We start from the raw sequence: 144179 nt of genomic DNA, 5'->3' as shown, positions 1-144179 counted from the left end.
CAGGCCCTCCAGCCACGCCTTTTCATGAGTCCTCTCCACCCTGGTTCTTTCCATCCCTCCTACCGGTCTGGATGAGTATTTATTCTTGAAATCCTTGGTTGTCAGACTTCCATATAGTTCAATTTTCTGGCAGTTCTGGTTATTTTTTGTTTTTAAATTTGTTGTTGTCCTTCTTTTGGTTGTGTGAGAGGGCAGACTGTAGGTACCTATGGCTCCATCTTGGCCAGAAGTCCAAGTCTGTTCTTCACTGTTAAGACTGCTTTTACTATTCATGTTTTGTGATTTCATGTAAATTTTGACATTATTTGTTCTGGCTCTCAGAGTAGCACTGGTATTTTGAGACAAATACATTGAATTTGTATATTGATTTGAGTAGTATGGTAATTTTAATGATATTAATCCTTTTAAATCATGAATGATTGGAACTGTTTTCTTAATTTCTCCCTCAATTCTTGTGTCATTAGTGTATGGAAACTTGATGGATTTCTGTATATTTTGTATCCCGTATACTTTACTGAATTCATTCATTGTCTATTAATTTTCTGGTGGATCCTCTAGGGTTTTCTATATATAGTATCATGTTATCTGTAATAGTGACAGTTTTACTTCTTACTTTCTAATCAGATTTTATTTCTTTTTCTTATATGATTGCTATGGCTAGGACTTCCAATACTACATGAAATAATAATAGTGAGAGTTGTCATCCTTATTGTTTTCCTGATATAAGAGGAAAAACTTTCATCTTTTCACCATTGACTATGATGTTAGCTGTGGGCTTGTCATATATAGCCTTTACTATGTTGATTTAAGTTTCTTATATAACCTCTTTGTTGACAGGTTTTTAAAATCATAAATGGATGTTGAATTTTGTCAAATACTTTCTCTGCATCTATAGAGATGACCATGTTATTTTTATGCTTGGTTTTGCTGATGTGATGAATCACATTGTTATGCAGATGTTGAACCACACTTGCATCCTTGATATAAATCCTACTTCATTATGATGTATAACTTTTTTTTTCACCAATCAGACTGCATTCTCTCCCTCTTACTCTTCCAAAGGAAGAGAAGAATGATGATCAATGGCTATTGGCAGTTGTGAAATCTGCCAATTGGCTTCATGCTCAGGAGAGAACACTGCACCTCCTTGTCGTGGTTTTGGGTGCTCTACATATTTAGAGAAACTTCTCTAGTAACGAACTATAGAAATGATCCCTGAAAGTATAGTTTTTTGATGCAGGCCCCGTCCTGCAGAGTCCATATGTTGTGGATGCAATGAACAAATTCACACAGACTACCAAAGTCCTGTGGAGAAAAAGGGACAACATGGCCACTCTCTGAAAGAGAGAGTGCCTCGACCTGTTGGAAACCGCCCTGCCTGGTTTCAGGATCTGTAACCCCCCCATGGCTAAGGCTGAGTGAGTGACCTTTGGACCATAAGCCACTAAGGAGACAAAGCTTATCTTCCTGGCAGGAGTACCACTTCTGATCCTTTTACTTCATCCATAACTGGCCCCCAGTGCTTAATCGGTTAGCCAATGACGGGTAAGATTCCCCAAGGGGGGAACCAACTAAGACAGGCATGATCACATGGAGGCTCAAGGAAGGACTTGGGGGGCTACAGCAAAAGGGGGTGATGGACCCTCGCCCCTCAGCTTTGACGAAGCCTGAGTCCTCATTCTGTCTGCGAGAAGTCTCCTAATCTCTTGGCTGCTTTACTTCCCTTGACTGACGTAAGCCTGAAACAATGACAGAGGGTGGTGCAGCCCTGTGCTAGAACGGGCAGGTTCCCTAGGGTAATCAGGCCCAAGAAGGAATATGTAAAATCCTGTGAAACCTGTTTTGTTTAGAATGCTCTCAATTAAATGATAAGAGTCCAAGCAGGAAATGAATTTGTTTTCCAAAGTTTTGTAGCCCTTTAGCTAACAGACCCTGGCTCACAATAAGCCATTATAGTTCTTTGTATACCATCTATTGTTTGATCCTTACTGCCTGACAATGATTAATGAGTTTTACCTGTATTCCTGTGCAAATTGAAAGCCAATAAAAACCTGTCGAGGCAAGGATTGGGGAGCTCTCCTCTTGAGGGAGTGGCCAGGCTGCTCTGAGGCACTCTCCCCTTGAGAGAGTAGCTGTGCCATCCCTTTTCCTCCACAGGACTTGGTAATCCATGTGAATTTATCTTGTATCTCATCCATAATGCCACAGACACTGTGGGCCGGTTCACGCGTTATCGACCCTTGCCTGGACAGGATTTTATTGCTTTCTAATAGTATACATCTAAGGGGTTTCTCATTCATTATGCTCAGGTTTGCTTTAGGTGATTACTTTTTATAGATAACAAAGGAAAGGATGTTACTGATTACTTCTTACAGATTAACAAGGAAAAATGTTGCAAACAAAAGGGAATTATAAGAGTAATTGTGAGCTGAATGTGATTTCAACTCCTTAGCAGTTAAGTAGTAGTTACATTTATACAGTCCTAAAATTATTTCAGCCCTTTGAAGGCAACCATGAGGCTGACGTGGCCCCTGGTGAAAATGAGTTTGATGCTCCTGGTTTATAAGTTTCCACTTTACTGTCTTCTCTACCTTCCTGTCTTCTCATTCATTTCAAGAGAATTTTCCTGTACTTCACTGAGCACAGCTATCATAGCTGCTTTGAAGTCTGCATATACTAATTTCCATATCTGATACATTTTAGGGTTGTTCACCTGTGACTGTTTGTCTTTTAAGAATGGATTGTATTTTTCTGTTTTGTCTTCATATGTCAAATAATTTTGGATTTAATAACCTAAAAATAAAAGGCTTTTCAAAGTAAGAGGCAACAAGCACTTATTTGAGATTAAAAAAAAGAATAGTTATTCAGGAAGCACTTCTGAATAGAAGCCCAAGTAGGGTTCTCATCAGGAGATAGACAAGGGCATTCATGAGAAAGGGAGGGAATGATGGCATTCATAGAGGCAAAGCATTTCTGTTGGCACACATAAGCCGACACAGTGATGTTCATCCTAAACAATGTTTTTAATTTTCAGTCCATTAGTCAACGGTCTGGTCATCATAATATTTGCTCTCTTGTTACCTGTGCAAACAGTGTGCTGGGACAGTGTTGCTTCCTGTCCAGTCCAAAGGATATTTTGCCTTGCTTCAACTTTCCAAAGGTTTAAGGCATAAGACATGAAATGGCAGTTGCTTTGTCATGGCATTCACAGCTCCATTTTAATGTTGCTATACATGTTTTACAGATTGTATGCTGAACATTATGAGTGTTTCATTATTGAAAGTATGGATCTTATTATATACCTTCAAAGAGTTTGTTTAACAGGCAATTTACTTCAAATTTAACTGTTTCTTGGGTAGAAGTTTAAATCTCTGTTCCCTTATTTTAGTTCTAGTTGGGCTGCTTAAAGTTTGCCCACACACAAGTGATTCAGTGGTCAAATAGATACTTGGGGGTAGTTTCTACACCAACCCTGGGACTCCTCTGACTCTCCTCACTTTTCAGTGGCTTTAATTGTCCTACACTCATACCTCTGCTTCTTCTGTCCAGAAACACTGTAGGTTTTTCTATCAGAGTTTTAGCCTCCTGTCTGCATTCCTCCAAATATGGCCTGGCCTATAAGCTATAATAAAAAAAGGTTGCTTGTTTTGGGCAGATCCCTTCTTCCAAGTGTTTATTCCCTCCCAAGTTTGTCTGCTTCATTTCAATCACCAGTGTCTTCAGGGATTTGTTTTTGTATTCTGTCCAGAGTTCATAGCTGTTATCTGAGGGAGAGGATTGGTATAGAACAGTGATTTTCAACCTCTTTCAGCCTGTGGTACATGTAAGCTAATTATAAAATTCTGTGGTGTGCCACAGAATTTTATAATTAGCAAAACATGTATTTTTTGCTGATCTAATAGATATAATTTTGATTCATTCACACCAGATGGCTTTTGTTGTGTTGGCTATTGTCATTTTTTAAAAATTTCACAATCTAAGGAAAAAGAGGTCAGTGCTCCTAAACAGTAAGGTGTTGCATGTTTTAAAAAGTCTTGTGGCACAATGGGTGCCATGGCATATCAGTTGAAAATCACTGGTCTAGAATATTACTTGGTTATCATGGAAGCACAATTTCATCATTGTTTGAAATGTTCAAATTGAAAACGAATTTAAACAATGACAGATAAATATAGAGAATACATTTCAGGCCATGTTAGTGCCATGGATAGTGGCAAATGTTCTTTGAAGTAAATTCTTTACTAGGTCACTTATTTTTAAAAACTAGCAAACTCCTGCCCATCCTTCCATACTTAGGTAATACATAGCAAACATTTCTGAATCCCCTCCACTGTGATGCCTAGGTGAGGTTACAGTTGATGTGTCTTGGAGTGTTTTGATATTACCTGGACTTTCCTTTAAGACTGTGATTTCATACAGGGTCCAGCAGAAGTAAGGCTTGCTTGAGTGTGGTTGGTAGGGTATGTGAATGTCTCACATGAGATGGACAGCAATGTGAACATTTCACCTAAAATGTCATATGGTTTGCTTGATTGTGATATTGTTATGCTGCAGAATTACATGCTTATGATTTTATAATAAAAGGTTTTATAATAAAAAGGGCATTATTTGTGTCAGACCCTGTATAACTATAACTGTCTGTTAATAATGCTGTTTATCCCTCTACATGTGGGGTTCTTAAAGAAGGATCTTGTCTTAAACATCTCAATGCTCCACAAGTTACCAGTTCAATAATTGCTGATATTTCTTGACTCTTTATTTATTTTTAACAGTAGCTCCATTTTTTTTAAAGATTTATTTAATTTTAGGCAGACGGGAAAGGAGGGAGAGCAAAGAGTAGAGAAACACCAGTGTGTGATTGCCTCTCATGTGCCCCTCACTGGGGATCTGGCCCATAACCCAGGCATGTACCCTGACTAGGAATCGAACCCATGACCTTTTGGTTTACAGGCTGGTACAGTGCCATGGATAGTGGCAAATGTTTTTTGAAGTAAATTCTTTACTAGGTCACTTATTTTTAAAAACTAGCAAACTCCTAGTGGCACTCCTTGTGGCACAATGGGTGCTCCTAGTTTGCTAGTTTTCACTAGGATTCACTCCTAGGGTGAATCCACTGAGCTGCACCAGCCTGGGCTCTTGAGTCTTTAATAAATGACAGGCATGTGCTAAGAGTTTTGCTCTTCTCATTTATTCCTTGCCACATGCTTTAATGGGAACATTGAGCTGATATTATTCCAATTTTAAGAGATAAGTAAACAGGGATTCCAAGATGGCTACAGAGTAGGTAGAAGCTATACTTACCTGCTCCCAGTGCCAAATTGGATTTCAAATATATTATAGAGCAATCAACCTGAATAACCAACTGAAAGCTACCTGAACTAAAATATTACAACCAAGGATTTACAGAAGAAGCTACAGAGACCAGTAAGAAGGGCAGAGATATGGAAAGGTCTGGCCCCCACACCCATGTGCATTAGTTGTGAAGCTGGAGGGATGTCAGGGCTGCAAAACTCCCTCCCCCAAGAGTGTGGGGTCTCAATGCCATGCAGAGATTCCCAGCTCAGAGCAAGAGGCAGGCAGAGGGGCCCACATAGCACCTGGTGGTGAAAATCAGTGGGATTCAGTCCACCTGGGAGAGAAGAGCGTCTGCTAGAGACCCAGATGCCACCTTCCCAGAGTGGAGCCCTCGTATTGTTATAGCACCAGCTGGGGAAGTGCATTGCCTGGCTTTCATCTATTGGTGCCATCACCCTGCTGTGCTCAGGTTTTGCACAGGGGTCTGCTGGCTGCACCCTGCAGGGACCTTTTGAGTGGTCTTTTTCTGGAGAAGCACATGGTGAAGACTCAGACAGTGGCTGAACTGTGTTGCTTTAGAAAGGGGACCATTCTTCCCCAACTAAAGCAAACAGCCAGCAGCTTCTCACCTGTTGAATCACTTAGCTTGCCCTACCACTCTGTGGCCTGCCCCTCTGAGTTCAGTCATGCAGAGTGAATCAGAGTGCCATGCAGAACTGGGACTTTCAGGATACCGTGTCCAAAGGAAAGTTTTGTCCAGGAACCAGACAGGTGAGTGCTGGGTTGTGTGGTTACATCATGGGGCAGGGGGTCACTTTTTCTCCCCTGCAAGCTCAACCCATGCTGTACTTGGAAGGGGAAGAAGTGCCTGCCCCCTCCTACAGGCTTGTTGGTGCCACCCCCAACAAAGGACTGCTTGGATCTTCACCCCCAAGTCCCAGTGGCCCCACCCTGCTAAGATTAGTTCTGAGGTGAGGAAGGGAAGGCTACTTGAAGCTGGGACATTCGGAGTGTGTCTCCTTTGGAGGCTATTGTTGAGGACTAGGACAAAGAGCTTGGTAATCTCCTCAGGGATCAACTGACACCTCCCCCAGTGGGAGACTCTTAACTGTATCCCCCCTCCCAGTGTCAGTGGCTCTGTCCTGCTGAGTTTCTCTTGCAGGGGGTGATGGCTGGGTGCACCCTACATAAACCTGTGATGCATTCCTCCTGGGGGGGCCAGAGTTAGAGACTGAGTGGTTTAGCTCTGGAGTAGGGGCCACTTTCCCCTTACTGAGTGCCTGACCACACAGCCCTCAAGTAGGGGACTCACTAGTCCCATCCTCCTGACCCTAGTCACCTCACCAACCCAGCTCACAACCTGTGGAAGGGTCTGTGGGTCACAGCCAGCCCAGGCCAACTCTGCAGTCTTTCCTCAGAAGGCTCTGGAGAAACACCAGGCAACCTCAGGGGGAGGTGGAGTAGCCGACAGGTGGAGGTGGACCTCAGGGAGACTTGGACCCTTTATAGATCTGCCTCCAGGTCTAAGTTGGAAGAAGCCGATTCTTGTACACAGACTGGCCCCTCCCAAGCACAACCAGGCCCAGTAGATGAAGGCATAAACGGTGAAGAGCATGGTAGCTCCAGACAGGTAGCCCAAGGCCAGTTACACACAACATCTGACATTGTTCAGCACCTGAACCCTGCCCAAGTGGACCCAGAACCAAATCAGTCAGTGGTGGCCTTCATACCATAGCAGACCTTGGCCCAACTAGCCACATAAGCATCACATCCAAAGGGGATTCTGTCAGGAACCACACCTGCTGGGAATAATTCCACCTCTCCGGGGCAGATCCTGCATAGCAACTCATATACAGTGATCAAGGTTTATCCTTATAGTCAGTCAGCCTGGTGGGTTAATTCCATCCACAAAAGGGCCAACAGCATTCAAGACTAAACTACAACAGAAGGGTGCGTATAATGCACAAGAAACTTTCCTGGAGCACTTAGCTCAGGTGATCTGGAAAATTGTGCCACTGAGCCCAATAAGACACCTACATTATAAAGCCATCATAACAAGTTTGAGAGTCAAAGCAGATCAACCTAATGCACAGAGACAAAATGGGGAGGCAAAGAAATATGTCCCAAATGAAAGAACAAAAGAAGTCACCAGAAAAATAATTAAATGGAATGCAAGCAACCAAAATACCAAATGCAGAGTTTAAAACAATAATTATAAGGATGCTCAAGGACATTAGGGGGAGACTGGATGATCTTAGAGACAACTTAAAGAGATAGTAAGCATTAAAAAGAGCATAGAAACAATAAAAAAGAACCAGTCAGAAATGAAGAATACACTAGAAAGGATCAAAAGCAGGTTAAATGAAGCAGAGGATCAAATCAATGATTTAGAGAACAAGTTAACAGTAAGTACCCAAGCAAAGCATCAAAAAGAAAAGACAATTTTAAAAATGAGGAAAGTGTAAGCAACCTCTGGGGCAACATTAAGCATATAGGGGTACCAGATGGAGAAGAGGGGGAACACAGCATAGAGAACCTGTTTGAAGAACTAATGGCTCAAAATCCCCTAACTGGTGAAGCAAAATGTCACAGAAGTTCAGGAAGCACAGAGAGTCCCAATCAGGGTGAACCCAAAGACACCCAACAAAGACACATCATAATTAAAATGCTAAAGGTTAAAGACAAAGAGAGAATCTTAAAGGCAGCAATTAGCTATTTACAAAGGAGCTCCCTTAAAACTGTCACCTCATTTCTCAACAGAAACACTTCAGGTCAGAAGGAATGGCATGAAATATTCAAAGTGATGAAAAGCAAGGACCTACAGCCAAGACTACTCTGTCCAGTAAGGCTGTCATTTAAAATCGAAGGCAAAATAAAAAGCTTCCCAGACCAAACCAAAAAACCCCCAGAACCCCCAAACCCACAACAAACTAAAGGAGTTCATTACCACCAAACCAGTATTGCAAGAAATGTTAAAGTGCCTACATTAAGTAGAAGAAAAATAGAAATAGAGAAAGAAACATAGGTATAAAGAATACAGTGGCAATAAATAAGTACCTATCAATAATAACTTAAATGTAAAAGCTTTAAATGCATCAATCAAAAGACATAGGGCAGCTGAATGGTGGAGAAAACATGACCCACATATATGCTGCCTCAAAGAGGCCAACTTCAGAACAAAAGACTCACACAGGCTGAAAGTGAAGGAATGGAAAAAAAATATTTCATGCAAATGGAAACAAATAAACAAAAAAGCTGGGGAAGCAATACTTATATCAGAAAACAATAGACTTCAGCCCTGGCTGGTGTGGCTCAGTGGATTGAGCACTGACCTGCAGACTGAGGGGTTGCGGGTTCAGTTCCTGGTCAGGGTACATGGCTGGGTTGTGGGCTGGGTCCCCAGCTGGGGACGTGCAAGAGGCAACCAATCATCATTTCTCTTGTACATCATGTTTCTCTCCCTTTCTTTCTCCCTCCTTCCCCCCTCTCTAAAAATAAATAAATAAATAATCTTAAAAAAAATAGGAAACAAAAGCCATGACAAGAGACAAAGAAGGTCACTATATAATACTAGGAAGATCAACTCAACAAGAGGATATAACTGTTGTAAGCATATATGCACCCAATATAGGAGCACCTAAATATGTAAAGAAACTCTTGGTGAACATTAAGGAGAGATTGACAACAATACAGTTATAATGGAGGATTTCAACACCCACTGACATTATTAGATATATCTTCCAGACTAAAATTCAACAAAGCGGCAGCAACTTTAAACCACAAACTGGATCAAATGGATTTAATTGATATTTAGAGAACACTTCATTCAAAAGTAACAGAATATACACTCTTCTCAAGTGCACATGGAATATTCTCAAAGACAGATCACATGATAGGATGTAAAATAAGTTTTACTAAGTTAAAAAAGATTGAAAATATATCAAGCATCTTCTCTGACCACCATGGTATGAAACTAGAAACCAACTATAATAAAAAATGTGCAAATCAGTCAAACACTTGGAGGCTAAATAACACATTATTAAACAACGAATGTGTTCACAATGAAATCAAGGAAGAAATCAAAAGTTACCTGGAAACAAAATAAATAAATAAATAAACACACAATCCATAATACGTGGAATGCAAACTCATCAAGAAAAAAAGAGAGAGGACTTTCGGCCAACATGGAGGCATAGGTGGATGCACCGTACCTCCATGCACAACCAAGATTAGAACAACAACAATTTAGAGGCACAATAACACCCAGAACTGATAGAAAATTTATCTGAATGGAAGTCGGACAGCCAAGAAGTTGAAATAGACCTGTTCATCCAGACTGGTAAGAGAAGCAGAGACTAGCAGCCGGGCGCAGGTTGCAGCACGGAGAACAGGGAGAGTTGGGTGCATAAGGCAACCAGGAGCAGGTAAGGCATCTGGGGCACGCAAGATCGCAGCGGGTGGACCCTGAGTGAGGTGGCAATTGTGGAGCAAGGCAGAGTGCACAACCCAGCATCCCAGGGAAGGGACTTAGGTCCCACGGAGAACGGAGCTACCACCATTGTTCCCTCTCGACCCCGCCCTCACATAAACATCACAATCTAGCGACTGGGGCGCCCAGCCCTGGTGAACACCTAAGGCTCCGCCCTTCACCATAACAGGAGTGACCAGACCAGAGAGAGAGAGAGAGAGAGAGAGAGAGAGAGAGAGAGAGATGGCTCAAACAGAAGAACAAATCAGTGCCCCAGAACTCATCCTTTTGAGCAACCAAGAGACAGATAACCTATCATGCACAGTTCAAAACACTGGTGATCAGGGAGCTCACAGAATTGGTTGATTTTGGTCACAAATTAGATGAACAAATGCAGGTTACCATAAAAGAAATGAAGGAAAATGCATAGGGAACCAATAGGGATGGGAAGGAAACTGGGACTCAAAGCAATAGAGTGGACCAGAAGGAAGAAAGAAACAACCAAACAGGAAAGAATGGAGAAATAAGAATTCAAAAAAAAAAAGAGGAGAAGCTTAGGAACCTCCAGGACATCTTTAAACATTCCAACATCTGAATTATAGGGGTATGGGAAGGGGAAGAGGTAGAGCAACAGATTGAAAATGTATTTGAACAAATAATAAAGGAGAACTTCCCCATTCTAGTGAAGGAAATAGACTTCCAGGAAGTCCAGGAAGCTCAGAGAGCCCCAAAGAAGTTGGACCCAAGGAAGAACACACCAAGGCACATCATAATTACATTAGCCAAGGTAAAAATGAAGGAGAGAATCCTAGAAGCAGCAAGAGATAAGGGGACAGTAACCTACAAAGGAGTTCCCATTAGACTGTCAGCTGATTTCTCAAAAGAGACCTTACAGGCAAGAAGGGGCTGGAAAGAAGTATTCCAACTCATGAAAGACAAGGACCTACATCCCAGATTGCTCTATCCAGCAAAGCTCTCATTTAGAATGGAAGGGCAGATAAAGGGCTTCTCAGATAAGGTCAAGTTAAAGGAGTTCATCATCACCAAGCCCTTATTTTATGAAATGTTAAAGGGACTTATCTAAGAAAAGAAGATAAAGAAAAAACATGTATAGTAAAAGGACAGCAAACTCACAATTATTAACAACCACACCTAAAGCAAAACCAAAAGAAACTAAGCAAGCAACTAGAACAGGAACAGAACCACAGAAATGGAGATCAGATGGAGGGTTAGCAACAAGGGAGTGGGAGGAGGAGAGAGGGGGAAAAGGTACAGAGAATAAGTAGCATAGATAGTAGGTAGAAAATAGACAGGGGGAGGGCAAGAATAGTATGGGAAATGTAGAAGCTAAAGAACTTGTAAGTACGACACATGGACATGAACTAAAGGTGGGGGAAATGGGTGGGAGAGGGTGTACAGGGTATAGGGGAGTGAAGGGGGGAAATGGGACAACTGTAATAGCGTAATCAATAAAATATATTAAAAAAGAGAAAAAGACAGAGGATCCAAATAAATAAAATCAGAAATGAAAAAGAAGTTAACAACTGACACAACAGAAATATAAATTATTGTAAGAAATTAAACAACTATATACCATCAAGCTGGACAACTTGGGCAAAATGAATACATTTCTAGAAACATAAAATCTTCCAAATCTGAATCAGGAAGAATCAGAAAACCTGAATAGACAGATTACAACTAATGAAATTGAAGCAGTAATCAAAAAATTCCCGACAGACAAAAGTCCTGCACTGATGGCTTCACAGGTGAATTTTTGCAAACATTCAAAGAAAAACTAACACCTCTCCTTCTCAAACTATGCCAAAAAATTCAAGAGGAGGGAAGATTCCCAAGCTCTTTTTATAGGGCCAGCATTATTCTAGTACCAAAACCAGATAAAAACACAACAAAGAAACACAATTATAGGTCAATATCCCTGATGAACATTGATGCTAACATCCTCCACAAAATATTAGCAAACCAGATGCAGCAGCACATTAAAAAGATCATACACCATGATCAAGTGTGATTTATTCCAGGGATTCAAGGTTGATATAATATTTGCAAATCAATAAATGTGATATATCACATAAATAAAATGAAGGATAAAAGTCACATGATCACATCAATGGGCACAGAAAACGCATTTGATAAAATCAAGCAACCATTTATGATTAAAAACTCAGCAAAGTGGGAATAGAGGGAACATACCTCAATGTAACAAAGGCCATATATGACAAACCCACAGCCAACATCATACTCAATGAGCAAAAACTACAAACATTTCCATTAAGAACAGAACAAGACAGGTATGTCTTATTCATTAAGAACAGGAGAGGTATGTCCGCTTTCACCTCTCTTACTCAACATAGTACAGGAAGTCCTAGCCACAGTAATCAGAGAAAAAAAAAAGAAATAAAAAGGCATCCAAATTGGAAAGGAGGTGATAAAACTCATCATTCATAGGTGACATTCATTCATCTATGATACTATCATCATATGATACTGTATATAGAAAACCCTAAAGACTTCACCAAAAACTACTAGATCTAATAAATGAATTTGGAAAAATAGCATGATATAAAATTAATATTCAGAAATCAGAAGCATTTTTATACACCTTTAATGAACTATCAGAAAGCAAAATTAAGAAAACAATCCCATTTACTATTGCAACAAAAATATATAAGGTACTTAGGAATAAATTTAACCAAGAGGTAAAAGACCTGTACTTTTAAAATTATAGGAAACTGAAGAAAGAAATTTTGGAAGATACAAAGAACTGGAAGCATATACTATGTTCACAGGTTGGAAAAATCAACATCATTAAAATGTCTATACTACTCAAAGTAATCTATAGATTCAATGCAATTTCTACTAAAATACCAATGGCATATTTCACAAGTCTATAACAAATATTCCAAAAATGTATATGGAACCAAAGACTTGGCAAAAAGACCCCAAGTAGAAGCAAAAGAAGATCAAAGTTGAAGGCATCACAATTCCTGATATCAAACTTTACTACAAGGCCATAATACTTAAAAGAACCTGGTTTTGACATAAGAACAGGCACATAAATCAATGGAAAATAACAGGGAGCCCAGAAATAAACTCATGTCTTAATGGTCAATTAATTATTGACAAAGGAGGCATGGGTATACAATCGAATAAAGTCAGTCTCCTGAACAAATGGTGTTGGGAAAACCAGACTGGTACATGCAAAAAGAAAGAAAGAAAGAAACTAAACTACCAACTTACACTATACACAAGAGTAAACTCAAAATGTATACAACACTTAAATGAATGTCACAAAACCATAAAATCCTAGAAAAAAACATAGGTAGTAAAGTCTCAGACATCTCTCATAGCAATATTTTTGCCAGTATAACTTCTCAGACAATGGAAAGAAAGGAAAAAATAAATCAAACTAAAAAGCTTCTGCACAGCAAAAGAAACCATCAACCAAATGAAAAGTGAATCCAGTGAATGGGAGCAGGGTTAATTTCCAAAATATAATATATAAAGAACTTGTACAACTCAGCACTAGGAAGACAATCCAATTAAGAAATTGGCAAATGACCTGAAAAGACACTTCTCCAAAGAAGACATACGGATGGTCAATAGACATATGAAAAGATGCTCAACATCACTAATCGTCAGAGAGATGTGAATTAAAACCATAATGAGATATCAGCTCACACCTGTCAGAATGGCTATTATCAATAAGTCAACAAACAACAAATGTTGCTGAAGATGTGGAGAAAAGGGAACCCTCATGCACTGTTGGTGGGAACACACATGGGTGCAGCCACTGTGGAAAACAATATGGAATTTGCTAAAAAAATTAAAAACAGAACTCCTGCCCTGGCTGGTGTGGCTCAGTGGACTAAGTGCTGATTTGGGTACCAAATGGTTGCCAGTTTGATTCCCAGTCAGGGTACATGCTTGGGTTGTGGGCCAAGTCTCCAGTAGGGGATGCACATTAATGTTTCCCTCTCTCTTTCCCTTCCCTTTTCTCTAAAAATAAATAATAAATAAAATCTTTTTAAAAAATGGAACTCCCTTTTGACCCAGTGATCTCACCTCTGTGAATGTATCTGAAGAATCCAGAAACACTAATCCAAAAGAATATATGCACCCATATGTTCATTGCAGAATTATTTACAACAGCCAAGATGTGGAAATAGCCCAAGCACCCATCAGCAGATGAGTGGATAACAAAGCTGTGGTACATTTACGCAACAGAACACTACTCGGCTACAAAAAAAAAGGAAATCTTACTATCTTACCTTTGTGGAATCATGGATGGATTTGAAGATTATTATGCTGAGTGAAATAAGCCAGTCAGAGAAAGCCAAATACCATATGATCTCAATTATATGTGGAATCTAATAAACAAAATAAACTGACAAAGTAAAATCAGAGGCCTGAATGCATGGAAAAGATTGACAGCTGTCAAAGGGAAGGGTCAGAGGACTGGATGAAAGAAGGTGACGGGATTAATCAAAGACACACACATACATATAGTGATATTTTTCATGAATGTAAGCATACTGTCTGTATTTTTCTGCAATTTGTTTTATTTACTTACACTTGTAGACTTTCCATATTAGTACTTACAGATCTTTCACTTTTAAAAAAACTTTAGGCGTCCCTGCCAGTACCTGTGAAACAGAGACTCAGAGAGGCTTCAGCGCCTCTGTGCACTTCTGCCAGATCTTCACATGAGTCTGCAGGTCCTGCTCTGGCCAGGTCAGCTTCGGGATGCCCTGGGGCTAAAAGGGCTTGGGAGCCTCGTGGGCTGACACTGTCTGCCCAGGGCTTGGCACCTACTACTGTCTCCCAACACAGGCTGGGAGCTTGAAGACGAAAGTGTCTAGTTTCCCTTGACCTTGAGGACCTGGGAAGGTTATATGCACCATGGCTATGACTAGTGCCAGATTGCCCACCAGTATTCTAGGAAAACCAGGTGCACGGATTGGACTCTGAGGAGCGCAATGAAGGATACCTTCACACAAACTCTGTGCTTCCTGGATTTGATACTTATATTTTTTTAGTTCCAAAATAAATGCACCAAATTGTAAACACACTTTTCCATAACATTTTCTTACTGGGATTCACAGGGCTTTTAATACCTCCAGAATATATTTTCCCATTTTTCTATAAGACTCAAAAGTAACATAGCCTCTTAAAAAAATCCACTGATTTTAACCTGCAGCAAAACTGGTTAATACTGCAATCAGTATAGGTGAGTAGCACCACACAGCCTCCAAGTTTTCCCAGATATTTTGGGCCTTGACTTCCCTAAGAAGTGAAAAGATAGTGTAGTCTTTTCAGTATGATGTTATCCTGAAGACAGGCCTAGACATTAGAAGAAATGAAATGGAAGGAGCATTCTACAAAGGTGAGCTCAGGCTGAATGAGACAAAATTGTGGATGAAAAGCAAAACGGTGAAAGTGGGCGATACATTGAATCTTCTAACTGGAGAAAATAAAGAAACAGAAACAGAGGTAATGATGCAAATTCTGAAAAAAATGTTTGAACGCTGAAAGTGAAAAGTAGAGAGAGGTCTTACAATGGTGGAGAAAGTTAAAATGGCATAAAAAGAGTATGATTAAATAAATGGATTGCTTTTTAGCAATACAGTTGTTTTCTAATGGGGAAAGGAGCTAGCTCAAAAAGCAGACATTTTTATTTAAAAAAAAAACCTACATAGAATTCCCTAGAATGTCTATTCCATAGTTTATTCAACCATTCTTCCATTAAGGGACATTTCAGATGTTTTCAACACCACCCTCCCCTACCCCCAGCTCAAATGTTGTACTAAACAGCTCTGTCGATGCCTCTTTTGGAAATTGCTTCTAAAGGATACATTCTGTTTTAATTTACCTATGTGTATGGCTATTAGTATTACAGATCTTTTTTTATTTTATTTTTTAAAGATTTTATTCATTTACTTTTAGAGAGGGAAGGGAGGGAGAAAGAGAGAGAGAGAGAGAAACATCAATGTGCGGTTGCTGGGGGCCGTGGCCTGCAACTCAGGCATGTGACCTGACTGGGAATCGAACCTGCGACACTTTGGTTTGCAGCCCATGCTCAATCCACTGAGCTACGCCAGCCAGGGCTTGGATTACAGATCATTTTAAATTATTTATAAGAAGTAGAGCACACAGGAATTCTTCCATTGTTAAATGACACATGTTATTTATTATAGATATTAGGGAACTGAACAAATAAATAAATTCTCTTGAGAAAAAAAAAGCAGGGTAAGGGGATGGAGAATTTGGGTGTGGTGGTTATAGTTTTCAGTAGTGTGGCAGGGGAAGGCCTCACTTCCAAAGCAGTATCTGATAGTCCCTGAAGGAGGTTATGCAGCATAAGCTATGGAGTAGGGGGGTGGAATACATTGTAAGTAGCAGGGACCAAAGCCCAGGCAAAAGTGTGCTTGGCAATTTGTTCTAACCACGAAAAGATTTATTCCAGTCCCCACTCCATTAAACTCTACATCTTTCATTGCAATGCCATTAGTCCCTCTCTCTCTCTCCCTCTCTCTCTCTGTTTTCTTCTTTCTTTCTTTAATTTGCGATAGGTTTGGACTGGCCTGCACATAAATTTCAGTTTTCTCAACTTGTCCAAGAATGCAGCAAAGCAGGTTAACACTGCAGTCAATATAGGTAAGAAGCACGACACGGCCTCCAAGTTTTCCCAGATCTTTTGGGCCTTGGCTCCCTAAGATACTGTTCGCATTTGTCTTTAAAGATCTTTTCACAATCCGCCCTGGTTTGGTCACATATGTACTGAATAGACTTGTGCTGTCCAATATGATAGCTCCTAACACTTGAAATATAGCTACTACGAACTGGATGTGCTTTAAGTGTAAAATACCAGACACAAAACCTGTAAAATAATTAACAATTCTGCTGAATTTACATGCTGAAATAATATTGGCCATATTGGATTAAAGTTTGCTACTTAATTTCACTTGTTATTCATGTTTCAAAATGTCGCTATTAGAAAATTTAAATTAGATATGCAGTTTGCATCCTGCTTATTTGGATAGCGCTGAATCAGACTGCGTGTTCCTGGTGGGGAGGGACCCCAAGCTGCACCTTGAAGCAGCTCCAAGCAGGTAGTAGCAGTTCCAGTTCACGGTGATGGCACTGTAGTGTCTGGGAAAGCTTCGAAGATTGACAACCGTGCAGAGGGTCCCAGAAGGATGACTTATGCTGTCAACGGAACCAACCGTGAACTGCGGAAGTGCGGCCTTCGCTGAGAAGGCGAAGTAAGAGTCTGCGGCCGGGCGAGACTGCTGGGATTCGCCAGCCCAGCTTGTCGCTCCGCCTCTTTGCGGCATAGCTCGGACCGGGGCAAACTGGTTCAGTGCAGCCCGCGACACCCCGTCCTCCCCGAAGCCCCACCTCCCCAGTTTTCGGTGGGAGACTGGAACGTCTATCCGCCAGCGGCCCGCAGCCAGGGAGGCGGCTACGAACTGAAGGGGCTGTAGTGATAGCTCTCGCCAGCAGCGCAGGGGCTGTGGGCTGTTGGGTGACCAATGGCGTAAGCGCGAGGGCGGTCCCTCCTTACCATCTAGCCCTCACCGCCCGGGCTGTGGGGCAGTCCCAGAGCAGCGGGAGGGGCCTGGGGGTGGCTGGAGTCTGCGCTCTGGATGCCTGCAGCTGGCGGGGCGATTACGTAGCCTGCGCCCGAGGCCTACGCGCCTTTCCCTGCGCACCTCTGCTCCCCGCAAACCCGGCCATCGCCTGGCGGACGGCATCTGGCTGGCAGCCGCCTGTGTCCCGGCGCCTGCACAGCACAATCTTCGTCGGCTTCCCCCACCTCGCGGCTGCCCCGCTTTGTCCCAGCGCCATTCCCTCTGACACCCGGGGCGCGCCGCCTGGCAGTCCCAGCGCCACACTGGCGTCGTCCTCTTCCCCTTCGCCGCCCCCCGCTCGTGGTCGGGCCTTGCCCCCCGTGATGTCTCGGCCGGAGCCGGAGAGCGAGGCCATGGACGCGGAGCTGGTGGTCACGCCGCCCGGCTGTACGCACTTGAGTAGCTTCAAAGTGGATAACTGGAAGCAGAACTTGCGGGCCATCTACCAGTGCTTCGTGTGGTGCGGTACTGCGGAGGCCCGCAAGCGCAAGGTGAGCCGCACCCCCCACCATCCCCGGAAACTGCGGGCGGGGCTGGGAGCCAGAGCCGAGCCACCCGGCGGCTCAGCGTGGGTGGAGTTGTTTCTGGTCCCGATTGGGGGCGAGAGGGAAAGGGCAGGGAGGGCTTGTTAGCCTCCCGCGGACCCTCGTGGCTGTGCGCCCCTATGGGGTGGGGCATAAGAGTGCTCTTTTACCTTTCTGTCTCGTTCCCCTCCCCCACCCCATTTCCTCTTCCTCCCCCGCGGTCTCTTCCCTACGCTGGTCTCTGCTGCGCGCCTCCGGGAGTGAGGGTTGGGATGGGGCAGGGTCTCGGCAGAGTGTTTAGTTTTGGGGCGGACGAGTGCAGTTCTGTGAAGGGGCGTATTCTCTTTCAGGTTTGCGTCGGAAGCCTAGTGCGGAGGAGGCCACTCTCTCCGACGTTTCGGAGCGGGGCCACTCGGCGGAATCCTCCAGGCGTGGGAGGGGTCGGGGTCGTGGTCGGGGTCGAGGATGTGTGTACTGAGAAAAAAATGAAACAAAAAATTAGGAGGGCAACAGAGATTCTCCGGGGCCTGTGTGGTGGTCTGCAGTGAGGTCAGTCCCCTGCCACCATCTTGAGTACGCATTGTGTACCCGAGTACCCATTAAGGATTACCTGGACCAAGGGAGCGCAACCTTGTGTCAAGACTGGGTTTGTTACTAGGGTGCAGTTACTGCTGTATTTGGCTAAACACCACACCGAGTCCAGCGTCTGCAGGAACAAATATAGGCAGATAGCTTTTTTTTTTTAACTATTCATGTTTGGGCGTGGTTGGATGTGGTAGCCGGGTTAGCGAGACATGTTGCCTTTTAGAACCACGTCTAAGAAAACCATGTCGGTATCAGCACAACCACGTATATACGAGAGGCACTGGTAGCGGTGGAGGTCGCGGCTTATCTGACAGATACAAATAAAGCGACCTACGCTGTAATTTTTTTTTTATCTCGGCCTCCGCAGGGTTAAAAGAAGGTTAGTCTGATGTGAAGGTAGAACCTGGCATGCGTTCTTCCATCAGATGCTTTAGCAAGAAATTAATCACCTACATTAGACACTGCAGAAATATTTAGGCTCATATTATTTTTCAGATATACATTCCATCCAAGTGATTAGCTTATTAATAATTTGGAAATCAGAAAATAACGGCATTCTTTAATCTGTGTAAAACTTGGTTCTTATAATGAAGGGCGGTTCTGCAATTTTACAGTCTGAGGTTGGGAGTTCGAGACTTCCACCTTGCGTGGCATGTTTTTGTTTTGTTTAATGGGAAAACTAACACCGCTGATTTGAATGTTAAGCTTAAATTTCTTTTTATCAGTAATGGTGTTGGGAAGCATTACCTGTTAGGATGAACTGAAATCAGATGAAACAGACGTACATTGGGGTGGGAGTGAAATCATTGTTGATGGAATTGTGTGCCCTTAAAAAAAATCACCTGGTTGAAACGCTTGCTGTCTGATGATGATCTTGTCACTGCACTGCGCTGTCGGGTCAACACTTCTGTAATGTAAGATTCATGTCCACACTAGATTAAGTAGGTGATCTCCTGCTCTTTTCCTTTCTCCACACCTTCTTTCCCTTCTCTCCCCCTCTTTTTCCCCTCCCCCATAATTTTTAACAAAGTTGAGAGTCAGGCTTAATCTATCCCTAACTTTGCCTCATTTCCTAAAGAAAGGAATCTTTTGCTATATGTGGCTTGGATTAGTTTGTTGTTTTAATGTTAGTTGCTTAGTGGGAAAGCTGTTGAAGAAACAACTTAAGCTATAGCAGACAGACACGAAGTGGTGATAAATATTTCTCTCAAAGTTCTGGTCTGTCAGTATTGCAGTACCTTTTGGTATTGTACCAGCCATGAACTAGAATGTCCTTCATCTGTCTGTTCTCTAGATTTTACAGGGATTATTTTCTGCATTAGTTTGGGTCCTATGTAACTGAGTTTCTAGCACTCTCTAGTGGCCCATTTAGAAAGAGCTGGTTTGAGAAATAGTTTAACCCTGATTAACTGTTACAGTTGGACAGTTTGTATATTTTGTTTCCTATAAAAATGCCAATTTATGTTATGATCTTTGTAAATAACTAAAGGTTCCTTGTGAGACTGAACTCAACTACAATATAACTACAGAAGTGAATCCCTGAGTGAGCAGGAGTTACAACTTTTCTCATCTAAGTACAGGTGGGTTAGAGTCTTTGTATCCAAACTTTGATTCTTCTTTTGATAGGTGGAGAGTGAAAAGAACACGGTCAGATTTGGTAACTTTCTGCCCACTTCAGGCTTGACGTGTACCACTGAATGTAAGGAGGACTCCCAGCTGTTGCCTGCGCCTGTCCCAAATTTGCGTTTCTGGCTTGTGTTAAATGAAACAAGTGCCTTGCCACTTAAGGGTTTGTGTGTCAAGATGGAAACTAACAATAAGAAATGGGATTTTCAGTTCTGTTCCCTAGTAAGACTTAACATAGTCTGCATTATATTTTGAACATATAGACATTTGGGGTACAGGTATTATTTTTTTTTTAAATCATTTTTTTTCTTGGAATTGTTCTGTGACTAAACTGTGACTAAATTTTATAGGAACTTGCACTCAAAATGAGCCCCTTTTGTGGCTATAATACATATTTTTTCCAGTATGCTTTACCAGAGGTGAAAAAGAGTTGTCAAACCTACTGTTAGTAATTTTGGACCATAATTGAGTCTGGTTTAATTTGGGCAGTGATTCAGAGGTTGGGAAACTACTTCTGAAGGCTTCTGAGGCCTAGGGTTTTGCGCTGAAAGTGACTCTTTGGGTAGAGATCCTTAGGGAAATGTTTTGTCTGGGAACAGAGCTAGAAGGAAGGGATGTCAGTCTGCGAAATGGTAGGTGAGAGGCGGAAGGCTCTAAGATCCAGAAGTCATACCTTACTCTGGCATGTTTTGCTTTGTTTTTGTTTTTTCCTGTTTCTGTGTTTGTAGTTTAACACAACTGTTTACAGAATTATGATGTGGGCACCCTTTGGAAGAAAGTGGGGTGAGTCTTTTTTTCTGAACTTCCCATTCTGTCATCAGTTCAGAATTAGCTCTTACCCCTGGATTTTTTTTTCTTAAGGAATTGAAATCATTGTTAAAAGACCATTTAAACAGTAGGTGTCACATGGCAAGGTAATATCTGCCTTAAAATTCAAACTATTGGTGGATGTTCAATGAAAATTCCAATGCACAGGATAGATAGATGCTCAGATGTTGGTAAGTTTTACAAGGAAGATTAAAAGTTATGAATTCATGTTTGTTTTTAAAAGAAATAGTTAAACAGAAATGATAATATGAGTATGTTCTCAGTACGTAAAAATAAAATACCTTAAAGACTTCCAGAAAGTGAGCCTTCCCTGGCCCCTAATAGTAGGTAACTACTATTAAAATCTGTTTGCTATCTGGGTCTTCCAGGCTTTTTAAAAATTGTAAATATTTGTGTACATATAAAGGAAAGATACATCTTCGTGTTTTTGTCATGTAGGTATACATTATGCGTACATTGTTTCCTTTTGTCACTTGTTGCCTCTGCGTGTAGATCTCACTCTTTACAACAGAGCAGCTGCTCTGTTGTAAATGGTTACCACTGAATGGTAACAGCATTGTGTATTTTCCCTTTCATACATGTATAGAAGCTTTCGACTTGGAGAATTTAAGAATTTGTAAAACTAAATCCTAAAAATCCATGTAGAGAAGGAATAGTTTTCGGCAATTAACTGTCTTGGTTTGCTGATGGATTGAAATGTGATTTTTCTATTTGATGTTGAAATTGAGATGTATTTTTAAACTGAACTTTAGGAATGATTTATTGTAATAGGAAACAGTGGGGAGCAGGGGAGGTAGATAAAGGAGACAAATAAAAAATTAAATGTAAAACATGACAATTTAAGGTAGTCTGGTGTCATGGAGTACAAATAATGCTCTAGCTCCCATTTTGCACCTTTACGGAGTGACAGTATGACTATAGGTTTGTGGACTCGTGCTTAAGAAGGGAGGGGCTATGATAGTGTTTTAGAGGGGTGCTGTCAGGGCTTGGGTTGTACTGGGGGAAGGGAGAGCATTTCAGTTGAAAAATGGTCTTGTGTTATTTATCTCAAGTCAGTGATTTAGAAAATTGTTTACTTTAGGGTTCTGTACTGATCATCTCTTTTTATCAATGCTATTTCAGTTCTGGAGTCTTAGGTGACTGTCCTGAAATATGAATGAATCTCTGTGTTGATCTTTTGAGTACACATCATTGTTGGGGAATAACAGAATACCTGGAAGCTGACATCCAGGATCTGGTAGACATTGGATTAAGAGCCATGAAATATACTTGTGTTATCAGCTCCACAAACAACTGACTGACTCTCTTGACAGCCAGCTGTGTACTTTGCTGCTGCATCGAAAGACACAGAGAGCTTCTCCTGGCTTTCCCTCCTCCTCCTCCTTTTTATAATTTTTTTAAGTTCAGTTTATTTTTTGAATATGTCCCTTTTTTAAGTTAACTTTTTTCTTTTCAAACTTTATTGCTTTGAAGAATGAACATTTTGCTTGATTGATTGACTGGATCTTTCTTATCATTACAATAAAATATTACACCGTTCACACTAAGCGGGGTATAAGCCATTCCCAATAAAAGATCTCAAATAGAAAAAAGGTATTTTTTTTTTATTTTTTAAATTTATTTTTCTGATTAATTTTTTAATTGATTTTAGGGAGAGGAAGAGGAAGATTGAGAGAGAAACATCAATTTATTGTTCTACTTATCAGCTTACTTATGTAATTAGTGGTTAATTTTTATACATTCCCTGACCAGAGATCAAACCCACAACCTTGGTGTATCAGGACAGCACTCTAAGCAACTGAGATACCAGGCCAGGTCTAGAAAAGGTTTTTGTTTGTTTGTTTAATGACGATTTTAATTTGGGATATTTATAGATTAACATGCTATTGTAAAAGATAATAGAGATCCCATGTACCCTTAACTCAGTGGCCCCCATTGGTAACATTTTGCAAACTTGTGGTACAGTATTACAACCAGGATGTGGACATCGGTGCAGTCCATCTTCAGTACAGTCTACCCATCTTACTCAGCTTTCCTGGTTTGTTTTGTTTTTAAGGTTTTATTTATTTATTTTTAGAGGGAGGGAGAAGAACATCAATGTGTGATTGCTTCTCATGCACCCCCTACTGGCACCTGGCCCGAAACCCAGGCCTGTGCCTTGACTGGGAATTGAACCATCAACCCTTTGGTTTGCAAGTTGGCACTCAGTCCACTGAGCCACACCAGCCAGGGCACATTACCGGTTTCATTTGTGTGTGCATTTAGTTGTATGCAAATTAATGATTGTTTTAAATTTACAGAAAAGTTATAAAAATAACAGACTTCCCATATCTCTCTCACACACCATTTCCTGTGATTGACATCTTTATTGTGGTACACTTGTCACAAATAATGGCTGAGCTTGATAAGATTATTATCATGAACTAAACTTTACACTGTATTCACATCATACTAGTTTTCTCCTAATCCTTTTCCCCCTAGCACCCCGTGAAGGATCCTGCATTGTAGTTAGTCACTGTGTCTCAGGCTTCTCAGATGGTGACAGTTTCTCAGACCATCCTTATTTTGATGACTTCAACAGTTTTGAGTAATATTGGTCAGCAATCTTGCAGAATGGCCTTTGATTTGGGTTTTTCTGATGTTTTTCTCATGGTTATGGGGTGAGAAGTAAGGCTGCAGAGGTAAAGTGGCCCTCTCAGGTCTGTCGAGATGATGTAGTGGACAACACTCAGCATCGTTAATGCTAAGCTTGACCACATGGCTGCCAGGTGGCCACACTGAAGGGAAATGAGTTTTCCCAGCATCTCTCCGGGCTGAGTTTGGGGGCAGGGACTGTGCATGGGCACTTAGGGAGTCAGTGGTCCTGCACTACCTCCTTGAGGGCAGAGGGTCTCTACATCAATTACTTGTGATTTTTCTATTGAAGATTCACCCTTTCTCATCCATGCACGTATTCAGTCATTTATATCTGTATGGACTTGTGGATATTTTATACTATAGATTATAATCTAATACTATGTTACTTATTTTGTTGCTCAGATTGTTCTGGGTTTAGCTACTGGGAGCTCTTCCAGGTGGCTTCTGTGTCCCTTTGACACCCTCAACATTTGTGTTTTATTTTCGAGCACTTTTATTTTCTGGATTGCAAGATGTTCAAGGCTCCTCTGGTATATTTTCTGCTTAGACCCTAGAATCTGCTCCAAGGAGCACTGGTTCTTTTTATTGGAGATGGAATTAGAAAATACTCTCTGAGCACGGGCTTGTTAATATTGGGGTTTTGAGCCCTGGCTGGCGTAGCTCAGTGGATTGAGCACGGGCTGCGAACCAAAGTGTCGCAGGTTCGATTCCCAGTCAGGGTACATGCCTGGGTTGCAGGCCATGACCCCTAGCAACTGCACATTGATGTTTCTCTCTCTCTCTCTCTCTCTCTCTCCCCCCTTTCCCTCTCTAAAAAATAAATAAATAAAATCTTTAAAAAATATATTGGGGTTTTGTGGCTTCTTGGTCTTCAGAGACATAGCTGGGAGACAGCTGTGTGCATGCTAACTGTGTATGCACATGTCTATGCAATATGTTCTTAACATCAGGAGGTCCTTGGGAACTGCAACTTGAAGTGAAACAACATTTATTGAAACCAATTTTACCATAGGCTGATTGATATAAACGAGAGTTGAGTTCCTGTGTCATTTGGTCACAAAAACATTGACAAAACTTCTAAATAAAAACCCCAAAACTTTCTCTACACCCTTTTCAGGGAGGTTATGTCATACATTTATAATGCAGTTAGGTTCTGTGTTCATAGCCTGTGTTCTGTCCTGGCACCCTCTGACTGCTTAACTAGTTATTTAAAATTGGCTTATTAAGGTTTGCTTTTATGCTGTAGAGTTGAGTGGGTTTTGACAGATGCATAGTGTCATGCATCTATCACAACATCTACTACACAGAACAGTTTTGCTGCCCAAAAAAATCCCCTACGCCTCCCCTACTCATACTTCTCCAAACCGCTAGAACCCACTACACAGTGGTGCACAGCCCACTACAAATGATAATATGTACAGGCAATATTCTGAGCACTTTAAAAGCATCAATTTACTTATAATTCTCATAACAGCTGTATGAAATAGAAGCATACATATTTTAAAAGTGAGGAAACTAAGGCAAAGGGAAATTACATAACTTGCTCAATGTTGCATGGCCAGGAAGTGGCAGAAGCAGGAGTTGAACCCTGTTACATGTTTTGTAACTGATACTGAGTGAGTCACAGTGTCTGCTGCACTAACCATGGCCACAGCTGAGTGCAAGACTTAAAGAAGTAAACAAGAAGTCGACAGTTGGCTTTGATTATAAGTAAGTCATTCACATCAGTACCTGTTTTCATTAGTACTTGGTAGTACTAATCACCTGCCTGTACAAACATCTTGAGTTTTGTTTTCAAACCTACAAATGTGAATACTGTATTATTTGTGTTATCCAAGGTTAATTCTAGTTTTTGTGCTTTAGCTCCTATGGTAAATGAACTCAGAAGACATATATTATGAAAAGAACTCTTTCTGTAATTTAGTAGTTGCTTATTTTAGGATCTAGAATTATGTTGTCCAGTACAATAGTCACTAGCCAAAAGTGCTATTTAACTTTTAATTAAAATGACACAGAAGTGAAAATCCAATTTCATGGTGGCACTAGCCACATTTTAAGAACTCGATAACCACGTGAGGTTAATGGCTACTCTACATTAAAGTGCAGATACAGAACATTTCCAATATCCTAGAATGTTCTTTTGGGTAGTGCTGATACAGAGAAAACTAATAATACAAGAGACAATGTTGAGATTTTCATGAATATATCAGAGAAAGGCTCCTGTTCTTTATGTTTAGTGCTTATTGCCTGTTGGTTGGCTACTTGATTAATATTAGAGAAGCAGTCTCTTGGCTGTGTAATCCATCATCTCAGGAAACCCTGTTTTTACTGATTGGTGCTAGTCACCTATGGTTGAGAGTCCCAGGTCTGCAAACATATAACAGTCAGCCAGAGGGAGAAGTTAGGTGCTTAATGAATACTTTTTCCCTCCTTACTCTTAGGGATAGCAGGACTTTCTGCTTTGCATTAATTCTCTTTAAATGTGAATTAAGATCATACCCTTTATAACAAACATGCCATAGGATTAGATAGAATTTTGAGCTCTCAGCTCAAATTCTGTCTCTTCCAAATAAACTTAATATGATTTCCTCCAATTCCCCTTAATTAGGTGTGATTGTTCTTAAGTTTCATAGTATTTCATTGTCTCTCTCAGTATACCCAGTTATACCACCTCTGTGTGCTATTATTTTGTGTTAAGGCTTCTTATCCACCCTGTTAAAGAAAGCACACACCTCAATGGATTTTCAGGAAGTGGACAGGCCTGCATCTCCCTAGCCCAGAGGTGAGGGGACAGTCCCCTGCACAGCAGGTGGCATAGACTGTTTGTGTTGACAGTGGCTGTTTTCAGAGGCACTTTGGATTTTACCCTTCCCTTCTGCATACCCTATCTTATAACTTAGTTCGTCTCCCTCTCCCCCCTGAAAAAACTGAAGGGACTTACATACTGTGGGTGGTGTCATCGCAGAGGCTGGACATTCAGTCTGATTGTCTTGGAATTTACAATGAAAATAAATGTGGTTGTCACACTGCTCAGACACTGACATGCCTGCATGTTGTGGGCATGTTAGAATTGTCCCCCACCAAGTTCGTCACTGCTGTGATTAAGATTTTAGGTTCCTGTGGTCTAGTTATGGGCAAAAACTGTTTCTTTTCTTTCTTTTTTTTTTTTTTTTGTTCCTGTATATTCTCTGATTCATGTCCCTGTCTGTTTCTGTAGTTATTGCTTCTAAATTTGCTGTGGCTGGGGAACCTGGATTAAATTTAAAGTGATATCCAGGTTCCAGGCAAAGAGGTTGTGTGTTACTAGCCTGGAATGGGGATGTGGGAGCTGGGGTGGGGGAACAGAACGCAGGCTACTCCCTACAGCTGCAGGTGGTGCCCATCCAAGGAGCTCATGGGTGTCAGTAACTGAGGTTGTGGGCTGTTTTCTTACATGGAGCTAGTGTTGAGCTGAGTGAACTAAGGACCTTTGGAGATAACTGAAAGGATTAACAGAATGCTCTTTCAGCACAATAAGACTTGGAGAGGAAGTCCCCTGCTTTCTTTCCTTCCCATAGCTGTGCCCTTTGCAGATGGATCACTGTACTTCAGTATTTCTCTCTGAGAACTGTCATACCATGTGCTGGTTTTTAATTCTTTTCTCTGAATTTCAGGCCAAGTCGTGCATCTGTCATGTTTGTGGTGTCCACCTGAAGAGGCTTCACTCTTGCCTCCACTGTGTCTTCTTTGGCTGTTTTGCAAAGAAACATATTCATGAACATGCCAAGTCGAAACGGCACAACCTAGGTAAGGCACCCTTTGAATGGTCCCACTGGACATTAGGAGTAGCCATCGCCCCTGATGTTCTGCTCTTTAGATTTGGATTTGCAGTTCCACTCTTCCAAAAGTCCACTTCTTCCATCTAAAACAATTTGTGTCCTCCTTGTGAAACGCCACAGGGGAAATGAAAGGTAAACTGAACTCAAATGGGTTATTTTACCCAGCTTGTCTTACAGCATTTAAGTAGATGTTAATATTTTATGTAACCTTAAATGATAAATTATGGTGGCTTACTTCTTATACTCGGCTTTCTTTGACAAGTGCTTTTTCTTTCATGGAATATTAGGCCCTCATCTTTTCCTCTGACATGGTCAGGAATTAGATTAGGCAAAAATTTACAAAGAAAGATCTTGAATGCAGTATTAGGTTACTGATACTGACATAAAGTTGGATGTACATAGATGGCTTTTTTGCTTTCAGTAATGACTTTTTTTATTCTGAATAATACAAGCTCATGAAAATCCTAACAACACTTTGTGTGGCATCAAGATAAATTTACCTTTCATATACCTGAAAATTTAACTCATACATTCTGGGAATCAACATAAAGCACAGTTCTTCTGCTTTTAGCTTTGTTTTCTCAGCAGGTCATTAAATGTTTTCTACCTTCAGATTAATTGTGTTTTCTCTTAAGTGATTGTGAGATTGTTATGATATCTGGAAGAAATTCACTTTCAAAAGGTACAAGCCAGAGAACCTATTCCAAAAATACCTCTCATAGCCCTGGGAGGTGTGGCTCAGTTGGGTGGAGCATCATCCTGTGAGTGAAAGGTTGTAGGTTCTATTCCCAGCCAGGGTGCAGGCCTAGGGTGTGGGTTGGATCCTCCAGCCTCTATCCTTGGTCTGGATTTGGGCACATATGGGAGGCAGCCAGTTGATACTTTAGTCTCCCATGGATGTTTCTCTCTCCCTTCCTCTCTCTCTAAAAGCAGTGGGGAAAAAAATGTCTTCGAGATGAGGATTAAAGAAAAGAAAGAAAGAAAATACTTCATGTAGCACTATTGAAAATGGTATTCCCCAAGTTTGTAAAATTAGTGCATTAATCCATGTCTTTTAGAGCTCCCTATAAGCAGAGCACATAGCAAAAGATAAAGCCGAGATTGACAGAAGCAGTATGTCTGTTTTTTTCCTAATGTGTTTTTAAGAAGCAAGATGATTTAAGTCAAAACAAATACCTATTGTAGGTGTGTTCATGAACCAGATGTTTTACTACGAACACATGGAAGCTGGCACCTCAATATCATGCTGTTTGCAATAGCTACAATTGCAGTGGAAAAAGAATAGAGAACCCAGAGTAAACCCCACATCTATATGGTCAATTAATCTACGACAAAGGATGTAAGAACATACAATGTGGTAAAGATAGTTTCCTCAATAATGGTGTTAGGAAAAATTAGATATATGCAAAAAAATAAAACTAAACTACCTTATTGTTGGGAACGGCCCTGCCTGGTATCAGAAGCTGTAACCCCCACCAAGGCTAAGGCTGAGGGAACAACCTTGGACCATAAGCCATCAAGGAGACAAAAGCTTATCTCCCTGGCAGGAGCACCGCTTCTGCTCCTTTTACTTCACCCAGACTGGCCCCCAATGCTTGGCCGGTTAGCCAATGACAGGTAAGATTCGCCATAGAGGGAACAACCTAAGGTCATGTGGGAGGCCCCCAAGAAAGGACTTTGGGGGCTACAGCAAAAGGGGGTGATGGACCCTTGCCCCTCGGCTTTGACAAAGCCTAAGTCCTTATTGTTTGTGAGAAAATCTCCTTATATCTTGGTTGCCTTACTTCCCTTGCTCCACCTAAGCCTGAAACAATGACAGAGGGTGGTGCAGTCCTGTGCTGGAAAGGGCAGGTTCCCCAGGTGATCAGGCCTAAGAAAGAATATGTAAAATCCTATGAAACCTGCTTTGTTTAGAATGCTCTCAGTTGAATGATAAGGGTCCAGGGAAGAAGTAAGTTTGTTCCTTAAAGTTTTACAGCTGTTTGACTGACTCAAAATAGGCCCTCAGAGTTCCTTGTTATCTATTGTTTGACCCATACTTCCGGGCAATGAGTAAGGAGCTTCACCTGAATTCCTGTGTAAACGAACCTAATAAAAGCCATTGAGGAAAAGGCTCTTGGCTCTTCTCCTGTGAGAGATCGGCCACCTTTCCTCCCCAAGCAGATCATGTCTTGGTAGACTTACTCTCATCCATGGTGGCCAGGGGGGCCCTGTTGGCAACCCCCCCCACACCTTACACCATACACAAGCATAAACTCACAATGGACTGAAGACTTAAATGTAATACTTGAAGAAACCGTAGGCAGTAAAAATCTGACATTTAGCAATATATTTTCTGATATATCTCTTTGGGCAAAAAGAAAAAAAGGGGACTACATCAAAGAAAAATTTTGGCACAGCAAAGGAAGCCAACAACAGAACCTCAAGGCAGTTCTGGCTGGCGTGGCTCAGTGGATTGAGTGCGGCCTGCAAATCAAAGGGTCGCTGGTTCGATTGCCAGTCGGGCACATGCCTGGGTTGCAGGCCAGATCACCAAGGGGCACATGAGAGACAACCACACATTGATGTTTTTCTCCCTTTACTTCTTCCTCCCTTCCCCTCTCTCTAGAAAAAAAAAAAAATAAGTAAAATCTTAAAAAAAAAAGCCCTAAAGACATCCTTACTGGATAAAAGAAGGTATTTGCCAATGATGCATCCAATAAGGGGTTAGTATTGAAAATTTATAAAGAACTGAGACAACTCAACACCAAAACAAAACAAAACAAAGCAAAAAAAAAACTATTAAAAGTAGGCAGAGGACCTGAATAGACACTTCTCCAAAAACAACATACACGTGGCCAATAGACATGAAAAGATGCTCAGACATCAGTAATCACCAGAAAGAAGCAAATTAAAACCACAATGAGATATCACTTCATACCTGTCAGAATGGCTAGCATCAGTAAATCAAACGAGTGCTGGTGAGGATGTGGGGGGAGGGGAACCCTTGTGCTCTGTTGGTTGGAATGCAGACTTGTACAGCCACTGTGGAAAACAATGTGGAGTTACCTCAAAAAAAATGAGTCTGCCTTATGACCTGGCAATTCCACTCCTGGGTTTTTATCAAACAATCCCAAAACACTAATTTGAAAGAATACATGCACCCTATGTTCACTGCAGCATTGTTTTCAATTGCCAAGATTTGGAAGCAACCCAAATACCCATCTGTAGATGAGTGGATAGTGAAGCTGTGGTACAGTTAAACAGTAGAATACTACTTAGTGGTTAAAAAAGAATGAAATCTTACCTATTGTGACAGCATGGATGGACTTAGAGGGAATTATGCTAAAGTGAAATCAGTCAGAGAAAGACAAATACTGTGTGATTTCACGTATATGTGGAATATAAAGAACAAAATAAACAAAACAGACTTACAGACACAGAACAGATTGATATTTGCCAGAGAGGAGGAGGGTCAAGGGGCTAGGCAAAAATGGTAAAGGGATTAAGAAATACAAATTGGTAATTACAGAATAGTCATGGAGATCTATAGTACAACATAGGGAATGTAGTCAACAGTATTATAGTTACCATGTATGGTGTCAGGTGAGTTCTTGAAATATCAGTGGGCCCCTGGCTGGTGTGGCTCAGTGAATTGTGTACGGGCCTGCTAACCAAATGGCCACTGATTGGATTCCCAGTCAGGGCACATGCCTGAGTTGCTGGTGAGGTCCCCAGTAAAGGGGAGCATGAGAGGTAACCACACATTGATGTTTCTCTCCCTCTTTCTCCCTTCCTTCCCCTCTCTCTAAAATGAAATGAAATCTTAAAAAAAATTGGGGAATACTGAAAAATATGATTGTATAATTGCTATGCTGTACACCTGAAACAAAAAGAAAATATTGAAGGTAGATTGTAATTGAAAAATAAAATTTAAAAGTTCACTTCAGTAATTTATGATATTAATTCATTTCATCAACCTGATTGATGACTCTGCCTCTACTTTTGCTAGAAAAAAGTTTTTATGAAGTTTGATGTAAGAAACAAGTTATGAAATGAAAGAAAGATCTTGCTCTTTTTTGAGTCCATGATATTGAAGACTTTGTGTAAGTGCTAACAAAGCAGGAATTAGTTTTGTGTCCAGGTGGTGAGGAGGGCTGAGGTGCATCTTGCCTGAATGTTGGGGGTGGTGCATCTGCGAACAATGTAAGTAGCAATGGGGTGGTTGTGGAAGGTTAGGCAGGGATAAGAATGATTTGGTGGCAGTCTCATGAGGCAGTCTTCCTTTGTCCATCCTGCCCTGTAAAATTGCCATAATGAGATAAAAATGCATCCACACAAAAAAAGCATTCTACGTTGGTGTAGTCAGTCAGATTTGCTCATATATGGAGTGGGGCAACAAGAGGTATACAGTTTTGAGTGCACAAAACACAGAGTGTATTCTTGTATTACTGTTTAATGATTGTATTTTCCATGCAACAGCTGTCAACCCACTTCATCTGTACTGGTAGACAGCCTGACCTGAGTGTTGGAGTCCTGGGAGCTGAGGGGGAGAGTGAGATAACTTGGAGCTGTTTGATTTCAGACTTTTTAGTTTCATACAGTTTTTGTCTTATGTTGAGCTACAGGGGTACTTGGATTCTGCCTGTGGGAGCCACATACAGTGTGGAAGTAATGCCTTTAGCTCGTTCTGTGCATCTTAGAAGAATGCAGTGGGTGGTGCAGGACATCAGCTCACCTCTGAGCTGATGATGTTTTCCTTCCATTCCCAAGGGCACCTTGTGACCAGAGGGAGAAAGACCTGCCCACCCAGGGTGCCTGTGTCCACTGGTGGCTTGGAACTTGCCAAAGAAGCTACTGCACAAAAACAAAGCCAGCACAAAGCCCCTACACCGCAGGGCCCTTCTCCAGCTCATTCCTCCCTTCTCCAGGGGGCTCGACTGCTGTACATCAGCTCCTGGGCTTCATGTGGTCAGGGCTTTGTCCTTGGAATAGATACTATGACTGAAATAATTTTCCAAGTTAACTATATTGAATGTATGTGTTGCTTTCAGTTTTTAAATTTTATATTGAAGTGAGATGTGCAAACATACAGTTAAACATTTTAGCTATTTATGATGTATAACCATTATCTCTACTTTTAAAACTTCATCCCCAGGCTCTTCCCTCCCCCAGCCCCTGACAACCATTAATCTGCTTTTTGTCTCTATAAAAATACCCTGAACATTGTATTTAAAAGGGATCATACACTATGTGACCTTTTGTTTTCGAGGTCCATCCCTGCTATAGCGTGTGTCAGTGTGTTGTTCCCTGTGTGGCCAAAGGAGGTCCCTTTGCATGGCTCTTTGGAGATGTACCACATTTTGTTTGCTCATCCATTGATAGTTGGATTGTTTTCTACTTTTTGGTTCTCATAAATAATGCCGTTATAAGCATTCGTGTGAAACTTTCTACGTGGATGTATGTTTCTTTTGTTTATGTACCTGAGAGTGAAATGGCATATTCTGCTGGGTTGTGAGCCCTTAGCAGGTAGATGGTTTGCAGATATTTTATACTACCCTATAGGTTCCCCTTTCACTTTCTTAATGTCTTCAGATGCACAAACTTATACATTTTGATGAAGTCTATTTTATCTTTTTTTTTTCTTTTTTGTGCTTGTGCTTTTGATATTAAATATAGCAGGCAGCCCATTGCTAGACCGGAGGTCATGAAAAGTTATTCCTGTTTTGTTCTTAGAGTTTTATACTTTAGCTCTTATATTTAGGTCATTGATGCATTTTGAGTTAGTTTTTGTTACATAGAGTCAGGTAAGGGTCCAGCTTCCATCTTTTGCATGCAGATGATGCGTTGTCCCAACACTATTTGTCGGAAGCACTGTCCTTTCCCACTGTTGATCCCCGTTGATGTCACCGGTTTTGTACAGTGATGAAGTGATGCCGTGGGAAAGTGCTACAAAAGGGACTCTTGGAGGGACTTGAACATGCACCTTCCCAGGCTGGTGGTTTTGCTGTTGGCTGTACATTCAGCATATTTTAAAATGGCATTCACTGAATACCTTTGTTTCTCTGAAAATTTTCATTTGTGTGAGAACGTGTGGTGCCAAAGGGCAGCTGGCTGAGCTCTTGGGAACAGCTGTGGCAGAGTTTGTAGGGGTTTCTCAGTTTCTTGGGAGGGGTAAAGGGTAAGCAAGCATGAGATTCTTAACTTGCTATTTCATGTTTTCAAAGATCTGTTTTAGAGGACTTTACAGATCCACCACGATAGTACTGACCTGTGTTATGCTACCTGAAGACACGAGATAGGGGAAAGCTGGTGTTTATTAAGATATTACTGTTTACCAGCATGTGTGCTGTGCTTACATGTACTAATTTAACTATCGTAGAAAACTGGGACGTGTCAGTACTGTTACTGTTACCACCAGAACCGACATGCGGGAATGGAGGCATTTATTGGAGGCATATGGCTGCTGAGTGGTGGAGTGAGGTCAGTACCAGTCACTCCAGAGGTGTGCGCTGTCTCCTCTGTGCTGCACACCCGAGGTGCCTGGTGTCTCCAGGACAAACAATTCTTTTTAGTTGAATTGAAATAATACCTTTCTTCCATTGCTCAAAGGACTTTATCTCCTATATCTTTATAATGATGGAATTAGGAGTCAGGTGTCACCATGTCGTATAGATGTTGAGAAAGGATGCAGGACCCACTCACAGGTGGGTAATAGGCAGCTCAGGGTCAAGAAGTCGGATTATCTGGTGAAAGGATAATTTCTGCTATTTTAAAGTAAGAATAGCTCTGTCTGGGTGGTGCAGTTGGTTGGAGCATTGGCTCATACACCAAAAGATTGCAGATTCAATTCCTGGTTGGGGCACATACATGGGACAACCAATCGATGTTTCTCTCATATCAGTGCTTCTCTCTCTCTCCCTCTTTCTCTCTCTCTCTCTCTTTCTCTCTCTCTCTCTCTCTCTCAGCAATAAAAAAATGTCCTCAGGTGAGGGTTGAAAAAATTAAGAGTAAGCAAATAATTATTGCATTCTTTTTGTAATGGTACCAGAAATTCTCAGTGTAGTAAAATGTGGTTCCTCTATATCAGGCCAAGATTTCTCATTTAAAACAAGGGGAAACTTGTTTTAAATATTGCTCTTTCAGAGAAAAGGCAGAGGGTCTCCAGCTACTTGACTCTTAGGTCCTTTATAAAATACAAATATGGCACCTTGTTCTCACCCTGATGCCTTGGCCTTTGGTGGGAGCTTCCAGAGAAAAGACCTCATGTGCATGGGGCAGACGAGTGGGAGCGAACCCTTTTGTGCTAACAGGGTTCTGCGATGTGAGAGCAGGGAAATGCTATAAAGAGTCTTGTCTAAAAAACTTGTGTATCTGATTTGTGTTCTTAAGCATTACCTTTTCATTTTTAATTATGTTTTGTCTCTTTCTTCCTTTGTCTTTTCAGCCATAGAACTGATGTATGGAGGCATCTACTGCTTTTTATGCCAGGACTACATCTATGACAAAGACATGGAAATCATTGCCAAAGAGGAACGACAGAGAGCTGGGAAAATGCAAGGTGTGGGCTTGCCTATATTCACCTGCCACCTGCCTCATTTGTTCCTTAGTCCCGATTCCCTCATGTCTTTTGAGGGCAGACTCACCGAAAGACTCATCTAGGGAGACAATTAGTGTAGGGAGACAGTTGGTGTAGGGGGATGGTAGGAGACAGCTGGATATTTGCTATTTAGTGGAAAGATACCCCCATGTGCATGTGCGCGCGCGCACACACACACACACACACACACACACACACACCCACCCCCCCCCCACCCCCCCCATGTGCTTCCTCCTGTGGAGCCAGCCTAGGATCCAGGACAGGCAGGTGGGAGGACTGGCCGTGCAGGTGCAAACGCCCATCACTTCCTGCAGCTTCCCAGAGCTGTCCTTTGCCCCAGGTCTTGCAAGGGCCCCTGCAAGGGCCTATGGCTGCTGTGAGGGTCTCCACTGGGGTGGAGAAAAAACATGCCCCAACATTGATGTTCTCCCATCTAAGGGTCTGTTCATAGGTATCACACTAGTAAGGCCATGTCCCCAGGTGGCCCCTGATGAGTAGTTTGCTCTTAGTTCTCCAGTGTTCCAGAAAGCAGCATTTCTTCAGCAATATTAAAGTGTGTGTGTACCTGGTTCCTTCCAGGAGGGCAGGCTGTTTTCTGATGACATTATTATAGAATCTCTTTTCAAGCTCTTAACCATTTGGGTCATGTTCGATCTGTGTTAACAGAGACTTAAAATTGCCAGATGGAGAGTGTAATGACCTGTGCAGACAGCCCCCTCATGTGGGACTCGGCTCTCCTGTGCAGTGCCTTGTGGCCCTAGTGCCCCCACAGGCTCCTCCTTTCCTGCCTTCCATCCACATGAACGCTGTCTTCATCGGGATGCACAGACATTCTGCATCCATTCTCTTTATTGTTCATTCATTTCTTTTCGGCAACCCTGATGTGCCCCCTCTTTTAGTTTCCATCTCCCACATATGCCCGTGCTGTTAGGACAGTGGAGGGTGCAGCTCCCCTACTTAACTGGGGGCATCTCTCAACCAGCAGAGCCCTTAGTGTTTACAAAGAGACTTACAACCCAGCCTCTGCTTCTGCTTTAGAAACAGCCCCATTTTTTTGAGAGAGAGAAGGAATTAAAACAGTTGTGATCAGAGTTACTGCTGTTTAACAAATCTTTTCTGGAGAACAAGGAGTTTAACCCCTGTTCTTTCCCCCTCAAAAATTTAGGAACATTGCCCTGGCTGGGTGGCTCAGTTGTAGGGTTGTCCCATAAACTGAAAAGTTGTGGGTTCGATCCCTAGGTGGGGGTACGTACAGGAGGAAACCAGTTGTTGTTTCTCTGTCCCCTTCCCATCTTTCTAAAGTCAATAAGCATGTTGTTGAGTAAGGATTTTTTTTAAATGTAGTAACATTGCCACTGAGTCTGAGTGTCCTGTTCCTTTGGGCAGAACACCTAAAGCACAGGGCTGAGAGATGCAGGTGCTGAAGTAAAGCAGAATTCTTCTAATATCTTTCTGCAGTTCCACCTGTGAGCAGATGGTACTCTGATAAAGCTTATTGAATTATAGACATTTTCAGTAGCATGGAACAAGTGCCTTGGCGTGAATTGTGTGTTTAGTAGGGTGAAATGTGACACTTACTAGCATTTATAGCATTATTGTGTTTCATTTCCATTTTTTATGGGCACATCTATTCAACAAGATGTACTTTTCAAAATATATTTGAAAAAATACATTTTCTGTCTGTCAGTGTTGCTTATTCACCAGAGATTCCTTCTAAGGGTGCCGAGGCCGCAGTCTCTCTGTCTTCACGATTGAGACTTTGGGAAGCAGCCACCACAGCATCATGGTCAGGGCAGCAATAGTTGCAGGTGTTGCCTTGCTTCTTGAAGGGAACAGTGTGGCTGTAGCACAGTCTCTGCTCAGCCTGCTGCATCATCATAGGGTTTTAGAAGCACTTTATGCTATGGGTGCACCTCTGAAAGACAGCCCTGTGAGTAGTAGTGCATTGCTACCACCATCTGTGACACAGGATGCAAATGTAGCTAACAACACCTGGACCTGGTTTTCATCTGTTTAGGTGTTGGAGAGAAGTTTTCAACGTGGGAACCAAGCAAACGTGAGCTTGAACTGCTAAAGCATAACCCGAAAAGGCGAAAGATCACTTCCAACTGCACCATAGGTAGGTGGGTGACGGTGCTTGGAGTGGTGGCCTGTTTTCTCTCCACGTCAGGCTTGCTTCTTAGTGTTTCAAGTTTGTAGATGTAAAAATGTGGGTTTCATAACATAGTACTTTAAGTCCCAGAGTAACTCTGCTTCATCCTTGTGCTCACTGCCCACTTCTTGAGCATCTGCGCTCTGTGGGGACCTGTTACGGCTTGGGGGGTGGTGCCAGGTGGAGAGGGAGGGTCCTTGCCCTACAGAGCCCACCTGTGTACAAGGCTTAGGGCCTCTCGCCAGGTGGAGTTGCGTGCAGTTGTCTCCAGGGGGTGAAATGAGTGTGTGAGTGTGTCCTCTGGGTTTCCTGAGACTTGAAGGAATACATTTTATAAACATTTTTAAAAGCTAGTTTTGTTATTAGAAGGGCCCCATTCTGACCTGTCCTGTTGCCTGTGGTTAAAGAATTCTTTGGGTAATTTAATCAGAACATTACATATAATGGCTGAATGGCAGGGGGAGGGTGGGGCATGAGGCCAGGGAAGTGATGGTGATGAAAGAGGTTCAGTCTCGTTCATTTAAAAGTGGCATAAAAATGTCAAACACATTGACATTTCTTTCTGCTCTTTTCCTCTTGAATCAGTATGCGAAAACACACAGACACGTCACTGTCCGGCACTGCTGCGATCCCGTCGGGGTCCAGCCGTGCCTGTGGGTCGGGCCCCAGTCACCCCTCTGCCTTCTGCCCTCCCAGGTCTGCGAGGGCTCATCAACCTGGGGAACACGTGCTTCATGAATTGCATTGTCCAGGCCCTCACGCACACCCCGCTGTTGCGAGACTTCTTCCTCTCCGACCGGCACCGCTGTGAGATGCAGAGCCCCAGCTCCTGCCTGGTCTGTGAGATGTCATCCCTTTTCCAGGAGGTGAGCACCACCAAACTTGGGCTGTGTCATGTTTCTGTCACTACATTTTTTCTTTTCCTTTTTAAAAAATAGAATAAGTTGACTGCGATATATAATAAAGGAAGGCAAATTTCTAAAACCTGACATAATGAGTAAGTTTTCACTGTATGCTTTTATTATAGAAGATTCAAATTTTTCCAAAGAGGCAACATGAGGTAGGAGACTCTTGACATCATTTTTCGAGGCACGGAGCTGACTGAGAGGAGGAGGAAGAACCTCAGAGAGTGGCACAGCCAGTGGTTGGTGTTGGGCTGTGATGCTGTGGGAGACCGGCCTCCCCTGCAGTCTGCCATTGGACTCCCAGGAGGTGTGGGGACATGCGTGCGCTGCTCCCCATTCTGTTTCTTGGGACCGTGGGTCTCTTCTAGTGCTACACCTTGTGGGTGTGCTTCCCCAGACCTGTCTGTGACCCTGTGTCTCAAGCATCAGGGTCTGCTTCCCTGGTTGGATTGTAGGTCACACTCATGTCTGTCCTCTCCATGTCTGTCCCTGATCATGATGGCTCAAGCACCCTCAAGTTGGGCCCTCTGCACTCTACTCGGTGGCCACAGAAAAACCTCTCAGAGCTGAGGCAGTCCAGCAACCCCACCCACAAAGTGGGGCTGTTGCCTGTTGCACAGGCTGCTGGGACATCCCAGATGTCCTTCAGGTATCAGGCACAGAAACTGCAGGCACGTGCCATCTGTATCAGTGACCTTTGAGAGCTGCAGGCCAGAGTCACTTGCTGTCTGGCCTATTTCAGAAAAAGTTTGCTCACATCTGGTCTAGCCTGACCCAGTGTCTTCATGTTCACAGCATGCCAGTAGCTGCTGGGGTCACAGCAGTGAGCAAACTGAATAGAATCATTGGACCCAAACAGGAGAAAGGCAGGTGCAATTGTGTGTCACTTCCTCTCTTGGATTTCAGCCATTTTCCCTGGGCACTGATAGGTGATAAATACAGATAGGCTTGGGTTTGTTAAGGTACATTTGAAAACAGCAGAATTCACCTTTTAGTGTATCATCTGTTTTTCTTAACAAACACATCATAATTCATCATCTAAGCTTATCGTAGAAAACTAGATGGTAGGAAGGGAGAAAATGGATATGCAGACTCAAAGTCTCATGAGTCCAAATTTTAGGCAGCTGTGAAGTATTTTTGTGCATGTGTGCTTTGTGTTCAGAGTGTAGCATATATGCCTGACCAGGGATTTTGTTTCCCTTCTCTCTCTCTGAGCAGTTTTACTCTGGGCACCGATCACCCCACATCCCGTACAAGCTCCTGCACCTGGTGTGGACTCACGCACGGCACCTGGCAGGGTACGAGCAGCAGGATGCCCATGAGTTCCTCATCGCAGCTCTGGACGTCCTGCATCGGCACTGCAAAGGTGTGGGCTGGTACCTCATGCCATTGCAGGGGGAGGGCATGTGGGCACACTCCTGCAAACCAAGACAAGTTCGCTTGAGACCGTTTGATTTGCATTCTCATGGTATTTTTCCCCCAATAAGAAAAACAGTGGAAATATCCTAAATAGGTTCTTTATAGCTTGTTTTTACAAGAGGAGAAAATAATCTTTAGTTTGTTTTCCAACCTTCCTGGGACTAGAGAAACATAGCCATCGGCCCTCGCAGACTGTGCAGCGGGCTGTAAGCTCTGCGCCCTAACGTGCCTGGGCCCCAGTCCTCTGGGCGTCAGGTGCATTTTGGTGCCAAGAAAGAAGCTAAGGATATTTTCCTAGGGAGTGGGAAAGACAAAATTGAAAATAAAACAGACCGGCTTGGTCATCCCCCTTTCCCCACCATGTCTGTCTTGAATATGAAGTATTTTCTGTGGCCCTTCGGAGAGTGTTGGCACTTCTGACTTCATGGTGCTTCTGTGCTTGAATGGCCTGGTCTCCTGGGTCTCTGGCTCTTGGAAACTTGTTGACTTTGGGTGGGAGGGCAGGAGCGGGGCACAGATGTGAATCACAGAGGTCTGGTCTTTCCCCAGGTGATGACAATGGGAAGAAGGCCAACAACCCCAACCACTGCAACTGCATCATAGACCAAATCTTCACAGGGGGACTGCAGTCGGATGTCACCTGCCAAGTCTGCCAGTAAGTGGAGGCTTTCCACTGGACATGGAGTATTCTGGAAGGCCAAGTACCTTTTAGGCCCTGCTGACCAGATCATAATGGGGGAGCCCAGGTGCTTTCAGGGAAACTGACTTCACTGATGCTGCTTACTGACATGGTACCTTTTTAATCTGTAGACTGTTGTGTTCTGAGAAGTTTTCAAATTTTTAGATTCCTGGACTGTAATATATAGTCAGTGCCACCCCAGTAATGCTTTCTTGGTGACATGGGGCTGATGGTGGAGCAGCTGATTGCTGCACAGCCGGGTGAGAAGCAGGAAGTTTTATTTAGATAGACATTGACATGTGTTGGGATGAAATAACCCCACCAGAAAGGGCATGAGAAATGAGCAGGTCGCCCTGAGTGTGAAGAACATTAGGGCAATGTCCTCCCTGGGGCTGCAAGGCTTCAGGTGTGGCCACCTGTTACTGTCCTCATCTCTGCTTTCCTTCAGGCCCCTGAAACTAGGAGTCAAAAAAAGAGCCCCCTTCAAAGACTGGGCCACACAGGGCAGATGCTTGATCAAGGCTCCAAAGTGTGTTAGTTTGAAGTATTTCACACTCTCCTTTTCCACTTTCTCTCACGCAGTGTCCCTAAATTCTCTACAGGTTTCAGTTCCTTGGTTAGAGCTCAAAGCCTTCATTTCCCAGGGTCGAGTGCATTGGTAGGGAGGTTAGAACCCTTTCATTCACCCAGTGCATTCCCACGTTTTTATTTCCCTTCAACTTTTTTTAAGACCCTGGTCATGATCCACTAAAATTTAAAACCTATAGTGGATTACCACTTGCAGTTTGTACAGGACAGACCAGACAGTGGAAGAGTCGGCTTTGCCTGCAAGTGTTACAAGTGCAATTTTCTATCTGTTCTCATGGGCCACCACACTAAGCACTTTACACTCATGGCTTTAAGTAGCTGCTTCTTTGGTCCCATACCATTGAAGTTCACCAGCAAGAGATTGTGTCACATTTATATTGTTTAATTTCCATAGTAAATTTCCTAGTCTGTGAGTTTCCTGTTGGTATATTTTAAAATAAATCTCCAGAAAGGAATTGGCTTTGGTAGATAAGACTTTAAATGCTGCTGTTCACCTTGGGGTACTGAGCAGTTGGTGCCTGCTCTCTGTGTGACACATGCTTGGAGGTCTGAGTCATGGCCAGGGCTTTGCAGTTCTCAGGTCTCTAATGCTGCTGACATGGAGCCATTCATTCAGAGCCACCAGACGTGGGGCCCAGAAAAAGTCCTGAAATGATTGTGCCAGTCTTCTAGGTGTAGAGACCACTGCCTCAGAAGCAGCCTTGGCCTGTGTGGTTTGCATGGTGTCCCTCCCTGGGGCCTGGAGGCCCAAGGTGCACTGGGTGTGAGCACACATTTTTTTGGCCTGAGATGCCATTTGGGAAAAGGGCAGAGCTGTCTGTGACCCGAGTGCTGAGATACAGCCCTTGAAGTGGTGCCCCTGAGGCTGTGGTTGACTATCAGTTCTCATGCATGTCTCTGTCTTCTTTTGCTTCTAGTGGGGTCTCTACCACAATAGACCCCTTCTGGGACATCAGTTTAGATCTGCCCGGCTCTTCCACTCCATTCTGGCCCCTGAGCCCAGGCAGTGAGGGCAGTGTGGTGAACGGGGACAGCCACGCGTCAGGAACCACAACATTGACAGACTGCTTGAGAAGGTAAGAAATGTGCCAGCACTTCTACAGAAAAATTAAGTGCTTTCCTTGCAGGTAGTTGTCTCCTGGCCTTGAGACTGCTTAGTAGTGGTTGGTCAGAGTAAAGCCCTAATAAACTTAGGGCCACCCAGGGTCCCAGCACTGTTTACTTTTACACGTTCAATATGGAACATGAGAAAACATAGGCCAACCTGCAAACAGCTACTGTTGGTGCCCAGTGACTTCTACTAGTTTGTCACATTATTTTGCAAGGTGACTGGATATTCTGTCCACCTAGCTTTGCATTGTAGGATGTCGCATCACAGCTACTATTCCATCCCACCCCCAGTGTAAGTTAACAGACAGCAAAAGGTAAAGGTCCTGCACCTTTTGTGGCAAATAACCTGTATTAGAGTACATCGGCCCCTCTTGCTGAGGCTTGTGGTTTTCTCTTCAGGTGATGAAAACACATCTGTGACCTTCTGTCTGAATTTACACTCATTTACTGCATTATCAATTTAGATAAGCCGTGAGATTGAGGGCACAGTTGCTATAAAACATATTTCAATAGCTGTTACATACAAATACGGCAAGGCCAGAAACCCTTCCTAAACTATATTTAGTGTTTTACAATTTTTATTTTCTTTTACTCGCATTAACTCAAGGTCACTGCAGACGTGTTCTTGTTAGGTAAAAGTGTTTCTTATGAAGAGGAACAAGCTTCTTAGTTTTTACCTTGCTGCCCAGTCAGCAGACTGAAAAAGTGCATGTTTAGAATTTTAAAATTAATTTTGTTTACTGACAGATCCAGATATATTGGGTTGTCCAAAAAGTCCATATTTTTTTCCATTAAATAAAAGACACATTTTTTCATTTTCAGCAGTAACTTCATTGATTTGGGTATTTTGAATATGTTAGCTATCTTCCACATGGTATAATGTTCACTGTTCTCAGTTAATGTCTCAATTTGATCACTGTCAACTTCACCTGGTCGACCCGACTGTGGAACATCATCCAATGAGAAATCTCCAGCATGAAACTTCACAAACCACTTTTGACACACTTGATCAGTCACAGCACCTTCTCCCTACACTGCACAAATCTCTTTGTGTTTCAGTTGCATTTTCTTGAAATAATAAAGCATAATATGCTGGAAATGTTGCATATTTCCTTCCATCTTCAGTACTAAAATTGGCTATACCAAAAATTCACCAGTTTTCGTAAGTTCTTTTTTAAATGCACGCTGATATGACAGCTATCAGAATACAGTCTTAACAAAATCGTTTTCGATAAAGTTGAAGACAACTAAGCGCTACTAGAGCCATCTTAAGGGAGAAAAAAAACAAATGGAGTTTTTGGCCAACCCAATATATTGAGTTATCAGATTTTTAACTTGGAAAACAAACATAAGTAATCTTCTGATTTTTCATGACAGCATTTACAACAAAATTAAATGTCATGGTAAGTTTCAATAAAATTGAAACTTTGCTCACAGCAGACAATAAGGGAGAAAACACACTTTATCAAACTAAAGTCCATGGGAAGCTCTGTGTCAGGGCTCAAGTGTCTGAGAAAAGATATTTTGTCTAACTCTAGTTTCCCTTTTCAAGTTATATTGAGAGTAGATCACAAAGCTGGTGGAAGTACATGTGATTTTGCCCTGGCTCCATTGGTTAGAGCAGCATCCCACACATCTGGCCAGGGCATGTAGCTAGGTTATGGGTTAGATCCCCAGTCAGAGAGTGTACGGGAGGCAGCTGATCACTGTTTCTCTTTCACATCGATGTCTCGCCCCCCTCCCCCGCCCCCCCAGTCTCTCTCAAATCACTGAACATATCCTCTAGTGAGGATTTAAAAGTAAGGTACATGTGATTTTTAGCTCTAGACCACTCAGGTTTTCAAGTGTTTCATAAGAACTGCAAGTGGCCAAGTGGCTGTCATGCTGGCAGCACCATGCAGGACAGTCGAGTTGTGAGCCTTGAGTCCTTCGTGGAGGAGTTGCCTCAGCTGGACATGCTTGCCTTCTTAGGAACAGGGCAGCACCCCTCAGAGCCGCTTGCTTCTCTGACTGAGGCTTCCATGGACCTCATGCTGCACCCTTGGCTCTCTGTTGTCTTATTACTATTTCAACTTGTGTACATTGGTATGTTGTATTTTCTCCATTCAGATTGAAATGCAGCCCCTTTGGGGGAGGGGACTGCTTCCCTCTGTCTCTGTGTCTCCACAGCACTAGTGTGCTGCTGGGCATCTGGTAGATGTGGTGAGTGAGTGCCTTTGCCCTGTCATAGTTCTGCAAGGTTACAAATGGCAGGTGCGCACTCTGATGAAATGAAGCAGGTGAGGACATGGGGTAGTTCATAGAATCCATGGGAAGGCTGAGAACATGGCTCAGCAAACAGGTCATAACCATGGGAGGGGTGGGACCACCATCCAGAAGTATGCAGCCCACCACTGCCTGTCCCCTGTCCCCCAGTGCAGTGAGAGTGCTGCTCCCCTAAAGACAAGTTTTCCCACATCTGTCTCTCTAGAATAATTGTTCCAGGTGCAAAGTCCCCGTAAGGACTGTGCATCTGACAGAGCCAAGTTTGGTGCCCATGTTGCTGGGGGTGGGTAGAGCACATACTGGCTGGTGTGGTCCACTTTGGTGGCTCCCAGCTAGGGTGGAAGATTCCCCAAATGGGAAAGGTGAGGCAGGGGTAGATACTCAAGAAGGTATGTAAATCGGGCTCTGTTTATCTTATATAATTTCTTAATTTCTGACTACAGGGAATTTGAAGTCAAATTCTCTTCATTCTGACACTGTGGGACTTGTTTGGAACTTTTTTCTTTTTGGTGCTGAAGCAGGTTTGGCGGGTTGAGGTTAACATAGTTTGGCTGAGATGACAAGAGTTTGGGGTCATGTGAACTTGTGGGCACTACATGTGGAAAGAAAAATGACAAATTATGAGAAACTTCTAGATGAATAAAAAGTTAGAAAACTTCAAAAGATGACTTTTAGCTGCTGAGCATTTTGCACTGGCTTGGTATAAAATTTTTTAAATGTATAATCACAAGGAAGAGTGTGCTTATTGATTGGTTGCTTAATTGAGAATAGTTAGCAAAACAAATGTAATTGGCAGGAAGTATGTGAATCAAAATTCAAGGGTAATTAGGGTATTTACACCCCCAGTCTGACTTCACAAGCTTGAACCTATTCTAAAAGGAGTTCTGAAGCAGGTCTCTGGGCTGTTTCACCTGTTCTCTGGGGAGAAAGGCACGTGGGGCTCCTTGATGGAGCTGTTCCTGGCAGCCAGGCACAAGGCTTGGGAAGTGTGTTGCCTCAGATGCTTGCCTTCTACCTTCTGTCCACTGCTAAGAGCTGCTCGAGGGGCAGCAGAGTCCTGTGCTTAATTTTAGCCAGAGGTTGGCATTGGACTTTGGCTTCTAAAATTGTTTTTCCCTCTGTGCACAGTCCTTTTGCCGGATAATGATCCCTTGCTTGAGGACTTGCCAACCAAGGTGGGCCCTGGGAGCTTGCTGAGATCGCGGAAGAGCAAGTGTTAACTGAGAAGTTCCTGGCTGTGGTTGGGGTGGGGTGGAACTGTGTTTTTGGCTGGCAAATTGGAGGAGGGAATCATGTTGTGGCCGCTCTGTTGTATACCCAAAGTCTTCACTGCTAATGGCACGTTCTGCTCTCCTGCCTCCGACCATCCAGCCAGTGTTTCAACTTCACTGATGGCTTTTTTTTTTAAACTATGTTTTAAAATTTGTTCAAATTAGGATTCTAAGTAGGTCCACACTTTACATTTGGTTCTTTGTTCTCTTGCAGTCACTTTAGAATCCAGACTTTAGCTCCCCCGTGGCTTTTCTTTGTTGAAAAGACAAGGTCGTGTGTCCAAAGACCTTGCCACACTCTGAACCTTGCTGATGGGGGCTGGGTGTGTGGGCTAGTTCCCGCAGGGTGTAGTGAACATGCTGGGGGCTGTGCTCCATGCTCCCTCACCACAAGATGTGACTGTCCTTGCACTTCACTTCCTGGGCACCTTGCAGCAGCGGGGTCAGCCTTGCTCAAGGGCAGTGTCCTACCCAGGTGGAGATAGCAGAAAGGTTAAACAAGCACTTCCAGACCCAGTTGTCAAAAGATCAACTTTTTTGTTTGTTTTTCAGCTTTAAAAACTTTAAAAACTTGTTATAAACTAGACTGAAGCATCTTTTTATGGTTTCTCATCTTTAGTAGCTACCGCATCGCTTATGCCTCAGGTGTTGGCTGGTGTGTCAGTGCAGCCTTTCCATCTCATCATCGGTCTCCATCACAAGAAAGTCACCATTTCCCTGCATCTCACTTTTTCAAATTAAACTTTTTAATTTGAGATAATTGTAGCTTCCCTCTGCAGTTGTAAGAGATACTACGTTGCGATCCCCTGTGTCCTGCCACCACTGCTGCCTCCTCAGCCCCTGGCAGCCATGCACCTGTGCTCCCTGTGAAGTCCACGTTTCAGGAATGTTGTGTTAACAGTACAACATGAAATCTTTGGAGATTCGCTTGTTCACTTGTCATGGTTCGCTGGTGATTCATTCAGGTTGCGTGTATCAACAGTTTGTTTCTTTTATTGCTGACTAGTATTCCAGGGTGTCATGTACCACAGTTTAACTGTTTAATGTTCACCCGTTGAAGGACATCTGCCTTGCTTCCAGTTGTTTTCTGTGGTTTTGTTCTCTTTTGTTTTTCTTTTTTTGGATAGTTTCTGTACAGTTTGTATGAGAACACAAGTTTCCATTTTTCTGGGACAGATTTGATAGGCTGAGTCTTATGATAATAAAATTATTATTTTCACCAAATTTTTCATTTAAAAAACTCAAAAGTATTTTTTACTTTTTACTTTTCATTGAATTTTTTGAGCCACATTGGTTAATAAACTTATATAGGTTTCAGTTACACAATTCCATATTACATCATCTGTATATATTGTGTGTTCACCAACCCAAATCAGGTCTCCCTCCATCACCCTTTATCCCCACTTTACCCTTTTCTACCTGGCTTGACCCCCCTTCCCCATAGTCATCATCATACTGTTGTCTGGGTCTATGAATTTTTTTTTCCTTTGCTTAATCCCTTCACCTTTTTCACCCAGCCTACCAATTCCTCTCCCCTCTGGTAATCGTCAGCCTGTTCTGTGTGTCTATGCTTCTGTTTCTGTTTTGTTTGTCAGTTTATTCTGTGCATTAGATTCCACATACGAGTGAGATCATAATGTATTTGTCCTTCTCTGACTGGCTTATTTCATTCAGCACAATACCCTCTAGGTCCATCCATGCTCTCACAAATAGTAAGAGTTCCTTCTTTGTTGTGCCCAAGTAGTATTCCACTGTGTAAGTGGATCACAGCTTTAATCTCCACTCATCTACTGATGGGCACTTGGGCTTCTTCTGAATCTGGGCTGTTGTAAATAATGTTGCAGTGAAGATAGAGGTGCATATATTCTTTCGAGTTAGTGTTTTGGGTTTTTTGGCTATATTCCCAGAAGTGGAATTGCTGGCTCATAATATAGTTCCATCTTCAGTTTTTTGAGGAAATTCTATACTGTTTTCCACAGTGGCTGCACCAGTCTGCATTCCCAACAACAGCCCAAATGGGTTCCCCTTTCTCCACATCCTCACCAAGACTTGTCGTTTATTGATTTATTAATGATGGCCATTCTGACAGTGTGAGGTGATTATCTCAATGTGGTTTTAATTTATTTCTTAGATGATTAGTGACATTGAACATTTTTTCATATGTCTATGTGCCATTTGTATGTCTTTGGAGAAATTAGATTGTTTTTGTTTTATTTTATTCTGTTTTTGGTGTTGAGTTGTATAAGTTCTATATAAATTTTAGATATTAACCCCTTATCAGCTGTATCAATGGTGAACATGTTCTCCCATTTAGTGGGTTTTTTCATTTTGTTGATGGTTTCCTTTATTGTGGAAAAACTTTTTAGTTTGATAGAATCCCATTTGTTTACTTTTTTTCTTTTGTTTCCTTGCCTGAGGGAATATATCAGAGAAATATTGCTATTGGAAATGTCTAAGATTTTACTTCCTGTGTTTTCTTCTACGATTTTAGTGGTTTTTAGTCTTTAACAGTGCATCGAGTTTAATCCATTTTGAGTTTATTCTTGTGTATGGTGTAAGGAGTTGATCTAGTTTCGTGGGGTTTTTTTGCGTATATCTGTCTAATTTTTCTATACCATTTGTTGAAGAGACTCTCTTTACTCCCTTGTATGCTCTTACCTCCTTTGTCAAATATTAATTGACTTAAAGGTCTTGGGTTTATCTCTCAGCTCTCTATTCTATACCATTGCTCTAGGATATGCTGTTTTGTTTACTGTGGCCTTGTAGTATAGTGTAGTATCAGGTATTGTGATCCCTCCAACTTTGTTCTTCCTCAAGATTGCTGAGGCTTTTCAAGGTCTTTTGTGGTTCCATATAAATTTTCAGAATTATTTGTTCTAGATCTGTGAAATATGCCATTGGTATCTTAATAGGAATTGCATTGAATCTGTAGATTGCTGTGGATACTATAAATATTTCAATGATGTTAATTCTTATTCATGAACACAGTATGTGCTTCAACTTATTTGTATCTTCTTCAGTGTCTTTCTTTAGTGCCTTATAATTTTCTGAGTTTAGATCTTTCACATCCTTGGTTAAACTTATTTCTCAGGGGTTTTTTGGTTTTGGTTTTTAGAACACTAAAAAAAATTTTTTTTTTAGTTTCCTCTTCTGATGATTCATTATTGGTGTATAAAATGAAACTGATTTCTGGGTATTTATTTTGTATCCTGCTACTTATCATTTCTAGTAGTTTTTTGGTGGAATCTTATTTAATTTTTTTCTTGCTTGATTGCTGTGGCTAGGACTTCCAGTGCTTCACTGAATAGGAGTGGTAAAACCAGACAGACATCCTTCTTTTGTTCCTGATCTTAAGGGACACACTTTTAGTTTTTGCCTGTTAAGTATGATGTTGGCTATAGGTTTGTCATATATGGTCTTTATTATGTTGAGGTATGTTTCCTCTCCGCCCACTTTGCTGAGAATTTTTATCATAAATGTGTGCTGGATTTGATCAAATGCTTTTTCTGCATCTATTGATGTAATCATGTGATTTTTATCCTTCATTTTGTTTATGTGGTATTTCATGTTTATTGATTTGTGGATATTGTGCCAACCTTGCATTCCTGGAATAAATTCCACTTGATCACGGTGTATGACCTTTTTAATGTATTGCAGGACCTGGTTTGCTATATTTTGTGGAAGATTTTAGCATATCAGGGATATTGGCCTTATAATTTTCTTTCTTTGTAGGTATCTTTATCTAGTTTTGGAATTAGGATAATGCTGGTCTTGTAAAATGAACTTGGAAGTCATTCCTCCTCTTGATATTTTTGGAATAGTTTGAAAAGGAGAGATATTCTTTGAAATTTTGTTAAATTCACCTGTGAAGCCACTGGTCCAGGACTTAGGTTTATTGGGAGTTTTTAAATTGCTGCTTCAATTTCATTCATTGTAATCAGTTTATTCAAATTTTCTGATTCTTCATGATTGAGTATGGGAATATAGTATGTTTTTAGGAATTTATTATGTCTAGATTGTCTAACTTGTTGGCATATAGTTCATAATATTGTCTTATAATCCTTTGTATTTCTTTGCTGTCAGTTGTTACTTCTCTTTCATTCCTGATTTTATTGATTTGGGTCCTCTTTTTCTTGAAGAGACTGGTTAAAGGTTTGTCAATCTTGGTTGTCTTTTCTAATGAAATAGCTCTTGGTTTCATTGATCTTTTATATTTTTTTTAGACTCATTTCTTTCTGCTCTAATCTTTATTATTTCCTTTCTTATGCTCACTGTGGGCTTTTTTCCCCCTCCCTTAGTACCTTTAATTATAGGGTTGGATTATTTATTTGAACTTTCTCTTGTTTCATGAGGTAGGCTTGTAATGCTATGAATTTCCCTCTTTGGGATTGCTTTTGCTGTGTCCCATAGATTTGGGGTGGTTGTGTTCTCATTTTCATATGTTTCAAGGTATCTTTGATTTCTTCATTGATCTCATTGTTAACCTAGTTATTGTTTAGTAACATGTTATTTAACCTCTATATTTTTGTGTCTTTTTTTTTCTTGTGATTGATTTCTAGTTACATACCATTTTAGTCAGAGAAGATGCTTGATGTGATATCAGTCATTTTAAATTCATTGAGACTTGTTTTGTGTCCTAACATGTGGTATCTCCTAGAAAACATTCCATTTACACTTGAAAAGAATGCATATTTTGTTTCTTGGGCATGAAATGCTCTGAAGATGTTAATTAAATCCATCTGGTATGGTTTGTCATTAAGGCCACTGTTTCCATGTTGATTTTCTGTCTGGAAGATCTATCCAGTGATGTCAGTACAGTGTTAAAGTACCCTGCTATGACTATATTACTGTCAATCTCTCTCTCTTTTTTTTAATCTTCTAAGATTTGCTTTATATATGTAGGTACTCCTGCGTTGGGTGCATAAAAGTTTACTAGGGTTGCATCCTCTTATTGGATCGCTCCCTTTATCATTATGTAGTGTCCTTCTTTGTCTCTTGTTACCCGCCTTTGTTTTAAAGTCTTTGTTAGATAGAAGTACTGCTACCCCAGTTACTTTTTTATTTCTATTTGCATGAAATATCATTTTCCTTTCCTATACTTTTAATCAATATGTTTCTTGTTCTGAGGTGGGCCTCTTGTAGATAGCATGTATGTGGGTCTTCTCTTTTTATCCATTCAGCTGTAAGGTATTTTTTAAAGTGATAAGGAAGGAAGGTGACGGACATATGGTATGTATGTTTTCAGTAGGGAAATTAATCCATTGAAAGTGATAAAGTAGCTGTTTTCCCTGTTACCTCTTCGTATTTTTTCTTAAAAATACATTTTTAAATGCCTTGCAGATTCACTAGACCGGAGCACTTGGGAAGCAGCGCCAAGATCAAATGCAGTGGCTGTCACAGCTACCAGGAGTCTACCAAGCAGCTCACCATGAAGAAACTGCCCATTGTCGCCTGTTTCCATCTCAAAGTAGGTTTTCCAGGAAAGCTCCAGCAGCTGACTCAATTTTTAGTTCCTAGTACAACTTAGAGCCAGTCGGTGTGGTGTACAGAGCTCGTTTCATAATTACAGCAACTCCCTAAGTGTGCTGAAGAACCAAGATAGTTAAGTTGTACCTTCCCCTGTCTCCCATTGCCATCAGAAATCCGTTGTGATGAACAGAAAGTCTTCACTGCAGAATGAAGATAGGGTGCGAGCTGCTCCACTGAGGGTGGGGCTGTTATGGTTTTACTACTCCTACCTAAGTTCTTCCATCCCCATTCCAGGTTTTCTGTTTTTCTTTTACTTAAAAGCAAAGAAAGACCCTTAGCATTATGACCTAGTCCAGGAGTCAGATAGTAAGTATTTTCAGGTTTGCAGCTATACAATCTGTTTGAGATTTTTCTTTGAGTTCAAATATGTTAAAACAAGAAACTATTCTTAGCTTCCTATGTGGATTTGGTGGCCTCTGATATAGTCAAAAGAATGCCTCTTATCTTGTGAAAGGAACGATATATTTGTTTTTGCTCCCAGAGGTTACAGATATTGCCTCTGTTTTCTATTACCTTGCACTTCGTTGAATTTGTTGTAAGATTACTTTTTTGTGCACTGGGTATTCATCACTTTGAACAGTCACTTTAAGATTTCACTTGAACCCCATAAGTTAGATTTATGTAGATATTGTGTTATTGGCTATGTAAGCTCCAGATATGGCCAGCAGGCAATCAGCATTAATGAAAAGCCTGATTTGGGGACCACACAGAGAAGCACCCCTGGAGGAAGCCCATTACAGCAACATTCCTCTTCTCTCCCCCATTTCTGTAGCGATTTGAACACTCGGCCAAACTGCGGCGAAAGATTACCACATATGTGTCCTTTCCCCTGGTACTGGACATGACCCCCTTCATGGCATCCAGGTATGGAAGGTTTTGTTCAGCTGTGTCTGGCATTGGGAGGGTATGGCTTTGTGAGTTCCATAATGTATACCAGCTCCCTGATGAGACAATTGCAGACATTGATAGAACCACAACTGCTAAAACCAAGTACTGTCCTGATCTTCACCCAGGACACATTTCAGCTTAATGAATTCTTTCTCCTCAGATGTCCTGTTTTAGCTGTGAGTTTTTCCAAACAGCCCTTCATCAGCTCCCAGACTTCAGAAATCAAGATGGAGTCCCTGCAGAAAGGCAGTATTTTAGCTGCTGCATCTGGTTCTGGAATGTGGCGAAACATAGTTGATTTTGCATTTGTAGATTACATTTATCATGTTTTCAGATCTTCGTACCATAGACCACTTAAAATTTACCCTAAAAAAAAAAGCAACAGTTACTAATAATATGCAGGCTACAAGTTGTTGGTTTCCAAAGGCCATTGTAACGCATTACCACAAAGTTTGTGGTTCAAAGCAAGAAGGTGTTGGCAGGTCTGTGCTTCCTTGGAAGGGCCCAGGAAAGATTTCATTCCTTCCTGGGAGGTGTGCCATCCCACACACATGGGCCGGCCCCATGCCTAATGGCAGGTGTACTCTCAGTAGTTCACATCCCAAGCCTGGGCCTTGGTTTCTTCGCCTTAACAGGGGGATGATCTCTGCCTAGAAAGGAGTGTTGTTGGGAGAACTAGCAAGTATATATAAAGTGAATTCAACACAGTGCCCGGCATAGTAAGCCCCCACTAGCATTGGTGTCATCCAGTCCATGCTTCTCTTCATTTCAGTGATTTTTACCCAGTGCGCTGCAGCATGCCAGCACGCTGGAAGAATTTGTAAAACCTGACTGTTTATTCAGGGGCACGGACCTCTTTTCCCTTAGATCATCAAATAACAAAATGACAACAGCCAACGCAACAATAGCTGTCCAGTGTGAATGAATCAAAATTATATACCTGTTTTGTTTTCTTTTGTTTTTTCAGATGGTCAAAAAAATAGATATTTTTTTGGTGAACCACAGAATTTTAGTAATTAGTTTGTATGTGCCATGAGGTAAAAAAGGGTTCATTGTTGCTGCTTTGGTTGGTTTAAAGGGTGCTGAGTGTCACTGTTGTTTGTTACAGCAAAGAGAGCAGGATGAACGGACAGTACCAGCAGCCAGCAGACAGCCTTAGTAATGACAACAAGTGAGTGCTGCCTTGTGTGGGTGCTCTGACATTGCGGGGCCCAGTGGGGAGAGCCCGGGGCTCCCAGGGAGTGGGCAGGGTGGGGGCCCCCAGCATTTCACAGGGAGACAGCTGCGTTTCTGAGTGGCAGTGGCAGGGCTGCTGCTTTTGGTCACTGCCATACTGCCCATCGGTCTCTCTTGAAAATACCTGAGCCCACTATTAGGAAGGACTTTTCACACCTTTACTGTAAATGCTCCCTCCTATGTAGGGGCTTCATGCCCTTCTCCTGGCCTCCGGGTGTGAGTGAGGGTCAGTCTGGCCATTGCAGTTCTGGAGCAAAAGCTTGGCATCTGAATTCTGGGCTCTGTGACCTCTTCCTTGGCTGGCACCATGATGAGGCCTCTGCTCTTTCTCTGACTGCCTTTCCACCGCTGGTGTAGCCAGCCGATGGGATGAAGGGGAGAGTGGTTACAGTGTCTCCCACACCAGTTGCTCTGCAGACTAGAGGCCGCACAGGCTCCCTCTGTCCCTCCATGCCCCCAGGCCTCCAGCATTGATTTTGGGGGCCAGGGAGACCCCTCACTGCACAGGTCTCCAACTGTTCGGGCTATGTGGTTTCTGATGATGATAAAATTAAGTTAACCACTGATCTCTCCCAACTCGTTTCCTTTCAAACCAGATACTCCTTGTTTGCAGTCGTTAACCACCAAGGGACCCTGGAGAGTGGCCACTACACGAGCTTCATCCGGCAGCACAAGGACCAGTGGTTCAAGTGTGATGATGCCATCATCACCAAGGCCAGCATTGAAGATGTGCTGGACAGTGAGGGGTGCGTTGGGGGTGGTTTGTTGCCCCATGTGGGTGTCTGAGCCCAAAGCCATGTCTGTTTTTAGTATGATTCAAGAGAGGTCACTTTTGGTGGCTGGAGTAATGAGGCTTGTTCTGGACAGGATGCCGACCCTGAAGGGCCACTGGGTAGGACGATGTGCCTGAGCGAGAACAGTTGGTTAAAAGCCTCACCCAGAGCATGGGGCGGTGGTCATTTCTTTTAGTCTTGACAAGAGCTGACATGTGGGTCCCTCTGAAGCTCCTCTCTCATTTCCCATTTTATTCCTTCCTGGCACATCATCCACCTTCAGCTTTGCTGAATCCTTAGTCTAGCAGTAGGCTCCTAGCCCCAGGGATAAGCTGCATGATCTGAGAGGTGCATCTGTGGGTTCCCAGGTGTGGGGGAGCCCCCAGGGCAGGTCTACAGAGGAGGGACAGACTGTGGGTAGTTAATGGGGTGGAGCCCTGGGGGGTCAGACTGAATGGGTTGTGGGAACCTTATCAGAAGTCACACTGACCCAAGGCCCTGGCAGCCCCGGACAGGACGGGACAGGACAGGGTGGGACATTGACCCTGAGGCTCTAGCTGTCCCAGACAGGAGAGGTTGGTTCAGGAGCTGTATGGCAGGCAGGACTGATAGGACTTAGGGCTTCCTGGTGAATGGGCAGGGGATGGACATAGGGGACTCTGGCGTTTGGTAGGGACATTGCCATTACCTAGCTGAGGACCCTCCTTGGGGACTAGGAACCAAAAACCGTCCCAGCAAGAAATCAGACTGCTGGTGAGTACTGAGGCCATGGAACCAAGGTTCTGGCCGAGGAGATTGTTTTATGTTGAGTGCTCATGAATTAGACCATAAACATGCTCTGTCTTTGCCTCCACAGATACCTGCTCTTCTACCACAAACAGGTCCTGGAATATGAGTAGCCTTTTTTTCGGCTGATCAGAAAAATGAAGGTCTCACAAAATGACCCCCAATCGCCCAACTCCATGCTACCACCCCCCACATGGAAGTACCCCAGGAGCATCAGAGCCCTCTGCCACAGGCCCGGGGGTGGAGTGGACATGCACTGTGGTGGGAGCCCTCTTAGGACTGCAAGCAGAGAAGCGAAACAATGGGTGTGTTCTGCATGGGAAGTGGCAGAGTAGATACATCACAAGGGTATCTCCTTTGCTCCTCAAACAGCGTGTGCGTGTGTGGGGTGGGTGCCCCCATGGCATGGAGTAACCTCGCCCTGGTGCTTCAGTTTTGCCATGTGATGGTACACTTTCAAAAGGCGCTGGTCAATTTTTAATTATGGGTTTATTAAAGCAGTAGAGAAAACAATAGCTGTGCAAGGACAGAGGATTTTGCAAGTATCTTTGTGAGTCTTCGTATTAAATATGTATAGTATGGAACTCTTAGCTTTTGTGAGTAGAGCCTGTGTAATTGAAGATGCTGACTGGGATTTTTGAGCATGTGTGTTCCACAGATAACACAGTGTCAGCTGCATGTGGCGTGTCAGCCTGGGTGTTGCTCACTTTTCTACAAGTAGGCATTTTCTCATTCCCCTCATTTTCCTTCTTTTCCACAGTGGTAAATTTGATAAATGTAATGTTAGTAACGTGGATGAATAGAGTTAGTAATGAAATTTAGGTAGCTTTTTCATTCTTGAGTGAATCTTGCTTTTGGTGCTGTTTTGTTGTCCCCGCTGTGACCTGACCCTCCACCCCCACCCCTTGGAAGCACCACACCCTGGTTAAAGCAAGTGGGGTGAATTGGGTGTCACTGGTTCAGTCGTGTTACTCTTGAGCAATTGAAGCATTTTTTGATGATTTTACTATTTCCCTTCCTCATGTTTTCTTCTTGGCTGCCTTTCCCACTAGCTGTCCTGTCACTGCGTGCTGGCCAGAGTGGCTGAGTGCCTCTGCATTTCATTCAGTGTAGTTTAAATTGTAGCAGGAAAAGGGACTCTGTGATCAAGCTTGTGCAGAGAGCTGGCTAAGGAGCCGCCTTGGTCCCTGTGAGGTGTCTTGTATGCATCTATGTATCCAACACTCCAAGCCAGGTTTTTGTCCATTTCTGAGAAATTTTAACCCAGAGATGTAGGGGAGGAAAAGTTGCTTCAGTAGTTTGTGAAACATGCTGTGCTCGTCTTGAGAGCCCAGTCTGTGTCTGAGCTGTGGCATATGCATTCTTAGGGGAGAGTATCATTATTTAAGGGTCAGCTAACTTTTTTCTTAAAGGGCCCAAATGGTAGCTATTAGACTTTCTGGGTCTCTTGCTATAGATAATACATAAACAAATGAGCCTAGCTATATTCCAATAAGACTTTATTTATGGACATTGAAATTTGAATTTCATATCATTCTCTCACTTTGTGAATTTTTTTTCACCGTTTAAAAATGTGTGAACTATTCTTAGCTGACAGGCCATACAGAAGCAGGCAGTGGGCCAGATCGAGCTGTTAGCTAGTTAGATAGGAGGAAGCTGGTCCCAACAGAGTCAAGTAGTTACTGCCAATGGAAAATGCTAGGAAATGCAAAGCAGCGATTCTACTGCAGAATCATCATTATGGCCAAATTCCTAGTGATAAGGTTTTGAATGCTCGCTTCATTTGTTCTATTATATTTCTGCATTTGTGGAACACAGCTTTTAAGGCATGTTTTAAAATAGCAAGTGTTTTTGGAGAAGTTTGGAGGGTGCAGACTTTTAGATATGGCCACATGTGTTTGAGCGTGGGTGGGGGTGGCCTGCTGTGAAGATTTCTTTTGGAGAGAGGTGGTCTTCTAATAATAAACAAATTTGACTGAAGTCAGCCTGTGGAGTTCTGAGCCGTAAAGTCTCTCCCTGCAGTTGGCTGCCTTGTATCCTCCTACTTGACTGGAGTGTTCTGAATGCACAATGGGGACAAAGCAGATGTATTGGCCATGGAGTTTCTAGAAGATTACCTACCTGTGGTCTGGCCAGCCTGCTTCCCAGATCAGTCGCCCCCCTAGACCTCTTCCTGTCTTCGTTAATGTTCAGAGGCTCGGCTGTGCCGAGGAGGTGCTGTGCAAGATGTGTGTGTTTGAATCTGTCTCATTAGGAACACAATATTACATGATGGCTTTGGGAATTTATCCCCTTTTTAAAAAATTTTTAAGCCCTCAATCCAGCTCTTAAATTCAGGGAAAGGGTGTTTTTGTTTCCTAACAACCACCCCTGGGTAGGTGCTCCTATTATGACCAAGTGCGTCTGACCACTAAGGAATCATGAGGTACCCCTCCACTCCCACCAGTGTGTGTGTATAGTGACCTGTGTTTCTCAACTGCTGGCTGTCATTTCAGCACTTTCCAGTGAATAGGTGGACTTTTCCTCTTCAGATGTCTGCAGTGAGTTCTGAGCAGTGTAGAGTGCTGGGAGAGTCGGGCTGGGGCCACTTGAGGGTGGGGTGGCCAGATCTCCTCCGACAGCACAGCGTCTCGCCCGTCAGGTGCTAGAATGTCCCCAGACCCTCTGTCCTGCACCACATAGACCCAAGCATTTGTGGTTTGGCTTTCACTGTGTCTAGTTGCCAGGTTTTTGTGTTTTTGTTTTTGACAACTGAAGTGATTGTTATAACTAAAAACAAAAATTGTAAGAAAAAGATTTCAGTGATTGTGCTATGGGTTTAATTACCAAGATGTTTATACCTCTCTCTTACCTGTTGTTTTGAGAAACTGTTTGACTCTTCCCCCTCCCTTAATGGCTTGTAGTCTTTCCTATGTCATAATAAACTACATTTTCTTCTGAGAATTGGCTGGCTCTCTCCCCTTTCTAGCACCAGCAGCCAAACAGAGGTCCAGGGCACAAGAGTCCCCAGGGCATGGGCACCACCTGGGCAGGCCTGTCCAGTGGAGGAAGCCCACCGACCCCAGTGCCCAGAGCTGCAGCCCGTGTTCCTTATTCTCGGTTGGGCCTATTGCCTCTTTGCCCTTCTTTTCCTCTTCCTGTGGGCAGGGTGGTGACATATCCTGGATTCAGAACTACCGCAGGGCTTCAGGCTTCGGTGTGCATAAAAGTCATCGGAGAGGCTTCTTTAAATGGGGAGTCCTTCGCAGAGTTTGATTACAAGACCCAAGATGTGGCATAGGGACATGCATTTACAGAAAGCTCCTCAAGTGATGAGGACATAGCATATGCAAATAAATAAGCCAAGAGAAGATGTGCCCAGTCTCTGCTGTCCTTGATTCTGTAACTGGTCACGGGGCTGTAGTTGGCACCTGTAGCATCCTCCTTCCACTTTACCTTGCACATTTCCCTTGCCCTCAGACCTCAGCTGGTCTTTACCTGATTGACCAAAACCCTCATTTCTGATGTGTTCTTTTTTGGGGAGCTTTTGTTGGAAGTTCCTTCATTTTCCTTACACAGAAATACCAAGAGGTGCCAGGAAATCCCTTGGGGTTCCAGCCTTGGTCCTCCTGTCCCCATTGTGTGGCAGTCTTTTCATATTAAATAGAAACAGGGTTGTCCCCCCAGGGGAAGCTCCTCCTTTGTGGTCCAAGACCTTCAAACCAGCAAAGCCCAAGTTTTCCAGGACAAGAACAAGAAAAATTTATAGTTTGGTGATTTCATTGCAATGCTGAAAAGTGCCCATCACCCTCTGACCCCTTGATCCTCAGGCCAGGGTGTTTTAGCTGTGGGAGAATCGGTGCCATACAACAGTCTCTGGTTAAAAGCATAAGTCATCCAGAAGAGAAGAACCCCATGACCATAACCCCATTACCATAGCAGAGAATTTGTGAGCTCAGCTGCATCCTCATGATGGATGTGGACTAAAAACAGTTCCACAGACAGAAACTCATTGCTGCATATCCTTTGCTGTAAATTGGATTTTGTGATCAGAAGCAATGCTGCATGGGATGTTGCAATAGTGGACGGAAGTGCCAAGATACAGGGCAGGCATATTTGCATCTAGCATGTGGGTGTATTGCAGGGAAGACAAATCTCTGCCTTTGTGATGGACGAGGCCCGGTGTAGTCAACCTACTACTGAGTAGCTAGTTGGTCCTTCTGGGAAATGTCATTCCAAGCATTCAGTGTTAGTCTCTGTTAGCCGGTTAGGTGTTCTGCAGAAGTCATCCTAGTGAACCTTGGACAAGGCAAATCTGTGTCACTTGAGCCTGTTCTAGCCTCTACCTCCGTCTTGATGGCCACTTAGTTCATGAGCCTGCCAAGCTCAAGAACTGGTGGCTCAAGCATAGTGGCTGGTGAGGAAGCTAACTCACACCCACAGGGCATGCTGGTTTGCCCCCAATCATTGAGAGCATCCTCTCTGTGGATTCTCATGGGCACATGGGTACAGATACCTGCACAGTCTGCCCACATGGAGAGATCTGTCCCCATCCAGATCTGGTCACTCATGTTTAAATCCTGTTCCAAGTCCTTGATCATCCAGCCAAGCTGTTAGCAATTCCCCATAAACCCATGTACTTTCAGGCCTTGCTCATTCCAGACAAAGCGGGCAACCAGGTGTCCGGGTCCAACTCCCTCCCACTCATAGTATTTCCTTCATCACTGTCCTGAACACTTAGCCTCAGCCATCTGGTCACAAGGAACACTTGAGGAGGCCATGCACAAGTGTCTGTTGAACAAGTGAGCCACCTGCTCATGTAATTTACAGTACTTTGTGCATGCGCCCAACTCAGTCTCAAATGCCATATCCCCTATGGCTGTTGGACTCAACCAGCCTTAAGGCTAAGCAAGTCAGACAACATTCAGTGTGTTATGAGATCCTCTGCTGCATGGTCAGCTTGTTCTATTAAGTCCTAGAAGCAAACAAGCTATCTCTAAGAAATATCTGCAGAAGAGGATATAGATTTGACTTGCTTTGCTTTGAAATCTTGGAGGGCTGTGCTCTTTCTCTCTGATTGGTCCTTGCTAAGATCTCCATAAAGCCTCCTTGTTTGCCCTGGACTGTTGAGTATGAATGGATCTTCTGGATTGTAAGACTCAAGTGGTCCCACCTGAAATTGGGAGCCATGTGGGGCCTCTGCAGATTGATCAGGTTAACACACTGAAATGTATATACTGCCTCCAAAACCCAACAAGGCCTGCAAAGTAAGCACTGTGCAGCTTTTTATGGAGTAGGTGGTGTGAAGTACAGCAACTTGTCTTCTGCCTTGAAGAGGACATTTTGGTATACTTCAAACCACTGAACCCCCAAGAAACTTCATTGAATTGAGGAACGCTGAGTTTTGAGGAGTTTATTTCTCATGCTGTGGTTCACTCTTATAAAGCATCTGTCGAATTTGCTACTTCTTGCCTATCAGGTACAATCAGCAAAATGTCATCAATGTTGTGGACCAGTGTAATATTTTATGTACTATCAAGATGGTCAATATTCCTCTAGATTCTATTATAGCAGAAGGAATTAATATAACCCTGAGGCTAGGCTATACCATGAGGGTGTACTGTTGGCCCCGCAGGTGACAGCAAACTGCTTTGGTGGTTTACCAGTGGGTGCAGAGAAAGGCCTTTGTCAAAGTCAGTGGATATATACTTAGCTGGGGACCATGTAGATTTGCTCCAGTAAAAGCACATCTGGCAGCAACTGCAATTTGATAAGCCTTGATTAGGTTTGTAATATAGACATGGTTTTGCTTTATTGTGCCTCTTAGATGTTGCCTTTTTCTTTTTTTTAAGCAAGTTTAAGGCAAGGTCTTCTACCAGCAAAAAGATTACAACTGGCTTAATTGCAATACTTGCTCTATTGCAGTGGCCTGAAACTGAATCTGCAATGTCTTCTAGGCGTGTCAAAGTCTATAGTCGTTCTCTAATATCTGTTGGACTTGTAGGAGGTGGAGTTCCAGAGACTTCCACTATTCTTCTAGCCTTAGTAGCCCTCATCCAATAATCACACAGTTATGTGGGAACACTGCTGGTCGTCAAGTGTGCCCAGTGTGCACTCACATTGGGGAAATAACCACAGAATGGATCAAATATACTTCCACTTTTAAAGATAAGAAGTTGTATGTTTAATTTCTGGGCAGAATCTCTGAGGACCAATGCATGCTTTTCTGTGCTCTCTTTCCCTCTGCCCTGACACTGCCCATGATCAGGCAGTGTCCCCATCAGCCAGAAATAGTCTTGGGCTCTGTCAATAAAAGAATAACTAAAAATGGGCAGAGGCCAGATTTACTCTTTTCACAGAACTTAACATAGTGCTTGGTCCATGATATTCATTGAATAAGTGACTGTCCCACGTAGCTTGTGATGCCCATAACTAGAGAACCCAGGCCCTGTTTCCAAGACACTCACAGGAAGGGAAATAAGTGTTCTGTGGTATTCACCCAATCTGAGAAACATGGACTGCACTTGGAAGTGACATTACCAGTGGTTCTGAGGAGAAGCCCTGAGGCAGCTGGGGTCCTGGTGAAGGCTGAAGGCCCGTGCGGCAGGAGCACAAGAGGAGAGTAGGAAGGCTTGGCCTTGTAGACATCAAGAGCACTGGCACAGGATGGCAAGCAGACTCGGAGCTCGGCCACATGAGAAACATTGGGGGAACAGGAGCTACATCTTAAGGATTTGTGGAATAGCTTCCTTTAGTTAAAGGCTCATGAAAGAATAGAACTTGGTTTTGGGTGCCGCTGAGACATAGAACCAGCTGAAAGATACAAAGCAGCAGAATCTCAGACTGGGAGAGCACTGTCCCAGAAGAGCCACTGGAACATGGGCAAGCTTGTGTAGTCAGTCAAGGACAGAAGGACCAGGGATCTCAGCCTTTAATGGGCAGGTGAGTGTGACAGGGAGGGAGGGAGAGGAGCAAGGCCAGGTGTGGAAGTTGGGGTGCAATGTAGTCATAACAAAGGCCTCAGCCAGCCCTCCAGGGAGCTCTGGGGGTGCCAGCCAGGCTGGCCCCACAGAGTTAGGCCACATTGGCTCTTACGGAATCAGACGGTCCCCAGGAAAAAGTGGAGGTGTGAGTGAGGTGGCCCTGGTGATTAGAGGGTAGTTCCTAGAGAAGAACTCAGCTGTGAGCCACCAACAAGCAGGCTTCCTCTGGAGCGGGACTGAACACGTCAGCCCTGGGGCACTTTGGGGGTCACCACAGTGTCCAGCCACCACATTCTGTTGCATCTCTGACACAGGCATGAAATTCCATCAGGCAACAGGCAGGCTGGCCAGTTTAATCCACAGAAAACCGGAAGCACCAACTAGGACCAATTTCACAGGATATGACACTGTTTCTTTCCTTTTCTCTGGGTCCCTAGCTCCCTGTTTGCAACACAGGTCTTGCTAAATGAAGAGGCATACTCCACCTTTTACATTGGAAGAGATCTGTCCACCTGAAATCCCATACACTACCCCAGTGTGGGAGCTTATTTAAGTTGGAGACTATTCTTCATGCAACAAATTCATGAAGACTCACTTTGACTTCTTAGAGTTCCGTGTGACACCTCATTCTGTCCTGGTCAATGTGACCCAAAGAAACCAGCTGAGTGTGGTGGGGAAAGCTCTTCCCAGGAGACAAGAAATGAGTGTTCTATTGGGGGCTCCACACTTACTGGGGGTGCTCCTGGGGCTGGCGACTTCCCTTGGAGGCCTCTTGGGATTTGTAAGGCAGGAAGGTGGGGAGTTAACTCGGATGGTCTGGAAAAGCCTTTCCAACCTTGATGTGGATGAATATAAAGACTTTTCCTCCCTGCTTCTTCTGATAATGGTGACACCACCAATCACTATAAATGGGTTTAAGTAGCTAGGAGAGCAAGAGGAAATATATTGTAAATTAACTGCATTTTTGTAGAATGTTAAAACCAGAAAGGACTTTAAAGAAATGATTTGGTCAAACACCCAAATTCATTCATTCAGTGAGTATTTGATGGTCCCTATCCTACAGGCTCTGTTCTGGACACTGGGGGATAAGAAAGACCAAAGTCCTGTTGTCATGGAGGGTGTGGTGGGGGGAAGGATACACGGTAGCTGTGGTAAGCGCTGTGGAGAAGAGACAGTGCGCGGCAGCCACAGGCGAGTGTCTTACACAGGCTGAGGGAGGAGCCTCTGCGATGAGGCTTCCTTTGGGCAGAGACCTGCCCAAGGGCAGAGACTGGGCATGAGCTCTGGAGGTGGAACGTTGCAGATACATGGGACAGTGCATCTGTCCTGGAAGAAAACTGGAGGGCACTCAGCACATCTGCTGTGGGGTCCAGCCTGCACTGGTGATTTGTCATTGACTCTAACAACAGAACATCGGCGTATCGGGGGACGCGTGTGTGACCACTGGGTCTCTATCTTGGGTCACGGTCTGGTTTCCATGATGACCCGGGGGCAGTTCCTCCTGGTCTGCAGACAGAATCTGTCAAGCCTCCCATGCCACATGTCCCGGTGGTTCTCAGCCCTCGCAGAGGCTCCTCACTGGGAGAGGAGAGGGAAGTGCCAGCTTCTCTGCTGTAATTTTAACCTTCGCTGCAGTGCAGACTGGTGGTCAGACTAGAGCATGGAGCCAGACTGCCTGGGCACACAGCCAGTGCTGGCTGTCTTTGGGAGAGCTGCTTGGTCAAACCCAGTCTCCATCTCTGAATTGGGGACACTAATAGTACTCCCTCTGTGTGATAGGGTTACTATACAGAAAAACTGAATTCATGTATGTCAAGTTCTCAGAAAAATGCTTTGCATGTAGTAAGATTTACATAAATGGTGTTTTTTTGTTTGTTTTGTTTTTTTAAGATTTACATAAATGTTTTTTAGAAACCTAAACCTGAGATATGTCAAAGTCTGGGGCTCCTTAGGACCTGACTTCTGCCTTCTGAGTAGCAAGGGAAGGTGCATTTTCTAGCCCATGTGTCGGTTTCCTAGGATACATTTGTTTTTTCCTTTCATTAGTCTTAAAATGAGAAAGTATCAAAATAAAATAGGAAGGAAAAACCAGGTATTTTGCTAAGCTGTCCTGGGAACTTACCCCTTCTGTTGGAAGCAGAGACCCAGTGGCAGACAGGCCAGTTTTATGCCTTGCCCGAAACAACTGTTCTCAGGCCTGGCTACCACCCTGGGGCCACCTGGGAGCCTGGAAGGCCTCCTGCTGCCTGCCACCCACCCCAGAGTCTGATTTAATTGGTCCGATCAGGGCGTCAGGAATTTTTACAGTTTCCCAGAGATTCTAATCCTCAGCTAAGGTTAAGAAACACCAACCAAATGGCCTGAGGAAAATCTGAAAGCCAAAAAAGCCCATCTGGAGGACATCCAACCCTTCCCAGTCTCCTTTGTTCCCAAAATTATTGGGTTGGCTGAAAAGTTCCTTTAGTTTTTTCCATACAGTGGCTCTAGTAGGACTAAGTTGTCTTCAACTTCATTCGAAGCAATTTTGTTAGATTGTGTTGTGACAGCTGTCATATCACCATGCATTAAAAAAAAACTTACTGCCCTGGCTGGTGTAGCTCAGTGGATTGAGCATTGGCCTGTGAACCAAAGAGCCACCGGTTCAATTCCCAGTCAGGGCATGTGCCTGGGTTGTGGGCCAGGTCCTCAGAGGGGGGTGCTCGAGAGGCAACCACACCTTGATGTTTCTCTTCCTTTCTTTCTCCTTCCCTTCCCCTCTCTCTAAATATAAGTAAACAAAATCTTTAAAAAAAAAAAAACATAAAAAGGGTGAATTTTTGTGCAGCCATTTTAATATTGAAAATGGAAGAAAAGAGTTTTGTCGTACTTTATGATTTCAATAAAGGTAAAATGCAATGAAATGCAAATAAAAGATTTATGCAGTGTAGAGAGTAGGTACTGTGACTGATTGAACATGTCAAAAGTGGTTTGCTAAGTTTCATGCTGGAGATTTCTTTCTGGACAATGCTCCACAGTTAGATAGAACATTTGAAATTGATAGCAATCAAATCGAGACATTGAGAACAATCTGTTATACCATGTGGGAGATAGCTGACATACTCAAAATATTCAAATCAATAAAGTTATTGGTGAAAATGAAAAATGTGTCTTTATTTTACAGAAAATAAAACAGACTTTTTGGCAAACCCAATAATTTTGAGAAGCTTCTAAAACTATCTGATTCAGGGAGAGTTTTAAGGAATCAGGGAGAGGTGGAAACTTTGGGTAGAGGAAAGGACCTCTTAGAAGGTGGCATTGAAACTGAGGCCTGCATGGTAGAAGCACCCCATCCGACCTACGTGACCATGGAAAAGCATTCCCAGTGGAGGGACCAGAAACAGCAAAGGCCTTGGGGCAGGAGTAGGGAATAAAACAACTCTGAGAGTGAGGATGAGTGTGGTAGAGGGTGGCAGGTGCTGGAGCATGATACATGCTAAGTTGAGAGGAAGCCAGGGACCCAGACCATGTGAAGCTCACAGGCCCTTGTAGGAGGCTGGATTTTACTCTGTGTCTAGAACTGATTGAAAGGTTTAAGCAGTGAAAAGACATGATGTGACTGATATTTTAAAAAAGATCTCTCTGGCTTCCAGCTGCCAGCTAGGAAGTAGAAAGCCAGAGAGGGGCCACTCCTTCCCTAGAAATAAAAAGCTGGATAATTTACAGAGCTGTGTTTTATCTTGAACCCATCCATGCACTGAAGTTGCAGGGCAGCCATTGAGCCTAGCGTCGCAGGAAGGCAGGTACCCCCAAGGAGACAGGACATGACACCAGCCAACCGCAGCTAAGTGCAGGGAAGAAGGCAGACCAGCCAGGCTCAAGGGGAAGAGGAATTCTGCTGAGGCTTAGAAGAATGGCTAATGGTAGTATGAGTAGAGCTGAGAACTGCAGACAAGGAGAGATGACACCACATGCAGGCTCTTCTCTGCAGACTTCCACAGGGCCCTCATAAAAAAGCAAATATCAGGCATACAGTGGGAGACCACAGAGAGACTCTCTCGGGGTGCAGGCTTGGGCAGGATGTGGCCACAGCAGCAGAAGTAAATGCAGGCCTACATGGACTCTTTCACTAGCAAACAAAAGCTGCAAACTACTGAAAAGGGGAAAGAAACCCTATTGGCCTCAAGGTATAGGTGAAAACCCATTGACAGTGGGAGGAGGGAGGAAGGAGAATCCCCCTTCACTGTAGCTGGGGACAGGAAAACATCCCTGGGCCTGGAGGGCAACTGCAAAGCCCCATCCTCCCACCCAGGGGCACAGGGCCTGCCTGAGAATGAGATGGAGCAAGAGGACGCACAGCCTCCCCACCCAGTCAGCAAGCACCAAGTGATGGCCAACTGCCACAAAGGAGGGCAAAAAAAATGGAGAAAGACGCTTTAGAGGCAGAGGCACACAGAGAAGGTGTAGGACTGTGAGGATGGAGTCGGAATATTGGGAACCCAGCCCCCACCCCAGAACATGGGCACAGTAGGGGAATCTGAGCCCTGAGGTGCCCATAGTAACAACAAAACCCACACTAGTTGACTCCCTCAGTTGACTTCCTCCCTCACGCTCTCCGCCTAGCAGGGGAAAAGGTGTGCCCACTTCCAGGCACGAACACTTCCTACTTCAGTCTCTCTATTCAGGTCTGGCATTCAGTTACAAATTTCAATACACACAAAAGAACAAGTAAAATGACCCACTACCAAGAGACCAATCGACAGAGCCAGACTCGGAGATGATCCAGCTGGTGAAAGTATTAGGCAGAAAATTTTAGATAATTCAGATTAATTTGTGAAAGGTTGTCATGGAAAATGTGGAACACGGCATGAAAAGATGGGGAGCTTCTACAGAGAGATGGAACTATGAAGAAGAGTCAGTGCAGATGCTAGAAGGAAAACATATGGTAACATATATAGAATGGCTTTTCTGGGCCCATCAGTGAACTCACACAGATGAGGAAAGAATCAGTGAGCTTGAAGACTGATAGAATTTACCCAAACTGAAACACAAAGAGAAAAGAGAAGGGGAGGTGGGGAGCAATAGGATACCAGAGCTACAGGACAATAAACACCAAACAGTTTGAAGAGATTATGGCAAATATTTTTTTTTAAAATAATGAAATACATCAAGCTATAGATCCAAAAATCTCAGAGACTGCAAAGCAGGATATATCACAAAACAAACCTAACCAAAACAAAAACACAAATCAAAAAGCACCTCCTATAGACACAACATACTCAAACTGCTAGAAAAGGGAAGATGAGCATTGTGAAGGCATAGTTACAAAGGAGCAAAGCTAGAAATTTCAGCAGGTGTCTCGTCAGAACCCATGCAAGCCCAAGATAATGGGGTAATAGCTTTAAAATGCTGAAAGGAAAAAACTGACAACTGCAAAGTCTATACCCAGAAAAAATATTTTTCAAAAGTGAAAGAGAAAAACTTTTCCAAACTGACACAAACTGAGAATTCATTTCCTGCAGGTTTGCAGGATAAGAAATGTTAAAAGAAGTCCTTCAGGTGGAAGGACTATGATACCAGACACTTGAATCTATGCACACAAAAATGAGAATTTCCAGAAATGAAAGTAAATATGAAAGGCAATGTTTCCTTATTTTTCATTACACTAAAATACACCGAACTTCTGAAGCAGACACAGGCACACTGTGTTGTGACTCTGCAGACTGCGTGGAGACCGAGCGCCCGGCACAGGTGCACGAGAGGCGGCACGAGAATGACACCCCGCCAGGCTCTCTCCCTCCACGTGCAGCACTGTAATCTGAGTGCTGACTGTGATTAAAGATGTGTATTGTAAACAACCATTAAAAAAATTAGAGGCATAAATAAGTGCTCAGAGGAACAGAGAGTATACTGAGTGTTGGTTGCTGGGGGCCTGGGGAGGTGATGGTCAAAGGGTACACACTTAGAGTTATAAGATTGACGAATTCTGGGGGTCTATGGATGGCATGGCGATTATAGCTGATAGCACTCCACTATATACTTGAAAAGTGCTAAGTAAATAGATCTTAAGTGTTCTCACCACAAAAAAAAAAAAAAAGGAAATGGTAACTATGTGACAGGATCTGGTGATCATCAATTTGCAATTAATAAATATCCAATCGACAGCTTAAACTTACATACTATTAGGTGTCACTTATGTCTCAAGCAAGTCAGAAAGCAGGACAGGGTTGACCAGCTATGGCCCATGGTCCAGACCCCACTATCCTCCTTAGCAGTTCTATCCAAGAAGGAGTCACCCCATTTGTTTCCAAGTGTGTGGGCCCTGCAGCAGGGACTGTGTGGTCCACAAAGTCCAAGGGATTTTACTCTCTTGTCCTTTTCATTAGGAGACAAGATGGCAACGGGGGGCCAGTGGGGGCTGGTGCAATCATTGGGTGAAAAGTGACAAGAGCTCAGCTTCAAGTGTCTGTAACGAGGGGCGGGAATCAGAATATATTTTGGAGAAAGAACCAACAGACACAGAGCATGGATAGGAGGACAGTATTCTCAGTTTCAGATAGTCTCTGTAGCAACGGATGGATCCCTGTCTTAGAAAAACAAACAAGTAAAAAACATAAACTCAAAAGAGTAGTCTAAAAGCTGGTAAAAAGCCCAAATTACTTTTGCCCGGTGGAAGCCAGAGCCAGGCAAAACTGGGAAACCACAGAAAGAGCAAACAACTGACCACACACCTTTCAGACAAGCTGCCACATTCTAAGAGGCGTCAGAATTGGGCAGCAGCCAACTACTGTCTGCACTAGTTATGGGGTTTTAGTGCCAGTCTTCAAAGACCATAAGAAGCTTCTTTCACTGAGCATTGTGGCAGGAAACACTACAGCTGACACGCCCCTCATTTGTCTGTTAAGGCGGGCTGCACGCCGGGCAGACACTGTGGAAACCAGCTTGCCTGCAGACAGAGATGAAGCAGGGGTGGGCTCTGAACTGTGCCCCTTGAAATTCAGGTGCTGAAGTCCTAGCCCTAGAACTTCAATGTACCTTGTTTGGAGACAGAGTCTTTACAAAGGTGATCAAGTTAAAATGAGGTCATGAGGACGGGCCTAATCTAACAACTGGTGTCCTTATGAAAAGAAATAATTTGGACACAGGCACAATGGGAGAAAACACAGGTCAAGGAGAGAGGCCTGGACTAGGTCCTTCCCTCAACCAGCGCTGCCACCCCTGGACGTCTGACACCTCCCCTCCAGAACTGGGAGGCAGTAGAGGTCGGATGTCTAAGCCGCCCGGCGTACGGTAACATCTAAAATTGTGAATTGCTTAGTGTTATCAGTCAGAGCCCATAAAATTTAGTATGAAATTAAAGTAGATCTAGAAGAAAAAGTGAATTAAGGGAGAAAAAATATTAAGCAACTAATAACGCAGGTTGGTGGTAGATATGGCTGAAGGTGGGCACAAGTGAGAATACTCCTGAGCTCAGCCAGCCTGCCCCTTCCTGCCCACCCCACACCCTGCCACACTCACACATTGTGTATACAGACATTGTGTACACACATGTGCACATGCATACTCCCTCAGCACACGGGTATGTGCACACTGCCCTTCCTTCCCTTCCTGAGGAGGCACAGTGGGGAGTGGTTTTGTAAAACCAACAGAAATGCCTGCCCTCGAGATCCAGGCATAGCTGTAGGCACACATGCTCTGAGGGCCCTTCTGCAGCTCCCCCTCTGCAGCATGCACCCACTGCTTCCAGCCCCACAGGTCGGCAAGCCCTCTCTGGAGCCAAGTGGACAGGAAACATGTATGTCCTGGGAAACTGGGGGCTGCAGCTGCATTGTGGGGGAGCAGTGAGCCAAGGGAGGCAGCTTGGGAGGTGGGGCCTTTCAGAATCACCCCAGGGGAAGGCATGACCAAAATGAGTGTCAGGAAGGAGCCGGCATCCTGGAAGGTTTTACTCCTACAGATGGGCTCTTGGAGACTTGAGTCCAGCAAGCACAGGTTACTTTATTGCAGAAATGTTTAGATGATGGCAACCTGCAGTGGAGACCTGGGATGAGGACAGTGAGGTCTCCCACCCTGGCACCCCCTGCTCTTCTGTCCCCTTTTCCATTGTTCTCCCCCATCCCTCTGCTTCTGTCCCCTTCCTCTCTCTTTCCCCATCTCTCCCTCACTAACCCCTCTCCTCTCCTCTCCCTCTCTCTCTGCCTCCAACCCTCCCTCCCTCTCTTTCTTTCCCTCCTTTTATGCCCCATCCCCACACCCCCTTTCACACAGCTGGGACCCCCTCCTGGGCAGGCCAGCACACAGCCTCCAGAGTGCCCTCCGGGGACAAGGACTCCATGCAGGCCCTTCCGGCCTCTGCAGGGCTGGGGCACCCACACCTCCCATCGTTCATGGGGCTGGGGGCACCCAGCTGGCCCGAGCTCTCTTGGGTGGGCACCCCGCACTTGGGGAAGCAGAAGCTGCAGGTCTCCACAGGTTCCTGCGGCCTGCGTGCTGTGCTCCCAGCTTCCGTTCTGTGATCTGTGTAGGAAGGCAAGAGGGCCTTGGCCTGGGCCCCAACCCCCCTCCTCAGGCCTGTACCCCAGGGACAGCTGGCTGGGTTGTTGAAAGAGTAAAATGCCTCCCGAAGATGGCACACCCCCACACTCCCAGCGTCCACCTCCCTGTGGCCATGGCAGCTGTCCCTCCTGCCTGGGGGCCTGTGTGGGAGCAGGCTTTCACACTCTGCCCCTACACCCCAAGGAAGACCTCCTCCTCCCCCTGTTGCCCAGCCTCCTGCAAACCCTCTAAGGCCCCTGACAACCCTGTGGCCCTTGCCCTACACCTGCTCTTCCTCAGGTGCCCTGTCTCCTTGCCTTTTTTTCTGAACCTGACTCACCAACAAAGGAAGAAGACTGCAGGGTCACAGACCTCGGCCAGGAAGAGCTGGCCAAATGCCTTCCATTTGGAAGCAGGGAGGTATCAGCACAGAGCAAAGGCCGGCAACTCATCCCACAAGCAGTGGGAGGTGAAGACCCCCTTTTCATGCTCACCCTTGGAGGACTTGGCCCAGGACCAACACAGCCCTGCGGGGCACCGGCAGGAGGACTGGTCACTGCTCCTCTTGAGGAAGCAGGCCACGGCCAGGAGGAAGCAGCAGATGATGGCACCGAGGCAGAGTCCCAGGCTGCTGTAGACCAGGGCCAGCTGGTCGGTACTCAGCGTCAGCCCTGGGGTGGCTGCAAGACAGTGGTGAGGCCTGAGTTCAGGAGTATCACTGCCCATGACCCTTTCCTGAAGTGCTCCCCCCATTAGATGGCTACCCCTGCCCCACAGTTTTTCTTTGCCCTCATTCAGGCCCCTGCCACCTCCTGCTAGGGGCCTATCTGGCTACTGGAGGTGGCTCCCGGCCTCGCCCTGAGGCCTGGCTGACATGTGCTCTAGCCTCGAAAGACATCAACACCCTCTACTCCAGGCTGACAACAACACCTCCCAGAAGCCCAGAGTGGGATCCCTCTCCAGCTGGCCCTGTTAGCTGTCTCCATGTGCTATGAGCATAGAATGGGGCAGTGCCAGAGGCAGACCGATGAGTGATTGGACAGATGAATGGACAGTGGTCTGGGGAGGATGTCTTTGTCCTGACCTGTGCTGTCCTCCAAGGAGAAGTGGGTGGCACACCCCTTGGGAGTGAGCCAGGCACAGTTACCAGTGAATCTGGACTGCAGGTATGAAGCAGGAGAGCCCTGGAAAACCAGGCACTTGGTAGCCCTACTTCTCAGGGCCTTGAGCCTCTGGTTTAGGTGCCAGAGGAAGACTCAGCCCAGGACCAAAGCCTTCCCCTTGAAATTTCTCACAAATCCAAGCTTTTCCTGGGCCCTGGAATTGGAGTGCCTCTTAGGCCCCAGAGTAGAAAGGCAGATGAGCCCAAGTTAATATGATATGTATGTGATATATTCATTACTGGGACCACCTATAAGCTCTCGCTGTGTGCAGGCACTTCCTGCAGCAGCTCCCAAACCCTGCTGCTCCTGGGAAGGACAACGGATTACCTGCTTATAAAAGCTGAGATATAACTCATATGCCATCATTTCAGCATTTAGAAGTGTCCACCTCAGTGGGTTGTAGTGCATTCACAAAGTTGCACAACCATCACCGTCACCTCCTTTGAGGATGTCTGCTCCTCACCTTCAGGGACCCACTAGCAGCCACTACCAACCCCCTCCCTGGGTCCTGGCACTGCCTGTTCTGGATATTTCATGTGAATGGAATCAGACTACAGGTGACCTGTGTGTCTGGCTTTTTTTACTTAGCATGTTTTTGAGGCTCATCCATACAGCATGGGTCGGGACTTCACTCTCTTTTATGATTGGATAATATGTCACTGTATGGTCATACTACATTGTGTTTATCCATTCATTTGTTGATGGACATCTGGGTTGCTTCCAACTTTTGCTATTATAAATAATGCTGCTATGGACATTTGTGCAAGTGTTTGTGTGAATGCATGTTTTCAACTTCCTTAGGTATATATACCTCAGAGTGGAACTTCTGAGTCTTGAGTACACTCTAGGTTTAACTTTCTGAGGAACTGCCAGACTTTTCCACATTGGCTGCACCATTTTACATTCCATTTGGCATAAAACAAACCATCTCAAAGTTACCCAGTTCCCACTCACAGGGCTGCAGCTGGGAGTGAGTCTGATGGACTGCCGGACAGAGCCCTGGGCTGGCCACACAGAGGCCATGAGGGTAGACACTGCTCTCTTCCTTCTGTAGCTCCATAAAGCCAGCAGTTTTATCAAGTGATGGCTTGGGCACGTGTCACTGTGATATTTACAGAGGGAGAGCAGGAGCTCCAGGTGGCTAATGCCCCCACCCCAGGCTGGTAGTGCAGAACTTTGGGGCCCACACCCAGAGCTCTGCGATTTTGGAAACTGCCCTGCCTGGTGTTAGAAGCTGTAAGTCCCCATGGCTAAGACTGAATAAAAGACCTTGGGACCATAAACCACTAAGGAGACAAAGCTTATCTTCCTGGCTGGGGTGCCACCTCTGCCCTTTACTTCACCCTGCTAGGCCCCAGGTGGCACATGATGACTGGTTAGCCAATGCTGGGTAAGATTCCTCAAGGGAGGGATGACCTAAGACAGGCACGATCATGATGGGGCCATCAGGGAAGGCCTTGGGGGACTATAGAAAATGGGGGTGATGGACCTTCACCCTTGGCTTTGACATACCCTGAGTCCTCATTCTGTCTGCAAGAAGTCTCCTAATCTCTTGGCTGCCTTACTTCCCCACCTGACTTAAGCCTGAAACAATGCCTGAGGGCAGTGAAGCTCTGGGCAGGAACAGGTGGTTCCCCTAGTCGATCAGGCCTAAGAAAAAATGCATAAAATCCTGTGAAGACTGCTTTGCTAAGAATGCTCTCAATTTAAATGATAAGGGTCCAAGCATAAAATGAGTTTATTTCCCAAAGTTTTGTGGCCCTTTAGCTAACTGACCCTGACTCAGAATAAGCCCTCATAGTTCTTTGTCTGTTATCTATTGTTTGATCACTACTGCCTGGCAATGACTGATAAGCTTTACCTGTATTTCTGTGCAAACTGAACCCAATAAAAGCCCATAGAGAAACAGGCTCAAGGCCCTTTTCCTTTGAAAGATTGGCTACCTTCCCTGCCCCGCAAACAGATCATGTCTTGGTAGACTTATTCTCATCTGTGGTGGACTGAGGTGGAGTGGGGCTCAGTGGGTGGAGTCCCCCCATACTGTGAGGCCATAAGGGAGGGGAAGTAAAGACCCCCACCCCTGTGCTTCAGGCTGCACACTGGTGCTACATATCTGGAGATTGGGGCTCTAAGAGGTGAAGGGTCCCAGGGAAAGTTCGCAGGGCACAGGGCAGAGCAAGGTGACATCCACATTTCTCAACCCCTAGGACTCTCCTCTTACTTGCCTCTGGAATAAAGTGAAAACATCACACTGGCTGGATCAACATCAGAGACGCAATGTCTAGCTACCAGATTTGCTGCAAAGTACAAATGAACTACCATGTTGATTCGAAGAGAAAGACCACCTTAAACATTGGAATATTTCAAATGTTTTCAGCATGAATTCCAACACCCAGGCCGATTTTTAGACAGTGAGTGTTCAGAGATGGCCCCCAAACCACCTTCCCACACCCTGCCCTTCACACCAGGCTGGCTGGGCCTCACTAACCAGGAGAATGCTGCCTAGGTGACGCTGGGCCAGTCCCCCGCAATGGCCTGGAAGCCTCAGCTGTGGCTTCTCTGTGAGTCCTGAGCCACATCATGGACCCACCACGAACAGAGGCTGCACGGGGAGGGGGAGGCATCTCAGCATCTGCACCGAGCCTCCTGGCCATGCCACCAGCACTGTCTGCCTGAGAATACAAGGAGACTGCAAGCAGCAGCAGCAGCAGCAGCACTGCCCAGCCAAGCCCAGTCACTCACAGAATTATGAGAAAAATACAACGGTTATTTGTAGGCCACTAAGTTTGAGGTGGCTTTTGGATGTCTCAGTAGGCAACCAGAACAGAGAGGCTCAGAGAGACAAAACAGATGTCTGTTTTATCTGCTCTGGAGGGAATGAAGGGCTTATCCCAGCTCCTCATCATCCCTCTGCCCAGACCAGTGATTTGAGGTTTCCTGTGGGAGATGAAACAAGCTCCTGCCTGGAAATCTACACCTAAGACAAACTTTTCAAAGCCCCTGGAGTAAGAGAAAAGCAAATTAAAACTACAAAAGGTGTCACTTTCCAGTATCTCAGAAGGAGGCACCTAAATCCTTGGTGGGGGAGGGGGGGTGGCCTTTTCTGAGGGCCATTTGGAACCACCTACCAACTTTGAAATGCACTTTCCTGATCTTGTGGACTCAGCAACTTTACCTCCAGGTGTGCCCCCTCACGAACACAGGCTTTCATTGCAGCTTTATCTGTAACAGCAAAGCTTGTGGCCTCACTGCCCATCAGCAGGAAAACATTGAACAGGTCCTGGCACACTCACAGCACGCACTGCACCCGACACAGAAATGAGTATGGCACGTTGTCTGTCCTCAGATGGAACTGCCCCCCAGAGACATGGAGTGATGACGGAGAAGCGGGCATTCCAGCATCTCCATGGCTAGGAAACACACAGGGTTGCAATATGCCATAGATGAGAGTATGCATGAAAGGACAAACAAAAAACTAGGAGCAGACACTGCTCCTGGGCAGAGAAACCGGCACTGGAGGTAGGATGGAGAACTTTCCCCAGTTTTTCAAATACTTTCTTTTAAAAATGATCTGTGTGTATCAGCTATTCAAAACAGAAAAATAACTCACAGCTGTTCACGCTTCTAAAAACTCAGGTTAAAGGCTGACCAGAGGATGGGGAAGACAGAGGTCCAGGAGATCACGGGGCCACTGCCAGGAAAGCTGCCTCATGCTCCTTTCTGCACTGCGTGGGCAGCTCAGTCACCGCTGGGTCTGGCCAGGGGCAGGGCCTGCTCGGCTGTCTGCAGCGAGGGCCGCATGGGACAGAGGCCTTACAAGTGCTTCACTGTGTGTGCTCGCTCCAGGAGCACAGGTTTACACTCACAGGTTTTTGTCAGAAAAGGGATGCATTCTCTGTCCTGGCCTGAAAATCGAGTGCTGGGGTCACAGCCTCCCGAGGTGCAGTTCCAGAGCACCACCACCCGGGGCAGCATGCACAGCTTCTGACTGCTGGGCCCAGCGCACAATTTCTTTTCAAGCCCTTTCTTGTTTTGGATTTGTTTTGCTTCTTTACTGTCTCCAAAGCCATCTCTCATCTAAAAATAGAATTGCCTCGGACTACTGCTGCCCTCAGCTCAGGTTTGGGCCGGCCAGCTGGGTAGTATTATATAATTTGTCACTTAAGGGCAGAGCAAAGAGGCTTTGAGGGGCTGGGCCAAGAATGCAGGCAGCCGTGGCCTCAGATAGGGTAACCAGGGCAGGGAGGCGGAACTGTGAGCATGGGCCTGGCAGCCACAACTGCTCAAGTTGAATATGGCTTTGGATATTATACTCAACTTCAGGCCTGTTTCTGATTTGTAAAATGGGATGTGATATTCCTGTCTCTCAGCAGATGCTCGGCACATGTGAGGAATACATGTGAATGCATATGAGAGCGGAATGTCCTGGCCAATCTCCAACCCCCCCCCACCCGCCTCCCACAGCTCAGCTAGCAGGGGATTCATCCTGGGAGCAGAAGTGGGTCTGGGGCAGTGGTTGTGTGGCTTCCAGTGTGTGAGGCATTCTCCTCCCTCACAGAAGACTCAGTGCATGGCTCACAGGACACGACCATGCCGACAACCCACCCAACATCCTGCACTTGCCCATCTTCCTCCACGTCTTACACATGCTGGGGATATTTGGATGAATATTTGCACTTGTGGAGGGGGGCGTTCGCATAGAGCACCCACCCCAGTCTCGTGTGTGTGTGTGTGTGTGTGTGTGTGTGTGTGTGTGTGAGAGAGAGAGAGAGAGAGAGAGAGAGAGAGAGACACTTGCCCAGGAGGGGGTAGGGGAGACACTGTTTCCAGAATGCCACATCCCCCACTCCACCCACCACCCGGTCGAGGCCTGGGGTCCCCAAGTCCCCATTCTTTCTGGTGCCACGTTTCCTGAGGGTGGACCGCTGAAGGCACACTCACAGCTGAGGCAGGACGGGGTGAGAGGGCAGCCAGAGCCTACGCAGACTGTCAGTAGCTACTCCTGTCTCAGCGTCTCCCTGGCCTCGGGTCATGCCCATGGCCTTTCCAGAGACTCAAGATTCTCTAGTTAACAAAGGAAGTACTGAGTGCAGCTCCACCTCCTGCCCTTGCCGGCCCTCCGCCCACAGCCTGCGTTCCCCAGAGTAGCCTCCTTTTCTGCACCTCCACTCCTTCACTGTCTCCTCTCTGGCTTCTGCTCCCAATGTTTTATCAAGCAGATTTCACTGTTCAGCCCTGGAAGGCAGGGGAGCATGGGGCTGCTCCACTGTGACATTATTCGCTGAAGTCAGGGTGAGGGAGCACAGTGGAGGGAGTCAAGAGAGACAGCAGACCACGCCCTGAGGTAAAAAAAAAAACACAACAAAAAGCCAACAGCAGGGACATCATGTTCAGCTCCAGTTCCCAAATGAAAGGAAACCTTGAGCAATTCCTAGGACAAAAGTGACATTGTCCCTGACTCAACAGTGCTGATCCCTGATTTTTCTGGATGCGACCACAGCAAGAAAACAGCTGTTTCCCACCTTGCACAAATGCCTGCAAACCACTGAACTTCCATTGTTGTGTTTCTCCTCTTCACGTGCTCAGTGAGCCAAGCTCCCACCCGGTGAGCCTGTCCTCCAGCTCTGGCAGCCTTGCTCCCTTCTCTCCCCCAATCCCTCCCCACCCTGCACCCCCGGCAGGCGCCCCACACCTCCTGCTGTCCTGGACACTGCTGACCTGGCTTCCCCACACCTTCTTCTGGCTCCAGTCCCATTGCCTGCCACCTGCCTGAGGAGCTCTGGGCCCAGGCTAGGCACCCTGAACTTTTTGGAGAATAAATGGGGCCTGAAGGGCCCTGCTCTCCACATTCTTATATGGTGGGAATGGGTGAAAATGGACTCAAGTGCATTAAGGGACTCACAGGTAACGAGGCTAAATGGGGAAGAGAGAAAGAGGCCTGGCTTACTGCCTCACGAATGATGAGAGAGGATCTCTGCTTGCAGAGTGGAAGAACCCACTGCTCCTGGCCATTTCTTCTGGTCAGGGGCCACCTCTATCCAAGGACACCTGGAAATGCCCTTCATAGGGTCCCCTGACCTCCTTGTGGCCAGAGCTGGTGGACACTTGCACCTTCTCCGTGGTGTGACTGACTTCTTTAAAAACTTTCCTCCTAGTTTGTCCTCATGGACACACAGCCCGTCAGGCTCTGCTCCATCCCAGGCCTCTGTGGACTCTCTCCTGACCCTCAGGTGCAGATCACCCCACCACAGGGTTTCCAACTCCATCCTTTCTCCCCTCACACGGGGGTCCCTTGGTAACCTTTTCCATTCCTGTGGCTACAGCTGCCATCTTCTAGGCCAGTGAAGTCCAAGCTCTCCAGGTGAGACACTCCCTAGATCCCTAACCCATGTGGTGGTCCTGGTTGCCCCAAAGCTGGCGTCAGCCGCCCATGGGAGGACATAACTCAGGGCTCTTGGGCTCCCTCCTCCTCACTCCATGCAGCAGGTTGAATGGTGCCCAACCCCCATGCTGAAGATGTGCCCTCTCATAACCTGAAATATAACCTTATTTGGAAAAGAGAGTGTACCTTTTTTCCACCTTTGCAGGTGTAAGTTAAGAGTCTGGAGATGAGATCGTTCTGGATTAGTGTAGGCCCTAAATTCAATGACAAATGTCCTTAGGAGAGAAGAGAAGGAGAGAAGACAGACACAGACACAGGAGCGGCCATGTGACAAAAAAGGCAGAGACTGGAGTGATGTGACCACAGGCCAAGGAATGCCTGGAGCCACCAGGAGCCAGAAGAGGCAGGAAGGATCCTTGCCCAGAGCTTCTGCAGACTTGAGAGCATGTCTGTTTCAGGGTTTCAGTACCTGCTGGGCACTGTCCTGCACTCTCAAAACCCAGAATGAACCAGGCCTCCTGAGACTTCTGTGGGGACTGTGAGGCCTGAGTGTGTTGCCCAGGGAGGTGGGGCTGGAAGCCAGGTACACGGGGGCTGGAGGCTAGGCACACGGGGGCTGGCAAGGGCCCAGCTTGCACCCAGAGCTCCTGGCTTGGGACTCCAGGGCCCCTGGGGAGGGTCTGGGGGCTCCACGGACCTGAGTAGGAAAAGCAAATCTTCATATTCACTGGTGACCAACGGGAAGTTAGCCTTTGCTTCCAATGTGAGCAGAGGCCCCAGACCCCAGTTTGAGCTATGGCAGTGCCCGTGTCACAAGCAGAATCACAGGGATCCCCATATCTTGCCTGTGCGCATGGAAACCTCAGGTCCCCCAGCCCACCCACCACTCCATCTTGTTATTCAGCACGTTAATGGAGAAACTCATACATTCATTCTGATAAGCAACGTGAGCAACATTTTGGTAATATTTAATTTGGTTTACTATTTTGAGGCACTATTTTGTCAGTATCTAAACATCATTGGTTTCTTTGTAACCCTATGTGTTGTGTTTGATGCACTTTAGAACATTATTCCAGAACGGAGTTTATAGGCTCTCTGGGCCAAGGTACTGTGGGCCTGGGGACTGCTGTGTGCGACACATGCATAGCTGGCCCAATATCGGGGCCTTTCCATCCCACCAACCCTATGTCAGTGCACTGCCCCTCTGCCTCCATCCCAGGTTGTTGTCATCTGTGGCCTCCTTTATTGCCAGAAACTGCCTCATGCAGGGTCCCTGCCACCCGGGCTACTCTCCATCCCTAGGGGCATAGTCCAGTTCAGGCCCCTTATCCCATGGCCACTCCCCTGCCTCCAGGAGCACACCAGTCTCCCATTCAGGGTCTGGCAGGCAGGGCCCTCTGGTGTCTGGCATCTGACTCCTCCCCGGGCCCTCTTCAGCTGCCCCTGAAAGCTTGCCCTCCTCCATTGCAGTCCTCCCCGGGTATGGCACCCCCAACCCACAGCAGAAAGCTTCTCTCAGCCTGGAGTCACCCACCATCTATCTTCTTGGAGTAAGCAGTCAGACTCCACAGTTTGGAGTTCGAGGCTTCTCTGTCAGCCCCCGATCTGGGCCAGCTCAAAGGAAAGCCTGCGTGCTCCCTGCTTTGGTGCCAATGGCAGATTCAAGTTATGTAAGGCCCTGCTGCACAGGGGAACACATGTGTCCAGCCACAGCCACCAGGAAACCCCAGCCTGGGCACCTTCCCCATCTTCTTCAGCCACTGTCAGACAAACATGGGACCCCGCCCTGTTCTCCCTGCTGACAGCCTCATCACTGTGTCACAGCCTTCCATACCCTCTGGGCCAGTGAGTGGCACCATCAGTCTCAGTACCTAGAATATCCCCAAATTTGGGTGGAGGTCTTTCCTGCTTTCGCAGAGGGGCCATCATGCTTCCCCAGCCTGGGACTCCTTGATGCAGGTTTACTCTCATTCTGCTCAGATCTCCAGTATCTAGCACAGTGCTCCTCCCAGCCCTCCATGGCTCCGTTCCTTCACCTCACAGCATTTGCACGCACTGTTCCCTTCCTCCACCTTGTCTCTTAAACACATGTTTTCTTTTTAAATGAGCAGCTACTATATGCTGTGTGGGCTCTCACTGATTTTCACAGCCTAATCTCTTAAAATCTTTCCCACTCCATGAAGTCACATGATCTCACTCTCACAGAACCAAGACTCAGAGAGGTGAAGTAACTTGCTCTAGAGCACACAGTTACTGAGGGGTGGAACCTGGGTCTGGCTCCAAAGCCTACACCATCACCCAGTCAGTCTGGGGTGTGATGGGGGGCAAGGAAGGCACCATGCACGGAGTTTAACTTATCATTTGCATGAGTCTTATCCATCTGCTGTCTGTCCCATCAGACTGTGACTTGTGTGGGGTTGGGGACAGGATCGGCCTTGCTCAGGCTGCCTCCCCCATGCACATCACACCCTCTGCGGTAATGAATCACATTAATGAATGACAGTCTGAGAGGACGGATGGGAGACCAGAAGCAGGGTTAAGCTGGGGCCCACAGTGGTGAGGAGTGAGTGGAGGCGGCAGGCTTCGGTGAACCCACCATTACGTGTAGCTGGATGTGGCTTGGTCACATAGTGTCCTGCAGTCCCTGCCGTCAAACAGGCCCATACCTGGTCCCTCTCCTGGGCATGTGGCCCCATGCTTCTGTTTATGATCTACATCAGTCTCAGCTCCTGCCATGCCAGCACACTCAGGAGTCAGAGAAAAGAGCAGAACAGACCTAATCCCAGAACTCTGGAGAGACCTGGAGCTGGGCAGGCACTGCAGGACAGGGAACCAGGGGACCCTACAAGGGCTGATGGTATGAATGCAATGGCTGATGCATGCAGGGTCAGGCATGGCCATGCTGACTTAACTGTCTCCCCACCATGTCCTTACACAACCCCATCTAACTCATCCAGGAAGATCCATTCCCAGAGCCAAAATGAGGCTCCCAGCTTCCACCCAGTGCCCTCCAAGGATGGGCCTTGGCTGGTGGTCACAAACAGGAATGAGCAGTGTGTCCCATGGGCAGCAGGTTACCTTCAGGGAGTGATATCCTGTGGACACCACTGTGGGATTTTGCTCTTAGAGTGGAGAAACTTTGAGAACCCATAGACTGAGCCTGAATCCCAGCTCACTGTGCATTTTCTTTGCAACTTGCAGCAAGTAGCTTCAAATTTTGAGACTTAGTTTCTTGATCTGTCAAGTGGGTAGGATTGATCCAGATGGGAAGCATCAGAGGTGGGAAAGGTTCCAGGTTTGGCTGGAAGAATCAGATATGTCACCAACTACTGGGCAGGCATATAGGTCACTGGATATGGGAACAGCAGGCATGACCCCCTGCTTCCATGGTTCAGCTCTTCACCCCTCTGTACCCGTGCCCTCTGCATGGCAATCTTCATTCCTCCCATGAGAAAGAGGCTATGCTAGATTAAAATCCACAGTAAACTCACCATGGCTACAAATTTATTTGCCTCTTCTCCCCCCAAGAGATGGGATGTATTTGCCTCTCCTTGAATCTGGCTGGCTTTGCCACTTGAGAATGCAGAAGGCATGATCCAATGCAAGTTCCCAGCCTAGGCATCAAGAGGCCTTGCATTTTCTACCTCTTCCACTTCTACCATCAGGACCAGCTTCCCAGACCACTGATCTAGGAGGAGGATGAGAGACATATAGAGCAGAGCCACCTTTAGGTGGGCCAGCTGAGCACAAACTGGCCCCAGCCAAACCCCAGAGTCATGAGGAATAATGAGCCATCAAGTTCTAGTATCTTCGCACTAGGCTCTGGTCTCATGGAAATGATGTTATTATGAGGAAAGTCACAGTAATAGAAAGAAACCAACAGGCCCCCTGGGAGCTTCAGGCCCATTGCCTCTCCACTACCCAGCCAAGAGCAGTGTAAGCATTAAGTGTTTATGGATCCACATTATACCCCCTCCTATGCTTTCTGACACCACAGAGTAGGGGAGGTGAACCAAGAGGTGTTTTCTGGGAGGATAATTAGATCGTTTTCAATGCTTGGCACTTGGTAGATGCCCTCTTCAGGGGACACTTCTCATCATTTCCAAAGTGGCACACACAACCCATAAAAGAAACACCCCTGGGGTGCCTGGGTTAAGTGACTAGGGAGATGAGCCATAGGGACCCACTGGAAACCTACTTCATAAGGTTGCCCTGGCAAGACTGGAAGATATAGCAGATCTACCTAATACATAGAAACAAACAGAGGAGCAGTCAAAGTGAGGGGACAGAGGGACATGTCTCATCTGAAAGAAAGCACAAACTTCCATTAAAAAGAACCAAACAAAATGGAGTGAATTAATCTACCAGGAGTTGGTACCTGAAAAGAAGATAAACAAAATTGATAAGCTATTAGCCAAACAAATGAAGAAAGAAAGAGTGAGGGCCCAAATAAATAAAATCAGGAATGAAAGGGAAGTGATAACTGGTACCACAGAAATAAAAAGGATTAATATGACCAATCATATCCCAACAAACTGAACAACCTGGAAGAAATGGATAAATTCCTAGAAACATATAATCTTCTAAGTCTGAATCAGGAAGATACCTACCAACAAAATCGAATCAGTAATCCAAACTCTTCCACCAAACAGAAGCCCTGGACCAGATGGCTTCACAGGTGAATTTTACCAAACATTCAAAGAAGAATTACAACCTATTCTCAAACTGTTCCAAAAAGTTGAAGAGTAGATAGAGAGTCCCAAACTCATTTTACAAGGCCAGCATTACCCTGATATCAAACCAGACAGACATTACAAAAAAAAAATTTAGGCCAATATCCCTAATGAACATAGATGCAAAAATCCTCAACAAAATATTAGCAAACCACATTCAGCAATAAATTAAAAAGATCATGCACTATAACCCAGTGGAATTTATTCCTAGGATGCAAGTTTAGTTCAATATCTGAAAATAAACTAACATGATACACCAAAGAAAATGAAGGATAAAAGTCATATTATCATATCAACAGATGCAGAAAACCTATTTGAAAATATCTAAAATCCATTTATAATAAAAAGCAAAGTGGGAATAGAGGAAACATACCCTAACATAATAGAGACCATATATGCCAAACCCAGAACTAACATCATACTCAAAGATGAAAAGCTGAAAGTTTTTTCTTTAAGATTAAGAACAAGACAAGGTTGTCCATTGTCAGCACTCTTATTCAAGAAAGAGTGAGGGCCCAAATAAATAAAACCAGGAATGAAATATTGTATTGGAATTCCTAGACACAGCGATTGAACAAGAAAAAAATAAAAGGCATCCAAATTGGAAAGGAAGAAGTAAAACTGTCATTATTTGCAGATGGCATGATACTATATAAAGAGAACTCTAAAGATTCCACCAAGAAAAAAAATATTAGAACTGGTAAATTAATTCAGAAAACTAGCAGGATACAAAATTAATATTCAGAAATCAGTTGCACTTTTATACACCAATAACAAACTATCAGGAAAAGAAATTTAAAAAACAATTTCATTTACAATTGCATCAAAAAGAATAAAATACCTAGAAATAAATTTAATTAAGATGGTAAAAGACTTACACTCAGAAAACTTAAAGACATTGGTGAAATAAATTGAAGGAGATACAAATAAATGGAAGGATATACTGTGCTCATGAATGGAAAGAATTAACATCATTGAAATGTTTATACTACCAAAATCAATCTACGGATTCAGTGCAATCCCTATCAAATAACAATGTCATTTTTCACAGAACTGGAACAAATAATCCTAAAATTTATATGGAACCACAAAAGACCCCAAATACCAAAAGCAATACTGAGAAAGAAGAAGTAAGTTGGAGGTATCATGCTGCCTGATATAAAACTATACTACAAGGCTGTAGTAATCAAAACACCATTGTACTATCATAAAAATAGACACACAGATCAATAGAACAGAATAGAAAGCCCAGATATAAACCTACACCTATATTGTCAATTAATTTATGATAAAGGAAGCAAGAATATACAATGGAATAAAAATAGTCTCTTCAATAAGTGGTGTTAGTAAAACTGGACAGATTCATGCAAAAGAATAAAATTGGACCACTTTCTTACACCAAATACAAAAAATAAACTTAAAATGGATTGAAGACAAATTTAAGACCCCAAATTATAAAACTCCTAGAAGAAAACATAAGCAGTATACTTTCTGACATTGCTCTTAGTAATTTTTTTTTTGATATGTCTCCTTGAGCAAGGGAAATGAGAGCAAAAATAAACAAATGGGACTTCATCAAACTAAAAAGTTTTTGCACACTGAAGTAAACCATCAACAAAATGAAAGGAAAATCCACTGACTGGAAGAAGATATTCACCAACAATACATCTGATAGGGGGTTAATATGCAAAACATAAAAACTCATACAACCTAATACCAAAAAGACCAAGGAATTTAATAAAAAAAAAATGGGCAGAGGACCTGAACAGACATTTCTCCACAGATGGCCAATAGACATATAAAAAGACGCTTAACATTACTAATTATCAGGGAAATGCAAATTAAAACCACAGTGATATATGACCTCACACTTCTCAGAATGGCTGTCATTAATAAATCAACAAGTGTTGGTCAGAATGTGAGGAAAACGGAATGCTTGTGCGCTGTTGGTGGGAATGCAGACTGGTGCAGCCACTATGGAAAAGAGCATGGAGTGTCCTCAAAAAAATTAAAAATAGAGCTACCTTATAACCCAGCAATTCCACTTTTGGTATTTACCTAAACAAATCCAAAGCACCAATTTGGAAACATATATGCACCTCTGTGTTCACTGCAGCATTATTTACAATAGCCAGGATATGGAAGCAACATAGATGTCCACCAGTGGCTGAATGGAAAAGGAAGATGTGATACCTATTTACAATGGAATATCACTAAGCCATAGAAAGAATGGAATCTTGTCATTTGCAACATCATGGATGGACCTGGAGGATATTATGCTAAGTGAAATAAGTCAGACAAAGACAAATACTGTATGATTTCACTTATATGTAGAATCTAAAAAATAAAATAAATGAATAAACAAAACAGAAATAAACTCATAGTTAGAACATATTTATGGTTACCAGATTTGGCAGTGGGGAGGGGGTGCCAGGGAGGATAAAAAAAGTGAAGGGTTTAAGAAGTACAAATTTTGCCCTGGCTGGTGTGGCTCAGTGGATTGAGCACTGGCCTGTGAACCAAAGGGCTGCCAGTTCGATTACCAGTCAGGGCACATGCCTGGGTTGCAGCTAGGTCCCCAGTTGGGGGTATGCAAGAGGCAACCACACACTGATATTTCTCTCCCTCTCTTTCTCCCACCTTTTCCCTCTTTCTAAAAATAAATAGATAAAATCTTTTTAAAAAGAAGAAGTACAAATTTCCAGTTATAAAAACAGTCATGGTATGTAAAGAACAACACAGGGAATAGAGTTAGTAATATAGTAGGTACTATGTATGGTGTCAGGTGGCTACTACATTTACTGGGGGGGTTGCTTCATAAGTTATATAAATGTCTAATCACTGCACTGTACATCTGAAACTAATATAATATTGTATGTCAACTTTAATTGAAAAATTTTTTTTAATTTAGAAAAAGTCTCTCAATGATCAGGTGTTTTCTTCTCCGGCTTCCTACCTGCCTGCAGACTTCTGGGTATTTTGCCTATTTCATCTTTTTCACCCTGTGATGACCTTCTTTTACCTGGACTCCTGACTTCCCACTCTGAAGACCCTCTGTAGTTAGTCCTGGTGCCTGGCCTTCCACCCACTCACAAACCATGCAGGCAGCTTACCTGGACCTGCTTCTAAGCCTCTGTTCTCTGATCCCTGGTACCTTCCCCAGTTGTCTGATTTGGTTTCAGCTTTCCCGGTCTTCTGTCTCCTGAGCTCTGATTGGAGGGTCATGTGGCTCCGAAACTTGTTCTCACAGAAGTATGTGCACTGCTTAGGGTGACGTCCGCAGATAGAGGCACAGCTGATGCAGTCCCTCAGGAGCTGGTCATAGTACCTGCCTTGCTCCTTGTGACAGTTTAGTGACTCTGGGAGACAGAAATGAGTGATGCTAGTATGTAATGAAGACCTTTAGAAACTGTGGGTCTGGCCTCAAAGGGCATTCAAAGTTTTTAAAAAATCACAATCTATTTCCCCAAAAGCCATTCCATGGTAATCCTAGTCCTTTTTCAATATCCAAATGTAAGGAGGACAACAGTCCCCCAAGTATTGTTTTAACCATGTCACACAAATTTTGATATGTAGTATTTTTTATATCTAGTTTTAAATGTTTTTACCTTTCATTGTTATTTCTCCCTTGACCTACAAATTATTTAGAAGTGTATGCTTTAGTTGCTATACATGCAAGGACTTTTCAGTTATCTTTTAAAACTGATATATAGGCAATTATAGTGTCACTAAATTCCTTGCTTGCATTTTTCAAGCCTCATAAAGAAGAAAAATATTTTATGTCAAAATAAGGATTGGAGAGGCAAGCCAGCATTCTCCTTGGCAAGTTGGGAGAGGTGTGTGGAAAGAAGGTAAGAAAGCTCAAAATATTGGTAGTTCCTCTGCCTTAGTAATACATGAGAATTGTAGGAGTTTATATAGGCATCAGTGCCAAGCAGCAGAAGCCAAGCACAGCAAGAGTGGTCACACTTCCATTAAGAGAGCAACAGTGAGAGCATAAGCAAAATCTACACTTTCCCAGGGCATATTTCCATTGTCTTTAAAATAAGATCCTATTTATATAAAAATGTGGCTTCCATGGGGACTTCTAATGGCACGTTTCAGGGGCAATGCAAGACAAAAGTTAACAACACAGTCTTCCAAGCCAAGTAGTTCTACTACGTGCAAGTTGTAGGGTCTTAACTTCTGTATGCCTCAGTTTCCTCATTTCTAAGTGAGGGGTAATAACAACATTGACTTTTCAAGGTTGTTATGAGGATGCAAAGTCCTCAGCACAATATCTGACACATAACACATGAATGCTCAGTTAATGGAAGGTTTAAGTAGAATATTCACTGTGTCTCTTTGCAATACAAACACATGAACACTTATGCCCTTGACAGATTAATAAAAAGACCATAGAGATGGTGAAATCAGGATCTCAGGAAAGTCTCCAATGATCCTGATTTACCAGTGGCCTCCCCTGCCCTAGCCCTGCCCTGTTCCAGGGTTCTACTGAGCCACACAGGACCACTGCCACTGCCACTCATGAGACAGAGTTAGCCTGATGGCAGCAGTGTTCCTGGGGTTTTCTGTGACCTCCTTCCCTCCTCAGGGACCCTAGTGTGGCTGTTGCAGGTGGTGTGTGAGTTGCCCAGACCACCAACCCTCACTGCCTGACTCACAAACCTTTCCTCTGGCCCTTGATCTTCCCTGTTGTGTTTTCCCATGTCCATGCCTTTGCCCACACTTGCTCCTCTCCCCAGGGTGCCCTTCCTCCTCATCTGACTTTCACATCTGCAAGCTCTAACAATCCATTTCAGGGGGCATTTCCTTTAAGAACACCCCCCTGCTCCCCAACCTATCAGCTGGAGGTGGTTTCTTCCCTACTGTGGCGTTTTATGATATTTTACCTTTATAGCTTAATATGTAGTCATTTTTCCCATTACCTTCTCCCACCTTCTGTTATTGCATCATGTGAAATTCCTATTTTAAAGGGGCTAGAGAGTCCCATGAATACTTGCGGAATGACACCATGAGTATTTTACTTCATTAATGGATAATGACTCACAGTCATGGTTTTGGAGTCAGAGAATTCTGGCTCAGATCCTAACTTTTCCACCATCATGCTGTGTGATCTTGGGCAAATCATTAAGCCTCTCTGAGTTCCACTTAACAAGTATTTATGAAACACTTGTTATGTGTCAGGCTGACAGTCTGGCAGTTGAAACAGATGTGTAACAAATACACATGACAGATCATAGTACAAGTTGTGATAAGTTCCACTAAAGAAAAGAACAAGTAATGCAAAAAACAGCAAGCAAAATGTATTTTTCAAGACAATCAGAGAAAATTAGGTATGGCCTGAGTAAAGCAATGTTAAGGGATTATTTCTGGGGGTGATAAGATATTGATGTTATATTTTAAAGGCCCTGTGTGTTAGCAATTCATGTACAGGTAAGTGATATGAGGTTTTGGATTTGCTTTAAAATACAGAAGCTAAAACAACTGGTTGGGGAATAAAAAGGCAGAATTTTTAAAGCTGATTGCTGATGAGTAAACAGGAGTCCATTATGCTATCCTCTCCATGTTTGATAAATCTATAATAAAAAGTTTCAAAAGAAAGGAAGAACAGAGGACAGGGAACCTAATTTCTGTTGGGCAGTCAGACCTCTGGCATTTGGGCTGAGACCCTGAGGCTGAGTCGGAGACAGCCACGGGAAAAAGAATGAGGAAATGCTCTTTCACATGAAAGGTGCAAAGGCCTAAGGCAGGAAAGAACACAGTATGTTCAAGAAACTGCAGAGAGTCCAATGTGGCCAGGGCAGAGAGATGGAGGGCAAAGGGATGCCACACTGCACATGGCCTTCCACAACCCCTCCTCAGGCACCCAAGTGCAGTGGGTCCAGAGGGACCACAGGGAGGTAAAGATGGATGATCCAGCCACCCTCTTGGTTCAGGTCCCAGAACTCACTGCAGAAGGCTGTACAGGAATGTGGAATCCGATGGTTGCAGATGGATCTGCAGGAGTGGCAGACGTTCAACAGGTTGTCCCAGTACTGCTCACTGGGGCATGGCTCCATGGTGACGACAGGCCCTGTGGAGTGGAGGGGCAGGAGGCATAAGGGCAGCTGGCACACCACTGGAGGCTGGACAGCAGGTGACCTCTCCTGTTCATGTTCCCACTCTGTCTCAGGGGCAGAGGGGAACCTGGACAACACTGGCTCCCACCCCCTGCTGCAGTAGCTAGGGGACCTGGAGCAGCCACCTCACCTCCCTGAGCCTGCGTTTCCCGATCTCCCTCACATCAGCCATGGCCTCCTTGATGCTGTTCTCTGCCCTCTTTAATGTGCCATGCCTCTTCCTACCACGGGACTTTGTCACATGCTGTTCCACTAACGTAAAATGCCCTCTTCCTCCACCTCAGCTGGTTGTTTCCTCCTCTCCCGTTAGATCACTGCTTCAACTTCATCTCCTCAGGGGACCCTCTCTGACCCTCCCACCCGGACGGACAAGGAGAGACACCCTCCTTCTGCACACGGATATGCCCTTTAGTTGTCGCTTCACTTTTCTGAGTATGGTAATTTGATATTAACAGTGAGCATCATGAGGGTAGGGGCTCCATATAATTTTTTGTTCACTGCTGGCTCCTCAGAACTAAGATAGTACCTAGGATAAGTAGGTGCTCAATGAATGAATAAAAACAAAAGCAGGCCTAGCTAGTGTCTAGCATACAGCAAGCACTAAATAACTGACAAAGTCCCTTCATTTTTTAACTAAGGTATGACACACACACAATGTCATATGTAACATACACAAATGTCAAGTGTGCAGCTTGATAAATTTTTCTTTATGTGTACGGTAGTCCATCTTTTCTTGTGGGAGATACATTCCAAGACCCCCAGGGGATGCCTGAAACTGCAGAGAATACCAAACCCTATATATATTATTTTTTTCCTACACATACATACCTGTGATATGTGTTTAACTTATAAATTAGGTACAGTAATAGAGTAACAGCAATAACTTTAATAAAATAGAACATTCATAACAATGTATTGTAATAAAAGTTATGTGAATGTGGCCTCTCTCAAAATACCTTATTCTACTGTACTCACCTTTTCACGTAAAGAAAACAATTTATGGCTTCTCTTTGGTGTATCTGAATGGGGAGCATCACAGTCTTTGTGCTTTGAGGCCATTAAGTAAAGTAACACAAGCAGTGCAGCATAGCGACAGTGGCTCTGATAATCGAAGTGTGTGCAGTGGAGATGCTGGGCAAAGGGACGGAGCGGGACCATGCTACTCAGAATGGTGTGCAGCTTAAAACTTTATAAATGGCTTATTTCTGGAACTTTCCATTTAATATTTTTGGATCACTGCTTACTGGGGGTAGCTGAAACTGCAAAAAGCAAAACAGCAGGTAGGAGGGACTACCGTGCATCTGTGTCACTACTGCCCACACTAAGGCAGAGAACATGTCTCGCACCCTGAAGACTCCCTTGGGCCCTCTCCCGGCCAATACCCACTTTCAGAGGTAACTTCTCTCCTGACTTTTATCACCAGAGGTTGTTAAATTGCCCATTCTTGGGCTTTGATGTCTGTGTATGTTGGCCCCAGGAGGTATCAAGCACGCCTCCCTGTCGCTGGGCCTGTCAGCAACCCACCTGCAGTGATGAGTTTTTCTGCTGTGCGAACCTATTGCGTCCCTATCATGCTCTGTCTGATTCCATGACACTTGCTTCCCCAACAACTTCGCCTTTTAAACACCCTGCAAGGTACTTAATCTTCTTTTTTTTTAATGAAAGGAAGCTGAGAAAAGACCAGTGGCTCCCTGTTTAACATAGCAACTTAAACACCTGGGTTTATTTTCTTGCCCTCTTGGAACCCTCCTAAGATAGCAGGAAAAAATATTTGTTCTCAAAGAAAAGAGAATGGAAGAAGTTACTCTAGCAGGGGACAGATATCAACAGCATTTTGGAAGATGAGAGGCAGATGGTGAGGATGAGTGACTTTGGTCTAAGATCTCTCTGCTCTGGTGTCCCTAGAGGGGACAGAACCCTGGGCAATTTCTTGAACTGGAGGCATCAAGTATCTCTGACAGTGGGGAATGGGAAGGCAAAGTAATGAAGAAAGTATTGGTTAGATATTTATATAAAGGGGGCTTTACCTCAGTCAGATTCTCATCTCCTGGCAGGCAATGGCCCCTTGCACTCCAGGCAGAAGATCAAAGGTCTCCTCAGACACTCTCTCCGAGGCACTAGGGGACCAAACCCCCAAGCCAGGCATGTGCCCTGACCGGGAATTGAATTGGTGACCTTTTGCTTTTCAAGAAGACTCCCAACCTGAGCCACATCACACTGGTCATGGTGTGGCTAGGTTTTTTAAAATGTCTTCTTCGCCATCCTAGTGTAACGGGGGAGCGGCCCCACTGGAAAGGGGGAGGGGTGGAGAAGCACTCAAGACTGTGACTGACTGGGGGCTGAGTTGCTAGAGGGATTGCTAGTGATGCTGCCATAGCACTCCAGGACCTACCTGTCCGGGAGCTCAGTAGATTTGGGGTTGGAGGTGGGGGTGGGGAGGCTCAGGAAGAAGTTAGCGGGGAGGCTAGGGCACAGACAGAGGGAGACTCAGCCAGCAGACTGGGAGAGGGCCAGGGTTACAAGCCCTGTGCTCCTCCCCTAGGTGGGAAGCCATGGCAACTGCTGCCCATCCATGCCCCACACCTCCAGCTCGGGCCCACAAGCCCCACGCCCCATCCCAAGCAGGAAGCCATAGTGGCTGCTACCTGCCTGTGGCCCATGCCAGTGTAGGCCATTTGGCTACAGCCCCAGTGCAGCCAGGGAGGGCCAGGCCACATGTTCCTCCCTGAGCAATTCACACCTAACCCAGAGCACTGGCAGTGCCAGGAGCAAGGCCTGTAACAAGGGGGCAGCAGGGTAGGGATAGGAGATTAGGGCCAAGAGGGCCTGGGAGGCAGGTCCCTGGAGGTGGCCTGTGGTCCTTCCCTGGCATGAAAATCTGCAAGAAACCACTGTGGTGGCCACCCAAAAGCAGGTTGCTTGCTCTCCTAGCAGCAGGGACAAGAGTGGGCATCAAGTGTGTGTGTGTATGTGTGTATATATATATATATATATATATATTCCATTTGCCTTTCCATCAGACTCTTGTCTCCAGAGTTGCGGTTTATGGGTGGCAGGAAGTGGGACCCCACTTGTTTGGTTACAGCAGTGGCACCCAATGTGGGTCCCTAGCTGCTTGTGGCAGGTCAACTGCCACCCCCTCTACCAGGGAGTGGGACTGTGAGACTTCCCAGTTGCTGGGAATTTCTCTATACAACTGTTGGGGCGTGAGCCACTTAAACATGCCTGATAGGTAGAAAGGAAACAGGTCTGGGAAAGTAATAGACTGGGAAGGAGGAAGGATCACTTGAATTTTAGGCTGTGAACTGGAGTCCAGGTGAGAAGCCTCCCCACTGGCCATTGTTGGGGAGGCCATTGCTTGAGTTCACTGATTGTGAGACTGGCTGACAGAAAAACTTGCTGGTGAGCATTTGTTGAAATAATGGAGTTGTAGATGCCAATATTCTCTGTATGTTCCCAGGTTGCCTGGCTTCTTTTGGTCATAGGGTTGGGCCTGTTGTGTATCTGGGCCAGCAGAAGCCATTCCGAGTTGGTTCCTGGAGGGAGCCCACTGTGTAGATTTTAGCGGACTAGGGTATGTATAGCCATTATCCAATGTCTAAGGAAGTGTTGGTTTATTACTGTAATACCCTGTGGCCTATGTATGTTTTGGATTATGGGGAAAGGTGGCCCATGGGTGATTCCCTAGATCACCATACTATTATGCAACTGGAACAGTATTGTCAACAGTTGCATAAATGGGATGAAATCCACTATTTCAAGGCATTTATGTCATTGCATAACAGGGTCTCACCAGAGACAGAGGTCCACTTAATGGTGCAAAGAAGTCAAAGGCCCTTAAAATGCCTTTCTGACTGTATAAAGGAAGAAAATGAGAATGAGGAAATAGGCCTCATTAATGCTCTAAATTCAAAAGACACAAGTTTCATGGCAGGAGGTCTCCCTCTGTTGTCATCCCTCCTGCAGGCTACCAATGAAATAGGGCCTGAAGAGCCATTGGCCACACCCCTGTATGATGAAGGATGGGTCTCCCCCTTGAAGACCCATAAGGGTACCCAATTTGACCAGGGAGCCTCCCTATCAGGAACAAAGCAGTTTCCTTTGAGGCAGTATCCTATAGGTGGAATAAATCAGGAAGGCCAGCTGGATGGCTACTATTGGGCCCATACTCCATTCTCCACTTCAGACTTGCTGAATTGGAAGAATTCCAGCCTTTATACAGGGATGATCCTCAGAGAATGGCAGACCTTATCACCTCCATTTTTGCCACTCATCACCCAACACAGCCAGGTCTACAGGCTCTTCTCAATGCTTAGTTAATAGCAGATGCGAGACAGCTGGTTATAAATAAGGCTAATGAAAAGGCCCAATTCCCTTGGATCTCATTAGGATTCCAAGAGAATCCTAATGGGATCCCCAACCCAGCTGAGGTAATGCCCTTGACAGAGCCTGGCTGGAACCCAAATGGTGGGGACCTACCCTTCCTGGAACATTACAAAAAGTGTATTCTGGAAGGGCTTAAGGAAATGGTGCCTAAGGCAAGGAGCCTGAACATGATACTAGCTCTTTGGCAAAAGCCAGATGAGGACCCATCTCAAGTTTTGGGAGAGGATCTGTCAGGCGTATGGAAAGTACACTTTCCAGAGTACAGATTCTCTGATGCTAATCCGTAGGCACCAGAGAATGTGCAAATGGTGAACATGACTTTTATTGGGCAAAGTGCCCTGGATATCAGAAGGAAACTCTGGTGTTTAGATGGGGCATTGGAAAGAATCCCTCTCAGCTAGTAGACTTAGCCTTTAAAGTCTACAGTGCCTGGGAAGCAAGGAAGATAAAGCAGGCCATGATGTTCTTAGAAATAGGAGGCGAGACCAGAGGAAGCAGTGGGACCCTAAAGACAAAAAAGAGGCTCACTAGGTGCTAATCAATGTTCTTATTGCAAGGAGGCGGACCATTGTAGAAAGGAGTGCTTGAAACTCAAAAGGGAAAGTAGGGGTGGAAACCCTCTTGGAAATGCTGAAAAGGTGAGGGGAGTCTGATGATGAATGAGGATGAGCCCAGGGGCTCTTTTGGACATCTCCCAACATAGTACTGTATTACCACAGTACTGTATCAGGCACAGTTGATGGTGGGGAACAAGCCAATTGATTTTCTCGCAGATATGGGAGCTACATACTCAGTGCTGAATACAAAAGTAACCAAGGAAAGCTCAGATACAGTAATGGTTACTGGAGTGACAGGACAATTACAAAATCAGGCATTCCTTCAACCTCTAGAATGCCATCTTTGTGATCAAAAGATCATACATAGTTTTCTCAACATGCCAGACTGCCCTATTTAATTGCTGGGCTAAGATTTAATTTGCAAACTGCATGCACAAATAACTTTTTCTCCTGAAAAGCAGCAACTATGTATAGAGGTCCTACTGGAAGATGCCCTCCAGCTCCAGGTGCTTCTGACCTGTCTGGAAGGTCCCAGAGGTGAACTCTTCCCACTTGAGATCTATGAACAGGTGGATCAAACTGTTTGGACTGATGGGACCCCAGGTAAAGTGGTTAACATCCAACCCATAAAAGTTAACCTAAAAGAGGGGGCACAGATTCCCATGGAAGAAGTAGTACCCCCTCAAAAAGGAGGCTTTAGAGGGGATTCAGCCAGTATTTCAGAAATTCTTAAAATCAAGACTAATTCGGTCATAACAAGCTCCCTATAACACTCCCATTTTGCCAGTCAAAAAGCCTCACTTGGATGAATATCAATTTGTGCAGGATCTTAGAGCCATAAATGACATTTTTCAGGACATTCATCCTATGGTGCCTAATCCCTACACTCTGTTGACCATGGTGCCTGGAAATAGCATATGGTTTTCAGTCCTATACTTGAAGGATGCCTTTTTCTGCATCCCAATAGACGAACAGGCTCAACTACTGTTTGCCTTTGCATGGCAGGAACCAAAAACAAAAGCCACACTCCAGTGCTGCTGGACTGTGCTGCTGCAAGGACTTAAGAACTCTCTGACTACATCTGGTAAAGCCAATGACTTAAGGGATATTCGATTGAAATCAGGAGTTCTTCTACCATATGTAGATGACACATTGTACCTAGCAGCACCTATGAGGACTGCTTACTCAACACCATTACAGTCCTAAATCATTAGGAAAAGGGGGATATAAGATATCACCTCACTACTTCCAGCCAAGATGGAGGCACAGGTAGACGCACCGTACCTCCACACACAACCAAGATTGGAACAACAATAATTTAGAGGCAGAATAACACCCAGAACTGATAGAAAATTTATCTGAATGGAAGTCAGACAGCCAAGAAGTTAAAATAGACCTGTTCATCTGGACACATGGGGGGGCAGAGACAAGCAGCCGGGCATGGGTCGCAGAGTGGAGAACAGGGAGAGTTGGGTGCATAAGGCAACCAGCAGCACCTAAGGCATCTGGGGCATGCAAGATAGCAGCAGGTGGACCCTGAGTATGAAAGCGGCAGCTGGCAGACCCAGTGAGGTGGCGATTGTGGAGCAGGGCAGAGTGCGCATCCCAGGATCCCAGGGAAGAGACTGAGGTCCCACAGAAAATGGAGCTACCACCATTGTTCCCTCTCGACCCTGCCCTCACATACAATGTCACAATCTAGGAACTGGGGTGCCCAGCCCTGGTGAACACCTAAGGCTCCGCCCCTCACCATAACAGGAGTGACCAGACCAAAAAAAAAAAAAAAGAGAGAGAGAGAGATGGCTCAAAAAGAAGAACAAATAAGTGCCCCAGAACTCATCCTACTGAGTGACCAAAAGATAGCTAACCTATCAGATGCACAGTTCAAAACACTGGTGATCAGGAAGCTCACAGAATTGGTTGATTTTGGTCGCAAATTAGATGAACAAATCCAGGTTACCATAAAAGAAATGAAGGAAAATGCATAGGGAACCAATAGTGATGGGAAGGAAACTGGGACTCAAAACAATAGAGTGGACCAGAAGGAAGAAAAAAACAACCAAACAGGAAAGAAAAGAGAAATAAGAATTTTAAAAAATGAGGAGAAGCTTAGGAACCTCCAGGACATCTTTAAACATTCCAACATCCGAATTATAGGGGTACGGGAAGGGGAAGAGGTAGAGCAACAAGTGGAAAATTTATTTGAACAAATAATAAAGGAGAACTTCCCCATTCTGGCAAAGGAAATAGACTTCCAGGAAGTCCAGGAAGCTCAGACAGTCCCAAAGAAGTTGGACCCAAGAAGAAACACACCAAGGCACATCATAATTACATTAGCCAAAGTAAAAATGAAGGAGAGAATCCTAGAAGCAGCAAGAGATAAGGGGACAGTAACCCACAAAGGAGTTCTCATCAGACTGTCAGCTGATTTCTCAAAAGAGACCTTACAGGCAAGAAGGGGCTGGAAAGAAATATTCCAAGTCATGAAAGACAGGGACCTACATCCCAGATTGCTCTATCCAGCAAAGCTTTAATTTAGAATGGAAGGGCAGATAAAGGGCTTCTCAGATAAGGTCAAGTTAAAGGAGTTCATCATCACCAAGCCCTTATTTTATGAAATGTTAAAGGGACTTATCTAAGAAAAGAAGATTAAAAAAAAACATGTATAGTAAAAGGACAGCAAACTCACAATTATTAACAACCACACCTAAAGCAAAACCAAAAGAAACTAAACAAACAACTAGAACAGGAACAGAACCACAGAAATGGAGATCACATGGAGGGTTAGCAACAAGGGAGTGGGAGGAGGAGAGAGGGGGAAAAGGTACAGAGAATAAGTAGCATAGATTGTAGGTAAAAATAGACAGGGGGAGGGTAAGAATAGTATGAGAAATGTAGAAGCTAAAAAACTTATAAGTATGACACATGGACATGAACTAAAGGGGGGAAAGTGGGTGGGAGAGGGTGTACAGGGTGGAGGGGAGAGAAGGGGGGAAATGGGACAACTGTAATAGCATAATCAATAAAATATATTTTTTAAAAAAGATATCACCTCACAAAGCCTAGATTTGCATATAAGAAGTGGCATACCTAGGATTTCAACTGAAACAGGGATTTGTTGTAACAATCCATTGTTACACTAAAAAATCCCAGAAAACTGAAGGCAACTTCATTGGTTCTTAGGGATTATAGGGTTCTGCGAAATTTGGATTCCAAACTTTGGACTCATAGCAAAACCACTGCATGATTCCTTAGAAGGACTGGGCTCTGAACTTTTCAAATGGACAAGAGACTATCAGGTATCATTTGATACCTTGAAGGAAAAGCTAGTTTCAGCTCCTGCCCAATTTGCAGAAGCCTTTCAAACTGTATGTTCATGAAAGGCAGGGAATCAAACAAGGTTTACTAAGCCAGGCTCCAGGAAATATTCCCTGACCCATAACCTGTCTCTTACAGAAGTTGGATCACATGACAAAGGGATGGCCACCATGTCTTTAAGCAGGGGCAGCTACCTGTGACATTGTACAGGAAGCCGAAGATTTCACTTTGGGACAGCCTACTGTGGTATTGGTGCCATGCCAAGTACTAACTTTATTGTAACAGAAAGGAGGGTATTGGCTAACAGCAGGGCACATGGGGAAATACCAGGCCATTCTGTTGGACACCTAAATCTACCCTTCAGACTACCACAACTTTGATTCCAGCCACTCTGTTCCCAGACACAGGGAAACTCAGCCCCCTACCATGACTCCTTGGAATTATTGACCACGCTTATTCTAGCAAGCTTGATCTACTGGACCAACCATTGGTGGCACCAGACTGGGAGCTGTACACAGAGGGAAGAAGTTTCATGGACAACAGCTAATGACGAGCTGGGTACACAGTAGTCAACTTAGACAAGGAGATAGAAGCCCAAGCACTTGCACCAGGAACCTCAGCACAGAAAGTTGAACTCATAACCCTCAGGAGAACCTTAGTATTGTCCTGGGGAAAGAAGATTAACATCTACATGGACTCCAAGTATGCCTTTATGGTAGTCCATGCCCATGGAGCAATATGGAAAGAGAGAGGACTCTTAACCTTAGGGAACAAGGATGTTAAACATGCAGAGGAGATTTTACAATTGATAGAGATGATGAATCCACCAGACCAGGTTGCTATAATGTACTTCCCAGGATACCAAAAAGATGGTTCCCAAACAAGCCAGGGAAACCAAATTGCTGAAAGCAGCAAGACAAGCAGCCAGAGGGCTGCAACACTTAGGGGTTTTGATCACTTGCTTGGACTTGGCAAAATTTAAACCTCATTTCATGGAACAAGATGAGGAACAAGTCCATGCATGAGGGTTCACTAACACTGGTCCCAATTCTATGTGGAAGATCAACACCGCTGTATGATCTTACCGCCCAAATCTTTAGTGTATCCTATCCTCAAGCACCTACATAAAGGGACCCATTATGGAAGGGATGCTTTGATGGGCCTCATTAGTCCACTTTTAAAAAGCCCCCATTTACAAAGGACCATTCAGAGGATTACCCAAGGCTGTCAGATACGTGCCAAAAAGCAATCCTAAGATGGAACACACTGAAGCTGAAAAAGGAGCGTAATATAAAGCATTACACCCATTTGAGGACTGGCCAGTAGACTATGCAAATGCCTAAAACCAGAAGGAATTTCAAATTTTTATTAGTTTTTGTAGACATTTTTCCAGATGGATAGAAGCATACCCCACTAGAACTGAGAAGGCAACTGAGGTAGTGAAACTTAAAGAAATAATTCCCAGGTTTGGACTTCCTCACAGCATTCAGAATGACAATGGACCATCATTCACCCCCAATATCTCCCAGAAGGTTGAATAGGCACTGCAAATAAGATTGAAACCATATGCATCCTGGAGACCTCAATCTACAGGAAAGACTAAGAAAAATAATCACACAGTAAAGAGGACCCTGGCAAAAATATTCAAGGAAACATATTTGCAATGGGACCAGGCACTTCTCATTGCTTTGCTCTGGATTAAGATAGCACCCAGAAGTGGGCTTAAGTTAAGCTCTTTTGAAGTACTTTATGGGAGACCCTTCCAATCTTGGTTCTGGGAATGCCCCCCCTCTCCAGATTTGGAGCATGAGTGGAAAGTTAAGCAATATGCACAACATTTAGGGCAAACACTAACCATTCTGCACAAGTTTGCTCATTGCAGGTCTGCCTACCCATCTGACAAGCTCTTCTTATACCTTTTCCAACTGGAGGACTGAGTCATACTAAAGACTTGGAAGACTCAAGGACCTGAACAGCAGTTAGCCAAGCAATAGACTGGTCCCTATGATACCCTTCTGACAACACATTCTTCTCTGAAGCTCATGGGAATTAAGCCTTGGATCCACCACACACGAATAAAATGGGCATGACCTGAGCAAGGTTTGAACCCTGCTGCTGTGGTTGATGCTGAAAAGGAAAGCTGGACCTGAACTGGAAGGAGATTTGATATTTCTACTTCAGAAGAAAACAGCAGGCCCCAATGCAAAATGACAATGTTCCTTTACTTTATTAATGTGTTTGCATATTTAGGGACTTTTAGCTTGCAGATACTGAGTTTGAGTGTGGTCCATCCCATCATTAACGAGAACAAGGATTGAAAGTGAGTTATGGTTATCCCTAAGTGAGTAAGAAGGTCTATGAAGGTTGCAGAAGGTGTGTAGAAAGTTGTAAGGCGTATATAAAGCTTAAAAAAAAGCAGGGGCCGGGGGGTTGTGATACCCCCTGGGGGGGTAGAGGCCATAGATAGGTGTGAAATGTTTTTTGAAAGAAAAGAAACATCAGTGCTTGGGTTAAGTTATTCATTGCTTTGAGTTTTGTTTTGTTTCTTGCTTTCTGGTCATTTGGGAACTTGGGGAATTTAACAGTTTTGTTTATACTGAGAATCCTCTGTCTCTGTAGTTTGGATCCTCATGTCATTTGGACCTCATAAAGGTCATTTGCAGTACTGGTTAGCATGAGAACATGTCTTTGCCATTTGGGGCTTTATGCCATCTGAGTATAACAAAAGTCATCTTGTGCCAGTTACAGCAGGCTGGGGCAAGGGATCATGTCTGCCATGAGACTAGCTGGTGAGAGCTTATGTCTCTGCCAGGATACCAGTGGACACACTGGTAGATGAGAGAATACCTCTACCATTGGGGCTTCATGCCACTGGTGCTGGGTAGAATTGAGTTGGGGTGAGAACATATCTTTGTCATTTGGGGCTTTATGCCATTTGGGACCTAGAAAATGTCATCCAGTGCTAGATAGAGCCAGCTGTGGCAAGAGAATGTCTCCACCATCACAACTTTGTGCCATTTGGGACATGAAAAAGGTTGTATGTGTGACCAGCTAGTGGGACCAGTTGGTGGGAGACAAGATTAAGGCTAATTTAAGTCCCTTCTCATTTTTTATTCTTTGTAATTGTTTTCTTCAAGATTTTATTTGTTTATTTTTAGAGAGAGGAGAAGGGAGGGAGAGAGAGAGAGAAACATAAATGTGTGGTTGGTGCTCATGTTCCTCCTACTGGGGACCTGGCCTGAAATCCAGGCATGTGCCCTGATTGGGAATCGAACCAGTGACCCTTTGGTTCGCAGGCCGGTGCTCAATCCACTGAATCACACCAGCCAGGGCTATAATTCAGTTTTTTGCTTTGGATTTTTTTGGTTTCTGTTTTGAAATGAAATTCAGGTCCCTAAGGGTTAAAACTTTACAATAGGTTAGAGAGTAAAGCAATGAAAGATATAAGGCATGGAAGTGTAATTTTGGCACATAATGGAAAGACAAGGATTTTCCTTTTTGCTTTGTATTTTTTCTCCCTACCTGATCCATCTAGAACTTGGCATTCTTAATAAATAATGTTATAAAATTTTATTTGCATGAAACTGATAAGATGGTTTCAAATTATGGTTTTTAATAACCAAGACTTTGACTGGAATGTCATTCCTGAAGAAGGCATGCCTGGGCTCTAGCTGTTACCAGAAAGCCTTGAGGAACTAAGATTGACTTTGGAAGCTAAGAAAAGCCCACTGGAGAAGTTGCCTGTTACCTTGTTTGGTCTTGTGGCTAACTGTCCTGTGAAGCTAGGAGTTCCTCCTGCCACTGCAACCCCCACAGATTTTTTTAGTCAAGAGGTTTTGAGGCTTTATTTCCTCCACACTGGAACCCTGGCTGCAGTTTGTCTAACACCCCAATTGTTCCTCCCTGTTTATCAGCATGCAAATGTGGGGCCGCCTATTCTGCCGGCTGCCCATTCTGCCAGCCATCACCTTACCCACTCTGGTCCTCCAGCCACTGCCTCTCCCTGGCTGCCCATATCTGATCCTCCTACTGGTGTGGATGAATATTTCTTCTTTAACTCCTTGGTTGTCAGACTTGCATACAGTTCAATTTTCTGGCACCTCTGGTTAATTTTTGTTTCTAAATTTGCTGTTGTCCTTCTTTTGGTTGTGTGAGGAGGCAAAGTGTACCTGCCTATGCCTCCATCTTGGCTGGAGATGTCTTCAAGAGAACATTTTAATGGTTGTCTGATGGGAAGGGGGCATGAGAGTTGGGCAAAAATATGAAGAAATTAAGTAGTACAAATTGGTAGTTGCAGAATAGTCATGGGGCTGTAAAGTACAGCACAGGAAATAAAGTAGCCAAAGAATATATATATATGACCCATGGACATGGACAATGGTGTGGGAATTGCCAGAGGGAATGGCAGTGGGGATGGGTGCAGGGGAGCAAAGGGGGAAAACTGGTACAACTGTAATAACATCATAATAAAATATAATTTAAAAAAAGAATGAAAAAATCTACAGTCATTTTAATTGATACACAAAAACCATTTCACAAAATTCAAAACTTTTTCATGATGAAAACACTCAGTGAAGTAGAAACAGAAGAAAACCTCCTCAACATGACAGAAGCCGTATATGAAAAACCCACAGCTGACATCATATTCAATGCTGAAAGAGTAAAAGCTTCTCCCCTAAGAGCAATAAGACAAGAATATCTGCTTTTACTACTTTAATCACCAGAGTACTGAAGTTCTAGCCAGAGCACTTAGGCACAAAAAAGAATGAAAGGTATCCATATAGGAAAGCAGAAAATAAAATGATCTCTGTTTACAGATAACATAATTTTACATGTAAAAATCTCTAAAAATCACACACAGAAATAACTGTTAGGCGTAATGAAAGAATTTAGTAAGCTGCAGGATACAAAAGCAACACACAAAAATAAGTTCCATCCTGATTTCAAAACTTACTGCAAGCTAAAGTAGTAATACTGTATAACGTGATACTGGAATTAAGACAGATACACAGACTGGTGCAATAAAATAGAACCCAGAAATAAACTCTCACATATGGTCAACTGATTTTCAGTGGAGTTGCCAAAACCTTTCAAAAGGGAAAAGACAACCTTTTCAACAAATAGTGCTAAGAACTAGATATGCACATACAAAAGGATGAAGTTGGACTCTTACCTTACAACATAAACAAAAGTTAGCTTAAAATACATAAAAGACATAAACTTATGAGTTAAAACTATAAAACTTTTAGGAAAAAGTAGGGGAAGTGTTCATGCATTGAATTTGGCAATGACACTTTGGATATGACACCTAAATAAACTGGACTTCATAAAAGTTAAAAACTTTTGTGCACTAAAATATACTATCAGGAGAATGAAAAGACAATTCACAAAATGGGAGCAAATATTTGCAAATCATATCTCTGCTAAGGGATATCCAGAATACATCAAGAACTCTTAAAACTCAATTTCAAAACAAAAACAAACACAAAACTCAAGTCAAAATTCTGCAAAAGATTCCATTCAACATTTCTCCAAAGAATATATATCACAGTCAATAAGCACACAAAAAAATGTTCAACATCACCAGTCATGAAGAAAATGTAAATCAAAACCACAATGAGATACCACTCCACCACCATCACAACAACTATTATGAAAAAAGGAATGTGGAGGCTGGTCTAGCAGCACACAGGGCTCAGCGCCCTGCAGGTGTGAGCATGCCCCAGCGGTGGGCGCAGGGCAACTCTGCTGGCTGGCAAAAGTGACTCAACCCGGGAAAAAGAGACCATCAGTGGCCGGGAGACATGACGTCATCTGTGCCCTCCACTTTCGGGCCTGCCAGGAGGAGCACACGAGGCCGAGGCCGCCGCCGGTAGAAGCTTCCACCGACCCCTCCAAGGTGGAGCCTGTCTGCTGAAGAACCAGAGATGCAGGAAGATGGCAAGGCCCTTCGGAGAGAATAGAAAACTAGGTTGCCCGGAAGGGGAAACAAATAACAAGTTCAGAATCCCCAGTGCACCCAAGAGGCCTCCTTCGGCCTTTGTCTTGTTTTGTTCTGGGTATCCGACCAAAATCTTAGAGGAGCATCCCCCCCCCCCGCCCCACAAGCCTGTATGAGGGCGATGCTGCAAAGCCCCAGGGAGTGACGCAGGGCGTTGTGGCAGGGGAGGCGCAGCCAAGGGAAGTGGGAAGGCGGCTCCGCCCAAAGAGGCGCAGGGGTGGGGTCGCTGTGGCTCAAGCTAAAGGCAAGCAAGCCTTAGGAGGCAGAGAAGGTAGCCTCAAGGCTGATAATGGCGAGAAAAAGAGGGAAGATGAACCGGAGGAGGAAGATGGTGATGATGAATAAGGTGATTGTTGCGCAGTTTTTTTCTTGTCAATAAAGCATTTAACCACCCTATACACAGCTCAATCCTTTTAAAGGAAAAATTTTGAAATGTAAGGCTGTGTAAGGGTTGTTTTTATACTTACTGCACGGTGTCTTTCTGTCTGGTGAACACCCTATCAAATGTGACCTTAACACGGCGCTGTCCCTGTGACATCCTAGCTGCTCGCGCCCCGTGGGGGCTGGTGCACCCACAGCCTGGAGTGGGGAGCATGCGCTCGCAGGGGCGTGGCGCCTGTCAGGCCTGTGTGAGCGTGGCAGTTTGTCCGGCCTTAGTTCTCACAGATGCAGCTTCTACAGAATCATTCTGTACACTGAATATGACTCGGTAATTCAAAACGAAACAAAATGAAACAAAACAAAACTGTTTTGTTGACATTCTGAATGCTTCTAAGTTAATACAGTTTTCTTTTAAAAAAAGGGGAAAATAGCAAGTGTTGGAGAGGATGTGCAAAATTGGAAACCTCATGAGAATGTGAAGACATTCACATTATAGAAGACAGTTCAGCAGTTTCTCAAAATGTAAAATGGAACTGCCATGTGACCTGCCAATTCAACTTGTAGGTGTACATACAGATGCCTGTGCACCAATATTTATAGCAATATGATTTACAATAGCCAAAAAAGTACAAAACTGAAGTGTTTATCAACATGAAAGCATAAATAAAATGTTATATATACATGTATGTTAGAGTATTATTTAATTATTCAAGTGAAGTACGGACACATGGTACAACTTGGATGAACCTTGAAGACATCATGCCAAGTAATATAACCCAGACATGTGGGGACAAATATTGTATAATTACACTTATATAAGGCAACTAGAGTAATGAAATTCATAGAATTAAAAAGTAGATTAGAAGTCACCAAAAGCAAGGGAAAGATGGGGATTTGGCATTACTGTTTAATGGGCACAGAATTTGTGTTTGAGATGATGAGAAAGTTTTGGGTATAGATAGTGGTGGTGGTAATACAATAGAGAGCATGTACTTAATGCCACTAAATTGCACACTTAAAAATGATTAAGTGGTAAATTTTGTTACATATATTTTACCACAAAAAAGTGAACCAAGAAGGAAGAAGAAAGTGGAACAATGCTGCAAATTTATGACAGAAAATTATTTTCAGTCTAGAACAATGTATATTATCAATCAAGTATGGGTCAAATAAAGACATTATGAGGAATACAAGATCTCAAAAATGTTATCTTCCATCCACACACCATTTCTTAGTAAGCTACTGGAGTATGTGTTCCATCAAATCTAGGGAGTAAATAATAAATGAAGAGGGGGCTAAAAACAGGACCCATCTTGGAAAAGAGGTGAATATAGAAATCCTCAGAATGATGGAGAAGGAAGCCCCTAGGGACAGCTGCTTGTGGGTGTGGAGGGAATCCCATCCCAGCTAAAATAAGAGAAAAGAGGAGGAATTTCTCCAATGAAAACCTGGGAACAATAGATAAGTGAGGATGGTTAACCAATTGACAGTCTGGATCTGTCACAGAGCTGACACATGCAGAGAAAACTGAAGAGTTACCAATTCCTGGGAAATTATAGTAAATGTGAACAAAATTTACATTATCATAAATATGTAAACAACTATCAATGAGTAATTCAGAGGCTTTGAATTATGTCTACTACAGCATAGTTTTCTCATTTGCATGAGGACAGACAGATCATTGTCAAGGAACACAGGCAACAACAGGGCTTCTAGAGATGGGAGTGACAGGGGAAACTGCAGAACTTTTTAGATTCTGAAATAAGCCAATTAGCTGGCAGCAAAGGAAGCAGTCTATGAGCCCCCTGGTTGGCTAGAGGGATCCAAGACACTTTTGGTTGTTTACAGATTCTCTGGAAAACCCTGAGGGTGTTAATGTGGGCAGATGTGTCAGGCTGTCTGGCTGTAATGTCTGCTGGTCCTCCCACCTCCATCTGGGGTCACCATGTCCACCATAGGGTCAGCCCCACTCCCGGCAGCAGAGTTGTTCATGGTCTCTGTGGATCTAACTCAGCATTGTGCTGTGAGACACTGGGTGGAGGGGAGGTAATGTGTATGCAATGGCAATATAAGAGTTAAGCAAGACACTACCAGCCAAGATGGAGGCATTGGTAGACACACTGTGCCTCTTCACACAACCGAAAGAAGGACAACAACAATTTAAAAAACAAAAAAACAACCAGAATTGACAGAAAATCAAACTGTATGGAAGTCCGACAACCAAGGAGTTAGAGAAGACACATTCATCCAGTCCAGTAGGAGGGATGGATATGGGCAGCCAGGTGGAGAAGCCTTGCAGCAAGGCGGTGGCTAGCAGACCCAGGGAGGTGGAGGCTGGTGGAGCGGGGGTTCCACATTCGAGTGCAGATAAACCGGGAGGAACAACAGGGGAGCAGGACAGACCACACAACCCAGGATTCAGTGAGGGGAAATAAAGCCTCAAACCACTGATTGAAAACACCTGTGGGGATTGAGGGGCCAGTGGAAGAAACTCCCAACCTCACAGGAGATTTCGTTGAAGAGACCCACAGGGTCCTAGAACAGACACAAGCCCACCCACCTGGGAATAAGCACCAGAAGGGCCCAATTTGCTGGTGGGTAGCGGGGGAAGTGACTGAAATCTGACAGAGAGCAGAGTAAGCACCACTGTTCCCTCTCAGACCCCTTCCCCACAAAGAGCGTCATAGTGCAGCAATGTGGGTTGGCCCACCCTGGTAAACACCTAAAGCTCCACCCCTTACTAAGTAACAGGCAGGTGGAGACACACACACAAAAATGGCCCAAATGAAAGAACAGATTAAAGCTCCAGAAAAAATACAACTAAGTGACTGAGAGATAGCCAACCTATCAGATGCACAATTCAAAACACTGGTAATCAGGATGCTCACAGAATTGGTTGAATTTGGTTGCATTTAGATGAAAAAATGAAGGCTATGCTAAGTGAAATAAAGGAAAATGTACAGGGAACCAACAGCAATGGGAAGGAAACTGGGACTCAAATCAAAGGTGTGGACCAGAAGGAAGAAAGAAACATCCAGTCAGAAGAGAATGAAGAAACAAGAATTCAAAAAATGAGGAGAGGCTTAGGAACTTCCAGGACATCTTTAAATGTTCCAACATCTGAATTATAGGGGTACCAGAAGGAGAAGAGGTATAGCAACAAGTGGAAAATTTATTTGAACAAATAATAAAGGAGAACTACCCCAATCTGGCAAAGGAAATAAGACTTTCAGGAAGTCCAGGAAGCTCAGACAGTCCCAAAGAAGCTGGACCCAAGGAGGAACACACCAAGGTGCATCATAATTACATTAGCCAAGATTAAAATGGAGAGAATCCTTGAAGTAGCAAGAGAAAAGGAGACAGTAACTTACAAAGGAGTTCCCATCAGACTGTCAGCTGATTTCTCAAAAGAGACCTTACAGGCAAGAAGGGGCTGGGAAGAAGTATTCCAAGTCATGAAAGGCAAAGACCTACATCCCAGATTGCTCTATCCAGCAAAGCTTTCATTTAGAATGGAAGGGCAGATAAAGGGCTTCTCAGATAAAGTCAAGTTAAAGGAGTTCATCATCACCAAGCCCTTATTATATGAAATGTTAAAGGGATTTATCTAAGAAAAAGAAGATAAAAAATATGAACAGTAAAACGACAGCAAACTCACAGTTATTAACAACCACACCTAAAACAAAAACCAAAAGAAACTAGGCAAACAACTAGAACAGGAACAAAACCACAGAAATGGAGATCACATGGAGGGTTATCAACAGGGGAGTGGGAGGGGCAGAGAGGGGGGAAATGTACAGGGAATAAGAAGCATAACTGGTAGGTAGAAAATAGACAGGGGGAGGGTAAGAACAGTATAGGAAATGTAGAAGCCAAAGAACTTATATGTATGACTCATGGACATGGACTAAAGAGGGGGGAATGTGGGTGGGAGGGGTGTCGGGCAGAGGAGAGTGAATGGGGGGAAATGGGACAACTGTAATAGCATAATCAATAAAATATATTTTTAAAAAGAGTTAAGCAAGAAATCAATTCATAATGTCTAAAACTGAAAAGTCAAGAACTAGCAGTGTAAGCATATATTCTGAGAATCTATGAGAGTGAACCCAGCAAAACCACAAGGAACAATAGTTGGGAACTACCGACTATGTATCCCAAGTTGAGCATTCCCTAGCTGTGTGGCCTTGGGCAGAATTTCACCTCTTTGGAACTTGGTGTCCCTGTCCATAAAGTGGGACTGCCATTGTGAGCATTGTATGAGTGGCAAATGCTTGACCTTTCATGGTAGCAAACGCACACCAGTAAAGGCATAGCCCCCCAGAGCTCTTACATTCATTGACATTACCCTCCTCAAAATATGATGTGCTGTGTTTGCCAAAGCCTGGGTCTGGGCCAGGAAAAAAATAAAAGGGCCACAAGGGCCTAAGACAATTTTGTCTCTTTCTCCACAGTGGTCTGAGAGGTATTGTCCCCATGAGAAGGAGCAGATGGATGACAGTATTGGCTCCTCATTCTTGATCTTCACAATTTTGCCAAGAAATTCTGTCAGTGGGACTTGAAAAGAGAGGATAGTAAAAAGCTTTGAGACAGGAGGAATTTCTCATCCAATCTTTGAGTGAACACAATGTGAGCTATGTTGTCACTGGTGGGGTGCAGGCAGGAGGGGATCCCAGTGGGGAGATGGGATGTAGGCCCTGGAGGAGGCCACAGACCCAAACTTAGGTGACACAGGAGAATTGACAATGACCATTTACAACCTCACTTTTATCAATTATGAAGAAGGGGGAGGAGATAAATAAGAGGTGGCAGTGGGGTGGGGCACAAGAAGGAAAAGGGGGGAGGGGAGGAGAAGAAGAAGGAAGAGGAAAATGTGGATTTTTATTTCAGTTAGTTGTATATGTTTTCTCACCAGGCTTTGTTGAAATACTGAAAATAGCTCTGAGACCTGCCCTTGTCAGCCCCCACTCTCACCCAACATTAACTCCAGGGATTGGAGGGGTGAGCCTTCCCATGCTAGATCTAAAGTCAGAACTAAATTATTGAATAGGTCCTGGGAGAACAGTGAAGGCACTCTTTCAGCTTTCTGCCTGTTGTAATTTTTACCTCCTGTTAGCTGATTTTGACAATGGATTTGCCACAGTTCAATGACAGATGTGTGTGAAAGCGACAGAACCTGTGTGGTGACAACACAGCTGAGTCACAGCCAGGTCGCCCTGGGAAAGGGCATGCAAAATGCAGAGTGTAGGCTGGCCTTGTGCCTGGACAAAGACATGATTGCCAAATGGTAGTTAATATTCTGATGTAAGTGGTATAAAATATAATTGATTACTTATAATCAATTATATTGCCTCAAACTAGTACTCCAGACCTGGGACCTGCTCCTGGAATCTCAACTTGTAGCTCAAGCATCAAAAATTTCCCCAGAGCTGCTTTGTTACTTTGCCTCTCTTCTGAGCTGTCTCACAGGTACCTTCCTGGATGATCTGAGCACCCACAACCTAGTCATGTGTCTTGTTTTGTAATTTGACAGTTGAGGGTGTAGCTCCTCTGGCTCCTTATGCTGTGTCATTCCTCTCTGCATCCAGTGCCTTCCATAGTACCAGGCATAGTGCAGGTCCTTCATATGTGCTCAGAAATGACTAACTACCTCACACATAGTTGTCCTCAGTAAAGACTTGTGAAATCAGAAGCCATCCTGGTTCTGGCACTGTGCTACAGACAGCTGGACTGGGATAATATTTGAGTTCCATTTGGCTCCCTCCTCTGCTTGAGTTCCCTATCCACATAAAACTTAGGGGAACTTTAGCTGGTGTGGCTCAGTAGTTGAGTGCCAGCCTGTGAATCAGAGAATCGCTGGTTCAACTCCCAGTCAGGGCACATGCCTGGGTTGTGGGCCAAGTCCCCAGTAGGGGGCATGCAAGAGGCAACCACACATTGATGTTTCTCTCCCTCTCTTTCTTCCTCTCTTCCCCCTCTCTAAAAATAAATAAAATAAAATATTCAAAATAAATAACAAAATAGAACGTAGGGGGAAGGATCCTTGATACAGACAAAGTGACTGGGCCAGAAACCAGCACAGAAAATAATTTCTCTTAGATTAAAAAAGAATGGCCCAGTGATTTCAATGTGTAAATAGAATAAAATTATTTTTGAAAGGGCTTTCTAACTATGACCCAAAATCCAAAATCTATAAAAGAAAACATTGATAAAATAGGCTACACAAAACAAACAGCCCAACAAAAACTTCTGCATGGCAAAACAAACAAACAAACAAAAAACACCTTAAGCAAAATCCAAAGACAAACAGAAAATGGGAACAAAACATTTACAACTCATATCTAAAGACTAAACAAAAAGGAAAAGACCAGCTACCCAACAAAAAATCAGGCAAAGGCAATGACAAGGAAAAACAGCATAAATATACCTGGTCTAGAGATAAAACAATTCAAACTACACAGACACTATCTTCCACCTAGTAAATTATTAAAACCCAGACACTTAAAAACACCTGTGGCAAGGTCACAAGGAATGTGGCAGCCTCATTATTATGGAAGAATAGGAAATAGGAGTGACCTCATGAAGGACAATTTGGCAACATTTGTCAAAATTACTGATGTATTTACCCATTAATACAGTGATTAAACTCTGGGATTTATCCCAAAGTGCAAAATGATAAGTGCATTGCAGAAATATTTGTAATGACAGAATATCAAAAATAACTTAAATGTCCATTAATGGGGGATTGACTGAGTAAATTATAGGAAGTTTATAATTGGACTATTGTACAGTTATACAAAAGGAATAAGAAGGCTCTCTATGCATTGCTAGGGAAAACACTCCAAGATATATTAAGTGGGAAAACAAAAATAAAAACAAAACAAAGTACTGTTATAACAACATGGCTTATAAGCTCCCTCCCTGCTTTCCTTCTTTCTTTCTGCAAAAAGGAGGAAAATTTTAATCTGTTAATTGATATGTTGTTATATACATAGAGAAACACTGTAAAAAATCAAAAAACAATGTTTTGAATAAGATATTTCAGAATAAATTTAACAAAAAATGCAAACCTTGTACATTGAAAACAATAAAACATTGTTGAAAGACATTAAAGAAGACCTAAATAAATGGAGCGACCCTCCATATTCATTGATTAAAGACTTAATATTGTTAAGATGGCAGTACTCCTCACGTTTTTCTACAAATTTAATGCAATCCCAATAAAAATCCCAGATGGCTTTTCTGCAGAATTTAATAAGCTAATCCTAAAATCATACAGACGTGCAAGAGACCTAGAAGAGCCAAAACAATCTTGAAAAAGAAAAAACAAAGTTGGAGGACTCACACTTGCCAATTTCAAAACTAACTACAAAGCAAGAGTAAAATAAAACTGTGGTACTGGAATATTGATAGACAGATCAATTAAATAGAATTGAAAGTCCCCAAATAAAGCCTAACATTTATGCTCAATTTACTGCCAGCAATGGTACCAAGATAATTCTCTGGGAGAAAACAGCTTCTCAACAAACAGTGCTGAGACATGTCCAAGAGTATGAATTTGGTCCCACCTCTACCTCAAACCATATACAAAAATTAACTGACAGTGGATCATAGACCTAAATGTAAGACTTAAAAGCAGACAATTTTTAGAAGAAAATAGGTGCAAACTTGTGGATTAGGCAATTATACCAAATGCCCAAATGATTAAAGAGAAAACTAAGAGATTGGACTTCACCAAAATTAAAAACTTTTGTTTCACAGAACAGCATCAAGAAAATAAAAAGACAATTCACAGACTTGGAGCATATACTTGCAAAATGCATATCTGATAAGAGATTTGTATTTAGAATATATAAAGAACTCTAATAACTAATAGAAAGGACAAATTGTTAGATAGGACAAGAATCTCAAGGTCTGGGCCATTCTTACCAAACAATATTCTCACCAACTGTTAAAATGTAGCACAGTATTTTACAGACCAGCTGTAACTGGATGAACTTGACAGGAACCCAACCCAGTAAGTATAGACAATGGAAATCAATGTGTAGTTGCCCAAATAGTGCTTATGAGCAACGGCTAAGCTTCCCTTCCGGGATGCAGAGCTTTGGATGTGAATACCTGCTCTCCTTTACTTGCCGAAAGTAAATAAAACTACCTTGCAACAAGCGTGTCTCTTTTCTGAGTAGAGCACCGCAAGTGGTGAACCCTTTGAGTTCAGTAACAGATTTAACAGATTTGGTGACAGTGGATGGAACTCTTAAAAGAACTCCCTCTGGGCCTGTGGGGGCACTTGGAGGAGCAGTCGGCAGTGACAGCTCATCCAGGCCTTACTCACCTGCGTCTCCACTGGACCGGGAGTCTGTTCTATGGGAGACTCCCCCTCGGCACTGAGCATGGGAACTTCAGCAGCGAAGCAGAGTGGCCACCTGAACCTCTTCTGTGCAGTGCTTCAGCAGGGGAGAGGGTAGTCACTTTAAGTAGTGTTTCTATTCCCGTTAGGGTTGTCAGAAAGGTAGTTTCAGTTCTGGTGTGGGCTCGTTTCCGGTTGGTCAGGCAGAAACTGTCTCCGGGATGCCGTATTCAGGGCCTGACCTGAGGGTTGAGGGACGCCTGCAGGGCAATCCAAGACATTCTCAGTAACAAAATCTCTGGTCTGGTTGTCTGGTTGTCTGTCCTGCAGGAGATGGATTTTGTCCTTTGTGTGGACATTTGCGTTTGCCTTGTCTTATATGTACATGTGCCGGCTATGGGAAAATTAAATTTGGTAACTGATTGCAGCCCCTGGGGTGTACTCATTCTTCAGAATTAGATAAAAAGAAGTCTGTTTATTTGACTTAAAGACATTAAGCTGTACATAAATTGAGAAATATGACAAACAGGTCAATGGTAGGAAACCATCCTGTCAGGGCAGCCCTGCTCCAGGCCAGGAGTCCGCTGTGCATTAGGGAGGCACTGTTTTCCAAGTGCAGTGTTGCAGGCTGACCCGGGATAGCCCTTCCAGGAAGCCCAGGGTGGGGGAGCCCCGTGCTTTGTCCCAGCAGAGGCAGCCATGGGGGCTAGGAACAGAACACTGCTCTGCCAAGTATGGGCTGGGACAGAGACAGCTGCAGGGAGGCCACACCACCAAGAGCAGTCCTTTCAGCAGACTGGGTCTGCCCTGCGGCAGGTGAGCCAGGCAGCCTGACCTGTCCTCTGCCTCCCACAGGCCCACGTGTCTGGGACCTGGGGCCAGCCTTGGGAGGCCTTCTCAGCCCAATAGCTCCAGGAGTCCAGACATCAGAGGAGGAGAGGAGCCAGGACCTAGGACTGCAGTAGGGGGTGAGTGCTGTGCAGGCGTCTGCAGCTGGACCGAAGTGAGACAGGGCGGCTCCTCGTGTGAGCAGCCCCTGCCGCATGGCTGACTGTCCTTACTTTTCTGTCTCATGACAACTTGTGCCTGTACCTCTTTCCTGTCTTCACTCTCAGTCCTGAGCTCCTATTGTTTCCAAACTGGGGACAAGGGGTGATGGAGCCACAGTCTGTGAGAGGTGGGAACTGTGGGCTGTACATACCTCAGGTGATCTGCTCTTCTCAAGGCTTGTCCCAGTGCCTGCTATACAGTCGGTTTTGGGGACAAAGAGGTTGCCAGTGAGTGGTGCTCTCTCCCTGAATCCTGATTTTCAGAGGGGTGTTTGCCTCTGAGCTGCAGCTCTGTAGCCGGCTAACTGGGGGATGGTGTCTAACAGGATATCTGATCACAGAGGGCCCTGTGCTGTGTGGGTCGGGACAGGGTGGCCTCACGTGTGTGGCCTTATGCTCCTCCTGTCTGTGTGTGATTGTGTGTACACACACAGAGCTTTTGTTCCCTGGGAGAGTCTGCTGCCCTCACAGGGGGCTCCTCTGTGGTGCACTGTCCCAGGGGAGTGGATGCAGAAGGCTGTGTCCAGCCTCCCTCCCCAGGCCCAGATGCCTTACCAGGTGTGGCTCTTCACTCTATCACCTGGCAACAAGCGTCAGTATGGCTGAGAAACCATGGGATGCCGACTGCATGTTGTGTAGACCTGTCCCATCTGGTATCCCTTCCCCCTCTGGGGTTACTGGGCTTCATCCACTGGGCTCGCCCTCTCCACAGGGTCACTTCCTGCCCAGATCCTACCTGTCCTAGCAGCTCAGTAGGTGACCCCTGAATAAAAACCATGGCTCGGTGTCCTGAATTTTATGGGAAGAGATTCAAATATGATAGCACCTCCCCTTCACTCCCTTGCTGGCTCCTTTGTCCTCAGGGAGGCTGTCACGCTGGTCCATCTTGCTCATTGAAGCCCCACCAGAGTGTGAGTTCATGGGTGGCAGGGCCTCCGTCTCCTTGGCTCTTCCTGCTGCTGCCTCACCCTTTATGATGCATGTCTCCTGTTACAGTAGAGCTCTCTTCAAGCCCTTCTGTCCTCAGGACCCCCAGAACGTAGGGGGCCCCAAGGCTTCCATAAGTCAGGCAGCCAGAGATTTTCATGGCTCCATATCCAAACACACACTCCATCCATGCTCAGCAGGAACCAGTTACAGAGGGATGGCCCCCGTCCCTATTCCCTCAAGAAAGAGATGTGAAGTTACAATTTCAAGATGGCAGTGGAGATGGCGTTGGAAGCTACACTTACCTCCTCCTAGGACCAAACTGGAATTACAACTAAATTAAAGAATGATCATCCTGATTAACCAACGGAAGACTAGCTGAAGAGGAGTCTTATTACCAAAAAATTTATGGAAGAAGTCACATTGAAACTGGTCGGAAGGGCAGAGATGCAGAAAGGACTAGCCTCACTCCCACAGGCAGTGGCTGAGGTTCCAGAGGGATATCTCCACTGTAGGGGTCTCTATGAGAAGTGTGGGGTGTAAACCCAAAGCAGAGCTCTATAACCAGGCTCTGAGCCAGGAAGGTGTCCACATAACATCTGGCTGTGAAAATCAGCACAGATTCTTTCCACCAGGGAGAGATAGAGTCTGTTGAAGCCACAGATACTCACTTAAAGAGCCAATGCACAAAACCTGTTTGTAGCCACTCACTCTGGGCTCCAGTGGAAGGAGGGCAGAGCAGACTAAAGTCATATGAGGAAAGACTGGGGTTTGTGTCTCTGGGAAGAAAGGTGAAGGAACAGCCAACAGGCTCCCTGTGCTGAGTCACTCTCCCATACTGCAGACACCATCTTTCTTGACTGGAACACTTGCCTCTATGTGGCATCAGCCTGGGAGAAAGAAATAGCCCCAGCCTCAGGGCTCGATCTTGCCCCACCCTACAGAGCCTGGGCCCTGCTGAGGAGTCAGCTGCCTTGGCCAGGGTGTAGAAGTCTGAGCAGATTCAGGGGGTGTCAGTCACTGACTTGTCCAGCTTTTGGGTGCAGTCATTCCCCCCACTTTCCTTGAACCTGACTAGCACATTCACCACATTGGTGATTCAAAAGAACCACCTCCCAGCTTCCAGCAGACCCAATGTCAGGGCTCTGGAGGCCCTACCCACCTGACTCCTAGTGGCTGTGCTCTGCTGAGGCAGGGGCAAAATCTGGGACAGACTGAGTTCTGTGGCACCAGGGCAGAGACTACACCATTTTTTCTGAAGCCTGAATGGCACCTTCCTCTCACAGGAGATCCACAAGCCCCATCCTCCCACTGGATGCTCCTTCAGTGACTGAGCCTAACAGGCAGCCAGCAGGTGGGTGGAGACAGATCTTGAGGTGCCTTGGGACATTGCTGACCTGTACCAGGGCCCGGTGCTGGTAAAACCCAGCTTTGGTGTGCAGTTTGGTCCATTTTGCAAGCATCCAAACCCAGCAGACGTAGCCACAAACTGTGGATAACTCTTAACTCCAAACAGGTTGCCAAGGCCCAGACACACACAGCGTCTGGCACTGGCCTGCACCAAAATACCTCCCAAGAGGCCCAGAACCAACATACCCCAGTGGCCAGCTTCAGACAACATCAAAGCAGGATCCAATAAGCTTCACAAAGAGCATATCCAAAGAGAGAGCTCAGCAGGCACTAAACCCAGCAGAGGTGAATTCGTGTATAGTGGTCAGCACCTGCACAGTATCTCACACACTGGGTCAGGGTTGAGCCTCACAGTCAGCCAGCCTGAGGGTTAATTCCACACACAAATGAGCCAACAGCAATAAAGACTCAATTACAATAGGAGGGTCCATATAACTCACAGAAGGGATATTCCTCAAGCACTCAGTTCAAGTGATCAAGGAGACTGCACTACTGGGTTCCACAGGACACCTGTTATATAAGGCCACCCAACCTAGACTGGGAGTCATAGAAGATCTACCTAACACATAGAAACAAACACAGGAGGCAGCCAAAATAGGGAGACAAAGAAAAAGGCACCAAATGAAAGAACAGGAGAAATCTTCAGAAAAAGAGCTAAGTGAAATTTAAGTAAGCAATTTATCAAATACAGAGTTCAAAGTAATGGTTATAAACATATTCAAGGAACTTAGTGAGAACTATGACATGTGAAAAAGGACATAAAAGCCATGAAAAAGAACCAGCAGAAATGAAGAATACCGTATCTGACATCAAGAATACACTGGAAGGAATAAAAAGGAGGTTGGATGAAGCAGAGGATAAAATGAGTGATTTGGAAGACAAGGTAGAAAACAACACACAATAAAAACAGCAAAAAGTCCAAAGAACTAAAAAGAAAGAGGGTAGTTTAAGGGACCTTTGAGACATCATGAAGCATAACAACCTCCACATCATAGGGATGTACCAGAAGGAGAAGAGAGAGAGAGAGAAAGGGATTGAGAACATATTTGAAAAAAAATAATTACCAAAAACCTTCCTAACCTGGTGAAGGAAAAAGACACATAAGTCCAGGAAGCACAGAGAGTCCTAACCAAATGAACCAGAGAGATCCACACCAAGACACACCATAATTAAAATGGCAACAGTTAAAGAGAGAATCTAAAAGGCAGAAGAGAAAAGCAGTTAGTTACCTACAAAGGATCTGCCCTAAGACTGTCAGCTCATTTCACAACAGAAACCTTTCAGGCCATAGGGGATTGGAATAAAATATTCAAAGTAATGAAAAGCAAGGACCTACAACCAGGATTACTTTACACAGTATCATTTAAAATTGAAGGAGAAATAATGAACTTTCCAGAAAAAAAACAAAAACAAAAGAGTTTATTACCACCAAACCAGCATTACAAGAAATGTTAAAGGGCCAGGTTGAAGAAGAAGGAGGAATAGAAAGGGATAGGGAAAGGGAAGAAGAAGGAGAAAGAAGAACAAGTTGAAGAAGATGAAGACAAGAAAAAGGAGGAGGAGGGGAGGAATAAGAGAAGAAGGGGAAGAATGGGAAGAGGAAGGAGGAAGAGGAGAAAGAGGAGGAGGGGAAGGAAAAGCAGGTGGAGGAAGAGGGAAAAGGAGAAGGAGAACAAACAGAGGTAGGTAGTTGAAAAAATAAAATGGCAATAAACACATACCTATCAATAATCACTTTAAATGTGAATGGTTTATATCTTCGATCAAAAGACATAAAGTAGTTGATTGGATAAGAAAAGAAAACTCATATATTCATATATTCTGTCTATGAGAAACCCACCTCAGAACAAGATACACAAAGACTAAAAGAAATGGAAAATATATTTCACGCAAATTAAAAGAAAACCTGGGGTATCAATATATATATATCTGACAAGACAGACTTTAAAACAAAGGCTACAGTAAGAGATGAACAAAGACACTACATAGTGATAATGGGAGCAAGCCAACAATAGGATGTAACCCTTGTAAACTTCTATGCATCCAACCTAGGAGCACCTAAATATGTGAAGCAAATCTTGATTGTCAGCAATACAGTCATAGTAAGGGATATTAACACACCATTGACATCATTGGATAGATCTTCTAGACAGAAAATCAGCAAGGAAGCAGCAGCCTTAAATGACACACTAGATTAGATGGATTTAATTGATATCTTCAGAGCATTGCAACCCAAAGTAGAGGAATATACATTCTTTTCAAATGCACATGGAACATTCTCTAAGATAGACCACATGTTAGAGTGCAAAACAAGCCTCAATAAATTTCAAAAGATTGAAATCATATCAAGCATCTTTTCTGACTTTAACGGTATGAAACTAGGTATCAATCACAAGAAAAAAACTGAAGAACACATAAGGACATGGAGGTTAAATAACATGTTACTAAACAGTGAACGCATTAACAATGAGATCAAGGAAGAAATCAAAAGATACCTAAAAGGACCCAAGTAAATGAAAATGAGAACACAACAACCCAAAATCTATGGGACACAGAGAAAGAAGTCCTAAGAGGAAAATTCAGAGCATATTAGGCCTATTTCATGAAACAAGAAAAAGCTCAAACAAACAATCTAACTTTACACTTAAAAGAAGTGGAAAAAACAACATACAAAACCCAAAGTGAGTAGAAGGGAGGAAATAATAAAGATCAAAGCAGAAATAAACAAAATAGAACCTAAAAAAGATCAATGAAGTCAAGCGCTGGTTCTTTGGAAAGATAAATAAGATTGACAAACCTTTAACCAGACTCACCAAGAAAAAAAGAGAGAGAACACAAATAAATGAAATCAGAAATGAAAAAGGAGAAATAACAACTGACACCAAAGAAATGCAAAGGATTGTAAGACAATATTATGAACAACTATATGCTAACAAATTGGACAACCTGGAAAAAATGGATAAATTTCAAGAAACATACAATCTGAATATACATACTACACCTACTGAAATTGAAGAATTAATCCAAAAACTTCCAATAAATAAAAGTCCTGGACCAGATGGCTTCACATGTGAATTTTACCAAATATTCAAAGAAGAACTAATACCTCTCCTTCTCAAACTATTGCAAAAATTTTAAGAGTAGAAAGACTCCCAAGCTCATTTTATGATGCCAACATTATTCTAATTCCAAAACCAGAGACACAACAAAGAAAGAAAATTATAGGTCGATGAACATAGATGCTAAAATCCTCAACAAAATGTTAGCAAAACAGATCCAGTAATACATTAGAAAGATCATGAATCATAAGCAAGTGGGATTTATTCCTGGGATGCAAGGTTGCTACAATATCCACAAATCAATAAATGTGATAGGCCTCGTAAACAATACCTGCAGAAAAAGCATTTGATAAAATCCAGCACCCATTTATGATAAAAACTCAGCAAAGTGAGAATAAAGGGAACATACTTCAACATAATAAAGGCCATATATGACAAACCCACAGCCAACATCATACTCAATGGGCACAAACTAAAAGCCTTTCTTTAAAAAAATGAAAAAAATAAAAAGTTTTTCTTTCAAGATCAGGAACAAGACAGGGATGTCCTTTTTACCATTCTTATTCACACAGTACTGAAAGTCCTAGCCACAGCATTCAGACAAGAAGAAGAAAGAAAATTCAGATTGCATTCAGATTGGAAAGGAAGAAGAAAAGCTGTCATTATTTCCAGATTACATGATACTGTATATAAAGAACCCTAAAGATCCCATCTAAAAACTACTAGAATTGATAAGTGAATTCAGTGAAGTAGCAAGATACAGAGTAAATATCCAGAGATCAGTTGCAGTTTTATACATCAGTAGTGAAGTATCAGAAAGGGAAACTAAGAAAACAATCCCATTTACAATTGCTTCAAAAATATAATACCTAGGAATCAATTTAACAAGTATGTAAAAGACTTGTATTTGAAAAATTATAAGACACCAAAGAAAGAAACTGAAGAAGATACAAATAAGTGGGAGCATATATGCCATGTTCATGAATAGAAAAAATTAATATCATTATAATGTCCATACCTTTAGATTCAATATATGTTTAGATTCAATGCAATTCCTATCAAGATTCCAATGGCATATTTCACAGAACAAGAACAAATATTTCAAAATTTTAGGGAACCACGAGAGACTCTGAAGAGTCACAGCAATCTTGAGAAAGAAGAATAAAGTTGGAAGAATCATGCTGACTAACATCAAACTATACTACAAGGCCAAAGTAATTGAAACAGCATGGTACTGGCATAAAAACAGACTATAAATCAATGGAACAGAATAGAAAGACCAGAAATAAACACATGTCTCTATAGTTAATTACTTGACAAAGCAGGTGAAAACTTACAATGGAGTAAAGGTAGTGTATTCAATAAATAGTGCTGGGAAAAGTGGACAGATGCATGTAAAAATATGAAATTAGACCGCCTTCTTACACCATACACAAGAATAAACTCAAAATGGATCAAAGACTTGAAATCATGAAAATCCAAAAGAAAACATAGGCAGTAAAATCTCAGACATTTCTCATAGCAACATTTTTTATATCTCCTCAGGCAAAGAAAACAAAAGAAAAAATAAAGAGGACTTCATAAAACTGAAAACGTTTTTCACAACAAAGGAAACTATCAACAAAATGAAAAGACAATCCACTGAATGGGAGAACATAGTTGCCAATACATCTGATAAGGGCTTAATATTCAAAATTTATAAGGAGCTTATAAAACTCAACACACACACACACACACACAAACAATCCAATTAAGAAATGGGCAAAGGACCTGAACAGACAGGTCTCCAAAGATGACACACAGGTGGCCAATAGACATATGAAAGGATGTTTAATGTCACTAATCATCAGAGAGATGCAAATTAAATCCCAATGAGACATCACCTCACACTTGCAAGAATGACTATCATCAATAAATCAACAAACTACAAGTGCTGGTGACAATGTGGAGAAAGGGGAACCCTTGTGCACTGTTGGTGGGAATGTAGATTGGTGCAACCACTGTGGAAAGCATTTAGTTAATGCAAAAAAATAAAAAATGAAACTGCCTTATGACTTAGCAATTCCACTTCTGAGAATATATCTGAAGAAACCTGAAACACTAATTCAAAATAATATATGCACCCCTATGTTCATTGCAGCATTATTTACAATAGCTAAGCTTTAGAAGCAGCCCAAGTGCCCATCAATGGTACATTTATACAATGGAATACTATGAAGGAATAAAAAAGAAGGAAATCTTACCTTTTGTGACAGCATGGATGAACCTGGAGAGCATTATGTTAGGTGAAATAAGCCAGTCAGAGGAAGACAAGTACCATATGATCTCAGTCATGTGTGGAATCTAATGAACAAACTGAACTAACAAGCCAAATGGAGACAGACTCATAGGTACAGAGAACACACTGACAGCTGTCAGAGGGGAAAGGGTTAGGGGCTTGGAGAAAAGGATGAAAGAATTAATCAAACAAAACAAAGAAAAACTCAAACACTTGAATGACAGTATAGGGACTGACAGAGAGAAAGGGGTTGAGGGCAGGTAGAATAAGGTAAAGGGGTGGTGGAAAGAGACTTGATTTAGGATGGTGAACATACAATATATAGATGGTGTATTATAGAATTGTACACCTGAAACCTATACAATTTTATTAACCCATGTCACCCCCCAAAATCAATAAAAAATCAACCGATCAATCAATAAATTCAATTTAAAAAGAATGAGGAGTGAAAAATCTCAGGGAGCCATTTTTAAGGGTCTCAAGCTTGGTCTGGGCCATTCTTACTGTCATTCTTGCTAACTGTTAAAATGTAGCACAGTATTTTACAGACCAGCTGTGACAGGATGAACTTGATGGGAACCTACTGCAGAAATCAATGTGTGATTGACCAAATAGTGCATGTAAACCATGGCTAAGCTTCCCTTCAGGGAGGTAGAGCTTTGAATATAAATCCTGCCTCCTTTACTTGCTGCAAGTAAGTAAGACTACCTTGTCTTGTTTTTGAATGACTTTCTAAACCTGTCATTCCTCTTACATTTCTTAGTCAGCATTTTCTGTGAAAAAGACCTTTTTAAATTTTCCGTCATTGAAATATATACAGAAAATAACCATGAATAATATAACAAAACCCCCATTCACATCACTAAGAATTATATGTTAAAGGTTGGCATATTTGCCTTCGATTTTTTCTTTAAAGAAAGAAAACAATACAATAAAAGCTCTGAAACCCCCGCCCTCCCCTCACCTCACCAGATGGAACCACCATCATCAACACATCTTTGTCTTCCAGGTTTACTTTTATACCTTTATAAATATGTGTTTATCTATGAATAATACAGTAATTACCACTATTTTGCCTGAGTTATTTTGAGGTATTTATAAAAATAGTGTTCTATATATACCATTATGCATCTTCCTGTTTTCAACCAACATTGTTGAGATCAACTCGTAATAATTCATATGTAACTGGTTTGTTCCTTTTTAACTGCGGTATGGCATTCCACACCTACTCTTCCCTCCCTCCTCTACTGAGCAACATTATGTCCAAAGCCTTGCTGTTGTGAGCAATGCTGCTCTGGTCAGAGCAGTGCAGGCCTCTTTGTGCAAACATCTCAGAGTATCTCTTGGGTGGATGTTCTCAGACAGGACCTCCAAACTGTGGGATGTGCACTTTCCCAGTTTCAGTAGATATTGCCAAACTGGTCGCACTAATACTCACTTCCACAGGCAGCGTGGGACTATCTGCATTTCCACATGTCTGTATCTGCATGGGATAACATCAGACTGTTGCATGTAGGGTCAGATTTGTGGCAATCTAACAGATGAGAAATGATACGTGGTAGCTTTAACCTGCCTTTTTCACTCTTGCTAGTGAGGCTGTGCACAGACATTCATTGGCCTTCAGGAGGAGGAGGTGCTTCCTAGAGGCCAACAGGCACACACTGGGAAGAAATGGGTGTGACAGCAGGGCACATGGTGGTGGAAAGGCTCACGGTGTGAGCATCCAAGCTGCTGGCGAATGTACACTTTTCTCTGCAGACAGCTGGTAGCCCCAAAGCCACCCTGAGCCAGTAGAGGTGCTACATCAGCTAACCTCAGGTGGCTCTCCTGGAGGGAATGTCATTTTTTTTGAACCCACAATGTTCCTATGTTTCTACTAATGATAATACTTGCCACCTATTACTGGCTTACCATGTGCCAGGCACTTTACAGACCTTATTTAGTCTTCTCAGGGATTTGTTTATTAGTAGTTCTAGTTCATTGAAGAGGAGCCCGAGGGTCAGAGAGGTACACTGACTTGCTTAGGGTCATAGAGCTGCTGTATGATCAGCCTCCAGTGCCCAAACACTTCCCTTTGTGCAACATTGCCCCTGCACGCTCCTCCCACATGCCCAGGTAATTCCCAGAGAATAAAAGAAGGACTCAGGGAAAGAAGGGGTTCTGGTGGTCCTGCCCCACCCCTTGGCTGTGAGCAGAGAAGTAATTAACCAAGAGTGCAGCCCAGCAGATTGCTACCAGCCCTCTGGCCCAGGCTTCTGGGTGGGGAGACAGAGAAGGCTGTTAAAAGCACTTCTCTCACTGCAGCACAGGAAGGAAGAGTGGGTTGCTGATCTAAGAATCCTCTCTCTACCTTTCTGTCTCTCTCTGTCTCTCTCTCTCTCTCTGCACCCACTCCCAAGCCCTCTGTTATACCTGTGATGTTGGGCAGACATATTCCCTTCTCCATCATCATGCGACTCTAAAAGAGAAGTACCGCCTTATGGATGTCAGGTCTAGCCTGCCCATTGTGTGGGTAGGAAAGCTGAGGCACTGAATCCTCCAGGCTCTGGGCTGCCGGAGGGCATCAGTGTCTTACTTCTCCACAGAGTCCAGTTACCTATTCAGTGACAATATACATTTTACAAATATCTGTTGAACGAATAAATGAATGACTGAAAAGGCTAGAAATTTAAAATAAGTAAAACCCTCAATCTTGTAGCTCCTTTGGATTCTGCTGGGTAGAGGCGACCTATTCAAGGAAGGAAAACCAGTGAACCGGGTCCTTTATGAGAAGATGGGGCTGGGCCCCACAGTGTGGCTTGGCAAGCTCTCACGTGCACAGTCTGCTGACTTACAGGCGTCCTGAGCAGGGAGAAGTGCAAAGCCAGGAGCACAACCTAGACAAAGCCCCACGTAGGCTGGCCCTACTGGCCCCCTGCTCCCTCTCCTTCCTCTCCCTCCGCTCCTCTTGGAGGTGTGCCTGACATCTTCCCACCTGAGGGCCTTTGCTGCTCTCCTTATCAGGACCACTCAGGTGTGGGCTGTTTGCATGACCCAGTCTCTCTGCAGCAGCCCCTCCTCAGTAGGGGGGCCTCCCCAACCACCTTGGCCAGAGGCCCAGTCCCAGTCACTCCCTACCATTTTGATCTGGTGTATTTCCTCTGAGCACTACTGCTTAGAAGGAGCTGGTTTGCCCACTTGCTTACAGGTAGGTCATCTTCTTCCCCAGGTGAGCTCTAGGAGCCCAGAGGCTTCATCTTGATGTCATTGTCCTGGTGTCTGGAGCTGTGCCACAGCTGAAAGGCACTACATATATAATTGCTGCATGAATGAGAGAACGAAGTGGGCAAGGGGCTGTTTTCTGTGTAAAGGCCTCTGGCATCCCTGTCTGTAAGCAGTTGGAGCCCCAGAAGGAGGAAGGGACTGGTTCCCACAGTGAAAGTGATGGTGTGTGTGTGTGTGTGTGTGTGTGTGTGTGTGCTGGGTGAGCAGTAGGTGAATAGTAAGGGACCACAAAGAATTGAACACCTACTATGTGCCAGGCACAAATTTTATTTTATTTTACAATGCTTCAACCTCAGAAAAAGGTAGATGCTGTCATGGCCCCCTTGTTACAGACAAGGGAGTCAAGGCTTAGAGAAACTGAGCATTTGCCCATAGTTTCAGACACGGTAGAGCAGAGATCTTCCACAGGGCCTGACTCTGGGGTCTGTGCTCTCCTAACTGACTCTGGCTGTTACAAAGTTTCATTGAGCCATGAAACTGATCTTGCGTGGCTCAGAGCCACGCAAGAGCCAGGGACCCCAGCCCTCTCAGAGAGGACACGCAGACTTGGAAGCAGAGTTTTTACTTGCTCCATCCACAAGCATTAATTAAGTACCTACTGTGCACAAGGGTGCTGGCATAAATCAAAGTTCCTGTGCTCACAGAGCTCATAGTCCAGGTTTGGGGGAGGGGGAAGGACATCAACATAAGTGGATGGTGGAAGGGCAGACACTGGTCTGAGCTGGTGTAAAATTCAGTGACAGGACCAGGGGGCCTTGTGGTGGGGGGTGGGGAGGGTAAATAAGAAAGACCTGGGACCCTTGGAATGGCTATAGGTAGGAAAAGCATGTAACTTTAGACCAGACATGCAACCTCCTGGTCCTCAGTTTCTCCTTTTGTCAAAATCTGGGAGAGTGGATATTGTTGTCCAACAAACAGTCCCACCCTACACCTTGAGCATCTATAAATACAGCATGCACAGTGCTTATCTGATAGGGAACCTGCCAGAACCACCCTGACCTTCCAGAGTGGGTTTCATTGAGACTGTAACTGCTGCACCTGGGCCTGTTGCACCCCAGGCCAAAGGCAAGGTCACCTGGGCCCCCCTCACCCCCCCCACTCTTTCCTCTAGGGAGGGACCAGGGTTTCACACGGAGCAGCCAAGACCCATAAATAGTTGCCGTCCACTGGGAGGCCAGCACTCTCAGGCTCAAAAGAGGAAGTGAGAAAAAGGCGGGCATTTGTGTTCTCTCTGCAGAAGAGAATTCTTTCTGCAGTTCCCCTGCCAGGCACTCCCCAGGGCCCAGGCAGCCCTGGCAGCCCCCGGCATGTCCCCTGCTCCTCTGTGTGGTGGGTGGGCCAGGCCTGGTGGGTGGGGAGAGAAGTACAGATGTCTAACAAGGAATGTGCTGAGGATGTGCTCTGGGACCTCTGTCCTACATTTTCCTGTGAATTGCAGCTTGTTCAATAGAGTCTCATTGGCAAAACTGCAGGGATGGCACTGTGTAAAGAAAGCCCCTGTGGAGAGTCCTCTGAGGTGACTCTCCAGGAGGTGACTCGGAGTAAATTCTTTTGTGAGGTACATTCACTTGCAGACCTAAATAACCATGCCCTTCTTCTCAGGTAAGACTCTCTGTCTGAGAACAGCCTGGCTGGCCAGGCCCCACACTGCACTTAGCGGGAAAGATCTGCGTATTGCTTTCCCTGGCCCTGCTCACTTCTTTCTAAAGAGTTCGTTCCTTCAGTTCCTTTTTGTTTTGTGCTTCATCTGTTTCCTGCCCAGACCCTGCTTGATATATCAACGGGGAAATGGACGAATAAAATGTGATGTATTCTTACAGTGGAACATTGCACAGCAGGAAAAAGAAATCAGCCAGGTCTGTGTGTGCCTCTACTGTAGACTCTCAAAAACATGACATGAGTAAAGAAAAACAGGTCACAGTGTGGCTTCACAGGTGTGAGTGCACACTCTGACCCCATGTAGCATGGGTGTGAGCCATTCATACTCACATATGTAAAATGGATTGGAAACACACCAATCACACTCACAAGAATGGCTACTTTGTGGGAAGGGAAAGGCACTGGTGCGCTTGGGAGGAAGGGACTTGTGCAGCAAGCTCCAGCCATTACAAACAAGGCCTACTGAATGTTTGATGAATTATTTCTTGCACTGTTCTAAATGTTAAAATCTTTTATGCATTTTTTCAACAGCTGAATCCTGACACATAAGCTGCTGAGAACCCTGCCATCTACCAGGAGGTGGGCATATAGCACGGATGAAACAGACCAAGGATCACCACCCTCTCTGAGTGTATTGTCTACTCAGGACAGACATGCAATGAAAAAGATGAGTGAGTAAAATATACAGTGTATCAGATGCCAATTAGGGCCCTGAGAGTTAACCGAAACAAATGTATACACTGGGCTCTGCTCCTACGACCCCTGTGACTTCCTGAGTGACAAGAGCACAAGGAGCATCTCTTGTTCTAATGGGGTGACTCTGGGTGCCTCCTGGGTGGCTCCCGGGTGAAGCTGGTCACCAGAGAGACCAAGCCTGGATCAGAAGTTTAGGATTCTCAGCCCCACCCCCATGTGGAGGAGAGGAGGTTGGAAGTGGATTCTCAGCCCCACCCCCAGAGGAGAGGGGCTGGAAGTGGATTAATCATCAGTCGTGCCCATGTGAGGAAGCTCCATGAAATTCCACCAGTAGGGGATCACAGGGCTTCTGGGTCAGTGAACACAACCACACATCAGGAGGGTGACACACCCCAACTCCACAGGCACAGAAACTCCTGTGCTCAGGACTCTCCCAGACCTCATCCTGCACCTCTTCATCTGGCCGGTCATCTGTGTCCTTATCACAGCCTCTGATAAACTGGTAAATGTGAGTAAGCATTTCTCTGAGTTCTGTGAGCCGCTCTAGCAAATTAATTGAACCCAAGGAGGGGTTGTTGGAACCTCTGGCCTATAGTGAGTTGGTCAGAAGCCCAGGTAACAACTTGGACTTGGGACTGGCATCTGTAGTGTGTGTATGTGCTGGGGGGAGGGGCAGCCTTAGGGGACTGAGCCCTCACCCTGTAAGATCTGACATGATCTCTGGGTATGTAGTGTCAGAATTGAGTTAAAGTGCAGGATACCCAGGTGGCACTGCAGAGAACGATTTGGTGTGGAGGGAAAACCTCCACACATTTGGTGACAATAAGTGTCAGAAGTAAAGTGTTTTGTGTGAGTGAGACTCATGGGAAAGAAAGACATATTAGGGTGTTTCCCTACACAGGAAGAAAACTGAGTTTTTCCTGTACAGGCTCTGAGGGAAACTGAGGCTGGGAAGGAAGGCAAAAATACCAGGTGTGAGAACTGCTGCCTTAATATGGTGGCTTATTAATATCTTGTAGCTGCCATAGAAAACAAGCAAACAGAAAACTTGGTGGCTTAAAACAATACCCATTTATTCCCTCATAGTTTTGGAGTTCAGAAGTCCCAACCTCCGTTGCTGGGCTGACGTCGAGGTGCCACAGCTCCCTTGGCTCTTTCTCCAGCTTTGTGGCCCACAGCATGTCACCTGCTCCTTCTGTCGCCACTCTCCCTCTGCCTCCCCCTCCTGTGGATACGGCAGAGGACTTTCAGGGCCCTGCTAGATAATCCAGATCATCTCCCCATCTCAAGATCCTTACCTTAACCACAACTGCCAAGTCCCTTTGCCATCAGAGGAAATACCCACAGACCCCAAGGATTAGGACCTGGACATCTCTGTGGTCAGTTTTAGTCTGCCATAGGTAGCAAAGGAGATTTGTGTCAATGTGAAGTTTGAATAAAGACTTGATGTAGGAAGAAAGGGACCAGTGTGGTTCTCTGTGGAAGAACATTCCAGAACAGCACATGCAAAAGGAACAGGCCTTGCAAGTTTGAGGAGCAACAGAGAGGCCAGTACAGCCTAGGCCAAGTGAGTCTGGGGTGAGTGGGGGAAGGGCTGTTGCAGAGCAATATCCAAGCAGGGGGCCCCTGGCCAAGAAGAGAAGGTCAGGTTTTGCTGAGTGAGGGGAACCCATGGAAAACCTTGGGGAGTCTGGCTGTGCCTCTAAGCCCCTGGCCCCTGAGCTGTCAAGGACCTGCCACCTCCAGGACACGCCATGCCTTCTCACTGCTGAGTAGCACTCTGTTGCTTCACTTACTGATTCACCTGTTGATAGACATCTTGGTTTGTTCCAGTTTGGGGTGATTACCAATAAAGGTGCTATAAACCTTCGTGTACATGTTTGTATGGACAGTTTTTCATTTCTCTTGTGTAAACATCTAGAAGTAGAACAGCTGGATCATATTGTAGGTGTATGTTTAAAATATTGAGAACCTACCTCATAATTTTTCATTATGGTCATACAGTCTATATTCTGACCAGCAGGCAATAAGAGTTCCAGTTACTCCACGTTCTCAACAAGACATGCAATGGTGAGGCTTTTTTTTTTAAGATTTTGTTTGTTTATTTTAGAGAGATGGGTAGGGTGAGAGAAAGAGAGGGAGAGAAACATTGGTGCATGAGACTACATCAGTTGCCTGTCACACGCCCTAGGAACCGAACCAGTGGCCTTTTTGTCCGTGGGCTGGCACTCAATCCACTGAGTCACAAGCAAACCATTTAAAATGGCTTTAAATTTTAACCATTCTAATAGCAGTGCAGTGATATATTATTATAGCTTTAGTTTTCATTCCTAATGACTAATGATGTTGAACATCTTCTCATGTGCTTATTAGTTATTCATATATCTTCCTTGATGAAGTGTTTGTTCAAATCTTTGCCCATTTTGAAAAATTAGGTTGTTTCTTATTATTGGGGCTTGAGAGCTCTTTATATATTTTGAATACAAGTATTTTACCAGATATATAATTTGAAAGTATTTTCTGCCAGCTTGTGGCTTGCCTTCTCATTCTCTTAACAGCATTGAATAAACAGCAGAATGATTTATCAGTTTTTTTTAATGGATTGTGCCTTTGGTGTTGTATCTAAGAAATCTTTGCCTAACCAAGGTTTTCTCAAAAATTTTTTATAGTTTTATACTTTCAGGTTTTGCTTTTAGGTCTATGATCCCTTTGGGTTTTAAATTTTGTATATAGCATATTAACTCTGTTTTATATTAATTTTGGAAATGGGTCCAAGTTCACTGTTTTGCATATGGATTTCAAATTGTTCCAGATTCTCTATTCTGTTCCATTGATCTATTTGTCTATAGCTACACACTCTTGATTACAGTCTCCACCTTTGTTCTTGTTCAAAGTTGTTTTGGGTATTCTAGGTTCTCTGGAGAATTTTGACTTTTACACTTAGTGCTTAAAGAGTGTCTGACACATAGTAGGCAGTAAATACTTGTCAAATAAATTATTAAGCTTATGTTTATTCGTCAGCACACCCTCAGTACCTGGCACTCAGAACAATAAATGTGTAAGAAGCAGTGAGGGCAGAGTGCTTGCATGAATCTCTCACGAACATAATCTTTCTGTTTAAGGCCTGAATTTCACCAGAATTCTATCTAATGAAATGTTCACCTGTGGGGGTCCAGAGTCTTTGCACTTTCATTCTTAATATCAGTGACTTTAGAGGCCTTAGATGCATACCTCCTCCTTTCACCCAGGTTTTGTCTCCACCAGGGTGTTGTCAGCCAAGGCCACTCTGCTCTCTAGGCAACCAGAGGCCAAGCATAGAGACCCTACTGGTTGCCTCTAGGGCAGTGTGGGTGGGAGAGGGGGTTTAGGAGCTGGTGGCTACTGGCTTCTAGTGGTCTGAGGCCAGGGGTGCTGACAAACATCCTACTATGCACAGGACAGCTTTGCAGCAAAGAATTATCTGGCCCAAAATGCCAATAGTGCTGAGGATGAGAAGCTCTGATCTACAATAGTCACTAATCCAAATGTTCCACATCTGATTCCCACCCACAAGGCTTTCTGTATGCCTTCCTTCAAAACTGTGCAGCTCTCGTGGCCAGTGTAGCTTAGTGGATTGATAGTAGGCCTGCAAACCAAAGGGTCACTGGTTCGATTCCCAGTCAGGGCATATGCCTGTGTTGTGGATCAAGGTCCATAGTAGGGGATACACGAGAGGCAACCACAAATTGATGTTTCTTTCCCTCTCTTTCTCCCACTCTTCCCCTCTGTCTAAAAAGAAATAAATACAATCTTTAAAAAAACAAACAACTGCACAGCTCTTGCATGGGAGGTTGTGAAACTAGGTAAAACCACAGCAAAATGCATTTGTTTTACAAGGAACATACTGGACACCACAACCATTCTAAGAATTTTGCATACAGGAGCATTTTGTTTTTGAAAACTGATAGAGCAGACACCCAAAGAGGAAAGAGAGAAAGAGCTTCACTACGTATTGGGGATCAAATTAGCAACCAAAGTATTCTTGGCTCCTGGTAGAAAGGTGGGCATTACTTTCAGATGGGCACATCTGTAGGGGCCATGGGGTTTTGTCTTGACTGGATCCTCCCCACTGCTGGCATAAGAACAGCAGATGTTTGGGAGACCAGATGACTTACTGGGCAGGCAAAGAACAAGATTAATGTGCAAATAAAATAGTTTTTAATAGAATAAATAGATCTACTGATTGCTAACTTGAAATAAGCTGAGCTGATGAGCTGACCTTGAGATGTGCAGTGTGGTCAGACCAAACAGCTGGCCAGAGCACGGGGAGAACATGAACAAGGCAAAGTCCCGCTGGCATTAGCACCCATCTGGTTCTACTCGATTACGGCTGTGGAAGGGTTTCCCCAGGGAAGGAGCTTCACACCGTGTACCTATATTCTTACTCTCCAATGTGATGGCTACTAGTCTTTGGTTGACACTTAAATTTAACTTTAAACTGTAAAATTCAGTTTCTCAGTCTCAATAGGCACATTTCAGGTGCTTAGTAGCCACAGTGGCTAGTGGCCACAGCTCTGCATCTTGGCTCATTCACACAAGCTGCTGTGGACAGGACCCCGATCAGGGCCACCTCTGAGAATGTTGCCTCACTCCTCCTGGCACAGCTCTGTCCTTTCTTCACTCAGCTGCTGCTCTCAACTGCACTCCCCAAGCTAGAAGCTATCTTTCCTTCTTCAAAACTCCCATAATCTCTTACACAAGCTTGTGACTTGCTATTTTGAAATATGTGTGTGTACTTGTCAGAATAAAAGCTAACAGTCCTATGTTGGCATCGAAGCCCTACTTCATCTGCCCCAACTGCATTGTTGAGCACATCTCCTGCCTCCCACCCTCACTCTCTCCACCCCAGCCCACAGCTGCTTGCAGTTCCTGGACTGCTCCAGGCAGATCTTTTTTCCCGGACTTTACAATTGCTGTTCCAACTGCTCAGAATGCTCTTCCTGCCATTCCCTTACTTGTTTGTTTGTTTAACTTTATTTTTATTGTTGAGACTATTACCGATGTCCCCCTTTTCCCCCTTCACCCACCTCCACCCAGCACCCCCTTTCCTCTGGCCAACACCACACAGATATCTGTGTCCATGGGTCATGCATATATGATTTTTGGCTGATCCCTTTGACAGACCTAGGCAGGCCTAGAAGGAATGGAAAATCACCAGGCGGGAGAACTGCACCGTGGGAAACTGTACCGTGGGAAACTGCCTGCCGACCCTACCCAGGACAAACAGATGCTCGGCTAAGATTGGGGTCTGGGGTCGGCCTATCTGGCATGACAACATGCAGCTTTAACGTGAGGCCAACAAAATGTATCAAGAACAATGGTCAGCAGATAACAGCACCCAGCAACCAGCTCTGGCCAATCAGACTCTGACACCCCAACCAGTTACCCTTCACAGGTTTTTGCACTTAACCCTGCCCTAAGAACAAAGGAGCTAGTCTTAACTTCCCTTGGTTGGCTCCACTTTCCCCTTGTATTCCCGGCTAATAAACCCTGCTCCCTGGCTCGCTGCAACCACCTACTTTGTTGAACGACTCCGACCTAACACCCTTCACCTTTTTCATCCAGTCCCCCCACCACCCCCTACTGCCCACCCCAACCCACCCCATTCCCTCCGCCCTCCCTTCCCCTCTGACAGCTTTCAGGTCTCTGGTCACATTTCCCATTCTCAGGAATATCCTCCTGACTATCCTGACTAGTATAGCTCACTCGCACATGCACCTACAACACCCCTTGGGGCTTATTAGTGAGTTCTGAGACTTGGTGCCCCTCTGCCGCCGGCTCCCTTCAGTGCCCCAGAGGGTAGATCTTCAGCAAGTCCTGCAGGCACACACTCCGCAGTGATGCCCCCTCCATGCAGCTCGACAGACATGCTCACTCCAGTTAGGTCTGGGCTGGTGTGGCCTGCTCCATCTCATCCTAGGGGTAGCAGCTGCCCTATTCTGCTATTCTTGTGTTCTTTTTCTTTTATCGTTTAAAAACAGCTTTATTAAGATACAATTTATATACCACACAATTCATCCATTACCATGTACAATTCATTGTTTTTTAACATATTACAAGTATGTGCATCCATCACAATAGTCAGTTTTAAAATATTTTCATCATCTTTTTTCTTTGATTTTTAAAGCACAGTTGACATACAATATTATATTAGTTTTAGGATACAACAATGACAACATTTATATAGCTTACAAAGTGATCCCCCCAATAAGTCTAGTTCCCATCTGAACCCACACATAGTTATTACCATGTTACTGACTGTATTCCCCATGCTGTACTTTACATCCCTGTGACTATTTATAATTGGCAATTTACACATATTAATTCCTTTCACCTTTTCCACCCATCTCTCCAACATCCCTCCTGTCTGGCAACCCTCAGTCTGTTTTCTGTAACTATGAGTCTGTTTCTGTTTTGATTGTTCATTTATTTTGTTTTTTAGATTCCACATATAAGTGAAATCATACAACATTTGTCTTTCTCTGTCTTGACTTATTTCACTGAGCATAATACCTTTTAGGTCTGTCCATGTTGTCACAATTGGCAAGATTTCATTTTTCTTTATGACTAATATTTCATTGTATGTAAGTACCACTTCTTTATCCATTAATCTTTCAGTGGACCCTTGGGTTGCTTCCATATCTTGGCTATTGTAAATTATCCTACAATGAACATAGGGCTGCACATTATCTTTTTAAATTAGTGTTTTGAATTTCTTCAGATAAATACCCAGAGGTAGATTTGCTAGATCATACAATAGTCCATTTTTAATTTTTTGAGGAACCTCCATACTGCTTTCCACAGTGGCTGCACCAGTCTGCATTGCAACAGTGCAAAAGGGTTCCCTTTTCCCCACATCCTCTCCAACACTTGTTCTTTATTGATTTATGGAGGATAGCCAGTCTGACTGGTATGAAGTGATATCTCATTGTGGTTTTAATTTGCATTTCTCTGATGATTAGTGATGCTGAGCATCTTTTCATCAGTCTATTGACCATCTATATGTCCTCTTTGGAGAAGTGTTATTCAGGTCCTTTAGGGTTGTTTTCTTTCTTTTTTTTTTTTTTTGTGGTTGCCTCTTTTTTTTTTCTTTAATTACTTTTTTTAATTTATTGATTATGCTATTACATTTGTCCCTTTTCCCCCCTTCCCTCCCCTCCACCCTGTACCCCCCTCTCCCACCCACGTTCCCCCCCTTTAGTTCACTTCCATGTGCAATTCTTATGAGTTCTTTAGCTTCTACCTTTCCCGTACTATTCTTGCCCTCCCCCTATCTATTTTCAACCTACATTCTATGCTACTTATTCTCTACACCTTTCCCCCCCCTCCCCTCCTCCCACCCCCCTGTTGCTAGCCCTCCATGTGCCCTCCATTTCTGTGGTTCTGTTCCTGTTCTAGTTGTTTACTTAGTTTCTTTTGGTTTTGCTTTAGGTGTAATTGTTAATAATTGTGAGTTTGCTGTCCTTTTACTATACATGTCTTTTTCTTTATCTTCTTTTCTTAGATAAGTCCCTTTAGCATTTCATAAAATAAAGGCTTGGTGATGATGAACTCCTTTAATTTGACCTTATCTGAAAAGCACTTTATCTTCCCTTCCATTCTAAATGAGAGCTTTGCTGGATAGAGCAATCTGGGATGTAGGTCCTTGTCTTTCATGACTTGGAATATTTCTTTCCAGCCCCTTCTTGCCTGTAAGGTCTCTTTGGAGAAATCAGCTGACAGTCTGATGGGAACTCCTTTGTAGGTTACTGTCCCCTTATCTCTTGCTGCTTCTAGGATTCTCTCCTTCGTTTTTACCTTGGCTAATGTAATTATGATGTGCCTTGGTGTGTTTCTTCTTGGGTCCAACTTCTTTGGGGTTCTCTGAGCTTCTTGGATTTCTTGGAAGACTGTTTCCTTTGCCAGATTGGGGAAGTTCTCCTTTATTATTTGTTCAAATAACTTTTCCACTTGTTGCTCCTCCTTCTGGTACCCCTATAATTCGAATGTTGGAACGTTTAAAGGTGTCCTGGATGTTCCCAAGGCTCTCCTCGATTTTTTTAATTCTTATTTCATCATGCTTTCCTGCTTGGTTGATTCTATCTTCCTTCTGGTCCACTGTATTGTTTTGAGACTCAGATTCCTTCCTTTCTCTATTGGCTCTCCTCCGCGTATCTTCCTGCATCTCTTATATGGTAACCTGCATCCTTTCATCTAAATTGCGCCCAAAATCAACCAATTCCGTGAGCTTTCTAATCACCAGAGTTTTGAACTGTGCATCTGATAGATTGGCTATTTCTTGGTCGCTCAAAAGGATGAGTCCTGGGGGACTGATCTGCTCTGTTGCACACATGTCTTATGTCTTTCCCTGTCTCTCTCCTCTCGGACTGGTCGCTCTTGTTAAGGTGGGGGGCGGAGCCTTAGGTGTTCACCGGGGCTGGGTGCCCCAGTCGCTAGATTGTGACGTTATATGTGGGGGCGGGGGCGGGAGGGAATCAATGGCGGCAGTTCAATTCTCCTGGGCCCAGACCTTTCCTGGGGCTCCTGGGCTGCGAGCTCTGCCCTGGTCCACAATCGCTGCCCCACTGGGTCCGGCAGCCGCAGCTTGCATACTCAGGGTCCACCGCTGCGTTCCTGCGCCGCGATGGCTGTCGCGCCGATTCCGCGCCAAATTTCCCCCGACCTCCGTGCGCTGCCGACCCGCGCCAGCCCCGCGCCTGCTCGGCTCGTTGTCTCCTACCAGTCTGGATGTATGGGTCTACTTCAACTTCTTGGCTGTCCGACTTCCATTCAGATGAATCCTCTGTTGGTTCTGGGTGTTATGCTGACTGTATTTTATTGTTGTTCTAATCTTGGTTGTGCGAGGAGGTACGGTGCGTCCACCTATTCCTCCATCTTGCCGGAAGTCCGTAGGGTTGTTTTCTTTAAAAAAAAATATATATATATATATATTTATTGATTATGCTACTATAGTTGTCCCATTCCCCCCTTCACTCCCCTCCACCCTGCACACCTTCTCCCACCCACATCCCCCCCCCGTTAGTCCATGTCCATGTGTCATACTAATGAGTTCTTTAGCTTCTACATTTCCTATACTATTTTTACCTTCCCCCTGTCTATTTTCTACCTACCATCTATGCTACTTATTCTCTGTACCTTTTCCCCCTCTCTCCTCCTCCCACTCCCCTGTTGCTAACCCTCCATGTGATCTCCATTTCTGTGGTTCTGTTCCTGGTCTAGTTGTTTGCTTAGATTATTTTTGTTTTTGTTTTAGGTGTGGTTGTTAATAACTGTGAGTTTGCTGTCATTTTACTATACATGTTTTTTATCTTCTTTTTCTTACATGAGTTCCTTTAACGTTTCATAAAATAAGGGCTTGGTGATGATGAACTCCTTTAACTTGACCTTATCTGAGAAGCCCTTTATTTGTCCTTCCATTCTAAATTAAAACTTTGCTGGATAGAGCAATCTTGGATGTAGGGCCTTGCCTTTCATGACTTGGAATACTTCTTTCCAGCCTCTTCTTGCCTGCAAGGTTTCTTTTGAGAAATCAGCTGACAATCTGATGGGAACTCCTTTGTAGGTGACTGTCTCCTTTTCTCTTTCTACTTCTAAGATTCTCTCCTTCATTTTTACCTTGGCTAGTGTAATTATTATGCACCTTGGTATGTTCCTTCTTGGGTCCAACTTCTTTGGGACTGTCTGAGCTTCCTGGACTTCCTGGAAGTCTATTTTCCTTTGCCAGATTGGGGAAGTTCTCCTTTATTATTTGTTCAAATAAGTTTTCCACTTGTTGCTCTTCCTCTTCCCCTTCTGGTAGCCCTATAATTCAGATGTTGGAACATTTAAAGAGGTCCTGGAAGTTCCTAAGCCTCTCCTCATTTTTTTTTTGAATTCTTGTTTCTTCATTCTTTTCTGTTTGATTGTTTCTTTCTTCCTTCTGGTCCAGTCCATTGATTTGAGTCCCAGTTTTCTTTCCATCACTATTGGTTCCCTGTGCATTGTCCTTCATTTCACTTAGCATAGCCTTTATTTTCTCATCTAATTTGTGACCGAATTCAACCAATTCTTTGAGCATCCTGATCACCAGTGCTTTAACCTATGCATCTGATAGGTTGGCTATCTCTTTATCACTTAGTTGTATTTTTTCTGGAGCTTTGATCTGTTTTTTTCGTTTGGGCCTTTTTTTTTTTCTGTCTTGATATGCCTATTATGTAGTGAGGGGCAGAGCCTTAGGTGTTCACCTGGGTGGGGTAACACAATGTCACTGCACTGTCACACTGTATGTGAGGCAGGGGTCCAAGAGGGAAAAATGGCGCTTGCTCAGCTCTCTGCTGGATTTCAGTCACTTCTGCCACTTCCCCCAATCAAACTGGGCCCATCTGGTGCTAATTCTAGTGTGAGTGGGCTTGTGTACATTCTAGGACCCTGTGGATCTCTCCCATGAACTCTCCTATGAGGCTGGGAGTCTCTGCTGGCACCTCAACCCCCACAGGTGTTTTCAAATGGCATTTTGAGACTTTATTTCCCAGTGCTGGAACCCTGGCTTGTGTGGTCTGTCTCACTTCCCAGTTTCACCTGGTTTATCTGCACACGAATGTGGGACTGCCCTGTTCCACAAGCCACCTTAGGCACCAAGCCCCTCCACAATTAGCCACCTTGCTGGGTCTGCTCACTGCCGCCTTGCGCGCCCACTAGGGTCCACCAGCCACTGCTTTTTTGTTTTTGTTTTTTTTTTTTTGTTTTCCATGACCCCTCTCCATACCTCCTGCTGGTCTGGATGAATATGTCTACTTTAACTCCTTGGTTGTCCTACTTCCATACAGTTCAATTTTCTGTCAGCACTGGTGGTTATTTTGTTTCTAAATTTTTGTTGTCCTTATTTTGGTTGTGCGAGGAGGCACAGTGTGTACCTACACCTCCATCTTGGCTGAAAGTCTACACTCTGTGTCTGGGATTGTTTTCTTAATTTCTCTTTCTCATAGTTCATTATTGGTGTATAAAATTGCAAGCAATTTTTAAATATTAATTTTGTATTCTGCCACTTTACTGAATTAGTTTATTAGTTCTAATAGTTCTTAGTGAAATCTTTTAGGGTTCTCTATACAGGTTATATAGCAGGATGTCATCTGCAAACAATGACAGATTCACTTCTTTCCAATTAAGATTAATTTATTTCTTTTTCTAGTCTGATTGCTGTGACTAGGACTTCCAATACTATATTGAATAAAAGTGGTGAAAGTGTACATCCCTGTCTTGTTCCTCATCTTAAGAGCAACACTTTCAGCTTTTCACTGTTGAGTTATAATATGAGTTCTGGCTTTGTCATATGTGACCTTTATTATGTTGAGGTATGTTCTCTCTCTTTTCACTTTGCTAAGAATTTTTATAATATATGAATGCTGAATTTTGTAAATTACTTTTACTGTATCTACTGATATGATCATAATAATTGTTATCTTTCATTTTTATGTGGTATATCATGTTAATTGGTTTGCATATATTGAATAAAATTTGCATCCCAGGAAGAAATTGCACTTGATCATGCTATATGAACTTTTTTTTGTATTGCTGGATCCACTTTGCTAATATTTTGTTGAGGATCTTTGCATCTATGTTCATCAGTAATGCTGGCCTACAATTTTCTCTCTTTCTTTCTTTCTTTCTTTCTTTCTTTCTTTCTTTTCTTTCTTTTTTTTTTTTGTAGTGTCTTTGACTGCTTTAGTATCAGGGTAATGCTGGCCTAGTAAAATGAGTTTAAGAAACTTCTCTTTTCAATTTTTTTGAATAGTTTGAGAGGGATAGGTGTTATTCTTATTTGAGTGTTTGGTGACATTTACCTGTGAAGCCATCTAATCTAGGACTTGTCTGTTGGGAGTTTTTTTAATTGCTGCTTAATTTTGTTAGTAGTTATTGGTTTGTTCAAAATTTTTATTTGTTTCTTTCTGATTCAGTCTTGGAAGATTGTATATTTCTAGGAATTTTTCCATTTCTTCCAGGTTGTCCAGTTTGTTGTCATATAATTTCCTTACAGCCCTTTGTATTTCTGTGATACCAATTGTCACTCCTTTTTCATTTCTGACTTTATTTATTTGGACCCTGTCTTCTTTTTTTTCTTGATGGGTCTGGCTAAAAGTTTATACATTTTATTTATCTTTTTAAAGAACCAGCATTTGGTTTCATTGACTATTGTTTTTAGAGTCTTTATTTCTTTTATTTCCTCTCTGATCTTTATTATTTCCTTAGTCCTGCTCACGTTGGGATTTGTATTTTTCTTTTTCTAGTATCTTCAGTTATAAGGTTACATTGTTTGAGATTTTTCTTGTTTTTTTTTTAATATATTTTATTCGTTATGCTGTTACTGTTGTCCCATTTCCCCCTCTTTATTACCCTCTGCCCTGCACCCCTCCTCCCACCAGCATTCCCACTGCCCCCACCCTTAGTTCATGTCCATGGGTCATATATATAAGTTCTTTGGCTTCTCCATTTCTCATATGATTCTTAACCTCCCCCTGTCCATTTTGTACCTACCAGTTATGCTTCTTATTCCCTGTACCTTTTCCCCCATTCTCCTCCTGCCCCATCCTCCCTGACAACCCTTAATGTGATCTCTATTTCTGTGGTTCTGTTCCTGTTCTAGTTGTTTACTTAGTTTGTGTTTATTTTTAGTTGTTTTTTTTTAGGTTCAGTTGTTGATAGTTTTGAGTTTGTTGTCATTTTACTGTTCATATTTTTTATCTTGTTTTTCTTAGATAAGTCTCTTTAACATTTCATATAATAAGAACTTGGTGATGATGAACTCCTTTAACTTGACCTTATCTGGGAAGCACTTTATCTGCCTTTCCATTCTAAATGAAAGCTTTGCTGGATAGAGTAACCGGATGTCGGGCCTTGCCTTTCATGACTTGGAATACTTCTTTCCAGCCCCCTCTTGCCTGCAAGGTTTCTTTTGAGAAATCAGCTGACAGTCTGATGGGAACTCCTTTGTAGGTAACTGTCTCCTATTTATCTTGATGCTTTTAAGATTCTCTCTTTATCTTTAATCTTGGCTAATGTAATTATGATGTGCCTTGGTGTGTTCCTTCTTGAGCCCAACTTCTTTGGGTCTCTCTGGGCTTCCTGGAAGTCTGTTTCCTTTGCCAGATTGGGGGAGTTCTCCTTTATTATTTGTTCAAATAAGTTTTCAATTTCTTATTCTTCCTCTTCTCTTTCTGGCACCCCTATAATTCGGATGTTGGAACATTTAAAGTTGTCCTGGAGGTTCCTAAGCCTCTCCTCATTTTTTCAAATTCTTATTTCTTCATTCTGCTCTGGTTGAATGTTTCTTCCTTCTGGTCCACACCGTTGATTTAAGTCCTGGTTTCTTTCCTGTCATTGTTGGTTCCCTGTACATTTTCTTTTATTTCACTTTGCATAGCCTTCACTTCTTCCTCTATTTTGCAACCATACTCAACCATTTCTGTGAGCATCCTAATTATCAGTGTTTTAACCTGTGCATCTGATAGGTTGGCTATCTCTTCATCACTTAGTTGTATTTTTTCTTAGCTTTGATCTGTTCTTTAATTTGGGCCATATTTTTTTGTCTCAGTGTGCCTGTTACATTGTAAGGGCCAAAATCTTAGGTACTCACCAGGGCAGGGCAACCCACATCACTGGGTTGTGGTGCTGGATGTGGGGGAGGGGTCAGAGAATGAACAATGCTGCTTGCTTGTCTCTCCACTGGCTTTCAATCACTACCCCCGCTACCCACAAGCAAATTGGGCCTTTCTGTGCTGATTCTCAGGTAGGTGGATTTGTGTACTTTCAAGGACCCTGTGAATCTCTCCAACAAACTTTCCTATGAGGCTGGGAGTTTCTCCTGCCACCACAACTCCCACAGACTTTTACAGTCAGAGGTTTTGAGGGTTTGTTTCCTGTTGCTGGAACCCTGGGTAGCACAGTGTGTCTCGCTCCCCAGTTCTTCTTCCTGGTTATCCACAAACCAATGTGAGACCTCCTGGTCTGCCTGCCACCATCTCCCCGACCCAGTCCTCCAGCTGCTACCTTGCCATGCATCCTCTCCACCCCAGCTACCCCTCTCTGCCTCTCCTACCATTCTGGATGAATGTTTCTTCTTTAACTCCTTGGATGTTGGACTTCCATGCAGTTCGATTTTCTGGCAGTTCTGGTTAGTTTTTGTTTTTAAATTTGTTGTTGTCCTTCTTTTGGTTGTACAAGGAGGCAAAGTGTATCTAACTGCACCTCCATCTTGGCCAGAAGTCTTTTTTCTTATTTTTTGACATAGGCCTGTATTCCTGTGACTTTTCCTCTTAGAATTTCTTTGCTGTGACTCAATACATATTGGGTCATTGTATTTTCATTTTTATTTGTACCAATGATACAGGTGCAGCCAAGAGAGGGTCCCCAAATAGGGAATTGGAATGGGGTCCAGAACTCAAGGTGTCTAGGAAATATTAGAAAGACATATAAGATATCCTCACCCGTTCTCCCACAGGTGTGAGTTGGGGGAAGGGGCACATGGGCTGTTTTGTACAGTTACAGCTTTGCAGCTAATTCCTGGCATGGTCATTTAACATATCTATAGCCTTTGGCTGGCCGCTTAGAGCTGTGGCCATGCTCTGAGGTAGGGGGATGGGGGAAAATTCCCCCCAAGATGAAACTGGGGGCAGGTCTCCCGAGTTACAGTGCCTGCATGGGAGCTTGGAGAAGATTGGCTCCATGACATGGGGCCACCCCTGCCCAAATTTACGATGTTAGCCCAGTAAACTTGAAATAATACAGGAATGCTGGCAGGTATAACTGATTGTAGGGGGAGTCAGAAATGGGGGTACAGAGGAAGACTGGCTCGGGGATTTAAACCCAGACACTGCAGCCATGTGAGAGAGAGAGAGCCACGCACTTCTGGCAGAGTGGGGACCCCTGCAGCCATGAGAGGGAGAGCCACGAGGTTTTGACAGAGTGCATACCCCCGCAGCTCTGATAGAAGAGGACCAGGCAGCTTTGGGGTGTTCCCTTTGGCCGAGTGGCCTGGGAAGCAGGAGAGTCTTTGCCTGGAAGAAGGGTGAAAGAACTCTTGCCAATAGGCCATGAGAAGATGCCACATGGCTATGTACTAATTGGAGATCCTGTCTGGACGATCACACAGCTGATGGTACTGGGAGCCTGAAACACATAGGTTTGCTTCTTTTCCAGAGTTACAATACCTCGAATTAGGGCAGGAGGAGAAGGAAGCACTGTGGGCGTCTGTGGGTATCCTAAAGGACTTTGATATTTTAATGAGGATGTTAGGTCACTACTTTAAGTCTGTATAGCATTAAATCAACATTTCCTTTCCCTTTCACAAATCTCTGGCATTGAGAGACGTCTTTTCTATAAGGCTGCAGACATAACGAACCTGGGGGGTTCCTTTCGGTAATAGTATATCAGTGTGCCCCCCCCTTGGCCCTTGTGTTCTGTAACACCAAGGTATCTTTTAATTTCTTCCTTGAGCTCATTGTTAACCCATTCATTGTTTAATAGCATGCTATTTAGCCTCTGCATGTTTCAATGTTTTTTAGTTTTCTTCTTGTAATTGATTTCTGGCTTCATACCAGTATGATCAGAGAAGATGCTTGATATGATTTCAATCTTAAATTTATTAAGACTCATTTTGTGACTTAACATGAGACCTATCCTAGAAAATGTTTTACAAGGTGAGGGTTCCTCAAAAAACTGGAATTATACTCTGTCAGGTGGGCTCCTTGTAGTACATGCTTGCCCAACTAGGTGAGTGTTTAGAAGCCCATCTGTATCAGTGTACCTACTAGCTGGAGTTGTGAGAGGCTGCATTTAGCTTATTTAAAACAGTAAATTTTTTTGAAGACTCTTTCAACACATTTGCCCATTTCCTGATGGGTTATTTATGAGAGCACTCTTCCACATATGGGAGACTGTTCTGCATGGTGTGGGCCCAGCTTCCACTCTGAGATGCACAGGACCCATGCCCAGAGATAGGTTCTCCCATGGGGAATCAGGCCTACAATGTACCTAGGCCGCTTTGAGTCTTGCTTTTTGCCAAAAACTCCCTCAGCCTGAATTGAGACAGCAAGTGCCTACTGTGACATCCTAAAATCTATGCTAAACCTTCCAAGGAAGAGTATAACTGGTTCAACCACTTTTGCCTTTTCATTTGCAAATATCCCTCTTCTATAATGTGATTAGCAGCATTGGCTCTTTTGTTTTCTGTAAAAGGTACCACCTAAAGCAACCTGTGCATAGAAAATGAGGACCATAATGTAATGTGCCCAGAGATAGAAATAAAGGCCTGTCATGGCAGAGGCCTCGGCTTTTGCTCCCCTTGAGAGCAAAGCTGAGGCAGGAGACAGCATCAAAAGAACTTTGAGACTGCAATACTGTCACTGGCCAGCATTTATCACCGTGGTTGCAGGAAACACCTTTTACCAATTAGGTAGAATAAATAGTAAACCGAGGCAGGAAGGAGGAAGGAGACAAGTCTCACATGCTAACTCTGTAGTCCTGAGCCTGGTCTGATAATATTGCCAGGTGTTCCAACATCACAAGAAACACTATATTAGCAAGAAAGAAGGAAAGTCCTTGAAATTCTATGTAACATTTCCACTATCTGGGAAAGAAAGCCTTGAAACTGTGCTTTCATCCCAAGGGCTGAATGTGGGAGAGGGTCCCTGGTGACCAAAGAAAGAGCCCATAAAACAACCTTGGTTAATTGCCTACCTCTAGTCACTATCTGTTTTACGAGGGAGTCCCTGATGCTTATAGAAAGAGCCCATAAATAACTTTGGAAAGTGCCCCAATTTTAATTAACTGCCTCCTGTCACGTATTTGTTTTACAACAAGATGAACAAATGGGGTCTGGGGCAAGATAAGAATTTGGGCTAGCAAACCCCCAGGAAAGCTGGTGCCACATTTACCCATTAATCAATATGTAACTGTTTTCCCTCCTATCCCACCAACTATGTAAGTCCTGAGAACAAAGGACTCTCTCTCTGTCTTTCTCTCTCTCTGGTCACCCGGCCTCAGGCTGCCCAGGGGCTTGCCACCCTGATCTTCAGCTGCTCTTGCTTATGTCACCCTGCTTTGCCCTGAAACTTTGTCTTTTACCCCCTATTTTACCCATTCCTGTTCTCTTCCATGGGAACGGGCCACTAATAAACTGATTACATACTACTAGATTTGCTGATATGTAATTCTTTACATGCGTCAGCAAGAAGAACCAGGTCTCTCCTGTCAACAGAGCTGCTCGCCCTTTTCCTCCACAGGACTCAGTAGTCCGTGTGAATGTCTTTCCCCATCCACAATGTCGCAGACTCCATGAGCTGGGGTCCACATCACCCACACCCCAATGAGTGTTCAGCAGTTTTTAACCAAAAATGGCATGAACCCTGTGCCCCACCAGCTCTGTGCATGGTTCCTTTAAGGGAAGTGCCTCAGTCTCCAGCAGCCCAGTGTCTTTGTCTTTTTTAGATGCAATCCCAGCTCATTTTCATAGTCAGATGTTATGGCAACTCCTCTTCTTGGCAATGATGCCCTAGGCTGAGAGTCTGGTGTGGGGCTGGGACCTCTCATTCTTCAGGGGGACCCCCACAGCTGAGACACCCCTCCCAATTCACAATCGCCACACCATGCATGTGGGACTGTGCATGTGTCTGTTCTTCATCTGTGCCCCTCCTACTAGTCTCAACATGGTTTCTTTATGCCATTAGTTATAAGAGTTCTGTTCAGCTAGTCTTCAGGTGGTTCTCAGTAATGTATTGCTATGTTCTTTAGAATTATCTTTACTTCTCTTTAGTGAAACCTTTGTTACACTAATCTTTTGTTAATAATTCTTTATATTAAACATTCCCTATTCTCATGATGGTGTGGTTTCTCTCTCCTAATTGGACACTAATGAATGCAGAGTGACATTGTTCCAGCTCTGTATCTGCCCACAGAGCCTAGTATATTCTGCATGTTTGGTAAAGGTTGGGTGAGTTGATGAATAAATGATAGCTGTCTTCTTTGGTTCACTCCATATAGTGTTTTCTGGTTTTCATCCACCTATGGGAAGGAGCAACAAGATCTAAATAGTGGAAATGAATGAACCTATACTAGGCACATATACATATGATGTAAGGTGTTTTCTAGGTGCCGTGGAAGAGCCAAAGAGAGTTCTCTCCAAAGAGAATAGGTAAGCTGCTTGCATTTACTCAAGTTTAGGGAAATGCTACTGGCAAAACCTGAGCAAAAGTATATGATAGATCTCACTCCACAGGGTGTTGAAGTAAGATGGTCCCTGGCAAAGGTGACTAACATCAGCTCTCAGAGTAGGGGCCACAGCAGTCCTTGT

General features: G+C 44.0%; 2 protein-coding genes, 1 non-coding gene and 1 pseudogene across 3 annotated transcripts; 2 read left to right on the top strand and 2 right to left on the bottom strand.

Annotated features, from left to right (window-relative positions):
- Positions 1–15386, top strand: part of LOC123809140 — an 18797-nt pseudogene extending 3411 nt beyond the window's left edge.
- Positions 1023–1231, bottom strand: LOC123809521. The gene has a single exon (XR_006784003.1). It is a non-coding gene; the product is annotated as a small nucleolar RNA U3 (small nucleolar RNA).
- Positions 15387–17221: 1835 nt separating the features above from the next.
- On the top strand, positions 17222–57553 carry USP22 (ubiquitin specific peptidase 22). Its single transcript, XM_045824041.1, has 13 exons — positions 17222–17906; positions 27269–27401; positions 34860–34973; positions 37030–37131; positions 37861–38030; positions 39288–39435; positions 40038–40143; positions 41673–41831; positions 50742–50868; positions 51703–51794; positions 52927–52989; positions 53651–53800; positions 54684–57553. Exons 1-13 carry the CDS (start codon positions 17739–17741, stop codon positions 54724–54726), a joined length of 1575 nt encoding a protein of 524 aa, XP_045679997.1. The 5' UTR covers positions 17222–17738; the 3' UTR covers positions 54727–57553.
- Positions 57554–69811: 12258 nt separating this feature from the next.
- On the bottom strand, positions 69812–111573 carry TNFRSF13B (TNF receptor superfamily member 13B). Its single transcript, XM_045823995.1, has 5 exons — positions 111462–111573; positions 88318–88440; positions 85478–85723; positions 70581–70766; positions 69812–70068 (listed from the first exon to the last, which is right to left on the bottom strand). Exons 2-5 carry the CDS (start codon positions 88424–88426, stop codon positions 69812–69814), a joined length of 798 nt encoding a protein of 265 aa, XP_045679951.1. The 5' UTR covers positions 88427–88440; positions 111462–111573.
- Positions 111574–144179: the final 32606 nt, after the last annotated feature.

The sequence above is a fragment of the Phyllostomus hastatus genome, unplaced genomic scaffold, assembly GCF_019186645.2.
Source record: "Phyllostomus hastatus isolate PE091 unplaced genomic scaffold, TTU_PhHast_1.1 phas_scaffold_55, whole genome shotgun sequence".
In the NCBI taxonomy this organism is placed as follows: domain Eukaryota; kingdom Metazoa; phylum Chordata; class Mammalia; order Chiroptera; family Phyllostomidae; genus Phyllostomus; species Phyllostomus hastatus.
This window is presented reverse-complemented; position numbering and strand designations above follow the sequence as displayed.

Bases quoted from the DNA above. Each gene is read 5' to 3' on its own strand.
- USP22 (XM_045824041.1), top strand. From the start codon at position 17,739: ATGTCTCGGCCGGAGCCGGAGAGCGAGGCCATGGACGCGGAGCTGGTG. The intron at 34,974-37,029 runs GTGTGGGCTTGC...TCATCTGTTTAG, and splicing joins GAGAGCTGGGAAAATGCAAG to GTGTTGGAGAGAAGTTTTCA. The intron at 52,990-53,650 runs GTGAGTGCTGCC...CTTTCAAACCAG, and splicing joins AGCCTTAGTAATGACAACAA to ATACTCCTTGTTTGCAGTCG.
- TNFRSF13B (XM_045823995.1), bottom strand. From the start codon at position 88,426: ATGGAGCCATGCCCCAGTGAGCAGTACTGGGACAACCTGTTGAACGTC. The intron at 85,724-88,317 runs GTGAGTTCTGGG...TCTGTCTCCCAG, and splicing joins TTCCTGTACAGCCTTCTGCA to AGTCACTAAACTGTCACAAG. The intron at 70,069-70,580 runs GTGAGCATGAAA...CTTCCTACACAG, and splicing joins CTGGGCCAAGTCCTCCAAGG to ATCACAGAACGGAAGCTGGG.